The sequence below is a fragment of the Rhinoraja longicauda genome, chromosome 2, assembly GCF_053455715.1.
Source record: "Rhinoraja longicauda isolate Sanriku21f chromosome 2, sRhiLon1.1, whole genome shotgun sequence".
Taxonomy (NCBI): Eukaryota; Metazoa; Chordata; class Chondrichthyes; order Rajiformes; family Arhynchobatidae; genus Rhinoraja; species Rhinoraja longicauda.
In genome coordinates, this window is record NC_135954.1 from 73,005,968 (window position 1) to 73,150,146 (window position 144,179).

General features: G+C 42.6%; 1 protein-coding gene across 4 annotated transcripts; it reads right to left on the minus strand.

Annotated features, from left to right (window-relative positions):
• Nucleotides 1-16,338: 16,338 nt before the first annotated feature.
• Nucleotides 16,339-99,326, minus strand: ube2e1 (ubiquitin-conjugating enzyme E2E 1). 4 transcript variants are annotated; one of them, XM_078421205.1, is made up of 6 exons: nt 99,236-99,326; nt 98,452-98,741; nt 97,869-97,919; nt 26,542-26,674; nt 24,078-24,225; nt 16,339-16,520 (listed from the first exon to the last, which is right to left on the minus strand). In XM_078421205.1, exons 2-6 carry the CDS (start codon nt 98,709-98,711, stop codon nt 16,423-16,425), a joined length of 690 nt encoding a protein of 229 aa, XP_078277331.1. In that variant the 5' UTR covers nt 98,712-98,741; nt 99,236-99,326; the 3' UTR covers nt 16,339-16,422. The 4 variants fall into 4 exon arrangements, with proteins under 4 accessions (XP_078277331.1, XP_078277322.1, XP_078277339.1 ...); XM_078421196.1 differs by having other exon boundaries at nt 98,452-98,803; nt 99,236-99,282; XM_078421213.1 differs by lacking the exons at nt 98,452-98,741; nt 99,236-99,326 and adding an exon at nt 98,060-98,414.
• Nucleotides 99,327-144,179: the final 44,853 nt, after the last annotated feature.

The following is a 144,179-nucleotide window of genomic DNA, read 5'->3' on the forward strand; positions in this document are numbered from 1 at the left end:
TCCCAGCTGGAAGGAATTTGGCTTTTTTGTTTCTAGTCCATTCAAGCTATTGCAGGGATTATTCAAGTGAATCAGTTCTCAGTTTACTGCTGCATTCAAAACAACAATATTTTCCAAACATACACACCCTACAATGGGATATTTGTTATTGAGCTACAGTTTCGGACATTCAGACAATAAGACTTCTTTGCAATGGGCAAGTTCCCAAGATGCAAGCGCCACAGGTTATATCATGTGCCCATTCATATAAACCACAAATATAAAGCAGGGCAAAGGAAAAGAATGTTACTGAGCATGGATGGACATAATGTGTGAAGTCAACTTAACATAATAGGTCTTCTGGCCATTTGAACCTGACCCGTGATTTAATTATGATCTCTCACATAAGCATAATTTTTAAGTATTCAAATATTTCCCCATCCCTTGATTTCCTTTAATATTCAGGTATCAATTAATCTCAGTTTTAAATGAAGATTACAATTGAGACTCCATAGCCCAATGACATACAGAATTTTAAAGTCTGAAGAAGGGTTTTGACCCGTAACATCACCCATTCCTTCTCTCCAGAGATGCTGCCTGTCCCGCTGAGTTACTCCATCTTTTTGTGTCTATCAAAACGTACAGTTTAAGACGTACAGGTATGTAGGTTAATTGGCTGGGTAAATGTAAAAAATTAAAAAAAAATTAATAAAAAAGATTGTCCCTAGTGGGTGTAGGATAGTGTTAATGTACGGGGATTGCTGGGCGGCACGGACTTGGAGGGCCGAAAAGGCCTGTTTCCGGCTGTATATAGATGATATGATATGATAAACCAGCATCTGCAGTTCCTTCCAACAGAATTTTAAAGGTCCAGAACCAAATTGAGTGAAGAAATCTCTTCTCATCTCAGTCTGAAATTGCTGAAACTCGCAGAATGTGCCCACAAGTCTCAGACTCCTCAGTCAGGTGAAAAAACTTTATTTTTATCTCAAGTCCAAAAATCTTTCTTCTAAATTCTAAAGAATACATTTATAGTCCCCATAATCTCTCCCATATTGTAAACCTGCCATCCCCGGAACCAATCAAGTGAATCTTCACGTACTCCCAATATGGCAAGTGCATCCATGGATAAGAGGACTAAAACTGTATGCAGTACTCCAGGTATGGTCTCACTCAGATGCCATACACTAAGCCTTTCTTTCCCAGGATGGAAAACAGGATGATATTGATTGGAGAATCGGTGATAAGGCATGGTTGCCATACATTTGCATGTACTTGAGGTTGTGGACTGGACTCGGGCAAAATTTTTGAACAGCAGTTGATGGTGTATCTGTACTATATCTAAAATTGATTGGACAAGATACAGAAAAACACCTAGAGAGCCAGTTTTTCAAATAATAAAAACATTTGAAGCTTATGTTTATCCAAGAAAATAAATTTAAATCAATATCTTTTTGTGATTTTTAGTTTGTGAAATCTTAGAAATGGAAAGCTTTGATATTATCTATTCAACTGGAGCTGTCAGATAGAACACCTATGCTGGTGGGAATTAGGGGCTTGTGGTGATGGGAGGCATGGATTCCCCTTTGGGCATGGTCCCACTGTGATTCTGGAATGGGACCAATCCTGTAACTGCATGGTTTCTCTGCAGGATTTGTGCTCTACAGAGCGAGTCTGCCTTGGCAATTAAAGGAAATCCCTTTATCTATCTGCTGCACACTCACTGAGGTAAACGAGGAATGATCACTTGAAAGGGACCCCTGAAGATAAATGCCTCTGAACTAATTGCCGGGAGTAGTGCAGACATTAGGAGGATCTAGGAACATGGGGATATGACTTGCGTTTTCAACCCTTCAAGCTTATTCTGTTATTCAATTCTAATAACCTTCCTTTGTTCCAAATTTAAGTATTTAGGAAAAGGAAATGATGAGCATTACCCCTGTGACTATCAAAACGCTTAATGATTTTGACGACTTCTTCACGACCTTGTTTGCTCTTCGTCTTTTCACCCTTTGCCGCATATCTACTATTCTGTTTATAAATCTCCCCTACACTCTTTCTTGTTTCTCCATTTCCTTTATATGAGATAACCAGAACCAGATGCAGTGTTCTGAGTGTGCTCTTAAAAAGGTTTAAGCAAAAACTCGCGTGCTTTTCAATTCATCCCTCCATAAGGAAATCCTGTGGCTCGTTTTTGCTCTTTTTATTATAGCCTTGTGCTGCTCCTTCCCTACATTGTGCCATATTCAGCTATGTTTGTATCTACCACAGTGCTAAGTTTTCTTGCACTTGCAGTAGAGTAGCATTTGATTTAGAAAACCTTGAAAGGAAAAACGACAATTCTGTCTCTCAGAAATAATAATAGTAACTAACTGAGGCAATGGGATGAAAAGGATGGCGGGGAGGGGTTGGAACAAGACAGAATAAACCAGAGATAAAGACTGAAGCATACAGACACAATTCTATTATACTGTTATTACTCTGTTTCCAAGGGACATGTGGATTTTGTAGGGGATGCAGTGTAGATTTACTAAAATATTACTGGGGCTAAAAGGGTTCAATTACAACAGCAGATTGCAGAGTGTAGTTTGCTTTCCCTTGCTTATAGAGGATTAAGGGATGATCTAATTTATTTAAGGTGATTAAGGTAATTGAGAGAGTAAAATATCTGCTCTCCATGGTTGGAAGCCTTGAAGGGAGTAGAAACTTAATCATTTAGGATGTTCAGTAATTTCAGGATGTGTACCTTTCATGTAAAAATGGGTAAATTGAGATCACCTTTTTTTTCAAAAAAGTTGTTGGTTATATTATTGCTCAAAATTGAAAGTGTGAGACTTTGATTCTTGTTAAGTGATTGTGAAACAAGCCAACTAAAAGAATCAAGATTCAGATTAGCAGTGGTCCAGCTGAAAGAAGATACAGGTGCAAGGAGCCTGCATTGCTTTTGTCCCTTTGTTGTTATATGGATTTGGCTGACACAGCTTTCAATCCCCTAACCCAGGAAAGCCTTGTGACTAAGAGAAATGTTCAGTGCGATGTGCTAAAGCACCTATGTCGGGAGGCAATAGACAATAGGTGCAGGAGTAGGCCATTCAGCCCTTCGAGCCAGCACCGCCATTCAATGCGATCATGGCTGATCACTCTCAATCAGTACCCCCTTCCTGCCTTCTCCCCAATACCCCCTCACTCCGCTATCCTTAAGAGCTCTATCCAGCTCTCTCTTGAAAGCATCCAACGAACTGGCCTCCACTGCCTTCTGAGGCAGAGAATTCCACACCTTCACCACTCTCTGACTGAAAACGTTCTTCCTCATCTCCGTTCTAAATGGCCTACCCCTTATTCTTAAACTGTGGCCCCTTGTTCTGGACTCCCCCAACATTGGGAACATGTTTCCTGCCTCTAATGTGTCCAATCCCCTAATTATCTTATATGTTTCAATAAGATCCCCCCTCATCCTTCTAAATTCCAGTGTATACAAGCCCAATCGCTCCAGCCTTTCAACATACGACAGTCCCGCCATTCCGGGAATTAACCTAGTGAACCTACGCTGCACGCCCTCCATAGCAAGAATATCCTTCCTCAAATTTGGAGACCAAAACTGCACACAGTACTCCAGGTGCGGCCTCACCAGGGCCCGGTACAACTGTAGAAGGACCTCTTTGCTCCTATACTCAACTCCTCTTGTTATGAAGGCTAACATTCCATTGGCTTTCTTCACTGCCTGCTGTACCTGCTTGCTTCCTTTCATTGACTGATGCACTAGGACACCCAGATCTCGTTGAACTCCCCCTCCTCCTCCTAACTTGACACCATTCAGATAATAATCTGCCTTTCTATTCTTACTTCCAAAGTGAATAACCTCACACTTATCTACATTAAACTGCATCTGCCATGTATCCGCCCACTCACACAACCTGTCCAAGTCACCCTGCAGCCTTATTGCATCTTCCTCACAATTCACACTACCCCCCAGCTTAGTATCATCTGCAAATTTGCTAATGGTACTTTTAATCCCTTCGTCTAAGTCATTAATGTATATCGTAAATAGTCAGGCAATGTGGGTACAAAATTTTCATTTTGCGAAGTGATTTTTTTGTTGTTGCGGTAACTCCATTCCGCCTCATTTACATATATAATAATAATTCAGCACAACAGGCAGAATTTCAAAACTTAAAGTATTTAAAATATTCCTTGGATTAATGTGCGGTGCAGTTTTACTAATACTCTTGGAAATATGTTTCTCCCCAAAGTTAGTATTTTTAATCAGTAAATACATCTCCAATGACTCCGGTTCACTTCCGACCTTCGTGTGTATGTAGAATTTGCAGATTATCCTTTGGGTACCGCAGCTTCCTCCCACACACCAAAGACATGCTACTTGGAAGAATAATTGGTAGGTTGGTGCTAGGAGAAGTAGTAGAGACTTGATGGAAATGTACTAGAGAATGGGTTACAGGAAACAAATGGAATAGAACTGATAGGTTCCTCCAACATAAGACATACACCCAATGGGCCAAATTACTTCCTTCCATGTCGTAAGGAAATACAAAATTATATTTTACGTAACAGGGCGGCACCGTGGCGCAGTGCTAGAGTTGCTGCCTTTCAGCGCCGGAGACCTGGGTTCGATCCCGACTACTGGCGCTGTCTGTACGGAGTTTATACGTTCTCCCCGTGACCACGTGGGTTTTCTCAGAGATCTTTGATTTCCTCCCACACTCCAAAGACGTACAGGTTTGTAGGTTAATTGGCTTGGTATAAGTGTAAATTGTCCCTAGTGTGTGTAGGATAGTGCTGTGTGGGGTTCGTTGGTCGGTGCGTCGAAAGACCCATTTCCACACTGTATCTCGAAACGAAAAACTGAAAAACACAAAATATTATACAGAACTACTTGTTGATGTTGGTATACAGTGACAGGTTTAAAAAAAATACATGATGGCATTTTCTTTTTTTGCAAAAACTCAATTTTAAGAGCTACTTCCTCATTGAAAGACCTAAATTAGTATGGACTGGCAACACCGCCAATTCCTCGCTAACCATAAACAAAGGGAGCATCTCATGGCTGTGTGCTCATTTCCCTGCTCTGCTCTCTTTATACCCATGACTGTTGTAGCCAGACACAGGTCCATTACCATATTTAAATTCAATGAATAAAATCACTGTCATTGACTCCTGTCACCCATTATTCATCCAAAGTACAGGAAAGATAATCAGGTTGAGTGGTGCCAAAATGACAATTGTGCTCTCAATGTCAGTAAGACCAAGTAGCTAGTTTGTCATGCACCCGTCTTCATTGGTGGACCGGGTCTGGAGTCAACAGCTTCAAGTTCCAAGGCATATACCTCACTGAGGATCTATCATAGGCCCAGCACATTAATGCATGTTGGCATGTCACCAAATACTTTATCTAACCTCTACAGATCGACTGGTTGCATCACAGCCTAGTGACTGGTTGCATCACAGCCTAATTCCGTAATTCGAACATTCAAGTTAGGAGGTGTATAAGAAAATAACTGCAGATGCTGTTACAAATCGAAGGTATTTATTCACAAAATGCTGGAGTAACTCAGCGGGTCAGGCAGCATCTCGGGAGAGAAGGAATGGGCGACGTTTCGGGTCGAGACCCTTCTTCAGACTGATGTCAGAGGGGCGGGACAAAGGAAGGATATAGGTGGAGACAGGAAGATAGAGGGAGATCTGGGAAGGTGGAGGGGAAGAGAGGGACAGAGGAACTATCTAAAGTTGGAGAAGTCGATGTTCATACCACTGGGCTGCAAATTACCCAGGCGAAATATGAGGTGCTGTTCCTCCAATTTCCAGTGGGCCTCACTATGGCACTGGAGGAGGCCCATGACAGAAAGGTCAGACTGGGAATGGGAGGGGGAGTTGAAGTGCTCGGCCACCGGGAGATCAGTTTGGTCAATGCGGACCGAGCGCAGGTGTTCAGCGAAGCGATCGCCGAGCCTGCGCTTAGTTTCGCTGATGTAAATAAGTTGGAATCTAGAGCAGCGGATGCAATAGGATGAGGTTGGAGGAGGTGTAGGTGAACCTTTGTCTCACCTGGAAACTGTTTGGGTCCTTGGATGGAGTTGAGGTAAAGGGACAGGTGTTGCATCTCGTGTAGTCGCAGGGGAAAGTGCCCGGGGTTGGGGTGGTTTGGGTAGGAAGGGACGAGTGGGCCAGGGAGTTACGGAGGGAACAGTCTCTGCGGAACGCAGAGGGGAGGGGATGGGAAGATATGGCCAGTGGTGGGGTCCCGTTGTAGGTGACGGAAATGTTGGCGGATGATCTGTTGGATCTGCTGGCTGGTGGGGTGGAAGATAGGAGGTGGTTCCGCAGAGTCATGCACAGTACCCAGTGTATCATAGTTAGTGACCTTTCTTCCACTCCCCAAATTGAAGGTAGTTCCAGGAAGTACTGCCTCAAGGCAGCTGATTGCTCCAAAGACCCACACCGTCCTGGTCACACTCTCATCTCGCAGCTACCAATGGGATGGTGGTACAGACACACAAGAACAATTAACTCCAACTTCAAGAATAGTTTCTTCCAATTAACTGTGAAGCTCTTGAACTACAATGCACACCTACCATGGACTTTGCACTAAGGCTTTTTGGTACTTTTGTTTCTGGACCATCTTTGTCTGGTTTACCTAGAATTTCTGCATATTTATTTGTTGTGTTGTTAAGTTTAATGTGCTGGTAAAGCTGCAGCAAGTACGGATTTCATTGTTTTGGTCCTTGTGCAATTGACATTTAATCACTCTTGACTCACTTTAAAGCTGCATTTTTAAATGACATTTACACAGGTGATTCATTTGTCCTGGGGCACAAACTGTGTTGTGGGCAGGATCAGTTTTAGCGCACACTTTTAATCAGATATATATATTTTAAATCACATAACCTTGACATGCATTCAATATACATCTAAAATTTCAATCTTTTGCACTGATTTGGATAATTTGCCCTAGGAATCGCACTATGACATTTTGAAGGCTCAGTTTAATCAGTCATCTAATTAACACCTTTCATCTGTTGAGCTGATCCGGCTGCATATAATCATTCATAAATATTGACATCACTGAGTTCTTCACAGCTTGCAAGCAGCCAGGTTTACACAATCATTATGACCAATTAACGCCACTAATTCATGCTGAATCATTGCCCATTTAGTCTCTGCAAATGTTGATTCTAAAGTGGGTTCAGCTCCGTTCTGAGATTTTCCAAGGCAATATTCAGATGTAACCTAAACTATTACTTAATTGATTAGGTAATAATAACCTAAATTATTACTTAATTGATTGTTATTTTTGAATATCAGGGATACCTACATCATCATAGTTGAAAGATAAGCCTTTTGCAAAATGATTTTATTATACGTTAATTAATAAATTAGATGTTTATAGGAAATGTTGACACAAGAAGTGATTTCTCAAGTTTTTCCTTACCAAAGAACAAAACTTAAATTTTTGGAAGCATGTAAAAGTCACACTACATTGTTGTTTCAATACTGTAAGAAACAGTTTGAAAGGAAGTCAGTCCTTTTCAACATATAGGAACAGTTCAATTTAAGACCAAAATGTAGACTGTGGATTACAGAGTAATCCAAAAGGAAGATGGAAGAGGCCAGCATCACATCCAAAACTGGGCCAAGAGGTCCTATTCTATTAATATTTCAGTAATTTCAATGGGGTTCTTTGTCACTAGGCCCTGGGTGATCTTGTTAGTTGTGTTTGCTGCATCTGTTTCTTTCTTTCCATAACACAAAGAGCCAAACCACAAACATATTCCCCGCCACCACCTCCACATGTTTATTGCTTCTGTTTCAGGCCTATTCCTCTTATCTATCTATTAGATTTGCCATTTCCCTCACTTTGATGCCCATCTTTCCTTCCTGATCCCATTGTCCTTCGGATGCGAGATTACCTCTCAAAAAAATCCTTTATTCCTCACGAATGCGGTCTAATTTGTAATCTCCCTTCCCTCTTTGAAGTTGTGAAACCCATTGTAATCCTCCTGAATCCATGCCAGAACTCCTCATCTGAACCTGGGAATATCACTCCAATCGATTATCTGATCGATACCACAGATGATTGCAGCAATTTCTTATATGACAATGAATAACTTTTAGAAAATACTTCATCTGTTCTAAAAAGCTTTACAACATAGAAACTTTTCATTTTATTTTGCCATAGACATAAACCACCCTCAACCAACCCATCTCCTGTCCCAATCTCTCTCTCTCTCTCTCTCTCTCTCTCTCATCAGATACTTTTTATAACCTTATATATTGAACAAGTTTTCAATCATCCACTCCACATATACTGAAGTGGGTTTGTGACAAATTTAATTTAATTAGTCCTATGAATTTTCTTTGAATATTTTGTTAAAGAACAACATAAATACAAGTTCCTACCGCAAAACTATTGCTGTTAAGGAGACAACTACAGTTGTTAAGGCAGAAATGGACTACCTAGTTCTGCTAGAACCACGAAATTTCATTGAACTTAACTGAACTTATCTTCTGTGTTATGGAGAACAGATCGCCAGGCGTTGGTCCTTGTACAGTCACTGTCCTTGCTGTTTTGTCATGGCAGATACTGTTAAAGCACAGGACCTTGTATTTGGCTGAAACAAGTTGTTAGTGGATGCACACTCACATCTTCATTCAAAAATAATGACGTCATGTATGCAGTCCCATAATTTTTAACGTTTAATATCATACGGACCTTGAAACAGTACATTCTGAGGAGTTATTTTTTACAGTTGCAAATATCTGTTGAGATTTCAGGTGCACATCAAACTGAAGATCACACTCAAGTGCTACAACAAGTACTTAAATGTCTGAAGATGGTTCGGACCTGAAATGTCGTCTGTGTAATCCTCAACAGATACTGCCTGACCCGATGAGTTGCACCAGCACTTTGTTTTCTTTGTTAAAACTCAGCTGTGAGAAGGTATGATGTATTCCTGCAGCAAGCCTTTAAAGTCAGACATAATGTGGCACATTTTTTCCCTACAAAAATAATTTAATGTTGCTGCTCCCATTTAAAGATTTTCTCCACCCTATTTTTAGATTTTTGCATTTTCACAGTCCCTTTCCCCAGTGTGCTCCAGCTTGTCTCTTGTCACTTCCTCTTGGCAGGCAAAACCCCATCATTGGTTTCAAGAAAATTCAGTTCATTTCTTGTAACACTTGTTTATTGAGGTGTGATCAAGATTATCACTTTGTTTCTGGAAAGACTTTATTGAAATGTTGTCACCACGTGGAGAAGGTTCTGGAGACAGGCTCAATGTATGCAAGGGAAAAGTTTAGAATGTAACATACAGCTCCCTTATGTTGAGGTTAAAGAATTGCTGCGTGGAGACATAAGACTGCATTGTCTACTCTTCCAGCACTTTGTCCTGTTTTATGTCTTCCTTTTCCCAAGAGGAAACCCGACCACTCTGTCTTAGCTGCATGCAGACATACTTTCACTGGCTTGGGCAAAAAGACTGCAAGAACAACAATTCCAGTCTCTGTTGATTTATTAAACCAACTGCCCTGGAACTTCGCCAAGCATACACCATGACTTGAGCGACAGCCAAAAGTCATAATCAAGCAATTTACATACAACCCTTGCACAAAATCGCAAAATAGCATAACTCACTGACAAAGACGATCAGTTCACGACTTGCAAAAAGTAATAGTGGCCTCAATTCAGCAAAGCACACTGATTAATCTCAAGCCATTATTGTTCTGCATATCAGTGGAGATGTATGCTCACCCTTTTCATAAGATTGCGCTGTATGGCTACAAAGATGGAATTAGGCTGTTAGATGTTTGCCATTTGCTCAAACGTTTCCTTTTATGTCACAGGTTTCCTGTGATTTTCCGATATGGCCAAAAGGGGACGGGGATCATTCCAGTGGAAGGAATAATATCTCACACAAACAATGTTTGTGGTTGTTGGAGGACAATAATGTCAGCCTATGCTTAGTTTTGTAGGAATTCATCTCCAGCTGCTTTGTCAATGATGTGTTATCTCCAGTTGCAGTCATCTGCAATTCATCCAATACAGCAGTTAGGCACTTGGTAGCTTGACACATTACCATTCTGATAAATAGTAACAGTCAAGCCACACAAATCTTCAACAAGAATGTAAACACTTAGCATTACCGTTGCGAGAGGTCCCAAGCTATCCTGTAGAGTTCCTTGAAATGATTTGGTGACCAGAGCAGCTTCCAAGCTGTGCAGTGTGTGATTCATGTTTAATTCTGGAAACTCTTTCCACTGGCCACAAAGGGAAACTAGGTTAATTCTTGCTATCACTATTCAAATGATGTTATGGGGAGTGTTCAACAAGTCTGCTCCTTCAGCAATAAAAGGCACTCAACTCATCTCATTGACACCCTGGCTTGAATTACATGGCCTAATTTGCTACAGCAATTCACAGATGAAATCATACATTTATAAATCAGATATACATGAACCTTCTTTAAGATAATATAGATTAACCTTACCATTCACTTCATTTTCTTCTTGCTCTTTCAACTCCTTAGAACCTCTGGTAAATCCATACTTTCTAAAGTTTTACATCATGCTGAAATCAGAAGATGCAGGTCTTGCCCAATACATCATCCGAGTCGTTTTTATTGTTGAGAATGGAAAACCATAATCACCGAGGTTACCAGGTTTAAAAAAACATCCAATTATTCTCTGAGAGATTGGTCTTTAAATCAATTTATCTGACACAAAATGATCTGATTTGCAGAATATAACTGTTTGGTTCCTGGGCACTTCTAAGCATAACAGTCGGTACATGACAGACAGCTATAGGAATTCCAGCACAATCCCACAAGTTTGCTTTACACCATCAAACAAAATCAAGGAAGGTCTATATCAGCTTTATTTCCACTCCCTTTTTAATTTCAGTTACATTCACAAGTTATAGGAGTAGAATTAGGCCATTTGGCCAAACGAGTCTACTGCGCCATTCAATCATGACTGATCTGTCACCTAATCCTATTTTCCTGCTGTCTCCACATAACCCTTGACACCTGTTCTAATCAAGAACTTGTCTATCTTTGCCTTAAAAATATCCAACCTGGCCTCCACAGCCCTCTGGCAATGAGTTCCACTGATTGACTACCCTCTGACTAAAGACGTTCCTCCTCACATTTTTAAAAGAGCACCCTTTAATTTTGAGGCTATGACCTCTGGCCCTAGACTCTCCCACCAGTGGAAACATCCTTTTCACATCAACTCCATCTATGCCTTTCGTTATTCTGTGTTTCAATGAGATTCCCCCTGAACCTTCTAAACTACAGCGAGTACAGGCCCAGTGCTGTCAAACGCTCATCATATGCCAACCCACTCATTCCTGGATTCATTCTTGTAAACCTCCTCTGGACCCTTTCCAGAGCCAGTACATCCTTCCTCAGATATGGGGCCCGAATTTGCTCACAGTACTCCAAATGCGGCCTGACCAGCGCCTTATAGAGCCTCAGTGCCACAAAATCCATCTTCAGTCCCACACATACACTTTGATTCAGCACTCTTGGCACCCGAGGGTGGAAATTTTACGTCATAATGCTGAGTGAAGAAAGGTCTTATCCTGATGCTAAATGGCTACTCTCTTATTCTGAGATCTCGTTCTCCATTGATATTGCCGAATAGTGTAATGTTTTTATTCTTTTTTTGCTTTTTCCTCTCTTCATCCAACCATATCCCTCATTCCCATAGCTACTCTATTCCTTCCTCCTTTACAATGCTAAATGGCTGCTTTCTTATTCTGACATCTCGTGTCCATATTGTGCCATCTGTATCACTATTATCTCCTGCAGTGATGCACAATGAAGAGTTGTGGTTGTTTACATTAGGTTATATTCTTGGCTGGTTGAATTGTAAAGTGGAAAGGAATAGAGTAGCTGTAGGAATGGGGTATATGGCTGGATACACAGCAGAAAAACAAAAAAAAGCCATGTGATCAGACGAGAAAAAACAAAGCTAATGTTTCCAGTTATTGGTTTTTCATTAGACTTTTCTCTGCAGATGCTAGCTGACCTCCTGAGTATTTCTCTTTTGTAAAATAAAACAATCTTCTAAATTTAACAGGTAGTGAAGTAGAAAACAAGAAAAAAATTTAAATGTTCTATCATAAATGGAAATCAAAAATTCACATAGGGTAAAATCAATCGGTCAGAAAAGCAAAAAAATACAGAAAATGCTCAGCTGGGCAGGTAGAAGCAGACTGAACGTTTCAAGACAAAAACACTTCATCTGATCTTTGACGTGCTGCGTGTTTCCAGCAGATGTTTTTTAAGCTGTTGATGTTCTTTTTAATTAACAAAGAAAATTAATCAGGATGTACTTTATGACTATACAAATTGCAGTAGAAGTACAGAATTCAGAAATGATCTTAATATTAGCTTCAAAACATTAATACTGCTAACAATTTTGAAACCAAGCGCAGTACAAAATCGAGAACTTGAGAAATTCAGCACTTGTTAATTAACACTTTTCAAATCATTACCATCCAGGTCCTCTATTTAAGACTAATTAGATTTAGAACAATGGACCACATCAGGTTGGCTTTAAATGAATTGCCAAATTAAACAAATCCCTTCTGCCTGCACATGAACCATGTCCTTCTATTCCCTGTATATCTATGCGCCTAATCTAAAAGCCTTTTAAATGTCATCATTATACCCGCTTCCAATTCCATCCCTAGCAGCACGTTCAGACACCAAGCACTTACCGTGTAACAAACATGCACATCTCCTTTAAAGGCTCTTTCTACCCCCACTCTTCCCCCTTTCTCCCACCCCTACTTCATTTTAAAGCTATGCCCTCTAGTATTTGATATTTCTAACCTGGGGAAAAAAGATTCAGACTATCTACACCTCTCAGAATTTTATAAAATTCCCTTAGCTCCAACTCTCCAGAGTTGACAATCCAAGTTTGTCCAGTCTCTCCTTATAGCCAATTTCCTCCCATCCTGGCATCTAATCTCCAGAGGCACCACATTCTTCCTGTAACCGGGTGGCCAGAACTGCCGCAAGACCCAAGATGCAACCTAGCTAAAGGTTTATAAAGCTGCAACACAAGTTCCTGACATCCTCGATGCCTCAACCTTTTTTACCACTCGATTTACTTGTGTTGCTACTTTCAAGAGCTATGGATTTGGATCCCAAGGTTCCTCTCTACATCAATGCTGTTATGATCCTTCTATTAACTGCATACTTTCCTTTTACATATGATCTCCCAAAGTGCAACAGCTCACAAAATAAACTCCATCTGCTACTTCACCACCCATATCTGTAGCTGATCTATGTCCTGCTGATGGTCTTCTTCACTGACTGTAACTCCACTAATTTTTGTGTTCCTTAAATTTATTAACCAACCCATCTACATTTTCATCCAAGACATATACATCACAAAATACCGAGGTCCCAGACAACACCACAGGCCTCCATCCAGAATAACACCCTTCCCACCACTACCCTCTGTCTTCTATGGGTAAGCCAGCCAATTCTAAATACAAATGATTGAATCACCATGAATTCCATCTTTATCTCCTGGATAATCCATTCCTTTCCAAATACAAGCAAATCCTATCCCTTAGAGTCCTCCCCTCCCAAAAACGAAATGAAATTCATGACTCAAATGAACAAAACTCTTCAATTACAAAGTGCTTTGAAATTTGTCTTCAAAATCAGAAAAGATACTACAGAAGCAAAAGATGAATCTTCAAGTAAACAGAAAACAGAGTCTGAAGGGAAATATCTGTGAGTGAAAACGTCCACATTTCATTTCACATCTCAAATTACACAAAATAAATAAAATAAATACATGCTCTCTGGGATCTAGCCATATCCACTCCATGCTTGAGGCTGCATTTTTTTTCTCCATTTTTATTTCCTCTGCTTTCTTCTTTGTGCAATTCCAAATGGTTTAAGGCAGACAGCAACTCTCGGAAGCACCCTTAGGATAATTTCAGAACCTGGGTGATTTTCATCAAACAGTGACAATCTTCAAAATGGGATTACAGAAAAGCTCCAATAAGTCTGTAGTTTTGACTTCAGGAGGAACTTGGTATCAGATGTATGCAAAATAAAATATCAGCATGAGTGAAAAAGCTTGGATCGAATCTTAATATGCATGACTTAAACATATGTGCTGAATTTTTTTACCCAATGAAAAAATATATTATGAACACATATTTGTACTCAAGATACCAAGGAATGAGCATAAACCTTCTTGAATCTAAAATTAACCATTTAGGTATCTGCTTTGTGTCTGTAATTTTTGTCTGTAAAAGGCTTGTAAAAAGTTAAACATTACGGTCCCATGGTTTATTTTCAGATTACTTGCATCTCATGGTAACATTTGGATAACAATTTGGGAACAATTACCTATGGAAAGGATAAACAAAAATAATAGTCCTGATCTACTTACGTTCGGGAGATAGATTGTGAAGCAAGTTCTGAAGAATTTAATAAACTTTTCAATATTGCTTGGTGTAGTTTCAAGTGTAGCAGCAGCTTGTGGTACCTCATCTAACCCTTAGAAGTTCGTATATCAAAATAATTGCAAGCAAAGTCTGCAGAAATGCACTTCCCCGCAGGGTTTGCCAAATGGCAAGCAGCTGTAGGACCCTGGAACCTGGTTAATTTTGCTCCTCTTTGTCTAATGAGGCATCTTGTTGATCTTCCACTGAGATTCACCAACTCAGCAACATTTTAAATTGAGTCTGTTACCTTCTGGTTTGCATCATGTGCAGCAGTTGTGTATTTATAATATTAGGACTCTCAGTTACTGGAATAACCATAACAAGAAAACAAAGCTCAAGACTGGCATTGCAACGAGACAACTAATTGTAGTTAGAGTCAGTGAACATATGATAAACAGAGAGCAGGGGTGGGGGAAGCAGTGAAAATGTTGATTCATTGGTCAGTCAGTAACACTTTCAGTTATTTACATACATTAATTGTGTCACCACACATCTTAAAGCTACTTTCTAAAGAATAATAAACTCTTTTAAACAGTTTTGGGATATGCACATTAATACCATGTATGAAAAGTTATTTTGAGCCATCACAGAGCACACACCAATTTTTTCCCTGTAAAACTAAGTTGCAGAAGCCACTTATTGGTTAGTTCTGTGTTAGTGTTAATGTACACAGGATTCACAATTGGGGTTTTTTAAGTGTCCAGCGACAGCAGTACCTCCAAACTGCCTTTTATAAATTCTGAACATTCACAAACAGCAGAACCAACCAAGTCTATGGAACAAATGCAGGGTTTATGTGATTTTCAACGACTGCTCGTTAAATAACATTTCTTGATCAGTGTTTTTAATTACAACATGCGATTTACAACAATCTGGCAATCTAATTTTTCCAAAGAAAATCTCAGCAGTTACAGTGGTTACAGACCAGTGGCTGTACAACTTTGGTAGAGGTCAACATTCTTTAATTTTGTAATGTGAATGGGGCCAATAGAGTTGTAACAATAACTGACAGATTTGAAAGGATTTCAATTACTAACAACTCATTCGCAAGACCTAACATTGCTTAAAGTCTTTAAAAGAAAATTAGAATTAAGATGCAGCTTTTTCTTTTTGCGAACTCTCTGCATCAAATAAGCAGCCATACATATTTTAATACAATACTCTGACTACAGCACGATCATTGACATAACTGTGCTTCGAAACAGATATTTGTAGAATTGGAAACCATTCTGGACTCACAGCCCTTAATCTATTCATTTTAAGATTACATTTTGTAAATTTAAACAATGCCCAAAGCCGTGTAAAATATTGAAACAATCGACCCATTTTATAACTGCCGCAATGCTTAGTTTAAATAAGGCAAAACTGTTACTTGAAAGGATTTTGAATTTACTTATTTCTCCCATGCTTCCTGTAAATTAAAACCAGTTCCCACAAACTGCAAATATTCTGCCAATTCATTTCTTATTCCCTGAATGAAGACAATTCCATATATATCTGGCCATTATTCTATTTGGGTCTTAAAAATGGTTACGTTTCCATTCAGTTTTAATTCCTGCTTTTTGATTGTTAAGTATTTTCAAACTCTGACCAAACACAGTGGACACAAACAAATAAAACTCATACCAGTAAAGAGGTATCACTTAATATTTCAGTAACAAATCTGGGTCTTGCATGACATATCATGTCATAATCTTCAAACTTTTCCATGTGAATTTCCTATCTATTCATATCAATAGTTTATTGTTTAAGCTACAATAACAAAGCTCATCAAGAGTTCTGACTAGACTTATGCAAATAAAAGACAGTTGCATTTAAAACCTGTAATAGGAATGCTTGTCCCATTCCCCTCCCCCACCCCTTCACCCTTAACCCCTTCCCCTTTTCATTCCAATGAGGAGCAGCTCATTTCCATCAGAGACAAATATCGGTAGGACTGATGACCATCCAGTTTATGTGGCATATTTCTTGGTCCACTGTCTTGCTATTCTGTCATGTTCAGCCCTGTTAGTCATATACTGTGTGGCTATGCTCCCAACCAAAGGATCCGCTGCAATGAAACACAAGATGCTGATTAGTTAGTACTTTACTTTGGGATAGACCGTGAATTATAGCACAAATGTCTCATTCCCCGTCTCCCACATTCCATCGATAAAGCAGCAACATAGTCAGATAATCCCGCATAAGTGACTAAGTTACCATAATCAATTTTATTTCAACGGGAATATTTGCCAGTGGACAGTTAACCCGGGACTGAAATCCTGTCTTTTTCTCCTTTTCCAATGGATTGTGAAGCCCACACCAGCTTTCCAAGTGGAAATGATTGATTTACATCATCAGCTAAATATGATATATATGATAATAAGCAGCCACTATTCTCACCATTGCGTCTTCGTAGAATGTAATCAATTCATCAGGCACAACCTTTAGATGAAAGAGATACAGCGCAGAATCAGGCCCTTCAGCCCACCGAGTCTGCATAGACCAGTGATCACCCCACACACTAGTACTATCCCACACTAGGGACCACTTACAATTTTACCGAAGCCAATTAATCTACAATCCTGTACGTCTTTGGAATGTGGGAGGAAATCAGAGTACCCAGAGCAAACCCACATGGCCACAGGGAGAACATACAAACTCCACATAGACAGCACCCATTGTCTGGTTTGAACCCAGGTCTCTGATGCTGCAAGGCTGCAATGCCACTACGCCATTGTGTTGACCTACCGTACTGAAATCCAGGCAGATTTATTCCGATCAATTGAAACTTCTCTGGAGCCAAACACCTTCATCCCAAACAGAAGGGTCTGGTAATTTCCCCTTGGTCATTAAGAGGACCATGTTTTCTACAAACTGGTTGATGCTGTAAAGGCACAATAATCAGATGGCTTGTGACAGGCCACTTAACATTCTGTTCTTGGGCCAACTGCTGGGAAATAAATTAACATTTGTTCCAAGGCATTGTACCTGGCTAAACAAAATTTGTACAAATAATGTATTTAGGTTGCACACTCTTGGGCCAGGGTCTTGCTCGTAAGAGAGAAAAGGGTAGATTGAGAGTTAGAAATCACAATTGTAGGGAGGGTGTGGGCAGGGGTGTGGTGAAGTGGTGATCAAGGCAGGTGGGTAGAAGGATCATCTGTTGGAGTTTGGTTGATGGTGGGAGAGATGGTAATCAATAATTGGAAATTGTGGTGCAAGAGGGGATTGGGTTTAACTTGGGAGTGGAATGAGAAAGGGGTAGAAGAGGAGGCTGTTTTAAAGGGAATCCATGCTACTCTGGTTCACAGCATGGGCCTTCAACCTGATCATGCAGTGGCTAACACAAAAAGAACAGAGGTACTACATAATTTCTAGTCCAATATGGTCCTGTATTGAACTTGTCACTTTCTCACTGTCTTTTGTGGTTTCAGCAGTTTTGCTCAGTTAACCACAGAATGAATGTCTTATATCATTACATAGAAGCCAACATGCCCAATCTTGACTCTGTAAGTGTTCTGTATTTCTCTCTTTTAAGCACAGACTCATTTTTGTGATCACTGGAAAGTGAAGTTCGCACTGTTAAGTTTTAACGGATTCTGGCTCATTACCAAGAACTTAATCTAATGTTACTCGCTTCCCTTTTGGTTCTGGCACATATGTTGCAGAAAGCAGTTCTGTATACATGCCAGAAACTGGGATAACATTCAAAACTACATAAAAGTAAAATAAATCACCCTTCATAACAATGATCCCCTTACTTTACCTTGGACTAATCCCTTCATTTGGTCATACACTTCACAGCTGCTACTTGCTATTCTATGCAAATCTCACTGGTGTATTAAACCCTTCTCCGTTTTTAATTCTACTCTTGAATTAGATGTATTGATGTGATTATAATTATATTTATAACTTATGATCTTGCTCATTAGCCATTTACATCTACCTATTGTGAAACCCTAGTAAAGGTCGGGAGAGCAGCAGTAGCAGCAAGGACGACCGTTGGCTGAAAGTAAGTAAGTGTGAATTGCAGGTAAAAGTCCGTTTAAAAAAGAGCGCCAAAGGGACGCTAGCAGTCATTCAGTGAAGCACATACCTCCCAGCTAGTCAGAGGAAGGCAGGATAGTGTGGTGATTGGCTGATCAATTAAATTAAAAGTCTGGTAAATTGGTCAATTTAGTGACTGATATAAACAAGGCTTGCACAAGGGGTGTGGCCCTGTCGAAGGAAGTGCCCTGTGAGAAAAGTGTGGGTCTTTGGCGAGGAGGAAACACTTGTTTTTGAGCCTGATTTGTTTTTTGACACTAAAGTAATGGCAGACAAGCTGGTACAATGTGTTTCCTGCAGGATGTGGGAAGGTAGGGAACCGCTGGAGCTTCTGGGAGCCACACCGGCAAGAACTGTGTCCAGGTGCAGCTCATGAATGGACATGTGGTGGAGTTGGAGAAGCAGCTGGATGACCTCAGGGCCATCTGGGAATGTGAGAGTTTCCTGGATAGGACCTACTTTGAGGCTGTCACGCCAAGGGTCCAGGTGAGCGAAGGTGGGAGACCGTTTCAAAGGGGAGTGAACGTGGACTACAGGAGACCCCGGTGGCTGTGCCTATTGCAAACATGTACACCCTCTTGGGAGCTGTCGGGGCAGAAGACGCTTCCAGTCCGAGCGGCGGACAGGTTGGTGGCTCTAATCCAGGCAAGGAAACTCGACCGGAGTGACCGAAGTCAGGAAGAGGCATAGTAGTGGGTGACTCCATTGTCCGAGGTACGGACAGTAGATTCTGTGGCGGCAGGCAGGACTTGAGGATGGTCTGTTGCCTCCCTGGTGCCAGGGTTCAAGACATCACGGACCGGCTTCAGAACATCCTAGCGAGGGAAGGCGATTAACCAGAAGTAGTTGTGCATGTGGGCACGATCGAAGTCAGGAAGAAGAGGAAGGAGGTACTGCAACGTGAGTTTACAGAGTTAGGAAGAAGACTGAGAAGTAGGACATTGAGGGTGGTTATCTCTGGACTATTACCTGTACCTCTGCTGGTGAGGGCAGGAACAGAGAGATCGGGAATATGAATGTATGGCTGAGGGGCTGGTGCAGGGAGCAGGGATTTAGATTTCTAGACCACTGTGATCTTTTCTGGGGGTAGGGGTGACCTGTACAAAAGGGACGGGTTACACCTTAACAGCAAGGGGACCAAACATTCTGGCAGGCAGGTTTGCTAGTGTTACACGTGTGGGTTTAAACTAAGTAGTGGGGGGGGAGGGGTTGACAAATTGGGAATATGAAGATGAGTTAAAGGGGAAGCGAATACAGGAGAAATTGCAAAGGACTCTCGAATAAATGGGAAGGAAAGTTCTAGATGGGATAAGAGAGTACGGTCAGGGAGAGGGGAGGTGAATATCAAAGTTAAAGTGTTGTATTTAAATGCGCGAAGTATAAAAAATAAAGTCGATGAGCTTGAAGCTCAGTTAGACATTGGCAAGTATGATGTTGTGGGAATTACAGAGACATGGCTACAAGAGGATCAGGGCTGGGAACTGAATATTCAGGGGTACACAACGTATGGAAAAGACAGACAGGTGGGCAGAGGGGGTGGGGTCGCTCTGTTGGTAAGGAATGATATTCACTCCCTTGCAGGGGGTGACATAGAATCAGGAGATGTAGAATCAGTATGGATAGAAATGAGGAATTGTAAGGGTAAAAAGACCCTAATGGGAGTTATCTACAGGCCCCAAAACAGTAGCCTCGACATAGGGTGCAAGTTGAATCAAGAGCTAAAATTGGCATGTCGCAAATGTAATGCTACGGTGGTTATGGGAGATTTCAAAATGCAGGTAGACTGGGAAAATCAGGTTGGTACTGGACCCCAGGAAAGAGAGTTTGTGGAATGCCTCCGAGATGGATTCTTAGAACACCTTGTACTGGAGCCTACAGGGAGAAGGCAATTCTGGATTTAGTGTTGTGTAATGAACCTGATCTGATAAGGGAACTCGAGGTAAAAGAGCCATTAGGAGGCAGTGATCATAACATGATACATTTTACTCTCCAAATTGAGAGGGAGAAGGGAAAATCAGAAGTGTCAGTATTACAGTATAGCAAAGGGGATTACAGAGGCATGAGGCAGGAGCTGGCCAGATTTGACTGGAAGGAGGCCCTAGCAGGGAAGATGGTGGAACAGCAATGGCAGGTATTCCTGGGAATAAGCAGAAGTTGCAGGATCAATTTATCCCAAAGAGGAGGAAAGATTCTAAGGGGAGTAAGAGGCACCCGTGGCTGACAAGGGCAGTCAAGGACGGCATATAAATAAAAGAGAAGTATAACATAGCAAAGAAGAGTGGGAAGCCAGAGGATTGGGACTCTTTTAAAGAGCAACAGAAGATAACTAAGAAGGCAATACGGGGAGAAAAGATGAGGTATGAGGGTAAACTAGCCAATAACATAAAGGAGGGTAGTAAAAGCTTTTTTAGGTATGTGAAGAGGAAAAAAATAGTCAAGGCAAATGTGGGTCCCTTGAAGGCAGAAGCAGGGGAATTAATTATGGGGAACAAGGAAATGGCAGACGAGTTGAACCGGTACTTTGGATCTGTTTTCACTAAGGAAGATACAATCTCCCAGATGTTCTAGTGGCCAGAGATCCTAGGGTGACGGAGGAACTGAAGGAAATTCACATTAGGCAGGAAGTGGTATTGGGTAGACTGATGGGACTGAAGGCTGATAAATCCCCAGGGCCTGATGGTCTGCATCCCAGGGTACTTAAGGAGGTGGCTCTAGAAATCGTGGACACATTGATGATCATTTTCCAATGTTCTATAGATTCAGGATCAGTTCCTGTGGATTGGAAGGCAGCTAATGTTATCCCACTTTTTTAAGAAAGGAGGGAGAGAGAAAATGGGAAATTATAGACCAGTTAGTCTGACATCAGTGGTGGGGAAGATGCTGGAGTCAATTATAAAAGACGAAATTGTGGAGCATTTGGAAAGCAGTAACAGGATCGTTCCGAGTCAGCATGGATTTACGAAGGGGAAATCATGCTTGACTAATCTTCTGGTATTTTTTGAGGATGTAACTAGGTAGATTGACAGGGGAGAGCCGGTGGATGTGGCCTTCAGAAAGCCTTCAACAAGGCTTTCTGGTCTCCAAATTTGAGGAAGGATATTCTTGCTATTGAGGGCGTGCAGCGTAGGTTTACCAGGTTAATTCCCGGAATGGCGGGACTATCATATGTTGAAAGACTGGAGCGACTAGGCTTGTATACATTGGAATTTAGAAGGATGAGAGGAGATCTTATCAAAACGTATAAGATTATTAAGGGGTTGGACACGTTAGAGGCGGGAAACATGTTCCCAATGTTGGGGGAGTCTAGAACAAGGGGCCACAGTTTAAGAATAAGGGGTAGGCCATTTAGAAATGAGATGAGGAAAAACTTTTTCAGTCAGAGAGTTGTGAATCTGTGGAATTCTCTGCCTCAGAAGGCAGTGGAGGCCAATTCTCTGAATGCATTCGAGAGCTGGATAGAGCTCTTAAGGATAGCGGAGTCAGGGGGTTATGGGGAAAAGGCAGGAACGGGGTACTGATTGAGAATGATCAGCCATGATCACATTGACTGGCGGTGCTGGCTCGAAGGGCCGAATAGCCTCCTCCTGCACCTATTGTCTATTGTCTAAAAGGCAAACACTCATGGTGCATGAGAGTAGTTATGAACTTGTAGCCCTGACCTTCTGGAATACTCTGGCCCTGCCCGTTGTTCTCTGGTACTTTGTTATTCAGTATTCACTAAAGCCTGTAACTTGATAGGCTTTGAAGATCAAGACCAAATTAAGAACTGTCCCCTTCAAAAGATTATATAGATGTGGCACAGACCGGTCGAATTGACTGTGTTTATTATGTAGAAGAAGTGGGTTTGTAGTTACCTAAAATTGCAGAATTCAATATTCATACCATTGGGTTTTAAGCCACCCATGAGGTGCTGTTCGTCCAATTTGTGTGTGGCCTCACTCTGGTAATTGAGGAAGTCCAGGAGAGAAGGGTCAGTAAGGGAACAGAAAGTGGAGTTAACATGGTTAGCAAATGGGAGATGCAGCAGGCCTTGGCAGACTGAATGTAAGTATTCAGCAAAACAGTCGCCAAGTCGAAGCTAGGTCTCGCCCAAGAACAGGAGGCCACATTGGAAACACCGGATGCAGTGGACAGGGTTGGAGGATGTGCACGTGAACCTCTGTCTCACCCATTGTCTCTTTGTCGGGCACGTCAAACAATCCCTGATCCGGGCGTACTCTGGCCCCATCCCCGAACTCTACCTCTGCTACATTGACGACTGCATTGGTGCTACCTCTTGTGCCCATGCAGAACTGACTGACTTCATACATTTCACCATTAATTTCCATCCTGCTCTTAAATATACTTGGACCATCTCTGACATCTCCCTCCCGTTTCTGGACCTCACCATCTCCATCACAGGAGACAGACTAGTGACTGACATCTACTACAAATCCACTGACTCCCACAGCTATCTGGACTACACTTCTTCCTACCCTGTCTCCTGCAAAAAGTCTATCCCCTACTCCCAATTCCGCCGTCTACGCCGCATCTGCGCCCAGGATGAGGTGTTTCACACTAGGGCATCAGGGATGTCCTCATTCTTTAGGAAACGGGGCTTCCCCTCTTCCATTTTTGATGAGGCTCTCACTAGGGTCTCTTCTATATCCCGCAGCTCCGCTCTTGCTCCCCCTCCCCCCATTCGTAACAAGGACAGAATCCCCCTTGTCCTCACCTTCGACCCCATCAGCCAGCGTATCCAACAAATTATCCTCCAACATTTCCAACACCTCCAACGGGATCCCACTATTGGCCACATCTTCCCATCTCCTCCCCATTTCTGCGTTCCGCAGAGACCGTTCCCTCCGTAACTCCCTGGTCCACTCGTCCTTTCCTACTCAAACCACCCCCTCCCCAGGCACTTTCCCCTGCAACCGCAGGAGATGCAACACCTGTCCCTTTACCTCCCCCCTCGACTCCATCCAAGGATCCAAACAGTCTTTCCAGGTGAGACAGAGGTTCACCTGCACCTCCTCCAACCTCATCTATTGTATCCGCTGTTCCAGATGTCAACTTCTCTACATCGGTGAGACCAAACGCAGGCTCGGCGATCATTTCGCTCAACACCTTCGCTCAGTCTGCCTTAACCAACCTGATCTCCCGGTGGCTGAGCACCTCATCTCCCCCTCCCACTCCCAGTCTGACCTTTCTGTCATGGGCCTCCTCCAGTGTCATAGTGAGGCCCACCGCAAATTGGAGGAACAGCACTTCATATTTTGCTTGGGCAGCTTACAGCCCAGCGGTATGAACATTGACTTCTCCAACTTTAGATAGTTCCTCTGTCCCTCTCTTCCCCTCCCCCTTCCCAGTTCTCCCACTGTCTTCCTGTCTCCACCTATATCCTTTCTTTGTCCCGCCCCCCCACTGACATCAGGCCGAAGAAGGGTCTCGACCCGAAAAGTCACCCATTCCTTCTCTCCAGAGATGCTGCCTGACCTGCTGAGTTACTCCAGCATTTTGTGATACCTTCGATTTGTACCAGCATCTGCAGTTATTTTCCTGCAAATCAAATTAGACGATAGAGTATAAATCCTCTTACCAGGGTTGCAGTCTGTTAGAAGTGAACAAATTGACAGAAGAACCTTAGAGATCGTCAATGCTGGGCTCCAGTTATCCTTCAGGATATCCAGACAGATCACTCCTTGGCTGTTGATGTTGCAATGGTAAATTCTCGTCCGGAAAGTGACCTGTCAATTTTGTTAAAAATTAGCACGTGTTTTGAAAAGTAAGAAAGCAAGCTCTAATGAACATGTGCCCAATAACATATGCCAGAAACATGCTCCAGCAGAGGACAATAAGACAATGTGTATGAGCCTTTGATTATAAATTACAGAGTTGACAGTGCTTAAATAATGAACAGGAATTCACATGGATTTGCATGAATTTTCATACATGATTTGACTGTTTACAGTACTACTCGCACAGACTGTGAATGCATACAAAATCATAACATATACAGGTTGAACACCGATTTTCTGGCGAATGATGGTCCGCACAAAGTGCTGGAGTAACTCAAAGTCTGAGGAAGGGTCCCAATGTCACCTATCCATGTTCTGCAGAGATCCTGACTCATTGAATTACTCCAGCACTGTGTCCTTTTATCTATTAACCAACATCTGCAGACAATAACGGACACCACTCCCTGAGCTATGGTCCATTATAACGAGCATTTACTGTAAACGGACCATAGAGTGCTGTCTGTAGACGACTGCAGAGACGGGAGTGGGGTTGGAAACCGGGGCTCTAAATGGCTGAGGAGACGGTGCGAGCTGGGGATGGATCAGCTGGTCATTCCATTCACATACAGATTACATTTTATATTTGTTTCAAAGTTTCTAGCATTCCATGGTGCTTTACGGACGCAGGAGGGGTTGTCATTACTGTTTCAAAATCACTGTTTTTGATAAGAATTCAAAGTAAACTAAACTAAAAAGAAAATAAATTCACAGAAAATAAGTTTAATTGATTAAAATGGCACAACACTGTTCTCTACATATCAAGAATGGTGGTATGTATAGAACAGTGCTGTGATCTGATCATCTCTATCTCAGGATGAATTGTGACACAAATATCAAAATCTTGTGCTATTAATGGGATATGTGGTTAGGGTGGGAGTATATGGGGGAAGAATGAAAGAGAGAAATCATTTCCATTTCGGATTAAGATTCAGTCACACGAGCTGACGAGCAATTATGCAAAAGGTAGGTGTGAAAAGCGGGACCAGCTTACTCATGCAAACAGCCTGCAAGCAGTTGTTGTTTAGGCCCATAAATCAGAAATAGGGTTTGGCTGCAGTACTGCAAGCCGAGCGTCCATTGTTTACTGCATTGTACACAAGTTTACACGATACGATACGATAAAACTTTATTCATCCCCGAAGGAAATTGGTCTGCCAACAGTCACAACACACAAGGTATACAAAAACTTGAAATTAAAAGTGCGAAACAAACGAAAACAACAAGCGACTGTTGGCTGGCTGCCTTGTGCACAACACCTAAACTGGCACGAACAACAAACAAACAAACACAGACTTATCCCCTGGGCAGAGGATTCTTAAACTAAAGTGCCCCCTCCCCCACACCGGGTCCCCCTTTGTTCTCCCACCATCCCTCACGGTGGTCCCCCCCACGCCGGGTCCTTGATTGTTCTTCAAGGCAGTCCCCCCACGCTGGGTCCTCTGACTCCCCCCCCCCACCACACAGTACCTCTGTGCCAAGAAACTACAAAAAAAAGAAAAAAATGTTCTCTGACAATTCCTTTTGCAGGCGGTTGTTATTATAGCTTAGTCACAGGATTAATATATGACTCGCACAAATCCAAAATGAAGCTGGACAAACATGAAGTGGGCAAGTCTTTAAAAAAAGTAAATTATTTTCCCCAAATTAATGGTACTTGAGTGATTATTATTATTATTCCTTATAATTCTGATCAAAGCTATTTTTATTCTTCCTATAAGAATGACTAATTCTTTGTGTGATCGAGGGCTGTTAAAAGAACATACAATGTGACATGTGGGATGGCTGTGGGGATAAAGGGAGGGAAATCTAAAGGAGATGTGCAGTTTCAAACACAGTTTTCAAATGATAAATGTGAATACTACATCAATTTCTGATATCATGAAATACTCTGAAGAAAAGCAGTGCGAAACCCAGGAACGCCACTTGCACATTTCATTATCTCGGTATGCAGCTCCTTAGAGGGAACTGGAATCCTTGACAAGGGAATTGATATAGACAGCAACATTGCAAGAATCCTTACATTGTTCTAAAGCTCAAATGTATCAATCATTCTCAGCATGAACAACACTGTGCCATATTGGCAATAGTAATATCACACCACTTACGAATCACAACTCATGCATCCTTCAATGAAAAGGGACTCAATATAACTTTCAGCTTTCAGTAACAAAGTTTGATCAATTTAAACCATTATGGCAACCAACAATACTACCAAATTATAGACAGAAGACATCAATATGAAGTACTGTTATAAAGTCTTCTTACCTTGGGTGGTTTAAAAGGATATTCTGCTGAGAACACGATGTCAAGGAAGAAGACGCCACCTTCGTATACTGATCCAGGGGGGCCCAGGATTGTTGATCTCCATTCATAGACATTATCACCTTTGGGTCCAGCACTGAAAAAAATGTTTTCAAAAAGGCAGTGTAATAAATTTCACAACACTGGGCATTCGAAATATTTCAGCACAAGAATAGGTTATAAATTGTTGGCATGAACTAATGAAAATTAGCATTAAACATAAACATATTTTTCATAGTTGCCAAAGAAACAATAGTAGGCAAACTGAGACTGGAAAAGGTAAATCACGATTGGGAGCATGCTGAGGAGTGAAGAAAAGAGTGGGGTGGTGTGACGGGGTATATGTCGTTAGGATGAAGGTTTTTGGTCAAAGGCAAACAAAGAAGAACATGTGACTGCTACTGAATTGGAGGGGGGGGGGGGGGGGGGAGGGAGAGGAAAGGGCAAACAAAAGGCTGATAAGCTGTCAACTGGTAGGCCAAAATTGGAATTACAGATGGGGTGGGCAGGGGACCATATTTAACCTTAGTGGAGAGGATGTCTCGAAGTCTCTGCATTTTCATTGGCCTTCAGCCCTTTGCTCAGGAAGAGTTATGGCTAAAATCTTCATCAGATGATGACAAGCAATTGGGAGATAGGGAGAAAGAAATACATTCTTGGACAATTCCTGATCTTTTCCTGTTATTTTTGCCAAAACTGTTAAGGAGTGAGATTACTGTGTGTTCAGTTGTGAACTGTCATGTCACTGTAGATTCAAGGCTGTTATAATTAATTAGTTAAGTTTTCACGGTCACTTACTGTTGCAACACCTTTAGGCATTCAAGACCACTAATTACTTTTAATATTTTACAGATTTAACAATGTGTGGTCAGAGTTCATTCCATGGCAACTCGATATACTATTCAGGCATCAGATTTATAAAGTAGATGGTGTATTACAACCACTTAATGGACACACAAATGTCATTCACCCATAAACCCGCCTGTGAACTTGTCACTGATCCATTATACATTACTATATTTTCTTTTACAAAGCCAGTTATTGGAATCAATTATGAACAAGGAAATCAAATGTTACAGTTGCAGAACACAAATGATTCCAGGAAGCAAATTAAAATACAAATATAATTGCACTTGCTCAAGAACATGTAAGATGCATGTTCAATTGAGAAATCACTCAAAAATTAAAATGTTTCTTCTTTCTGTTCCACATTCTTCCTCTCACATTACATTACACATCCAACAATCCTAATTTAATTTAGCTAGCCCTCAAAAAGTGCTCAACCAAGACCCTGCTTCTCAATAAAGCATTTAAGCAAATGATTCTCAGTTTGATCACTGCAGATCGTACCATTAGAAAATGACTGGTTAATTCCACACCTGCACTTCCCGATGTCTTAGGGTGAAAAAATCTGCATTGCAGAAGAGATCATTGGCACAAAACCATAATCTACCACCTTCCAGAAACTATTCCTGGTGATTCACCTTTCTGCTATTGCACTAAAATACACTTGCTTGTAAAAATGGACACATTTATCAGATTGTAGCGCGTCGATAAAGGCAAGGAGCCAGGTATTTCGGGAAGGTATATTTTATTGTATCGTGGGTATCAGATGGGTCTAGTCTGCCGGAATGGCTTGGCGCCCAAACCTTGTCCTTATATACCCGAGTCCAGGACCGCCTCCCGGGACTGGTCCATTCCCGTGCCGAGGGGTCGGTAGTAGTATGGCCCGACCCTTGGGAGCCGCCACAGTACCCTCCCCCCCCAGAACCGGAGGCACGAAACGCACTGGTGGTCGCACAACCCGACCGGACCGCGTACGGTAATCGGTCGACAGAGGGGCCGGTGGAGGCACAGTTGGAGGGACAGGCGGTGGGACCCGCAAAGGTGGGCGACCTCGTGGCCGAGGCTGGGCCACCCGCACCGGTTGGTCGATGTCTAAGTGGGCCGGCTTCAGGCGGTCAATTGACACGGCCTCCGGCCGGCCCCCCATGTCCAAAACAAAGGTTGTCTGTCCGTGCTCCAGCACCCGGTATGGGCCTTCATACGGCCTCTGGAGTGGCGCCTGGTGGGCGTCACGGCGCAGGAACACAAAGGCGCAGTCCCGGAGGGCCGATGGCACGTAAGGGCGGAATGTCCCATGGCGGGACGTCGGCACGGGTGCGAGCTTGCCAACTCGCTCTCGGAGGCGCTGTAGGGTGGATGAGGACGGTTCCTCTCACCCCGGCAACGAGGGCACGAACTCCCCGGGCACCGTGAGCGGGGACCCGTAGACGAGCTCCGCTGAGGATGAAGCCAGGTCTTCCTTGGGGGCGGTCCGGATGCCCAGCAAAACCCATGGTAGCTCGTCCATCCAGTCGGGGCCAGCGAGTCGCGCCTTCAGCGCTGCCTTCAGCTGCCGGTGGAACCTCTCCACCAGGCCGTTTGCCTGCGGGTGATAGGCCGTGGTGTGGTGCAGCCGCACGCCCAACAGGTGGGCCATGGCCGACCACAGCTCGGAGGTGAACTGTGGCCCCCGGTCCGATGAGATGACCACCGGCACCCCAAAGCGAGCAATCCAGTGCGCGGCCAACGCACGAGCGCATGTGGCTGTAGACGTATCAGCCAGTGGTATGGCCTCCGGCCACCGCGTGAAGCGGTCCACCACCGTGAAGAGGTGGGTGATGCCCCGGGACGGCGGGAGCGGGCCCACAATGTCCACGTGCAGGTGGTCGAAACGGCGGCAGGGTAGACCGATCCCTTGGAGTGGCGCCCGGACGTGACGTTGAATTTTTGACGTCTGGCACGGAATGCAGGTGCGGGCCCAGTGGCCAACCTGCTTGCGCAGACCATGCCACATGAACCGCGCAGCTACCAATGAGATCGTTGCCCGGATGGATGGGTGAGCCAGCCCGTGGACCACGTCGAACACCCTCCTGCGCCACGCGGCCGGGACGATGGGGCGCGGCTGACCTGCCGACACATCGCAAAGTATCGTCGTCGCTCCGGGGCCGAGGGGAACATCCTCAAGGCGGAGGCCAGAGATGGCAGTCCGGTAGGCGGGCATCTCTCCGTCCGTTAGTTGGGCCTCCGCCAGGGCAGAATAATCAATGCCGGGTGCCACTTCTAACACGGCATTGATGGCGGGGCGAGACAATGCGTCGGCCACCCGGTTTTCCTTCCCCTCGATAAAGCGGATGGAGGTGGTGAATTCTGATATGTAGGCCAACTGGCGCTGCTGTCGGGCGGACCATGGGTCGGAGACCTTTGCCAGGGCGAAAGTGAGCGGCTTGTGGTCCGTGTAAGCGGTGAACGGGCGGCCCTCCAGAAAATAGCGGAAGTGACGAACGGCCAGGTACAGGGCGAGGAGCTCGCGGTCGAAAGCGCTGTACTTCCTCTGGGCGTTGTTGAGGTGCCGGCTGAAGAAGGCCAGGGGGCGCCAACCCCCGTCCGTCAGTTGCTCCAGTACGGCACCAACCGCCAACTCTGAGGCGTCCACCGTAAGGGCTGTCGGGGCATCCTCCCGTGGGTGAACCAGCAGCACAGCCCGAGCCAGGGCCTCCTTCGCGCCGTCAAAGGCTGTTACGGCCTCGTCGGACCACACGACGGTCTTACGCTTGCCCGCCAGCAGCTCGTATAGCAGCCGCATGATGTGGGCCGTGGATGGCAGGAACCGGTGATAAAAGGCCACCATGCCGACGAACTCCTGCAGGCCACGCACCGAGGACGGACGGGGAAACCGGCGGATGGCGTCTACTTTGTCCGGCAGGGGAACTGCTCCTTGCGAGGACACACGGTGGCCAAGAAAGTCGATTGTGGCCACGCCAAAGCGGCACTTGGCGAGGTTTATGGCCAACCCGTGTTCGCTGAGCCGCTGGAAAAGCTGCCGGAGGTGGGCACAGTGCTCCTGCCGCGAGCGGCTGGCTACCAACATGTCGTCAAGGTAGACAAATAGGAAATCCAGCCCGCGACACACGCCGTTCATTAACCGCTGAAATGACTGCGCGGCGTTCTTGAGGCCGAACGGCATCCGTACGAACTCGTAGAGTCCGAACGGCATGATGATTGCCGTCTTGGGTACATCCTCCGGGTGGACCGGGATCTGGTTGTAACCTCGCACCAGATCCACCTTTGAAAATATCGTGGCCCCAGCCAAATGGGCGTTGAAGTCCTGGATGTGGGGCACGGGGTATCGGTCCTCGGCGGTAACGACGTTCAGCCGCCGATAATCCCCGCAAGGCCTCCAGCCCCCGTTTGCCTTGGGGACCATGTGGAGTGGAGATGCCCATGGGCTGTTGGAAGGGCGGACGATCCCCAAGGACTCCATCGTGCGGAACTCCTGTCGTGCCAGGCGTAGTTTCTCAGGCGGGAGTCGGCGTGCTCGTGCGTGGAGGGGTGGGCCGGTAGTTGTGATATAATGGTACACCCCATGCTTGGGGGTCGACGACCGGAATTGCGGGGCCATAATATCAGGAAAGTCCGCCAGCACCCGAGCAAAATGGGAGTCCACGGACGACAGCGGGCGTATAATGGGGTCATTCAGCCGCAACGCGATGGGCTCCATCGTGGCGGAGTGGACCAAGCGCTGCTGCCTGACGTCCACGAGGAGAGAATGAGCCCGCAGAAAGTCGGCCCCGAGCAACGGCTGGGAGACGTCGGCGATCGTAAACAACCACGTAAAATGACTGGCGCCGAAAACGATGTGGACCGTGCGGACGCCATATGTCTGAATAATGCTCCCATTTGCCGCGGTGAGGATGGACCCCCGCTTCCCAGAACGAATGTCCAACGGCGAAGGGGGCAGGACGCTCAGCTCCGCCCCGGTATCCACGAGGAAGCGGCTCCCGGACCGCCGATCCCAGGCGAAGAGGCGGTGAATCTGGCCGGCCACCGCAGGGACTATTGGCAGCCGGCCCCGGCGTTTCCCGGAAACGTGCACGGCTGGCGGCATTGTCGGGCTGCCGCACCCCAGCGCTGGTGGTAATAACACCAGTACCTCTTGCTGGTGCTGGCTGGAGCCTGCTGGTGTGGGACTGCAGGTGCATGACCCGCAATGGCCACCGGGGGCGATCTCGCAGGCCTCCGGGACGTAGCTGTCACTCCTTCCACAGCTCCCCCGCCCGACCGGAGAAAATCGGGCGCTTGTCGAGTGACGTTTAGCGCACTGACGTCATCACGGCGCGCCGCCCACAGCGCGTCCGCGCGCCTGCCGAGGGCCCGGGTGTTTGCAAAGGAGGCGTCGGTGAGCTGCAGGCGAATGTCGGCCGGCAGCAGGTGCAGGTACGTGTACTCGAACATTAGGCACGGTCTGTGCCCGTCGAGTAACGCGACCATCTCCTTCAGGAGGCTAGATGGGCGCCGGTCACCGAGGCCCGGCATGTGGAGGAGCCTTTCGGCCCGCTCCATTCGGGTTAGCCCGTAGGTTTGGAGCAGCAGCTCCTTAAGGGCTTCGTATTTACCGTTGGCCGGGGGGTCCTGGAGGAACTCCGTTACCTCTTCGGCCGTGTCCTGGTCAAGGGCTCCCACCAGGTGGAAAAACCGGGTGTTATCCACTGTGATGCCCTGCAGCTGGAACTGGGCCTCCGCTTGGTAAAACCAAACGCGAGCCCGGGTGGTCCAGAAGGTCGGGAGCTTGATGGCTACCGCGTCGACAGCTGGGGCCTGGTCGGCCTGCGAGCCGGACGGGCGGTCGGATTCTGCTTTTCTGTCCATCCTAATGAATGGACCGTCGAGGTCACCAATGTAGCGCGTCGATAAAGGCAAGGAGCCAGGTATTTCGGGAAGGTATATTTTATTGTATCGTGGGTATCAGACGGGTCTAGTCTGCCGGAATGGCTTGGCGCCCAAACCTTGTCCTAATATACCTGAGTCCAGGACCGCCTCCCGGGACTGGTCCATTCCCGTGCCGAGGGGTCGGTAGTAGTATGGCCCGACCCTTGGGAGCCGCCACAAGATGTGCATTAACTTGAAATGTTGATCATGATAATTGCATTTTCAGATAACGGTGATCTTGTCTAAAAGAACATTTAAATCACCAAATCAATAGTAATCCAATGACTAAGATTACATTAATTAGATAAATACAATCATGGTAGAAGACTTCAACAATTTACTGCTAAAAGAAAACAGGGAACTATTTGTTCAAATATTAAAAAGCAGACATGATTTCAGTTTTTTAAATTGTAGTATGTTATGATGCTTTTAATGAATGGGAGATCGTTTATATTTCTGCTTGTATCCATATGTTGGGTATTCATAACCCAGGGACGACCTGTACCACAAACACCAAAACCACTGACTGTTACAAAACTCCACCTCTTAATTCCAGTTCTATTTATTTCCCAAATTATTCTTTCAATTTGAGTCAGATGGTTTGTAGCCTCGATGTTTGTTGTGATTAGATTTTTGGAATGAACATCTGACTACAAGTGCGCAGCATCGCCAGGACAGACCATTATATCTTCACTGCCAAACACTGGCTGCCTCAGCTCACCCATGCCTTCATTCCCCTGTTACTTGACCACTCCAATGTTCTCTGAGGTAGCCTCCCATCGTCCTTCCCGATAAAAAGTACTCACTCGAAACTTGACTGCCTCGAACTTTGCTCAAAACAAGTCTCATTCATCAGTGATGCTGGACTATAACAGCTCCTGTGAACGCTGATGAAGAAGCAGGACAACAGTATGTGGTCACTCTCAGTAGTTAAAAAAAATATTTGAGCTGCTCTTTTTGCGGCAAAATTACCACATCCCACAAGAATGCCTGTGGTTATCTAATAATGTTCAAATAACGAATTGGCTGGGACCACAAATTCATGATAAGGCCGGATATTTTGCAGCACTCGTCTCTGCTTCTGTCCTTCTTGGATTTTGTTTTGTTACCAACAAGAGCTGGGGTTTACAGAAGTAAATAATACAGGTCAACCCAAGTTACAGAAAGATTGCGCTCCTAGAAAATGGATCATATTGCAAATTTCCGAATCACAATGTCACGTCATCTGCACCTGCTTCAAGAACCACGAGTGGGAAAAAAAGTTAATTTTGTATTTATTTACTTTTTGTGAGAGCGAATTTAATTCAGTATCACATATTTTTGTGTGGTGATTTATGAATTCTACATGGATGAATTTCCGTAACCTCCACAGATGTCAACAAAAAGTATGTTCTCTCATGCATCAATTTCCTTGTGCACTATCATCAAATAATAAGTTTCTGTTGATCAGTTGGAAGAGAAACAATTCCAGCTGATCAATAGAAACTTATTATTTGATGATCTTGTACAAGGAGATTGATGCATTAGATTTATTTGTTGTGTTACTGTGCTTGTAAAGATGCAGCAAGGATATTATTCTGTTCCCGGTGCATGTGACAATTAAATAACCTTGACTCCCTTGAATATGTGTGAGAGTACTGGGAAAAGAGCAGGAGAATGGGATTTCTCCGAGAAACAGCAAACATTTAATAGGCTCAATATTGGTCTTCAAGGTTGCATGAAAATAGAATACGAAAATAATTGTACTTATTTTTTTGTTGCTCTTGTAAACTGATCTCAAACATTCATGCCCTGTTGCCATCTTACACTGGTCCTACACCATACACACACATTAATCCCCTAATTCTCCCAACTGCCACCTATACTAGGGGTAATTTGCAACAGCCAAATAATGTAACAGCCCACACATCTCTGGGTTGTTGAAGGAAACCAGAACCCCAAGGGAAATTCACATGGAGAACATTCAACTTCCACCTAGACAAGAGCTGTGCGGCAGCTGCACTAACTGCAGAGCCAATGTAACATGTATTTTGATTACACTAGGACTCTGCTGCAGTCCTCTTAAAAAAGTCTGAATTACATTAAAACTTCAATGACAAGAGGATTGACACCACATTTACCAACTGTAAATCTATGCTCAAACACTTCAAAGGCTGGCAAACACTCTGTAATAGATTTTCTATGTGGCAAGCTCCTTTTGGTTAGAATTGTGAATAGAAAAATTCTACTGGAATAGTTAAATGCTACAGAAAAAAAACCATGTGGCAACGAAAAAGAAAAAAAAGTTATGCTCTCCGCTCTATTTTTGCTTTCCAATAAAACTTAGACCCAAGTGATTCTCCCCAATTATTTTATGGGAATAAATTTGGCTAGAATATACCTAAGTAAACGAGGCGAAAATAAAAAATGGTCAGTGATTTAACTGTTCAGTGTCCAGTGACCCCTGCTGGATGTGTGGGTGTTAGATATACATCAGACTACCGTCCAGCTACAGGGTGAACATTCCACTGATATTCAGTGGCAAGGCCAGAGAAAACTTGTGCTTACACAATATTTTTACAGCCTCAGGATCTCTATAAAGTGATTGACAACAGAACTGCACACAGCAACTATTCCACAAATCCTGCAGAAATAAATTGTTGCAGAAAACCCTTTTGCTTCACTAACAACCTTATGAAGGAAATCTGCCATCTTAAGCGGTCTCTTCTACACAGGACTCCATATGCTTTACTGTCCTCTGAAGTGATCCCGTTCGTTCAGTTCAAGACCAATTAAGGAGGGGCAATAAAGGCTGGTTCTGCTATTGCCATTCTCCTCCCATGAAGGCACAAATCAAAGACAACATTTGGGGAAAGGGAAATACACACAATCCATGACAAATTGTGCCCAGATTAAAATATTTAACACCAATTTATATCTGTTCTAAGACTTTAAAGCAAGCAAGTTCACACAGGAATAAGAAGACAAACCCAAGTAATAATAATACAAACAGGTGAACATCCGAATAAGCAGATATCTGAAAAGCAGAGATTGCAGAATAATGGTGAAATGAGTCAGGATGCAGATTCAGAAGACCTGGTCTCAACAAGTTATCTCAATACCCCAGAAGAACAAACACAAAGACAGCTGTGTTACAAATAGATGACACTTGCAAAAATGCAAATATATCATTGCAATGCAAAACAAATAATAATTTTACATGATTTTGAATTTTAAATATAATTTTACAATTCAAAATAAAGACACAAAATATCACAAAGCACTTTGTGATAAGTATTTCAATAGCCCACTTAAAGTATTTAAAAGTACCTGGAAATTTGTTTGCCAGTTACCCCAGAGAAGTACATGAGAAACAGTACTAAAGAGTAATATTTCCCAACAAGCCGTCACTGCGTAATGCACCAGAGATGCGGCGTTATGAATCAACGATTATCAATTATTCTACAGGGTTAAAAACTACTCTAAAAGTCAAAAGATATAATATTATGCCAATAGAACTAATTAATTTCTCCTACTGTTCCACTTCCAATTACAAGTTGCCAGCAGTATTTAATACCATACAGTTAAAAGTGTTCTTGGGATGCAAGGGTTTAGAGGACTGGAAAACAAAATTGTAGCATTTGCATTTGATTCTGGTTTAAATTCCACACACCCACTAACAAGCTTTAGTGAATTTCAAAGGGGTTGGAAGAGGATTCGACAGAACATACCTGCAAATATTCTTATGACCATTTTTTCCCAACTGTTATCAGGCAACTGAACTGTCCTCCCAGCAGTCCTGACCTCCCATCTACTTCTTGAATCGAACTTTACCCCTGCAATAAATGATATACCCTTTATCCTGTATCTGTATCCTGTATCTGTACACTGTGGCCTTGATTGTAACCAGTATAGTCTTTTCACAGACTGGGTAGCACACAATAAAAAAAAGCTCTTCACTGTACCTCGGTCGGTACACGTGACTATAATAAATTAAACTTATTGCAAATTCATATCATCCACACGCATCACATCTGCGCGCGACTCTGTCACACACTTGCGATTACACCGTCACAAATGCAAATTAAAACAATTAATTGACCTGGTGTTTGAAATTAACAAGCACCTTCCCATATTCCATCTGTGGATTTAAAGAGCAAAACTTCAATGTATTTATTTGGACGGATATGTGCTACTTCATGTGGACAGGGCATAGAAACATAGAAAAGTAGATGCAGGAGTAGGTCATTCGGCCCTTTGAGCCAGCACCGCCATTCAATATGATCATGGCTGATCATCTAAAATCAGTACCCCGTTCCTGCTTTTTCCCGATATCCCTTGATTCCTTTAGCCCCAAGAGCCAAATCTAATTCTTTGAAAACGTCTTTATTTTTATTTATTTTCGCCATTACATCTCCGCCTTCAACCATTTTTGTATAATTTGCCAGTCTATCCTAGCAAATTCCCGTCACATACCTTCAAAGTCTCTGTAGGAGCCATTTGTGTTTGGACTAGTTGCTGTTAGCATATTATATTATTTTGTCTAGATATATCTTGTTGTATTATTTTGGACACTTGGGGGCTATCGTTAGATTAATACATATAGGCATAACAGACTGGGAGGAGCCAGAATAAGGTGGTATATCTGGAGACACAGGAACTGGGAGGAGACACAGGGAGCTAGGAGAGGATACAATCCTTACCAGACCTGCAATGAGAGTGGAGGGCAGACGGGGAGAACAGAGCAGCCAGCTGTGACTTGAATGCGAAATAAGTACAGCCTGGTATATTCATCTTCTTGTTTGTACAACTACTTCAATAAACAACTAATTAAACTGAAAATACGCCTGGAAAATTTCTCTGTTGGGTTTGCGTCGAGATCAGTCCGGCTCCCTGTGGAGTAATGGCAATTAGAAGAGTTTACTGGAAAAGTCTGAAGTTGCCATTACACTTAAAGTAAGAATTGCCTCTGAAGAGCCATTATAAGTAAGAATTGGCTCTATGAGTGAGACTGGAGCTTGTGAATCAATTTGACGGAACAAGAATTGTTTTGTTTCACAAGCCTGACGCCGAATCCCACAGACTGGACAGGGTCACCACCTGCGCTAATCTGACTAACGGAGATTGGAAACTTCGAAATCCAACGTGCAGGAAAAGTGAGTACTGCATTAAGCTTTATTGGAAAAGCTATGTATCAGAACCTATATTGAAAGACGGCTGCTGCAATGGAATGCTGAGAACAAAGAAGTGACCTTGAGCATCACATGATATCAGTTATTTTGAATACTTGTGCAAGATACGTCGATACGTCTTAAAGGGACAGTGTACAAGTATGTCTGTGGTTAGATCTGATGTTCAGCTACAAGGTGGAGATATCAGAAAAGATTCTGACAAGGAAAAGAGGATTATCAAACCCACTGCCAAGGGCTTGGAATCGCTCATTGGGAAGTACCAGAACAGGAAAAACAAAAGATATAAACAAGCTAACAAGTTAATGGAAATGATGAAAGAGCTCATGAAATCAAATGAAAATGTAAATGAAGTACAATCCAACTTGGTTCAATTAAGCCAGCTCTGTGATGAAATCAAAGAAGATCACGAGGCATTGGCAAAGTTATCACTGCCTGTAGATGAACTTGAAAAACAAGATCAGTGGATTCACTAAACAGTGGACACTTTCATTGAGAGTGGTTACTAAGGCATGGTTATCTAAGGTTGGTCAGCAAACTACACACTCCATTGGTGGGAGTGCCATACAACATTGTGTTGTAAACTCAGATGACAATGGACCTGATGACAGTGTTTCAAATGTCTTAAAACCTAAATTGAGCCACAAATCTCGTTCGTCATCATGTGCATCTTTAACGCTCTCTGCTCACATGAAAGCTCAGGCAGATATGGTTGTTCTCGTAGAACGGGTAGCCTACCTGAAAGGCAAGCATGGGATTGAAGCACAACAAGAACAATTGAAAATAAAAGAAGAACAACTGAGAAGAAAGAAAGAACAACTGGGATTTGATGCTGAACTGTCAGCAGCCAATGTAAGAAACAATGTACTTCAGGCAATGAGGTCAAGAAGCAGCTCTAGAATATCTGATCCGATGAACTCTTATTTGAAAAGAGAAACTGCTCAAAGGGAAACATCGGCTAAATTAGAGCCACATGCAGCTGATTACTTGCCTGATCAAGTGCAACAGGTTGTTAGACCAAAACAAACAACTCGGGGACCATCTGCTGGAGCTCATGATAGGACCCATCTAACAACACTCTCTTCAAAGGCAAAAGGCAAAGACTCATGAGCAAAAGGGTGTGCAGGGGCATGTTCGCACTACACCCTCCTGGACCGTATCATGGAAACCAAGGTGATAAACATAACCTAATCCAGAAGCAAAATGATATCACTGTTCTTCTGGCTCAACAAAATCTTTCTACTCTAATACCAAGAGACATTCCTGTTTATGATGGTGATCCTTTGCAGTATGAAATTTTCATCATGGCATTTTAGAGAGAAGTGCAAATAAAGACTAATGATAACAGTGACCGCTTACATTTTCTAGAGCAATATACAAGAGGTCAAGGAAAAGACTTAGTCCGCAGCTGTCAACACTTACCTCCAGCCCAGGGCTATCCTAAGGCAAAGAAGCTACTTAAAGAACACTTCGGTAATGAACATAAGATTGCCACTGCATATATGGTCAAGCCATTGGCCTGGTCAGTGATCAGATCAGAAGATGTGAAAGCATTACAAGCGTTCTCACTGTTCATCGGAGGTTGTTGCAATGCAATACCTCACCAATATGGAGGAAATGAATGTTGCTTCCAATATGAAGACTATCCTTCTAAAACTGCCTTACAAGCTCAGAGACAAGTCGAAGGAGAAGGCGTGTAAGCTATAGGAAAAGCTTGGGTATTGAGCAAGATTTTCTGACCTGGTAGACTTCATAAACAAGTGAAGATACTATCAGATCCACATTTTGGAAACATCCAGGATGCTAAGCCAGTTGCAACTGTCAAAAGCTCTACTTTTGCTAAGGCAAGAGAAAAGCCACAACTAAGAGGAAGCAATTTTGAAACAACTGCAAAAGTTGTAAAAGCACAGGTGCAAGAGAATCGGACAACAAAGGGATTGAAAAGAGACATACCTACCGCCAAGCCACAAGGTTCTTGTTTGTTCTGTAACAAAAGTGGTCACACATTATGGCGGTGTCCACAGATCAAGAAGAAATAGCACAAAGAAAGGAGAGACTTCTTAAAGGAGAAGGGAATCTGTTTTGGATGTTTGAAAATAGGTCACATGAGCAAAGATTGCAAGAGTCGTTTGGCTTGTGATGTGTGCAACCCAAATCATCCTGAATTACTTCACATTGAACAAAAGGACAAAGAAAAGAAACCAGAACATACAGAACAGAATAAAAACCCAATTGCGAGTGATACTGTTCTCTCATCTTCTGTGTGGGCATATTGGGGCCTGTGATGAAACCTGCATCTTCTCCATTGTACCAGTAAAAGTAAATCTGGGACCATCTGCTGGAGCTCAGCAGGCAGTTCCTCAGAAGGCAGTGGAGGCCAATTCTCTGGATGCTTTCAAGAGAGAGCTAGATAGAGCACTTAAAGATAGTGGAGTCAGGGGGTATGGGGAGAAGGCAGGAACAGGGTACTGATTGAGGATGATCAGCCATGATCACATTGAATGGTGGTGCTGGCTCAAAGGGCCGAATGGCCTATTCCTGCACCTATTGTCTATTGTAAAGAGCCACAAGGGGAGGACAGTGTTGCAAACATACGCGTTTTTTGGATCATGGAAGTCCATCTACCTTTTGCACAGAAAGCTTGATAAGAAGGCTGGACATTACAGGACCAAAGACCAAAATTCTCTTGCGTACCATGAAACAAGTGAAGACTGTGATCAATCGTCGTATCTCAGGTTTGGAAATATCTAGTCTGGACAAAGACGATTTTATTCAACTATCGGATGTATTCACACAAAAGACCATGCCTGTTTCTCAGCTAAATATTCCCAGACAAGAAGATCTGACACAATGGCCTTACTTGAAGGATATCAAGATTCCTGAAATAGACTCTGGCATTGACCTACTCATCGGGGCAAATGCTTCAAAGGTATTGGAACCTTGGGAGCTGGTCAATAGCCAAGGGGATGGACCATACTCTGTGAAAACCCTATTAGGATGGGTCGTTTATGGTCCCATGAGAAGAGACAATGACAGCAGGGATGTAAATGGCTGCCCTGCTGCTGCTGTGAATCGAATATCCATTGCAAACCTAGAGGAGCTACTGGTCAAACAATACAATCACGTCTTCAGTGAAAGAACCAGCAAGGAGACAGAAGAAATGTACAGAGAAGAAGTAAAGTTCTTGGACATTATGAATCGCTCAGCAAGGATGACAGATGGACACTATTATCTAGACTTATCTTTCAAGTAAGAAAACACCAACATGCCAAATAACCGTTGCATTGCAGAGCAGCGCATCCAGAGCCTGAAACCCAAGTCTGGCCAGAAGTTGTACGAAGAATATACATCTTTCCTCACAGAAATGATTGACAATGGTTATGCTGAAAGTGATGGAGAACTCTGGTACATCCCTCACCACGGCCTGTATCATTCAAAGAAAGGAACTTTAAGGGTGGTCTTTGACTGTGGTGCAGTCTTCAAAGGAACATCACTTAACTGCCAACTGCTGCAGGGTCCAGACCTAACCAACTCACTCATTGGAGTTCTCATCAGATTCAGACAAGATGGCTGACATCAAAGCAATGTTTCATCGTGTCAAGGTACCAGAAAAGCATGTTCACTATCTGCGATTTCTGTGGTGGCCCGATGGTAATGTGCAGCAAGATCTTGTTAAATACTGGATGAAGGTACATCTTTTTGGAGCCGTGTCATCACCAAGTTGTGCAAAATTTGCATTAAGGAAAACTGCTGAAGACAACAAAGCTCACTTTCCAGCAGAGGTGACAAACACAGTAAAGAACAATTTCTATGTAGACGATTGTTTAAAATCCATGCCTTCGGAACAAGAAGCAGTTCGGATGGTAAAAGACCTGACTGCCATCTGCCAAATGGGAGGATTCATGCTGTCAAAATGGATCAGCACAGCCATGCTGTATTGGCATCCATTCCACAAGAAAACAGAATCAAAGAGATGAAGGAGTTGGACTTGGACAAAGACAATCTGCCAATGGAAAGAGCATTGGGATTGCGCTGGTGCATTGAAACAGATGTGTTCAAGTTCAGAATTGCTGCACAGGAATGACCATACACGAGACGTGGCATCTTATCAATGGTGGGCTCTATATACGACAATTTAGGATTTCTAGCACCATTTATTTACTCTGCCAGCAAAGCTGATTATGCAGGAGCTCTGCAAGGAAAAGCTTGGATGAGATGAAAACATACCCCAAACCTTTTTATCAGCGATGGACAGGATGGCTAGCAGATCGCAACAAGATTGCAGAGTTTAAAGTGGCATGAAGCCCACAAGCTTTGGTCAAATCAGATATGCACAGCTGCCACACTTTTCAGACGCCAGTGTAAGTGGCTACGGTACTCTTTCATATCTACGACTAGAAAACGATAGCAAAGAAGTGCATGTTGCATTCATAATGGGAAAATCCAGAGTGGTACGATTAAAACAAATGACGATTCCCAGAATGGAGCTTTCAGCTGCAGTCCTAGCTGTCAGAGTTGACACAATGCTGCGAAAAGAATTACAGCTTCAACTGGACAAATCCATCTTCTGGACTGATAGCACAACAGTGCTTCAGTACATCAACAAAACCAAATGCTTTCAAACATTTGTAGCAAACAGGATCTCTTTTGTAAGGGATGCTACTGATGTATCACAATGGAGATATGTTAGCACAAAGGAAAATCCTGCAGATGGAACCTCTGGAGGACTAACAGCAGACCGCTTAAGCTGTAAAAAATGGATCAAAGGACCAGAGTTTCTCTGTAAGCCAGACAGAGAATGACCAAAACCTCACTTGGATTCTGCAATCTCTTGCAATGATCAAAATGAACATCAATGTCAAAAATCCATTGAACCCCACAAACTCTCTGATCACCTATTTCTCATCATGGAGGAACCTGAAGTCTGCCGTAGCATGGCTTCTTAAAGTAAAGACAACACTCTTGCAGTTGACTCGAAGGAGAAAGGAGATTCAGACTGCGACGAGTATCTTTGAAAAGGATCTTGACAAAATAAAGGAAAAGGTTGAAAAGGAGATGCAAGTCTTTAAAGCAACACTCCGCGGACAATGTTTATGAGCTGAAGATCTTTCCCAAGCAGATCTTTCAGTCAAAGACTCGAAGAAGAATATCAGGACTAGAAGCTGGTAGTAATGGTGTCAAAAGAAGCAGTCATTTGCACAAATGAGATCTGGTGTTGAATGATGGACTTCTGAGAGTAGGTGATCACCTGAATAGACTAGCGATGCCTGAAGAGCTAAACATCCTATTATTCTCTCGAAGGACCTTCACATATCAACACTATTTGGACATATCCACGAATAGCTCAGACATGGAGGAAGAAATCATATGATGTCTCGTCTCTGTAAAAGATACTGGATTATCAAAGCTAACTCCACTGCAAGAAAAATCATAACGGACTCTGTTGTGTGTAAACGACAGTGGGGAAGAGTTGGGGAACAAAAGATGGCAGATATACCCCTGGTGAGGATTCTACCAGACAAGCCTCCATTTACAGATGTAGTAGACTACTTCGGTCCTATAGAGGTCAAAAGATTAAAAGGTATGGTGTAATCTTCACCTGCCTCGCAAGCAGGGCAGTACATCTTGAAGTTGCATATACACTTGACACACTCCTGCATCAATGCATTACGAAGATTCATCTGTCGACGAGGTCAAGTTTCATCTTTAATATCAGACAATGGCACAAATTTTATCGCAGCGGAAAGAGAATTGAGAAAAGCAATCAGGACAAGATTCAGGATGCTATGCTTCAGCAAGAGATAAGCGTTACTTTAACCCTCCAGCAGGATCCCATCACGGCGGTGTTTGGGAACGATTGATCTGCATGGTTCAAAATGTGCTGCGCTCTGTTCTTAGCCAACAAGTTCTGGACCATGAAGGATTGCAAACTTTCATTTGTGAAGTTGAAGCAATTTTAAATGATCGACCCATTACCAAGAGTTCCGCTGATCCAATGGACCTGGAAGCACTCACACCAAACTATCTTCTGTTGAAAGCCAAGCCAATACTACCACCTGGATTCTTTGATAAGGAAGACTTATACATTAGATGCAGATGGAGACAGGTACAATATATGGCAGATCTCTTTTGGAAATGGTGGATACAAGAATACTTGCCTCTAATCCAAGAACGACAACCGTGGTCAAAGGTAAAAAGAAGCTTTGCTCCAGGTGACATTGTCGTGGTGGCAAATTCCATTGCACCACGAGGCTCCTGGTTAATGGGCAGAATATTGTAGACCAGACCAGATGCACAAGGTTTTGTGTGCACGGTTCGACTTCCGACTAAGAGCAACATCTTGGAAAGACCGATAACACATATATGTCTGTTCTTAGAAGCTGATACCCGAGTACAGCTAAGACTGGTAGCCTTAAAGATTAAAGAATCACTAAAGTAGATTAGATGCCAACACATAGTGCATACCTCTTTTTTTGATTATGTGTAAAGTTTTTATAGCTCCTTTTAATGTTTATTGGTAATTGTTTTGGTATATACGTAGAATAATTAGGGGCCGGTGTGTAGGAGCCATTTGTGTTTGGACTAGTTGCTGTTAGCATATTATATTATTTTGTCTAGATATATCTTGCCGTATTATTTTGGACATTTGGGGGTTATCGTTAGATGAATACATATATGGGCATAATAGACGGGGAGGGGCCAGAATAAGGTGGTATATCTGGAGACACAGGGACTGGGAGGAGTCAGACATGGGGAGCTAGGAGAGGATACAATTCTTACCAGACCTGCGACGAGAGCGGAGGGCAGACGGGGAGAACAGAGCAGCCAGCTATGACTTGAATGCGAAATAAGTACAGCCTGGTATGTTCATCTTCTTGTTTGTACAACTACTTCAATAAACAACCAATTAAACTGAAAATACGTCTGGAAAATCTCTGATGGGTTTGGGTCAAGATCAGTGTGGCTCCCTGTGGAGTAATAACAATTAGAAGAGAGTTTACTGGAAAAGACTGAAGTTGCCATTACTGTCTCCTTTCTTTAAGTTCAGGACCCCAGTCTCTGAATTAACCATGCCACTTTCCATTCTAATGCAGAATTCAACCTTATTATGGTTACTGTTGCCCAAGGGACTTTGCACAACAAGAACGCTAACTAATCCTCCCTCATTACACAATAACCAGTCTCGGATGGCCTGTCCTCTAGTCGGTTCTTCTACATATTGGTTTAAAAAACTATCCCTTACACATTACCAGAAATCCTCCTCCTCAGCGTTGCTACCAATTTGCTTGGCCCAATCTATATGTAGATTAAGGTCACCCACGATAACGGCTGTACCTTTGCGACAACCATCCCCAATTTTCTGCTAGATGCTATCGCCAACCTCCCTACTGCTGCACATCAGCATCTTCAAGTAATCAGACCAGACAACTCGTTCACAGCATATTTAATGCTCTGATATTAAAGCACATACAGTGTCCTCCATAATGTTTGGGACAAAGACCCATCATTTATTTATTTGCCTCTGTAATCCACAATTTGAGATTTGTAATAGAAAACAATCACACGTGGTTAAAGTGCACAGTCAGATTTTATTAAAGGGTATTTTAATTCATTTTGGTTACACCATGTAGAAATTACAGCTGTGTTTATACAAAGTCCCCCCATTTCAGGGCACCATAATGTTTGGAACACATGGCTTCACAGGTGTTTGTAATTGCTCAGGTGTGTTTAAATGCCTCCTTAAGGCAGGTATAAGAGAGCTCTCAGCACCTCGTCTTTCCTCCAGTCTTTCCATCACCTTTGGAAACTTGTATTGCTGTTTATCAACATGAGGACCAAAGTTGTGCCAATGAACGTCAAATAAGCCATTATGAGACTGAGAAACATGAATAAAACTGTTAGAGACATCAGGCAAACCTTAGGCTTACCAAAATCAACTGTTTGGAACATCATTAAGAAGAAAGAGAGCACTGGTAAGCTTACTAATCGCAAAGGAACTGGCAGGCCAAAGACCTCCACAGCTGATGACAGAAGAATGTTCTCTATTATAATGAAAAATCTCCAAACACCTGTCCGACAGATCAGAAACACTTTTCAGGAGTGGATTGTCAATGGCCACTATCCGCAGAAGACTTCATGAACAGAAATACAGAGGCTACACTGCAAGATGCAAACCACTGGTTAGCTGCAAAAATAGGATGGCCAGGTTACAGTTTGCCAATAAGTACTTAAAAGAGCAACCACAGTTCTCGAAAAAGGTCTTGTGGACAGATGAGACAAAGATTAACTTATATCAGAGTGATGGCAAGAGCAAAGAATGAAGGAGAGAAGGAACTGCCCAAGATCCAAAGCATACCACTTCATCTGTGAAACACGGTGGTGGGGGTGTTATGGCCTGGGCATGTATGGCTGCTGAAGATACTGGCTCACTTATGTTCATTGATGATACAACTGCTGATGGTAGTAGCATAATGAATTCTGAAGTGTATGGACACATCCTAGCTGCTCAAGTTCAAACAAATGCCTCAAAACTCAATGGCCTGCAGTTCATTCTACAGCAAGACAATGATCCCAAATATACTGCTAAAGCAACAAAGGAGTTTTTCAAAGCTAAAAAATGGTAATTTCTTGAAAGGCCAAGTCAATCACCCAGAATTTATATGCTGGAGAAAACTGAAGGGGACCAGTCCCCAAAACAAGCATAAGCTAAAGATGGCTGCAATATAGGCCTGGCAGAGCATCACCAGAGAAGACACCCAGCAACTGGTGATGTCCATGAATCGCAGACTTCAAGCAGTCATCGCATGCAAAGGATATGCAACAAAATACTAAACATGACTACTTTCATTTACATGACATTGCTATGTCCCAAACATTATGCAAACACTGCTGTAATTTCTACATGGTGAACCCAAAATGTATAAAAATGGCCTATACTAAAATCTGACAATATGCACTTTAACCACATGTGATTTTTTCTATTACAAATCTCAAATTGTGGAGTACAGAGGCAAATAAATAAATTATGGGTCTTTGTCCCAAACATTATGGAGGGCACTGTATAATGTAGCAAATCACTGACCCCCTTGGAGAACTGCAAAGTCCTCTAATTCTTTTCTTAACAGAGTTACCCCAGCTTTTTGTGTCTATCTCCGATTTAAACTAGCATCTGCAGTTCCTTCGTACACATTTGTAAGGTTACCTTAAAGAATTTGTTTTATTCAGAAAGAACCCTAAAATGGTATCTTAACTGTTTAAGATCTTTCTTATTAAAGAAAAATGTAGTTGAGAATTTTGCTTCAGGAGCATACTTTAAATTTCCACATGGTACAAGGTTTCAAGTTGCAGCTTTCTCTGTCCTAAAGCCAACCAGCTTCCTTTGCAATAAAGCAACATTCAATTTTCCATTTTCTTCAACGAAGCCTTATAAGTAGATATGGATTAATATTCACATGTCCTTCAACGGGCAGAAGTGAATTCTCAAATAAAAGCTACATACTTTATCATTGTTGTGGTGCTAAGCTAACTTGTTTCCCCATGCAGACCTCCCAAGATTTGATTTTACAAATTCAGAATATGGCGCGTAATGCAGCTTTTCAGCAAAAAAAAGTGTGCACGCCAAATGCGCGTACGCGTTGCGCTACATTTATGTGTGAAAAACGACTATTATTTCCAACAGTCTGTAGTTCTTGGATTACATGTACAATGTCATGCATATCATGATTATATTCTGCTATTTATAGAAAGGTTATTGAACAGAAATACTTTTTACAACACAAAGAAAAAACTGTGTTTTGTTTTCTCTATTTTGCTTCTTCCTTACACAAAATGCATGACTAAGTTATGAAGAGTTTCATTTAAAACTGCACATACCTAATTTCATTGAAGACATACTTGCTCGAGTGGTCTTTAACAGCACATCACAACAGTCCATGTGCACCCCCACCCCTCACTCCCACCACCCCACTCCCACTCTACTCCCCCCTTCCCGACTCCCGCTTTCCCCCCGACTCCTGCCCTCCCCCCGACTCCCCCTTTCCCCTCCCGCCCCACCTTTTCCCCCACCTCCACTCCCCCTCCCCCACCCACTCCCTTCCTCCACCCCCCGACCCCCACACCCCATCCCCTCTCAACATCAATGAGCCTCGCACTACCCAGCGAGGCCAGGTCAGTGGCGAGGCGAGCCCAGCAGCAAGGCGAGCGGCAAGGCGAGTCGGGGCCAGCGGCGAGGCCAGCGACGTGAGGCGAGTACAGCGGCGGGGCGGGGCAAGAGGCAGGGCGATCGGTGAGGCGTGTGTTTTGCGGAAAAATGTGAGGCGAAATCAGAATGGCGGAAATGAAATAAGAAAGCGGAAACTTTCCGCCAAATTCGGAACGGAAGGTTTGGGAGGTCTGCCCATGTCAATTTCAAGATTTTCTATCCTTGACCCTTCAGTCAGATCTATAATTGTATGAGGTTCAAAGTCCACTTCGTGTTATACAATTCCCAGTTTTTAAGGTAACCCACATCTGTTACAAATATGGATTACATTACAGGTCACCCACATATCTGCTCCCATGTTCCCACCAGGCCACCCAGGGTCTCTCTCTCAATTTTTCCATCCTTATTTCCCACCACAATACTCAGTCTTGTTATCTTTCCCCATCTGGATCCATCTGCCCATCACCCACACTGATTCAGTTGCGTTTCTTCTGCAATGGTTGACCATTTCCTATACCATCATCAATTTGCCCCATCATTCGCCTTCATCCACCTCTAACCTACCAGCCTGTCACACACCATCTTCCCTTTCTACTGGATACTCTCTCCACCCTCTCGGCCCTTATGCAAGATCTTGATGGGTGTTTAACCGATACATTTGCCTCCATCCTTACAAACTCTGTATTGTTCCTCTCCGATTCTGGTTTATTGTTAACTACTCAGTGCTTAATCCCCCAAATCTGAAATTCCTATCACCTCATTTCTTTTCGGACTTTACTCAAAATTTAGAGATATTGTTAATTTTTGTATGTAAATAATCCAGGACGAAAGGCTTGGCTCTTTGCTTAACAAATCTTCAGACAACTAATTGGTCAAATTGTGTCTCTAATCATAATCCATTGTTGCCAGATCAGATTATGAGAACTCATTTCCAATGCCACAGGAAAGGATTGCTTTTACTTTGATTAAGTGCTAACTCCTTTATACGACTCTAATTCTGGCATCCTCTGGCCTGGGCTAGCATTGATACCACAAGCTCTGTAGCCCTCATCAGTTCAGGTCAGCAATGCATGTGATACAGAAATGTTTCCAACAACATATATATATAAAACCAGTGTTTTATGCTGAACTAATCATCTGGGAGCGACAACAAATTTGAATACAAATAGAATATAGTTTGATGCAGGGAGAATATAAAATATCTGAGCGATATCAATGTACATATCATAAAATGTTTTGTGCAAATAAATTGCACTGACTACATACATGCATGCAAGATTACACAAAGCAGATTGATATTACCACTGAACAGATCACTTTATAAATAGTAATTACTGAAACTAAATTAATCTAAATATTCTGTATGTAATCATGCATAATATTGATGCAGGAAATGTATTAGCTCTGATAGTTGCAAGTGAAATATGTCTAACATTGTTTATGTGACAACTGGCAAGATAACTACTGCATTAAACCAATTGACTAGTAGTCTGTGAGGTCACAGTACAGTTTAATTTGTTTTGAATACAATTAATCTAAATACTTTGTACCTGTATCACCACCTAATATTCCTGTCGCCACACTTTGCAATCATGAATATGGAAAGTTCTTTCACCTGTTTTGACCTGCCTTCTGCTTTACCTTTGATGTCATATGTACCAACTTCATGTGAACGACAGTCACTCTCATCCTATCTCTGGAATTTGGCTCTTTTATTCACACTTGACTAAATATTACAATGCAGCAGCTGAAAGCTGATGTGTGATCATGGAGGGGTGTGTAAAATCATGGGTAGGGGAATTAAGAACTGTAGGCATAGGTTTAAGGTGAGAGGGGAAAGGAACCAGAAGGGCAACTACTTCCACATAAAGGGGTAATGGGTATATGAAACAAGCTGCTAGAGGAAGCAGTTGAGACAGGTACAACAACAACATTGAAAAGACATTTGGACATGTACATGGATAGGAGAGATTGAAAGGGATTCTGGCCAAATGCAGGTAATTAGATGGGACATCTTGGTCACTAAGGACAAGTTGGACTGAAGAGCCTTTCTGCCCTGCACTACTCTATGACTCTATTGGAACATTTTTCATTTCTGAAGGGAGGCAGTAGAAGCAGGATGCAAAATATTCTCTTATGAGACCAGGTAAGCAAAATAAAATGGTCAGTGTGCTATCCTTATTGATTATTGTAAGCCGCCAAACGGTTGCAAGCTCTGGGTTACCGCCATTCAATCACAGGAATAGCATTAATGAATAAATGCTTTTTAGGACTTTCACTTTTGTATCATCTTATTGACATTCAATGTCCTATTGAGGAAACAATGCATTGCTGGGGCTCTTTGATTGTGACATTCGGCCAAGTTCAGTCCATTGATTATGGTGCAAGGTAAAGCCATCAACTTAAGAACCCAAGTACCACTCCTATCTCCAGATTGTTATTTCAATGCTCCATCACGTAATTCATTCAGATCCATCAACATCACCACCCTGGAATAATATATTGTACTATTGGCCAGTGGATTCTCAAAATGAGTGGTAATTTAAAGCAATTCTCTGTGCGTGGAGTGCTTAGTCACACGGTAGAAAAAAGCAATACAATGCAAAAAAATACAGTACAGTGCATTTCCCAGACGCAATAATATTTTTGGAGCTCATGACAGGACTCTAAGAACGAACGTTGTGCTATATTTATGTCAATCTGTACCGAGGAAGTAACCACAACACAGGATATGAACAACTTGTGCAAAATTTTGTGATGCAGTGGTTTGAATTAGCAATACCTACTGTGAAACAAAGCCTTCACATTCAGTTAGATTTAGCTCTCAGGGCTAAGGGAATTAAAGGATTTGGGGAAAAAGCCAGAACGGTGTACTGATTTTGGATGATCAGCCATGATCACATTGACTGGCGGTGATGGCTCGAAGAGCTGAATGGCACCTATTTTCTATGTTTCTATATTCACATCTTTTATTTTTCTGTATCACAATTTCAATTACTGCAATCATATTTCCGAGTATAAAAAATCCCATAATATATCCAAAAATATCATAAAGGAAATCCTAGCCTGTTCTCTCATCCAAAGATAATGGAATGGAAGTGTAGGTAACCTTACAGATTTTGAACTGGAGAACACATCTTCAACAGTTACCAATAGCTAATGTCACTGTGGTTGCTATTGAGTTTCTTTCATTTCGAGAAACAAAACAAAAACAATTCCAGAAATGCATAATTTTGAAAATCTTAATACAGGTAGTTTTGCTATGATGCTTGTTTCCACAAGACAATGTGGATGCAACATGATTGATGTATTTATAAACATTAAAATGGGTTTCCCGAGCTATAATCAGGCTGAAGTAGAATCCTGACCCAAAATTCCACCTATCCATGTACTCCGGCTGCGTGACCTGCTGAGTTACTCCAGGTCTTTGTGCTCTACTCGGCTTATGTGAGGTCTGTTCAAGAGTCTGATAGCAGTGAGGAAGATGCTGTTATGTGGACATGTTGGCCAGTGTGGGTAAGTTGGGCTGAAGGTGTTGTTTCCACACTGTATGACTCTATGATTCAAGGCTCCAATACATTTTAGCATGAATTATTGAAGAGTGACAGAAATTGGAACCCTGCCAGTTTTTTTCCTCTGTGCCAACCTATTTATGATTTATTCACAGCAAAGACTGAAACGAAATTTGGGACATTATAACCTAATCATTTTAATGCATCAATGATTTTGAAAAATTCTAATCCTAGCTGGAAAACATTTCTGTTCTGTCTCTGTTTTATGTCTTCCATCAAAACTTCAAAATTCCCATTTGTAGAAGTTCAGATAACATTGCATGTGATTACATGCAAAATGAGCAATTTGTAATGTAAACTTCAACCAGTTTTCTGTTCGCTGTTTATACTGATGGCCCATGGTCAGTTTTACCACACCAATTTGTGCAACAGTTGCTTTAGAACATGGAACATAGAACAGTACAGCCCAGGAACAGGCCTTTCAGTCCAATATGCTGGCGCCACACATGATGTCAACCTAAACTAATCCCTAGATAGACACTAAAAGCAGGAGTAACTCAGCGGGACAGGCAGCATCGCAGCATCTCTGGGGAGAAGGAATGGGTGACGTTCAGGTCGAGACCCTTCTTCAGACTGGTTAGTGATAAGGTAAACGAGAGATATAGATGGTGATGAGGAGAGATAAACTGAATGAAAGATATGCGAAAAAGTAACGATAATAAAGGAAACGGGCAATTGTAAGCCGTTTGTTGGGTGAAAATGAAAAGCTTGTGCAACTTGAGTGGGGGAGGGATAGAGAGAGAGGGAATGCCAGGGCTACCTGAAGTGAGAGGAATCAATATTTATACCACTGGGCTGCAAGCTGCCCAAGCGAAATATGGGATGCTGTTCCTCCAATTTGCGTTTGGCCTCACTTTGACAATGGAGGAGACCGAGGACAGAAAGGTCTGTGTAGGAATGGGAAGGAGAATTAAAGTGCCCAGCAACTGGGAGATCAGGTTGGTTCAGGCGGGCTGAGTGAAGGTGTTCCACAAAACGATCGCCCAGTCTGCATTTGCTCGCCGATGTATATCATCATATCATATCATATATCTACAGCCGGAAACAGGCCTTGTCGGCCCTCCAAGTCCGTGCCGCCCAGTGATCCCCGTACATTAACACTATCCTACACCCACTAGGGACAATTTTTACATTTACCCAGCCAATTAACCTACATACCTGTACATCTTTGGAGTGTGGGAGGAAACCGAAGATCTCGGAGAAAACCCACGCAGGTCACGGGGAGAACGTACAAACTCCTTACAGTGCAGCACCCGTAGTCAGGATCGAACCTGAGTCTCCGGCGCTGCATTCGCTGTAAAGCAGCAACTCTACCGCTGCGCTACCGTGCCGCCCTTGAGTCCACATCTTGAACAACGGATACAGTAGATGAGGTTGGAGGAGGTGCAAGTGAACCTCTGCCTAACCTGAAAGGACTGGACCGAGTCGTGGGAGGAGGTATAGTGACAGGTGTTACATCTTCTGCGGTTGCAGGGGAAGATGGTGGTTTGGGTGGGAAGGGATGAGTTAACCAGGGAGTTGCAGAGGGAACGGTCTCTGCAGAAGGCGGAAAGGGGTGGAGATGGGAAAATGTGGCTAGTGGTTGGATCCCATTGGAGGTGGTGGAGATTTCAGAGTATTATTTGTCGTATGCGACGGCTGATGGGGTGGAAGGTAAGGACTAGGGGGACTCTGTCTCAGTTGCGACTAGGGGGAGGGGGAGCAAGGGTAGAGCTGCGGGGTAGCGAAGAGACATGAGCGAGGGCCTCATCTGTGATGGGAGAGGGGAACCCCCGTTCCCTAAAGAATGAGGACATCTCGGATGTTCTAGTATGGAACACCTCATCTTTGGCGCAGATGCGGCATAGACAGAGGAATTGCGAGTCTTTGCAGGAAACAAGGTGGGAAGTGTTGTCAAGATAGTTGTGGGAGTCCGTGGGTTTGTAATAGACGTAAGCAAGAAGTAACTAATCCCTTCCGTCTGCCCATGCTTCTTGTTCTCCATTTTCTGCATATTCATGCGTCCATCTTAAAGTCTCTTAAATGCCACCAGGAAAAAGTTTCAGACCACCCTATCTATTTAATATAATTTAATTTAAAAAGTCCAAGTATTTCCAACCTCTCCTTATAGTTAAAACCTCAGAAAAGGCACCAGCATCCACAAAGACTCTTCACACCCCTGCAACAGTCTGTTCGAACTCCTTCCATCGGGCAGACGATACAAGGCCTTCTACGCCCGCACCTCCAGACTCAGGAACAGCTTCATCCCCAGGGCCATAGCTGATATGAACCGGTCCTGCTGAGCCGGATGGTCACATCGCACAGTGATCCGGCACAGATCCACTTGCACTTTATTCTGTCTTGAAACTGTTACAATTTGTTTCGTTGGGTTGCTGTTGTTTAAACTAACTAAATTATTGCATGGGAGGCGCATTCCCAATCTCGTTGTACCCCTGTACAATGACAATAAAGATATATTGTATTGTATTGTATTGTATTGTATTGTATTGTAATCCAGGCAGCATCCTGGCAAACTTCTCCTGCACCCTCTCCCAAGCCTCCACATCCTTTCTCTAATGGGATGACCAGAACTGCACATGATTCTAACTTTCTCGTTAATATTTAGGTCAGCCGGTTATATTTACCTTGCAGAGTAATATAGAAAGAACCAGTAACTCCAAGCACGTCGCAATGAAATAGCCACATCCCCTTTCAAGGTTTGCTCGCAACAAATTTCCAATGTTGTTCCTCCTTTGACAAAGATCTGCCAATGTCAGCTTTTATCAGTTTTGCTCTCGCATGCGAAGGCATTGTACTAAAAAGCCATTGTCTTTACTAATAAGTTATGTTGAATGGAAACTGTCAAGAACCATATGCCCAAATCAATCTGTACAAAATCTAATTACCAATGGCATTTACATGAACCTCTAGCTTGAGTACCCGATAAGCATAAAATGTAACATTTTGAGAAATACATTAATGTCAATCTGGTCTCTGTATAGATTTGTGGAAAAGCATTTGTTTTTACAAGTTTGAGTGTGATTAGATTACCATTTTCACCTGTATTAGCTTGTTTGATTAACTTCAGTTATTCTGAAACTTAAAGTAATCATTTTAATTCAAATGTTATTCATAATTCGTGGTTATCAAGATCAAGATGGACTGTAGACTTCGGAATGAATTTTGAAGCAAAAATTACATTTTTTGAAAAGATGAAATATTTTTAAAAGGAGATATTCAAAATTTATTGAAAAAATATTACTGTAATGTTGCCTGCAGGATTCAATTTATTAGAGTACCAGGAAATAAATCATTTTTTTCTCTCTGCAGTCTAAGTTCAAGGTCTGATCCTTTGAGCAAACCAAAACAATAGTAAAATACTTTCATATGTCTTGGCTCTCTAGAACAGATACTCAAAGGAAGAAAGATTTATATCAGTTATGTAAGTTATAGCTATGGTGACATTTAAACACATGACAGATTAATAAAACCTTAATGCAATTGTAATTTTTATCAAATCACAAAAGTAAAAATTGGAAATTAAAGTTTACATGCCATCTTAGCCATGTAAGCTTACTTTAATCACAGTACAAATAAACAATAAATTTGAACCTCTTGCAGGTGAAATATTATTATAGGTAAAACACTGTTTTTCTAGCAGTCGGTTCCAGAACCTTTCTGGATTATCTGTTTTTCTGGACCAACAGAAGTCATGTGATAATGAAACGACATTACTCCCCTGGCCCACTTATGACCCTCTTCCCGTGTCTGTAAAGCACCATGGAGTGCCAGAAACGTAAATAAAACAGATATAAAATGTAAACTGAATGTGAATGGAATGATCTGCTGAACCATTCCCAGCTCCCCGGCTATTGAGAGTCCTGGCTTCCGACCCCACTGACTCTCATGGTGCACCAGCGAGCCCTTCAGTCCAGTGACACAGCTATGATTGTGGCTCATATTGTAGCCCCTGGGGACAGTGGTTTCTTCGGGCCACCACCACCGTCAGAACGCCCTTGGTCACCATGCGGCACCCTCCCCTCTCACCTGCTGCTATTCCTTGCTATTGACGGTGGCTTTATCCGCTCCCCGCTCGACCACTGCTGCCTGCTTTTCCTGTAGGTCTCGACCCGAAACATCACCCATTTCCTTCGCTCCAGAGATGCTGCCGGTCCCACTGAGTTACTCCAGCATTTTGTGTCTACCTTCAATTTAATCCAGCATCTGCAGTTCTTTCCAACACATTTCCTGTCACTCTGTCCAGTTGGCCTCTTTCCCTCCCCCACCCACCATCCTCCTCTCCCACTGCCTCTTCCTTCTCCCCAGAGTCAACGACATACTCCACCTTAGAAATAGCATCCAAGTTCAAAAACAGCTTCTCTCATACAACTATCAGTCTGTTAAACACTACAACCTCCAAATAAGCTCAGAACAACATAGATTTGAGGGCATAGCTTTTGCCTTTGCACTATTATTGTTTGTTTGTTTTATTGTTTATTATGGTCTTTACAGCGCACTATGTTTAAAAAAGTTTATATTGCAGTTGTGCTCCTGCAAGTAAGAATTTCATTGTTCTGTTTGGGACATGTGACAATAAAACACTCCTGAGGCTATTTCCTTGAGGGGGGGGGGGGGGGGGGGAGGGAGGAGCGGTGGCACAACGGTAGAGTTACTACCAGAGACCTGGGTTTGAACCTGACTATGGGTGCTTACTGTTTGGAGTTTGTATGTTCTACCTGTGACCGCGTGGGTTTTCCCCAGGTGCTTCGGTTTCCTCCAACACTCCAAAGACTTACAGGTTTGTAGGTCAATTGGCTTCTGTACATAGTAAATTATTCCACATGTGTCGGATAGTGCTTGTGTACGGGGTGAGCGCTGGTTGCACGGACTCGTTGGGCCGAAGCGCCTATTTCCACGCTGTATCTCTAAAATCTAAAGTAAAGTCTAAAGTTGAAGAGAAGTACGAGTGATCCGAGGTAAAACAGTTAACTGAAATCATGCAGCATAGTTTGAATCCGGAATGCAATGCCTACATACATGGGAGAGGGAAGTTCCATTTGAGGCCTTCAAGAAAGAAATTGGTAAATATATGATGGGAGAAAAATTTGCACTGCAATTGAGAAAAGGGCAAGGAGGAATAAGGTAATAGCTCTGGTAGAGCACAGATGTGGACAAGGACTACACAGCTCCCTTCTGTGTATAACCATTGTGAGATAACATATTGCAATGAAGATTTTAAATATATCATTGCTTAAAGAAAAACTGAGATGGACCAAAATTATATTTGCATGTGTGCAACAGAAGAATCATTTCAATGAGGTCTACAAAGCTAACAGCACTATTTGAAGTCTTTATTTAATGATCTGCATGGTAAATGAAATTTACAGAATGCCAATGTGGGACATTTGAAATAAAACAAAAAATGCTAGAAACACTAGGCAAGTCAGTCAGCATCTATGCAAACGTAAATAGTTAATACTTCAGGCCTGATACTTCAGGGGGGATCTTATAGAGGTGTACGAAATCATGAGAGGAATAGATCGGGTAGATGCACAGAGTCTCTTACCCAGAGTAGGGGAATCGAGGACCAGAGGACATAGGTTCAAGGTGAAGGGGAAAGGATTTAATAGGAATCTAAAGAGTAACCTTTTCACACAAAGGGTGGTGGGAGTGTGGAACAAGCTTCCAGAGGAGGTGGTTGAGGCTGGGACTATCCCATCATTTAAGAAACAGTTAGACAGGTACATGGATAGGACAAGTTTGGAGGGATATTAACCAAGCACAGGCAAGTGGGACTAATGTAGCTGGGACATTGTTGGCCGGTGTGGGCAAGTTGGGCCGAAGGGCCTGTTTCTACACTGTATCACTCTACGACTATGACCCTATGAAGGATCCCAGATCTGAGACATTAACTGTTCGTCTTTCGACAGATGTTGCCTGACCTGCTGAATATTTTCAGCATTTTCGTTTTTATTCCCCGTTCACTGTCAGATTGATCACATTAAGATTCATGCTATTAAGAACAAGCACTATTTCCAAATTTGGGCAAATTCACAGGCACTGCTTTTCACATACTTAAACATAATGCAACAGTTTTTTTCTTCCTCTTCCCTCCTTCTCTAACTAATTTAATATGTGAAACATTAAATTAACACTTCTTACATCCTATTTCATTGACCTTGATCTTATCCAACAAAATCCAGTTATTTGAAAACATTCTCTATAAAACAAAGTTGCCACTTGATACAATCTCTCTGGGGTGCAGTACTGCATGAATGTTATTTTTTAGAAAATCAAAATCCTGGTTCAAGCATCTTGTTCGAAAGCCAACTCCTGTTAAAAATGGAGTTGCCAGGTGACTGGCCAGCACCAGTTGCGGGTAACATTCGAACCATGATGTTTATTGACATTGTTTTCGGAAGTTACATTCGTGCATCTTGCCAATGCTAAAAATGTTTAATATTTAAACACAGAAAGAAGCATTATTTTGGAAAGGAAGGGTAATTCCGCCTTTTAAATGTGACTCCAAACAGAAGACCTGTTTATAACATGTCATAAACGCCTTGCTTAGTCATGAATCATCTCTGTTGCCATTGACAGAATTTTCCTTGTTCTAATAAACTGAGTTTTGACACATTATTTCAATATGTCCATATTGAGACCAAGACTATCCGAGTTAAATTATAGGAATATTTTACAAACCAGGGATTTATTTCCTGTAACCTTCTAAATTAAAGGGCTATTTTATGAGAATTTGCAATTTACAATGGGAAATTGGCAGGACCACCTGTGGCTCAAATACCAAAGGGTGTTCCTTGCTACGAGTCATGAATGAAACAGTAATAGTCGAGAACAACACAGTCACGGCCTATTAGAAGGAGCACTTTGAAGATCTCCTCAACTGAGACTATTCCTGATGCAAGCATTCCTGACGTACTATCTGGTCCAGTCTTGCCACCACTCCAGACTGACATGAGATTGTAAAAGGTCACATACCAACTGAAAATGATGCTTCTGAACCAGATGACATCCCTAAATATACCTATAAGAAAATAACTGCAGATGCTGGTACAAATCGAAGGTATTTATTCACAAAATGCTGGAGTGACACAGCACGTCAGGCAGCATCTCAGGAGAGAAGGAATGGGTGACGTTTCGGGTCGAGACCCTTCTTCAGACTAATGTCAGGGGGGTGGGACAAAGGAAGGATATAGGTGGAGACAGGAAGATAGAGGGAGATCTGGGAAGGGGGAGGGGAAGAGAGGGACAGAGGAACTATCTAAAGTTGGAAAAGTCGATTTTCATACCACTGGGCTGCAAGCTGCCCAGGCGAAATATGAGGTGCTGTTCCTCCAATTTCCGGTGGGCCTCACTATGGCACTGGAGGAGGCCCATGACAGAAAGGTCAGACTGGAAATGGGAGGGGGAGTTGAAGTGCTGGGCCACTGGCAGATCAGTTTGGCCAACGCGGACCGAGCGCAGGTGTTCAGCGAAGCGATCGCCGAGCCTGCGTTTAGTTTCACCGATGTAAATAAGTTGACATCTGGAGCAGCGGATGCAATAGATGAGGTTGGAGGAGGTGCAGGTGAACCTCTGTCTCACCTGGGAAGACTGTTTGGGTCCTTGGATGGTGTTGAGGGGGGAGGTAAAGGGACAGGTGTTGCATCTCGTGCGGTTGCAGGGGAAAGTGCCCGGGGATGGGGAGGTTTGGGTAGGAAGGGACGAGTGGACCGGAGAGTTACAGAGGGAACGGTCTCTGCGGAACGCAGAAATGGGAGGGGATGGGAAGCGGCCGCAGGACACCATTCTGCTTTAGTTAAACATTTTGTTCAAGATGGCCGCGCCGTTGTGTTTGGCTGCCTGCCACTGTATGTTTCTTTTTTTTCCTAATCAGATGTGCAGCACTTTGGTCAACGTGGGTTGTTTTTAAATGTGCTATACAAATAAAATTGACTTGACTTGACTTGACATGGCCAGTGGTGGGGTCCTGTTGTAGGTGACGGAAATGTACCAAGTGAATAAGAACTTCCCTAAATATACCTGGTGAATAAGAACTTTTGACATGAATCTTCCTTTTCTTGGAAGAGAAGGCCATGCCAGAGTACGATAAAAAATACCATCATCGTCACAATCTCCCGAAAAGAGACAAATGTACCTTCAGAGTGAAATGTAACGACAGAGTCAGGGCCGTCTTTACAGCATTATGGGCCCCGGGCAAAGCAGTGTACTGGGGCCCCTACGACAACTACTCACAGGAATAAAAATGTAAATGGTCGATAAAATGGGGCCCCTATGCTCGTGGGGCCCCGGGCAAGTGCCCATCAGGCCCATGCGTTAAGACGGCCCTGGACAGAGTTACAACTGCTGATCGCTGCAGGGAGTGTCATTACAAGGATTCTCCTCATCTGCCTCTTTTGAGTGCCTCAAAATCTATTCGTCAAAATCTGGATTCCGTACCTCGGAACCTACAATGGACTTCATCGTCACCATGCAAGATCCAAGAAAACTGCAACATGACGCAACAATAGCAATGCATGGGTTTCTTAAGTTCATAAGTCATAGGAGCAGAATTAGATCATTTAGCCCACTGAGTCTACTCCGCCATTCATTCATGGCTGATCTATCTTGCCCTCTCAACCCCATTCTTCTGCCTTCGCCCTGTAACCATTTACCCCCTTACTAAACAAGTAACTGTCAATCTCTGCTTTAAAAATACCCAAAGTCTTGGTCTCCACAGCTGTCTGTGGCAATGAACTCCACAGATTCACCACCCTCTGGCTAAAGAAATTCGTCCTCATCTCCATTCTAAAGGTATGTCCTTTTATTCTGAGCCTGTGCCCTCGAGTCCTAGACTCTCCCACTAGTGGAAACATCATCTCCACATGCACTCATTGCAGGCCTTTCATTATCCGGTAAGTTTCTATGACACCCCCCTTCATCCTTCTAAACTCCAATGAATGCAGGCCCAGAGCTATCAAATGCTCATCATATGTTCACCCAATCATCCCTGGGATTATTCTCATAATCTCCTCTGGACCCTCTCAACGCCAGCACATCCCTCCTCAAATATGGGGTCCAAAACTGTTCACAAGCATTCCAAATGTGGTCCAACCAGTGCCTTATAAAGCCTCAGCATTACATCCCTACTTGATATTCTAATCCTCTCAAAATGAATGCTGACAATGCAATTGCCTTCCTTATTACCCATTCAACCTGCAAAATAACCCTTAAGGAATCCTGCACCAGCACTTCCAAGTCTCTTTGCACCTCTGATTTCTCACCGTTTATAAAACAATTTTCTGCTTCCCATATTCTACAGTGAATTATCTATTTTTCAGTATTACATTCCATCTACCACATCCTTACCCAATTACTTAGCAGTTTGCATGTGCCCAAATCCTCTCTGTAATGCTTTTACAGTCCACAGTGCCAGCCATCTTTGTAAATGAGCAAACTTGATTTATTACAATTGATCCACTCATTTAAACCACAACATAAATTACAAGCAGCTGAGGTACTATCAATACGGTCGGTCTCCACAAAATCTTCCAAAACCATTAGTAAGAAAAGTGAAATAATTGCAGCATTTGTATCCCAAACCAACATCCCTGGTATTAAACCTCTATTTACACAGTTAGCTCGAATGGAAATACTCCTTTTTTCACAAGCCCAACGCCAGAGAGGCAATGAAACCTCCCAAAAATGTGTCGATGGTCAAAATCTGGAATAGAAACAGGAATTGCTCCAAATATGCAGCGTCAGTTAACATCTGTGGAGAGAGAAGTCGGGTTAGTGCACGAAGCTGATAACTCAAAGATATTCGTGATCATGGGGAATAGAAAGGAAGACAAACAATTTCTACTGATTGGGGAGATTAAGACATGGGGCAGTATACAAGAAAGTATTCTACAATGGAGCTAGGTATTACTTGTGGAGACTTGAGGGCATGTGGATAAATATGGAGAAAACAGGATATCATGAAATCTTTTCGCAAATAACAGTTGATTCAAACATTATTTGCCAAATTTAAATCTGCGATTGACAGATTGTTGCAATATGGAGAAAAGGCAGATGTGGTTTAATAAGACATATCAACTATGATGGCATTGAATATAAAAAAAGATCAAGGGGGTAAATGCTCCTGTGCTTCCAGCAGTTGGTAAGAAAAGTACTGATAATAGAAACTAAGGAAACACATTGGTTCTTGGTTCTTGGTCCTCCAAAATATTCCAAATGGAATTTAAACATTGGTGCCAATTAATTAAATGCTAATTGAAGGTCACATATTTAAGCAGCTTGTTACTGACCAAGAAGCAATAAACCCAACACAAATCCTACCTTCATCTGACATTAGGACATGGATTTGACAGGAGGTTTTTTTACATCACAGATCTGATGAGAAAGAGCTCCCCTATCTAATCTCACTTTCCAGCACTAGATCCAGGGCCTTGCAGACTAGCACTCTTCAATTGCAGGAAAGAACTGCAGACGCTGGTTTAAATTGAAGGTAGACACAAAATGCTGGAGTCCGAAGAAGGGTCTTGACCCGAAACGTCACCCATTCCTTCTCTCCAGAGATACTCCCTGTCCCGCTGAGTTACCCTTCAAATGCACATCCGGGCTTGCTCATAAAAAGTGTTGAAGGGTTTTGCCTCTGCAATCTTTTCAAGCAATCAGTTCCAGTTCTTTATCACCGTCTGAATCAAAATATTTCCCTTCATTTCCCATCTAATCCTTCTCTCTACTATTAGGTTAAATGCACAACCTCAGAGTCCATCGCAATTTATGACACCTAAGCAAAAGGAAATAGATTCCCATCTATTTCGATACCGTGCAATTTCATATTCCTTAAATTGGTTTCCCGTCAACCTACACTGCTCTAAAGCAAACAACACGTCTATCCCAACTTTCCCCACAGCAAAACCTTTCCCCACAGCAAAAATTAGCTCTGCATCCTTTCATGGATGAAAGAGGAACAGGTGTTCTATAAACATTTTAAGGTACCTGTTAAGTTGTAGCTTGACCAAGGCCCAAAACATCATTAAAGACCCCACCCATCTCCATCATGGACTGTTCCCTGCTGCCCTCTGGTCAAAGGTACTGCAGCATACGAAGCAGAACAGCCAGGTTCTGCAATAGCTTCTTCCCCGAGCCATCAGACTTGAATTCCCAATAATCCGCTGCCATTATTTTATGTGCGAGCTATTTATTTATATTAATCAATTTTTATTATTTGGTGTTACATTGTGAGCCAGATGCAACAGAATTCCGTTCAATATGCACTCGTCTGGTGTATAGTTTTGAATGACAATAAAGTTATATTCATTCATTATTCATTCACTTGGGTAAAAATAAACAACAGAAAATTTAGAAAATGGTTTTTGTTCTGAATTATGGAAAAACTAAAATTGTGGAAAATGATTACGGTGTCAGGGTTTATGGGGAGAAGACAGGAGAATGGGGTTAGGGGGAGAGATGGATCATCAGCCATGATTGAATGGTGGAGTAGACTTGATGGGCCTAGTGGCCTAATTCTGCTCCTATCACTTAAGATCTTTTGACCAGGCGAGCCATGTGCCAGGGGTATCCTCAGCAGGACCAGACCTGGGCCTCACTCACCAAGGTCGAAGGACCCACCCAGTAGGCCCACCGCGCCCACTGTGGACTCCAAACCCGGCCCCGAGCCACCTGTGTCGATGGGACTCACGCCGCTGCGCGAGGAGGGATCCCTGAGCAACCACCATGAGCGAGGGGACCGCTGAGCATGAGGAGGGCCGTCAACAACTATCCGCGGGGGCCGCCAAGAACGAAGGGGAACCCAGTGGTGGGCGGGGGCCTGTTGCCACGTGTGGCAGCAGGCAAAAAATAGGGAGGGATGATAGGACTGTTCGGTGAACTTTTGTGACTTTGTCAGTGCTAGAAACTTGATGACACTTGTGTACTGCCTCGGTGAGGTCTGTTATATGATTTTATCCAGTTGTATGCAAAACAAACCATTTCACTGTATCTAGGTACATGTGACAATAAAATATTATTGAATATATACACACACATAACAGCATCTCATATTTCACTTGGGCAGTTTACACCCCAGTGGTATGAACATTGACTTATCATATCATATCATATCATATCATATATACAGCCGGAAACAGGCCCTTTCGGCCCACCAAGTCCGTGCCGCCCAGCGATCCCCGTACATTAACACTATCCTACACCCACTAGGGACAATTTTTTACATTTACCCAGCCAATTAACCTACATTCTCTAACTTCAGATAGTTCCTCTGTTCCTCTCTTTCCCCTCCCCTTCCCAGTTTTCCCACTAGTCTTCCTGTCTTCTACCACATCCTATCTTTGTCCCGCCCCCTCCCCGACATCAGTCTGAATAAGGGCCTCAACCCGAAACCTCACCCATTCCTTTGCTCCAGAGATGCTGCCTGACCCGTTGAGTTACTCCAGCATTTTGTGTCTACCACACATATATAAATATATCTATATACACACACACATATACATATATGTGTATATGACACCTGATTGCTTTCATGGCCTACTGGGATCCCAACTGTTTTGCAACCAGTGACTAATTCTGAAATAACTGTTGCAATGTTGGAAAGTTGGCAGCCAACTAGCACACAATCAGCCACAAACAGCAATATATTAATAAATAGATTTGATGTTATTTGAGGAACAAATATTGATAATGGCTACATCAATATTCCAAGCATTGCCTTGGAATGGTTTGTTTCAATCAAAGTCGAGGTGGCAAATGAGGTCACCTGAAAAGCTCCATAGTGAATCCAGATTTGAGGATCTCGTGATTTATGGTTCTGACCAAAAACTCCACCCAGCCAAAAAAAAACACAAATGAATCTACCGTCTTATTTCAGCAGGGGATAAAAGGGTCACCCATTTACTTATCTAAGGCAATACAGCAAATTCATATATAAACTGAATGCCCTTATTTTTGCTTGCTCTTCCATCGTTTTTCACTGTCTTTCTATTTTAATCTATCTATCTATATATATATATAAATTTTATATGACTAAAACTCTCATCTTGTTTGTGGGTTTGTGGATATATTTGTTTTTGAAATACAGCCAAAATGGTGCACGATAGCGCAACAATTTTTGGCCCACCCTACTCACCATTCCCCCGTGGTCTCACTAAATCAAGTTTTGTTACTTTTTAAAAACAATTAACTTCATAAACTTTAATAAATGCTCCCCCCCCCCCCGTCGGGAAGACCGGCGCCCGTCCCGACATGTCCTGCGCCTGACCTTCCTCCCGTGGTGCAATGCGGCGGCAGAGGGTCAAACAAGATGGCCGTCGCCAACTTTCACTGCCGAGCTGCAGGAGAGGTTTTGGGTCCACGGCTCACACTGGCTGCAGCGCTGGCCGCACGGGGGCGAGGTGAGTGGCTCCCTCTCCCTTTCCCTGTCCCCCTTGCCCGCCCACGGCCCCGCGGGTCACTCCCCGGCCGGCAACCATTCCCCGGATCGTCAGTTGGGGAGGGTTGCTAGGCCGCATCCAACAGGGGCTGTCACACCCGCAGGAGAGATTTGCACGGAGGGTTGCCGGGTCCGCAGGAGATTTAAAAATCACCTTTTCAACTTTAATAGTTACGTAAGATGGCTGCCGCATCCACGCATGCGCAGTTAGGGAAGGGTTGCCACTTGGAGGGGGATGGGACCCACACGAGTGACGGGAGTAGTGGCCGGCAGGGGGGAAGGTGAGGAGAGCTCTCCGGCTGTTGGAGAGCTTTGGATAAGTTGGGGTAGGGTTGCCAGACGCGCAGGAGAGGTTTGCACCCAACGGGATTCGCTGTGCCCGCAGGAGTGCCCGCAGAAGAGATTTGGACCCAACGGGTCCTCGCCCGTCTATTCTTTCTTAAACTGTTCGTGTTTTTCCCCAATAACTCTATATTTCACTTAACTCCATTTAAGCCTCTTGCTTTCTATTTCTTCTCAAATACCCTAGTAATCTGCAGGGTATTAATTTGTTGGAATTTTTTGGGCTTATGAGAAACATATTATAAAAATAATGATATTAGTATACGCATTAAAATTTACCAATTGCCAAATGCATTTAGGCAGCTGGGTGCAAATCATTTGGCCATACCAAGCATCTGGGCAGAGAAATGGCAGATGGAGTTTCATGTGGCAAAGACAAAGTCAAATGTGAGAGAAAATCATACAGTGAATAACAGGACCCTGAGGAGCATTGAAGTACAGAGGGATCTTGGGATGCTATTCCATAACTCCCTGAAAGTTATGGAATAGGGCATGCTTACTCCCAGGAGGCCGCGGGTGGCAGACGCTTCCAGGAGGCCGCAGCCCTTGAGAAGCCGGGCGGCGGGTCCCCATGGCCAGACATAGGGTAGGCACTGCGGAGCCGGCACGAGAGGACACTACGGTGGTCGAGGACAGGCTGGAGGTCGAGGATGAGAACAGGCCGGTGATCGAGGAAGGGGCCGGAGGTTGAGGGAGGACACTGGCAGTCGAGGTCGAGGGAGGACGCCGACAGTCAAGGTCACAGGTGCCAGCGGTTGAGGAAGGAGCCGGTGGTGAAGGACAAACTGGCGGACGGTAACAGTGGGCGGACGGCCATGAGTGGATGCCGGAGGTCAAACGTGGCCACAGTGGTTACTGGGGATCTGACAGGGCCACAGTGTTTACTAGACGCACTGCCAAGAACAAAGAGGGGGGCCGCCGAGAATAGAGGGACCTGGTGTGGTGAACAAAGAGGGACGTGGCTTGAGGAGGGGGCGAGAACAAAGGGGGACAATAGGGGACTAAATGGAATGCTTTGTAATTTTATCAGCACTAAATATGTGGCAACTATTTGCGTACTTGTGAGAGCAAAACAACTAATCTCCCCGTCACATGTGATAATAAAGTATCATTCCATCATTGTCTTCATCGGTCGAGGAATTGAGTATAAAAGTTGGAAAGTTACGATACACTTGCATAAAACTATAGTTACGTCAGATTTGGATTTTTCTGCACCACATTACAGGAAGGATATGGAGGGTTTGGAAAGGGTGCAAAAGTGGTTCCTTGCTTCGATTGGAAAATATTAGTATTAAGGAGAGGTTGATTTTTTTTCCCCCACTGGTGGCTGATGGAACGACCTGATAAATGTAGAGGCACAGACAGGGTGGATAGGTCAAGTACTCCAAGGCGTAGGTTCCAGAACAAGGGGCCACAGTTTAAGAATAAGGGGTAGGCCATTTAGAACAGAGATGAGGAAAAACTTTTTCAGTCAGAGAGTTGTGAATCTGTGGAATTCTCTGCCTCATTAGGCAGTGGAGGCCAATTCTCTGAATGCATTCAAGAGAGAGCTGGATAGAGCTCTTAAGGATAGCGGAGTCAGGGGGTATGGGGAGAAGGCAGGAACGGGGTACTGATTGAGAATGATCAGCCATGATCACATTGAATTGCTGGCTCGAAGGGCCGAATGGCCTCCTCCTGCACCTATTGTCTATTGTTTAAGGGGGAAAGTTAAAAGGAGATTGGCAAAGCAAGTTTTAAAAAAAACAGTGAATGGACACAGTTACATGCTTGCAGGGGTTATGTTAGAAACAGATACGATGAGGCATTTAGGCAGATACATGAACAGGCAGGAAATGGAGGGATACGGCCCGTGCCAACAGATGGGTTTAGCTAGATTGCACAGACGTTGTGGGCCTAGGTACTTGTTCCTATGCTGTACTGTCCTTTGTTCTACATTATGTTCTAATCTACACATGGCACATTGTTCACATTCGCTAGGCCACTGAGTGCACACAACGTCAATGGTGCTCAGCTAAAGAGTGCAATACGATCCCTTTTTGAGTTGATTCAATGATCACATTCCCAGGAGCACATCCCAAGTGCAGTTACAGAACAGTGAACATAATAGTCAAAATAACATTGTTCCACTCATGAGTCTGTGAGTGAACAACTTCTGATCCAATGTATAGAGCCAATAAGTCCAAATAAGGTCCAAAGTTGATAAACAGCACATATCAAGTCAATTGCATCTGTCCTTTTTAAACTGTTTAACACAAGTATTTGATGATTTATTTAGTACAAAAACAACTTTTTCCAGATGTTTCAAAAAGAATTGCTATGTGCAGTGATACTTCCAGTAATGCAACTGGATATTTGGAATACAGATCAGCTTTAATCACTACTAGACCAAGTGGACCCATTGGGCCCAAACCTCTCCTGCATTGGTGCAGCACCCTCTCCTCCTCCCTCCCCCCTCCCCCCTCCTCCTCCCTCCCCCTCACTCCATCCCCCTTATCCCCCCTCCCTCTTCCCTCCACCCCGCTCCCTCCCCCCGGAGATAGATTTAAACTTTAAAATGTGAATAACTTTTAAAATATAACACAAATTTCAATGAAACTTCTTCCATTAGCACCAAAGTGAGTAAGGTGGGCCTAAAATTGTCGCGCTATCGTTTTGGCTGTAGTTCAGGAACAAACAAACAAGAGTTTTAGTATATAGATTATTTGTTAATCTTGGGGGTTCTAAGATTAGAGAGGATAACCAGTTTAACCTCCCAAACAACTAATTCTTATTTTTATGATATTCATGCAAAATTTGACAATATCATTAAAACACTTTGTAAACAAAATAGTTTCAGAACACGTTTTTTAAAAAACTTGAGGCATAAACCTGATATTAGTTATTAGTCAGCACATGAGTGTTTAAAAATCTTGCAATAGGTTTCTCCTCCCTAGCCTTGGGGTATGAAGATAATTGTGGCAATTCTTGAAACATCATAGACTGCTCAACACACACCAAAATGTATTCTCACGTGTTGGCTGTATAATTATGCAGTTCCACACTGTGAAGTGAATACAATGCCCACCTTTTTGGAAGCGACACGTTCAACTTTCCTGACAGCTCTTCGAACTGCTTACAATGGATGACTCAACTTATTAATGCAATTCACATCACATATATCCAGACAGGGCCATAAAAAAAGTTGCATTAAGAATTTATTTGTATTACAAACAATATGTTTTCAGGTAATTGATTTTAGTCAATTAGCAGAAACATAATTTAAATGACTCATTTTTAGCCCCATGTTGTGCATCGAAGTCTCATCATTACAAATCCTGAGAATGTAAAATGAAACCTAATTGTTTTTAAATATTGTGGAATAAAATTCTCAATTATTCTGAAAAGCAGAATTATTGAATATTTTTCAAGGCAGGGATACTTGGACAAGGGAGGGGATGAAGGAGGATAACTGTAGTAGATGGGAATGTGGAGTTGAGGTTGGGATCAGATCAACCTTAATCTTATTAAATGCTGCAGGAAGCTTGAGTGCAGGACTCCAGATCCTATACATGTAACAAACCCAGCAAGGATTTACAGCAGATTACTCCACAGCTGCAATAATTTAAATGCTGGTCTTGGTCAGGATCATGTCTGACTGATTGCAAAGAGACCAGGATTCACAATATGGAACCAAAAGCATATTCAAGTTATTTCTAAGCTGAAAAGATTTCACACTTGCTCACATAATACTCCATTTACTTACTTATTGTTCTCCTTTGGACCCCACACATCAATCACTGGAAGCACTGCCCCTATTCTTTCAGGCCTCTAGCGACAACCAATCACCCGTCTCACAACCATTCATCCCATTGTCACGCTGCACCCCATCAACCTACCAACTCACCAGCCCTGATCAAAGACTCCACCACCACCAGTTGACCTTTGCATCAAGGCCTTAGCTTCTCATCTCTCGTCCCCCCCAGCTTTACCAATTTTCTTTGCACAGTCTACGCCCATTAAGAAAAAGCTTTTCCTACTGCAAAGCTACCCAGGTGTCAGGCCATTGAAGTTCACAGCAGCAAGCTCGTGACCAAAACTGTCATTAGCCCATCAAAAAATAGCTGTTTAACATAGGTCTTCAGGGGTCAAAACAATTCAAGGCATCTATCTTAAATTCATTGTAAATTCTACCAATGCACAGCATATTTAAAAGGTATCGTGATATAAATCAGCAAAATACAGAAGGCTGCAGCAGATTGCATCCTTACGACCATTTACTTGAATAGTGATAAAAAAGTGAAAGTGCCAAAATCTGACAATTATCTTAATAGCTATTAACAATCAAGCACCAATCCTACATTAACTAATTCCATTGACCCAATATTGCTCTATTCTTCCCACATTCCCCTCTTCTTTCCCGCAGATACCTACACACTGGAGTTTACTGACAGTGGACAATAAACAAACATATCCCCAGGTAGGTTGGAGGAAACAAGAGCACAAAAGGAAAACCCACATGTCCCATGAAGAATGTGCAGATAGATATTAATATCATGGTACATTAAAGTGCAGCGCATTTAACATAATCTACACAAGAGTCAGGAATAAATAATGCAGAAAATGTACTCTTGATTGTAAAGTAATCCAGGAGCGAATTACACAGCAAATGGGAGGGATTCGGCATGCTTTCCTTCATCGGTAAGGATACCTCGATTACATGTTGTGATATAATGCTGCAGGTGTACTAGGTGTTGGTGAGACAACATTTGGGGGAAGTATTGTTTGTAGTTCTGGTTGCCCTGCTCTGGGAAGGATGTCATCAAAGTGGAAAGGGTGCAGAAAAGACCCTCCATGATGTTACCAGGACTCATGGGCGTGAGCTATTAGGTTGGGACTTTTTTCTCTTGAGCATGAGGAGGTTACAAAAAATCATAGATAGAGCCGTAGATAAAGCAAATGGTCACAGTCCTTTTCCCTTGGGTAGAGGAGTCCAGAATTAGAGAACATAGGCTTATGGTGAGGGGGAAGATTTAGAAGAGACCCGATGGGATTTTTTTTTCATTCAGAGGATGGAATAAGCTGCCAGTCGAAACTCGATGGGAGTGCAATGGCAATGTTGAAAATACATTTGAACAGATACATAGATAGGAGAGGCTAAGAGGTAAATGGGCTATATGAAGGAAAATGTGTTGTTCAGTTAAAAAAACAAGTCAGCTTAGAAGAGTTGGTCCAAAGAGGTGATACCATGCTGCATGATTCTATGACTAATTTTTAACACTACGAAAAATGTAACATGTTGACATCAGCTGCTATTTGCTTCAACTATATCTCCCTTTTCAGAGGCTTTGATATCATCCCCATAGTTTTGAACTGCACATAGTTAATTATCCTACTCAATAAAAAATTCCCATGTGCAACAAACACAACTTTTCTTTAAAACTATGGCACAGATATTCAATCTGAAAAACAAATTAATCCAGATTTGGTTATCAATGGTGAAGGGGTTGTAATCAGTTCTGACTTTTGAATGCAGTAAGATTGTCCCCCCAATCTGTTAAGATTGAGTATATCACTTGTAGGGAACAGCGAAGGTGAAGTTCTGTTCCCTACATGATATACTCAATCTTATTGGGTGACATCCCAATTTGCATTGGGATATCACCATTGGAACAATGTGAAAGGCCAAAGACGACAAGTGGGAATGGGATGGAGAATCAAAGTAACATGCAACTGGATGTTTGGGGTTGTGCTTGTGGACTGAACAAACTGGTCACTCAGTTACTTTATCCATGTAAAGGAGACAGCACTGTCAGCATATGATGCAGTACAGGAGTGTAAAATACATGATTGTACTTAACATTTTAGTTGTTTCATAAAAAATGAAATAAAGGCCCAAAATAGAAACTGAAAATTCAAATGATTAAAATTTTTTAAATACCTATGAAATTATAATTGAACAATTCACAATTCTCATATTTGTTTTCTCGAGACTAACATTGTTGTTCAGCAGTATGTATGACACTTGTATGCCATCAGAAATTAAAGTGTAGCCTCATTTGACAGGACTTATTTGTCTGTTGATTACATCTGTGAAGAATGCAACAATGCACACAGCGCTAGAGCAAGGTGTCGCTCACAGTGAATTCTGTATTTTCAGATTAAGCTTCACCTGCGTAAACATCAAAATTGCTGTCAGTTTTTCAAAGCAATATTAGCAAATGTTGCCGCCAGTTTCATTATTGGTACAAGTAGAAAATGTAATCTATTAAACCTCCGTAGAAAGCAACGTCTCAACAAGAGGGTGAAAAGAAAGACTGCAAATAATAAGACATCAGTTCAAAAGACAACTAATTAGATTGTGAGATTGTGCTGATCAGTTCAAGAACCTAATGGTTGTTGCAAAATAGCTGTTCCTGAAGCTGGTGGGGTGGGAATTTAGGCTTAGACATCCCCTTAGATTCCTACGCTCCAAGGAAGGAATTGTTTACCCGACCACTCCCTCTCGAATCCTGGCAACAGCAAGCAAATCGTTTCTGGTCTCTTTCTAGCTTAATGGCAACTTTTCTTTAGCTGGGTGACTAACAAAGAACACAATTCTCCAAGTGCGGCTTTCTCAATGTCTCACACAACTGCAACATAACTTCCCAACTTATGTACTCGATGCCCCATTGAAGGCCAGCCTGCCAAAGGTTTTCTTCACCACCCTGTCTACCTATGATACCACATTCAAGAGTCCTTGTTGATAGATGGCACCTTTTTGAGCAGCGCCTCATGAAGACGTGTTTGATGATGGAGATGGCTGTGCCTGTGATGGATGGGGATGAGTCCCACCATTCTCTGCAGTCTCTCGCGTTCCTGTGCTTTGTAAGTATCAAACCAGGCACTTATGCAACCTGCCAGGATACTTTCTACAGTGCATCCGTAGAAGTATTCATTGACGTGCAAAATCTCTTTAAACCTCCGAGAAAGTAGAGGCCCTGGCACACTTTCTTCATAAGTATATCTATGTAGACAGGCCCCCGAGAAGTAAACACCCAGTAATTTGATGCTACCACCCACCACAGACCCACCAATCTAGAAAATTGGAACGCATATGAAAAGACACAAGTATATGTAGATGGTGTTTATTCATGACTAATATTGCAATAGTGTTGAGGCCTCAGGAGATGAGGTGATGCAAATATGGCGATTAGGAGAAGGCAGGAGAATGGATTTAGGAGAGATAGATTACCCATGATTGAAAGGTGGAGTAGACTTGATGGGCCAAAGGCCTAATTCTGCTCCTCTCACTTACAATCTTATGATCTTAAATGTTTATATGAAGGGAGAGGTTTGAGGAGTACTGGAAGGTGATGCAGAAGATGGAGAATAGCTCAGTAAATATGAAATAGAAGCTGAAGGTAGAAACAAAATGCTGGAGTAACTCAGCGGGTCAGGCAGCACCTCAGGAGAGAAGGAATGGGTGACGTTTCGGGTCAAGACCCATCTTCAGACTGATGTCAGGGGAGGGGGCGGGACAAAGATAGAATGTAGTAGGAGACAGGAAAACAGCAGGAGAGCTGGGAAGGGGGAGGGGAAAGAGAGGGACAGAGGAACTATCTGAAGTTAGAGAAGTCAATGTTCATACTGCTCGGGTATAAACTGCCCAAGCAAAATATGAGATGCTGTTCCTCCAATTTGCGCTGGGCCTCGCTATGACAATGGAGGAGGCCCATGACTGAAAGGTCAGACTGGGAGTTGAAGTACTGAGCCACCGGGAGATCAGGTTGGTTAAGGCAGACTGAGCGGAAGTATTGAGTGAAACGATCGCCGTGCCTGCATTTGGTCTCACCGATGTAGAGAAGTTGACATCTGCAACACCTGAAATAACTACGGATGGGGAGTTTCTCAATTCACTGTCAGAGCTTAGAAAGGAAGGGAGCTATTCAGCAAGAATGACAAAACAAATTGAAGTATTTGAAGGAATAAAGGCCAAGCTAAATTCACAGCACCATCATTAAATAATTGACAGGCTCTATTATCAGCATGGACAATAGGAAATAGTTGTGATAATGCAACTGTGCGCACTTAATGAATATCGTAAAATCACCTATGACATATCGTGCACTGTTATAAAAACTGCTTCCTGGTGTATTTTTTTGTGATGGATCTGAGCACAATAAAAAATGTACATTTGGCCAAACCTTATCTGGTAGTCTTTGAAATTTGAATAGGACATGTGTATTATAAATAGATTGGATTGTGAAGAATGCATATGGCATGGATCGGGTAAAATAATTAAATAATTTTATTTAGTGTAGAGATATTGCATAAAAACAGGCCTTTTGACCCATTGAGTCTATGCTTACCATCGATCATCCATTCACACTAATTCTGTTATCCAACTTTCTCATCCATTCCAACATACTGGGGCAATTTTCAGCGACAATTAACCAACAAACCTGTATGTCTTTGCGATGTAGGAAGAAACCAGAGTACCTGGAGGAAATCCACATGGTCACAGAACGTGTGAACTCCTCAGACAGCACCCGAGGTAAGGATCAAACCCAGGTCACCGGCGCTGCAAGGCAGCAGCTTTATCACCAGTGCCACCCTTCAAGTTGACGGTGGATAGGCCACACGTGGAGCATCGTGTATACCTTTAGTTACCACACTGTACAAAGGATGTGTTTGTGCTCGACAGAGCGCAGAGGATATTCACAATGACGTTGCCTAATTTGGAGGACTTGAGTTATAAGAGATTGGATTAAAACAGATTCTGTTTTAAATCAACAAGAAATGATTACCTTACTAGGTGGCCGTGTTAGCAATTCAATAACTACATCATTAACGATGCAATTTCTTTGAAGAAAAGCTGAAGCTAATTAATCTCACAGAGCATATTAAGAATTAACAAAAATCTTATGTAACAACAAAAAAAGCTTTTACTGGCATTGAGATTTGTACTTAAGCATTTTCATGACTAATAAAAATGTAGTTCTTTTAATAACAATTAAAAGAAAATGTAGCATGTCCAAAGTTATAAAAAGCACGAATAAGCTTTTAATCACTTTGTTCAGGAGCCTGCGTTTACCATATTTTGGCAATTTTCATAATGAGACGGCATCATTTGTTAACATACTGCTTGAATGATGAAACTGCTGACTGCACATTTTAATATTTGTATTCAATATCTGTCAACCTGCATGTTTACTTTTTTGAGAGTTCTAGTACATTAATGACATGTCATTTTTTCACACAGAAATCTGTATATTTTTTGCTAGCTAGGTAATTGTTTCTAGAATCACAGAAGCCATTGAATTACAAACTACAAATCACTTATTCATTTTAAACTAGATCAGAAGAAAAGAATGTATTTTCCTCAACAATTACAAGTCAATGACATTTGCATCTGCTTTTCATGTCCATTTTGCACATTCTTTTCTCAATAAACAAGAAATGTCATTGAGCAGTAATCTGGAGAACAATGCCCTCCATAATGTTTGGGACAAAGGCTCATCATTTATTTATTTGCCTCTGAACACCACAATTTGAGATTTGTAATAGAAAAAAATCACATGTGATTAAAATGCACATTGTCAGATTTTAATAAAGGACATTTTTATACATTTTGGTTTCACCATGTAGAAATTACAGCAGTGTTTATACATAGTCCCTCCATTTCAGGGCACCATAATATTTGGGACACAGCAATGTCATGTAAATAAAAGTAGTCATGTTTAGTATTTTGTGCATATCCTTTGTATGCAATGACTGCTTGAAGTCTGTGATTCATGGACATCACCAGTTGCTGGGTGTCTTCTCCGGTGATACTCTGCCAGGCCTGTATTGTAGCCATCTTTAGCTTATGCTTGTTTTGGGGGCTAGTCCCCTGCAGTTTTCTCCAGCATATAAAAGGCATGCTCAATTGGGTTCAGATCAAGTGATTGACTTGGGTACTCAAGAATTGCCCATTTTTTAGCTTTGAAAAACTCCTTTGTTGCTTTAGCAGTATGTTTGGGATCATTGTCTTGCTGTAGAAGAACCCGCCAGCCAATGAGTTTTGAGGCATTTGTTTGAACTATACACTTCAGATTTCATTATGCTACTACCATCATTGTATCATCAATGTAGATAAGTGAGCCAGTACCTTCAGCAGCCATACTTGCCCAGGCCATAATACCCCCACCACCATGTTTTACAGATGAAGTGGTATGCCTTCGATCTTGGGCAGTTCCTGCCCTTGCCATCGCTCTGATATAGGTTAATCTTCATCTCATCTGTCCACAAGCCTTTTTCCAGAACTGTAGTTGCTCTTTTAAGTACTTCTTGGCAAACTGTAACCTGGCCATCCTATTTTTGCAGCGAACCAGTGGTTTGAATCTTGCAGTGTAGCCTCTGTATTTCTGATCATGAAGCCTTCTGCGGACAGTGGTCATTGACAAATCCACATCTGACTCCCGAAGAGTGTTTCTGATCTGTCGGACAGGTGTTTGGGGATTTTTCTTTATTATAGAGAGAATTCTTCCATCATCAGCTGTGGAGGTCTTCTTTGGCCTGCCAGCCCCTTTGCGATTAGTAAGCTCACCAGTGCTCTCTTTCTTCTTAATGATGTTCCAAACAGTTGATTTTGGTAAGCTTAGGGTTTGGCTAATGTCTCTAAGTTTTATTCTTGTTTCTCAGTCTCATAATGGCTTCTTTGACTTTCATTGGCACAACCTTGGTCCTCATGTTGATAAACAGCAATAAAAGTTTCCAAAGGTGAAACTTTGGGACACAGCAATGTCATGTAAATGAAAGTAGTTATGTTTAGTATTTTGTTGCATATCTTTTGTATGCAATGACAAAGGATATTTTGTCATCTTTTGGGAGCTGAGAGCTCTCTTGTACTTGCATGAAGGAGACATTTAAACACTGCTGAGCAATTACAAACACCTGTGAAGCCATGTGTCCCAAGCATTATGGTGCCCTGAAATGTGGGGTTTATGTATAAACACAGCTGTAATTTCTACATGGTGAAACCAAAATGTTTAAAAATACTCTTTAATAAAATCTGACAATGTGCACTTTAACCACATGTGATTTTTTTCTATTACAAATCTCAAATTGTGGACTAGAGGTAAATGAATAAATGATGGGTCTTTGTCACCAAACATTATGGAGGGCACTGTATCTCCCTCCAAACCAAGGGTCTACAGAGACTGCTGTGGCTCACTGCAACTTCAACCTACAGAAGTGAACTCACCAGTTCTCAGGGATTAAACGTCAAACTTTCCCATGGCTTAACTAACTATAGACCAACACATTTTTTTTAACATAAGTAGCAATCCAGTAATGCAGGATTATACATTTATTTTTAACTTCAGTGATGGCATTGGAAATCTAACCCTTTCCACTTGTTTAACAACATACACAAATTCCCCTGAAGTTGGCTGAACCTAGGCTTTGGATGCTAATGCTAGCTGTCTCAGGCATGGGCTACGAAGGAAGTCAATAGTATTTGCTCAGTCTGGGTTTCTATCCTATCATTCTGTCTTTAAATACACAAATGGGTTCGAGCAAAGAATGGACTGGTGCTAGCAGGAAGATTGTCTGGCTTACCCATGGTCAGAACAGCTAACAAGCTAGAGAAGAAGCATCTCAAAATCTGCAGTCAGAGGATGTTGAAGAGGTACCAAATAAATACTTTGTATTGGTATTCACCAAGGAGAAAGACATAGAAGGAAAGTGAGATGAGTGTGGGGTATTCTAATTTATCAGGGCAGTTTGAGATTAGGAAGGGAATGGTGCAGGGTCCCTTGAAGAGCAATAAGATGGATAAACCCCCAGGGCCTGATGGGACCTATCCTAGGTTATTGAAAGAGGCAGGAAAGGAGATTGCAGGGGATGGGATGAAGATCTTTGAATTCTCTCCAGCCGCAGGCGAGTCCCGCAGGACTGGAGAATAGCCAATGTTGTTCCTTTGTTTTCGAAGGGAAATAGGTTTGATCCAGGAAATTAGAGGCCAGTGAACAAATCAAGGAAGTGATTGGAGAGGATTCTTACGGGATGGTATTTACCCACATTTGGCAGAGAATAGGCTAATTAAGGACAGTCAGCATAGCTTTGCCTGCGGCATATCATATCTTACAAATTTGACTCAAATTTATGATGAGGGGACGAAGATGATAAATGAGGATAGGGCAGTCGATATTATTCACATAGATTTTCGGAATTTGAGATCCAACACAGTAGACTGTTCCAAAAGATTAAGATACATTGGATCCTTGCCAACTTGGTAGTTTGGAGGGGGGGGGGGGGGGGGGGGAGAGAGGGTGTGAGTAGCAGGGAAGAGGAGGAGCATGAAGGCCCAGATGAGGGTACAGGGTGGGGGGGGGGGGGGGGGAATAGAGAGAGTGGACCCGTGTTACTTCCCCAAAGTTAACAAACCTTTGTACGGTCATATGAAGGTTCAGTATAGCCAATTATAACAAATGACACATAACTTTATCTCCTTTTAAAAAACAATCAAATGTTCAACATACCGAGAGTGAACAAAAAATTGAATCCATCTTTACCTTGAAGGGCAAAGAGTGGGAATAAAGGGAGCCTTTTCTGGTTGGCTGACAGTGACTAGTAGTGCTCCACAGGGGTCGGAGTTGGGTCCACTACTTTTCAGGTTAAATGTTAATGATCTAGATGATGGAATTGATGGCTTTGTGGATGATATGATGATAGGTGGAGGAGGGACAGATGCTGAGGAAGCAGGGAGTCAGCAGAAGGACTTGGACAGGTTGGAAGAGTGGGCAAAGAAGTGGCAAATGGAAGTACAGCCGTGCACTTTGGTTGAAGGAATAAAGGAGTGGACTATTTTCTAAACGGGAAGAGGATTCAGAATTCAAAGATGCAAAAAGGTTTGGGAGTACTTGTCCAGGATTCCCAAAAGGTTAATTTGCAGGTTGAGTTGGTAGAAAAGGAAGACAAATGCAATTTTAGAATTCATTTCAAGAGGACTGGAAAATAAAAGCAAGTATTTCATGCGGAGGCTTTATAGGCATTGGCCAGACCACATTTGGAATATTGTGAACAGTTTTGGGTCCCAGATCTGAGGAAGGATGTGCTGGTATTGGAGAGGGTCCCGAGGATGATTGGGATAACGTATGAGCAGCGCTTGATGACTGACTATGAGCCTGTATTTGCTGCGGTTTAAGGATGATGGGGGACCTCATTGAAACCAAAGAATAATGAAAGGCCTAGATAGAGTGAACGTGGAATGGATGTTTCCAGAGTCTAAGAGCAGCCTCAGAATAAATGATGTACCTTTACAATGGAGATGAGGAGGAATTTTGTTAGCCAAGAGGGTGGTGAATCTGTGGTATTAATTGCCACAGATGGCTGTGGAGGCCGTCATTGGGTATTTTTAAAGCAGAGATTTATAGGTGCTTTATTAATACGGGTGTCAAAGGTTACAGGTGGAAGGCAAGAGAATAGGGTTAAAATAGATAAGCCATGATCTAAAGGCAGAGCAGACTCAATGGGCTGAATGGCCTAATCCTGCTCTTATGTCTCATGGCACACTAATTTTACCACACAGACATCACTGCATTATTCGTAGCTGCAGACCAAACTGTCCCAAATACAAAGAAAAATAAACAAAAATACAAAAGATGCATCTCGGTATTTTACAAATGCTCCAAAGCATTACTCTACATTCCAATGGTCGCAATCAGTAAAACCTGTGTACCAATTTGTTGAAAACCCCAAATTCCACTTCCCCATTTACTAGATACAAAAACCTACAGCTAGAGTTGAGAACAAACATAATTTCCTCATTTCTGCCAGATTTTAGCTCTAATGAAAATACAAACATTGTACCAACTGGTAAATGTACTAGATAAGATCAACCTTTGTAGATTACTTCTCAACCACTCAAAAAATCATTACTTATGAAAAGTTTGTTCTTATCATATGCAAACAACGTGTACGATAAAAGGAGTCAACTAAAAAAAATGTCTTTGTTCTGCATTAGCATTAGCAAAAAATAGTAATGATCCATGAACTACAAGCTTGACAACTAGTGGTGCACTAGTCTTTTCATGAGGTTTCATGTACAAAATGAGAAATAGTGCACTCTCCTTTAGGAACTACATTCTAACATTTATGTCTGATTTTCTTTATTTGTTTAATGGCCAATTGGTTGGGGAGAAAGACAGGACAAATCTACTTCAAATGCGCAGTGTATAATTTACAAATTCCCACACCTCTAGTTCCTTCTTTGATCAACCACAATAGATTATTGCTACTCAAGAGAATGCAGCATATTCCAGGCCCACAAAACAGTCCCAGATTGCCAAGAATTATCTATTGCAACCAAGTGCACATCATTGAAATGCCATGAAATACATCATAAAACAGAGGTCCACAGGTTTGTCGATCTGCAGTAGTATTAAAAGAACTATTTCCACGTGTGGCACAATGCACAGATGGCAGGGCAGCTTTCTCACAGCACCAAAGACAGGTTTGGTCCTGACCTCGGATGCTGTCTGTGTGGTTTATATGTTTTCTCTGATCATGTGGATTTCCTCTGGGTGCTCTGGTTTCCTCCTACATTCCAATAATGCGTGGGTTTGTAGATTAATTGGCCTCAGTAAATTGCCCAGAATGTGCAGGCAGTAGATGTGAAAGTGGGATAACATAGAACTAATGAGAACAGGTGATCAATGCTCGGCATGCATCCAAAAAGCATGGGCCAAAAAGTCTGCTTCTGTGTTGTAACTTTCAATGAAAAAAAGACAAAATGAAAAATGTTGGACATACTCAGCTGGTCCGACAGCATTCATCAAGAGAAAAAAACACCGATGCCACATCCAGCATTACAACCAATTTCACTTAGAATGCCAACTGCACTCAAAGCTCAAAACAAGATTGCTGCCTAAATATTTATAATGTGGGCTGCATGGAGAATTCTTGCACCTTATCCCATAAGCTTTTAAAAATCGCTCAAAGGAATATGGATTTTTTTTGTCAAAGGGCTACTTGTTTAAGTCATTGAAAAGCATTTTGAAGAGTTAATTTATAACCAGCTGAAAATGTTCATCCTTGTGTTGTTTTTTTTTCGTAATGTTTTTATCATTTATCAGAATTTATTTTAAATCGTACTTGATTATTGATAATCTGCCAATGAAAAATGTTTCAGAAGACAGGATTGGTCATATGGCATTGATTATTCTACTTTTTTCGATTCATGTAAGTCTTATTCATGCAAGTCTTATTGAAGAACTATGCAATAAAATTAATTTAACTAATTAGCATTTCAATTACACCCATAAGGTGGGTGTAGGGAAGGAGGTAAATCAAGTCATTGTTTATAAATAAAACCATGATGTTAACAAAGCCCATCGGACTCTGCTTTTGTTGACATTCCAAGTTTATATTAGGTTTATCATTTTCATTTCAGAATACAGAACAAAGCTTCAGATGACAAAAACATTTCAGTGGATGAGCTGAAACAAACACCCCATAAATACATCATGAAACATTAATGGTAGAACAGGCCCAAACAGCTTATCTGATTATTATTTTGATGCTTCCTGTCACTATTCTACCTCTGGGAATTATGAGCAACCATGCTAATAATAGGGTTTGGCAGAAGATTTCAAGACCTGACAACCAAAGCAGCAGCATAGAGCATTAACAGTACATGATATTCCAGAATCCTAATGGAATAATTTTTTTAAATATGCAGAAAAACACGAAGTGCTGGAGGAACTCAGCAGGTCAGGCAGCATCTGTGGAGAAAATAGGCAGATGACATTTTGGGCCTAGACCCTTCTTCAATAATACAATAACTAACCAGACTATTAATTCAGATTTTCCATTTGCTGTTATAGACAAACTAGAAATAGACAGATTAAGAACAGATCATTTAAACTCTGAGTGGAGGATGAGCTCAACATTTATCAGTGGCGTTCTCAGGGAGTTCTCTCTCTGGATCCCTGATAGCCGGGTGTTGTTATTGTATCTTGATCCGACACACACACTCTATAATTTGCAAACACAATAAACGTCCATCACCTCCTCAGTATGATTTGACTTAAACATAAATTCTGCAATTTAAAACTGAGTTTAGTTATCACATTTGCCGGTTAATACAAAGTGATAGTCACAAAGTGCTGGAATAACTCAGTGGGTGAGGCAGCATCTCCGGGAGAAAAAGGATATGTGATGTTGGGTCGGTACTCTCCTTCCCGATGAAAGTAGGGGGTGAAGAGCTGGAAGCGAGCAAAGTCAGGGCCAACCACAAATGACCTCAGGCACAGTGGTGTCTGGTAATTTCAATGTGTATGAAGGAACAGCAGATGCTGATTTAAAACAAAAATAGACACAAAAAGCTGAAGTAACTCGTCGGGACAGGCAGCATCTCTGGAGAGAAGGAATGGATAACGTTTTGGGTCGAGACCCTTCCTCAGACTGACACCAGGGGGAGGGAGATAAATCAAATGTTGGCTAGGGAAGGCCAAGAGTAAAACAATGTGGTGAAATGTGGTACTAGTAAAATGACTAGACTGGAGGAAGGGGACAAAAGGGAGGGGAGCAAGTAGGAGTTACTTTAAATTAGAGAATCCAATATTCATACTGCTGGACTGTAAGCTACCCAAATGAAATATGAGGTACTGTTCCTCCAATTTGTGTGTGGCCTCATGCTGGCAATGGAGGTAGCCCAGGGCAGAAAGGTCAGTATGGGACTGGGCAAGCGAGTTGAAATTGTTTGGCAACTGGGAGATCCCGTAGGCCTAGGCAGACTCGCCGAGTCTACGATTGGTGCCGTTGATATACAGAAGCCCACATCAGGAATACTGGATGCAGTAGATGACATTAGACGAGGTACATGTGAACCTCTGTCTAACCTGAAAGGACTGTGTGGGTCCCTGGATGGAGTCGAAGGAGCAGGTACTAGGATAGGTTCTCCTGCGGTTGCAGGGGAAAGTACCTGGGGAGACGGTGGTTTAGATGGAAAGGATGAATGAACCAAGGAGTTGTGAAGGGAGCGCTCCCTGTTGAAGATGGAAAGGGGTGGAGATAGGAAAATGCAATTAATGGTGGGATTAAAGGTGATGAAAATGTCAGAGGATAACGTGTTGGATGCAGAGTCTGGAGGGGTGAAAAGAGAGAACTAGGGAACTCTGTCCGTGTTTTGTCTGGGGGGGGGTGGGGGGGAGAACGAGAGCAGAACTATGGGACACAGAGGAGACATGTGTTAGGGACTCATCTATGGCAGAAGGGGGGAACCCATGTCACCTGAAGATGTCCCCATTCTTCAGTGAACGTGGGTTCCCCCTTTTTGTAATAAATGTCCTTCATACGTGACTCATACGGGACATAGCTTTACGGTGAGAGGGGAATCGGTTATGTGTAAGGAGATAAGTGATGGTCTTGGCGTCATGTTTGGCACAGACATCGAAGGGCCTGTTCTTGTGTTGTACTATACTATGTTCTAATATTACTTGCCCTTCATTCAACTCCCTGCTTCACTTTAATCACAATGTTGTTCAGGGACAACACCAAATGCTGAATGGCGATATTGAACAGCAAACTACAAACACCTCAAATTCTGTACATGTAAACAAATTAATTGTTTTGAATATAGACATAAATTGCTGGAGTAACTCAGCGGGTCAGGCAGCATCTCGGAAGAGAAGGAATGGGTGACGTTTCGGGCCGAGACCCTTCTTCAGACCCGAAAGGTCACCCATTCCTTCTCTCCCGAGATGCTGCCTGACCCACTGAGTTACTCCAGCATTTTATGTCTACCTTCGATTTAAACCAGCATCTGCATTTTTCCCCCTATTAATTGTTTTGAACTCTACTTTCCAATTGCAGCACAATTTTTGGCCTCTTATAAACACAATGCCATTTCTCTTATCATTAATAACATTATTAAGCCACACAATTATAAATTGCTGCCTTTCAATCGCTCTTGATCATCTGTTATTCTTTGCACATGATAGTTTCCTCATTTTGCAGTAATTACAGACACCTGTTTTGGATTTAGCATGTCGGTCTTCTTTATACAAGATAAATAACTTGACATTGGCAAAGGATAGACACAAAATGCTGGAGTAGCTCAACGGGTTCTCTCTCTGGAGAAAAGGAATGTGACATTTCGGGTCGAAACCCTTTTTCAGACTGAGAACCAGGGCAAAGGAAAACGAGAGATAGGAAGAGGTACAAAGAACAAATGAATCAAAGATATGGAAAAGGACAAATAAATCAAAGCCAGCAATGATGATCAGGGTAAGGTGGAGCCCACGATGGTCCATTATTGAAGGACATTGTTGACATGGATAAAGCCAGTTAAATGCAAATAATTGCTCAGCAGGTCAGGCAGCAATAATGGAATGAGAAAAAGTGAGCATTTTAGGCCCTGGGCCCTTTATCACATTACATTTTGTCCCGAAGGGGAATATTGGGTCGGGAGGTGTGGAGGAAGTAAAGGGCATCTTTGGTCGCAAAGGTATATACACTTTATTGTGGCAATTATATTGTTTCAATTAGCATCGTCTAACACCACTCCTCTATCCGGTTATTCATTAAAGTCTACTTTAATTACAAATGGTATGCATGCCAGCAACATTTGAAGTATGTTCACATCAATCCTAAAGCAAACAATGCAACTTTTGTACACCAGCCAGCCAAGTTAATCAACACATCAGAACTAGGCAGTGCCAGAGAGCATGTTAAAAAAATCAACTTTTAATAAAAAGCAGCTTTAAGATATTGTATTGCAGCTATAGTTTTTGAGAACTGAATTAATAAACTTTATGTTGTAACTAGCAATATGGAAACTATGATGTTGTAGAACGGGTAAGAATTTAAAAATTATTGTAATAGCACTATTAAAAAATACCTGGCCAATGTGTCAAAAAGTAACACAGATTTATAAAGCAAGCAATAAAACACCAGTCCTCGAATAACATTGCTAGAGCCGACTATCCACTGATATTTAGTATTAATTTTAAAAATCGGTGTGGTTCATAAAGATTTTCAGAGGCATATTTCTGAATCATCTTTCTTTTTAAAATAAGTAGACATAACAATTTCCATTAATATTTCGAACATATTTTACAGTATTCTTAAGTCACGGTAAAAGCACCATTGAACAAGTTATTCCCACTATAAAGATCTTGGATATAGTCTTTAATGAATTTGTGTCTTTAAAGCAAAGTGCAGCTATATTCAATACTAGTGACTCAGAGGGAGGAGGGTTCAAAGAGTCAGATGCACCTGCTGAAAAACCAGTGCTTCAGATGTGGACATGATCAATGATCTGATGGTTTCCACGGAATAGGACCAACTATCATCACAATATAAAATGCAAAAAATGTCCTTTCAAGTGAGAGACTATTATCCTAAAGAGAAAATAAACATTTAAAAATGTATCTACTTTTACCACAAGACAGGAACTGGAAAACACCATTCCAGTTCTAAAAATGGTAACTGGGAGAGAAAATATGAATGATGATCTCTGAAATGGCAATTAAGCAACACTGGATGCACAGAACTGTAGAAAGTAGTAAATGTGTAAAGTTATCTTGGTCTGGGAACAAAATCCAAGTTAGCAACTACAGGTTGAACATCAATTTTTTCGGCAACTGATGGTTCGCCTGCCAGCCAGCCGCTATTATCCGGACAAAATCACGAGAGTTCAGATAAAATTCCGAGTGGCCACAGATGGCATTTCGAGTGGCGAGTGCTCTTTCCAGTCATGTCCCTCCACTGTAAAAGTATCAACGATATTCTCAATCTCCTTTCCTAACTGTTTCACAAAGACAATACGGTACCCCCTCATTTTAACGACCCCCTTATTACAGATGTGTAGAAAACAACTGCAGATGCTGGTTTAAATCGAAGGTAGACAAAAAATGTTGGAGTAACTCAGCGGGACAGGCAGCATCTTTGGAGAGAAGGAATGGGTGACGTTTCGGGTCGAGACCCTTCTTCAGACTGATGTCAGGGGAGTGGGCAATATCAAGATAAAATTCGGAGACAGTAAGACTGGTGCGAGAACTGGGAAGGGGGAGGGGATGGAGAGAGAGGGAAAGCAAGGGCTAATTGAAGTTAGAGAAGTTAATCTCTAACTTCAAATAACCCTTGCTTTCCCTCTCTCTCTCCAATCCCTCCCCCTTCCCAGTTCTTCCACCAGTCTTACTGTCTCACACCACATTCTATCCCTGTCCTGTCCACTCTCCTGACATCAGTCACGACCCGTAATGTCACCCATTCCTTCTCTCCAGAGATGCTGGAGTTCCTCCAGCATTTTGTGTCTACCCTTATAACAGGTCGGATATAGCAGATGGACCTGCCGACCCATCCCCAGCTCGTCTAGGGCCAGGATCTCTGGAGAACACAGGTCGGGATCACGGGAAACATGGATAAGTGACGTTGGGACCCTTCCTCAGACTGATTCCGTCGGCTGGGTCACTCCAGCACTGTGTCGTTTCACTTTAAAACTAGGCGCCTTTGCCGCTCGTCTGCACCAGCAAGCCCTTCTTCACCGGTTCACACAGCTGTTGTTGAAGTTCACGTTGTAGCCCCTGGGGACAGCGTTTTCTTCAGTGTTCCCCCATCGACAGAACACACTCGGACAGCATGGGGCTCCCTCCCCTCTCACCTGCCGTCGCTTCCAAGGTGGAGTATGCTGGGGACTCCAGGGGAGAAGGAGGAGGCGGCGGCGGTGGGTGGGGGAAGAGAAGGAAGGGGCGGTGACCCGAAGAAGGTCACGAGCCTAGAATTGCCACAGACAACTACCCCCCCTCCCAACACACAGACCATTATTAAAGGCATGCAATGTTCTGGCACTGAAGGCACTCAAAAGTGATGAGAAGAAAAAAAAAAATCACTGCCTGCTAACGACAGATTCACTTTCATCACTTATTCTCACTATTTACCCATATATTACAACAATACAGAATTGTCTATATAAAACTAAAAGATAATTCAGGGGTCCAATTGAAATACCTTTCCTCTGAACCTCTTCAAAATCCATTAACCACAATGCAACCAGGAAAGCCAGACAATAAAGGGATCTTCAGGCAATGCACGTCCACTTTCAAAAAGAATAAAATTAGACATCTGGGAGTAATTTTACAAGCCTGCAATCTATAAGGAGAACAGATTACAAACATAGGAATTATATTTGAATGATAGCCAACTGTTTGAACCGTGACATTCAATTTTATGCATAAATGCATGTCCATGTCTATGATGCCCTCTATTCTTTTTTCTACTTGAGCTTACCCAAGCTTAGGCACAATTCCACAGGCGTTTTCTGCTATGTTATCTAACAACCGACATATCATATATCAACCTACACAGTGAATGTCAGCAGACTATTTAACTACTTAGGACACAAAGAGTTGCACCTGATCCAGCCCTAGTCAGCTGTGGGCTCATCTGCACTCTGTATCCTCTTTACTCTACATATTGTACTTGTATTCATGTATTGTATTATCCTATGTGATTGGATCGTATGCAAAAAGCAGCAAAGCTTTTCTCCGTATCTCAGTACACATGAGAATAATAAAGCTAAAATGTGTTCACATTTTTCAGATGGAGGACCATACAATAATGTGAGGGGGAAAAATGCCTTTCAGCCTAATCAACAGTCAACTTAGTCCCATCTAAGATTAGATAATTTGTCTAATCCAAGGTTTGGTTCTGACACATTGTTCTTTCTCACCGTGCCAGTTAGTGTACATATTTATTGAGTCATCAGTACTGAACCAACATGAAGGTTTTAATATGCTTCTGGAGACAGCAGATTTTAAATAAAATATATATGTCTTATTCTTGGGAAGCTGTGGACATGCTCCCCGAGCTTGCTAATCAGCAGAGCAAGTTTTCCATATCCATCCCACCCCCACTCCCTGCCCTCCCACTCTTTCCTCAACCTAATGTTTGTGACTCCCATCATTATTATACTTCTTTTTACTTCTACAGACAGATGAATCTCAATTACCAATTTATTTACATTTATACACAATGCTGATCTGTTTGCAGTTGATAGGCTGGGATAACATAATGATTAGGTCACTAGATCGATCCATCAAAAACAAGACAGAATCTGACTGGCAACAAATTAAATTCACTTTATAGAAATACTGGTATAATTGATAACGCCTATTACACAAATAGATTATTGTAAAATCTCTGCATAAAAATTTGCCTTCCCATGTCCTCCAGAGATGTTAACTGACCTGCTGAGTTACTCCGCCACTTTGTGCTTTTTCAAAAAATTGTAAAAACCTATCTGATATATATTAATGTCCTTTTGGAGAGGAAATCTGTTTTAATTCACCAGTCTGGGCTAGATTCAAACCCTTGAAAATGGTAAGGCACTGCAGTCAGGAATCAGGAGAAACCTTGCTCAAACAGCATTGGGGATATGGAACTCATGGTCACAAGAGACTGAAGCTAATAGTGTAGAAACATTTAACAAACAGATGGGGGAGAACGGAACAGAGGGTTATACTGATTGACAAATGAAACAAAAAGAGAGGAGGCTCAGGTGGAGCAGTGTATGTTGATGTGGACTGGTTGGGCCAAATAGGCTGATCCTATGCTGTCTGTTAATATTATCCCACGCATTCAAGTAAGACAACTCCAGCTGATTTAATCCAATGGATGAAATGAATTCATTTACTGGAGTCCTCCTCAAAGTCATAACATGTGAAAAGGCAGCCAATTTTAATAACCGTCTTTCCAAATAGTGGTTCATTGCTCATCTATAAAACCAGCATTTAAAACCGGTTTAAATCTTGTTACTTCAGAAAATCTAATCATGAGAAGTGATGAAACAGAAGGTCAAAGTGACCATTGCCTGGAAAATTCAAATAAAACCTCTCAATTGAAAGATAGGCGCAGCTTGGTTTGGAATATTTAGCTTAGAATATAAATGCAACAGGTAACAAGCAAATACTCTTTGTCTCCTTATAAATATTCAGCAGAATATTCCAACTTAAAATTCCAACAGAAGCAACAGAAAATAAAAAAATCCCCAGATGCACCTACATTTAAAAACAAAATCCCGTGATAAAAATGTAGATCAGATTTAATTTGTCTACCAAAACCAAAAAGAATTTTATAAGTCGGAAAATATACACAACAGATAGAAGTTGCAGCTCATCAGTATTGTCCTTCAGTATTCAAACAATATTTGACAAATGACAAATTAAATATTTACAATAACAAGTCTTAGTTTTTACAATTAATCAGTGTTGCCAAAGTAATTGCTTGAAAGGCTTAACATCGGCCTGATATTTAAACTAAACATTTTGTCCAAAATACCTTATGTCAGAAGCTGATTAGATGACAATATTTCCTTTCACAAGGCACTTTCTTGACCATTAAATATCCCAGCTCCAGAAAACCAAAGCACAGCAAAGATTACTTTAACAGCATTTATAGCTTCAACTGTTCCACAACTTAAATTTCAACAAGCTAAAACAACAACAAAAAATCAATTTTTCAAGATTCCATTTCACATTTCAATACTTGCCAGCATTTCAGCAAATTCTCTAAACTGCTTTTTAGCCTGCTTTAAACACACACAAGTGTCCACATTGTTAACAGTGCAACAGTTTATCAAAATTAAATGTAAACAAGTCCTTTCATTGAAAGTAATTAGTGCACAGTTATGCTTTCCAACTTACAGAAAGAGTATGTTCACTCATTCAGTACCCCACCTTCTTATATTCTTCTTATGTAACCCAAAACACTGTCCAGACTATTCAAGCTTGGAAGGCATTACTGGTAATCCTATGCCCCAGTTAATTTATCTTTCAAAATAACTTAAGGCTGAAGCTGTGGCTATTTTCTTTACCTATTTTGCTAGAGGGCCACGGGTCAATTTTCCAGTTATGACTATTAATAATGCAAATGGACCAATTTAGTACCAGTTTTGAATTTACGTCTCAACTGATTAAGTACACCTGTTATTTTATCATTGAATATCCAGTGGAACACCAAACATTTTTAATCAGAGGGTGGTGAATCTGTGGAATATTTTTAAGAAGGAGATTGATAGGTTCTTGATTAGTAAGGCTGTCAGGGGTTATGGGACGAAGGCAGGAGAATGGGGTTTAGAGGGAAAGATGGATCAGCCATGATAGAATGGCGGAGTATTTGATGGGCCGAATGGCCTAATTCTGCTCCTATAACTTACGAACTTATGAGACAGGCAGTGAAGAAAGCCAATGGAATGTTGGCCTTCGTAACAAGAGGAGTTGCGTATAGGAGCAAAGAGGTCCTTCTACAGTTGTTCCGGGCCCTGGTGAGACCGCACCTGGAGTACTGTGTGCAGTTTTGGTCTCCAAATTTGAGGAAGGATATTCTTGCTATGGAGGGCGTGCAGCGTAGGTTCACTAGGTTAATTCCCGGAATGGCGGGACTGTCGTATGTTGAAAGGCTGGAGCGATTGGGCTTGTATACACTGGAATTTAGAAGGATGAGGGGGGATCTTATTGAAACATATAAGATAATTAGGGGATTGGACACATTAGAGGCAGATAACATGTTCCCAATGTTGGGGGAGTCCAGAACAAGGGGCCACAGTTTAAGAATAAGGGGTAGGCCATTTAGAACGGAGATGAGGAAGAACTTTTTCAGTCAGAGGGTGGTGAAGGTGTGGAATTCTCTGCCTCAGAAGGCAGTGGAGGCCAGTTCGTTGGATGCTTTCAAGAGAGAGCTGGATAGAGCTCTTAAGGATAGCGGAGTGAGGGGGTATGGGGAGAAGGCAGGAACGGGGTACTGATTGAGAGTGATCAGCCATGATCGCATTGAATGGCGGTGCTGGCTCGAAGGGCTGAATGGCCTACTCCTGCACCTATTGTCTATTGTCTATTAAAAAGAACTACAGATGCTGGAATTTTGAGCAGAAAACAAACTGCTGGAAGAATTCAGTGGATCAAGGAACATCTGTGGAGGGAGATGAACAGATGATGTTTCGGGTCGGGACAATTCTTCAGACAGTGTGAAGGAGGGTCTCGAATCAAATCATCATCTTCCATTTAGTTTTGTAGATGCTGCCTGACCCGCTGAGTTCCTGCAGCAGTGTTTGTTCTGTTATGATGTTTTAGCTGTTATAATGTTTTCAGTATCTATCCGCTGTTAATGTTATTGATTCGGTTTTGTCATGCGTTTTGAGATACAGTCAAATCGTACTGTACACAAGTACAATCAAGCCGTGCACAAGTACAAGTTAGTGCAAGGAGAAAGATACCAACATGCATTACAGCATCACAGTTACAGAAAAAAAATTCTAAAGTCTGCAATGAGATAGGTTGGAGCATGGGACTTCATGGGGTTTATAGGAGGATCATTTAGAAGACCAATAATGGCAGGGAAGAAGCTATTCTTGAATCTGTTTGTATGTGTTTCAAGCTTTTGTATCCTCTGTAGGATTGGAGAGGAGAGAAGAGGGGATGACCGGTGGCTGAACATGGTCCTTATATCAGCTACTTTCCTACGGTGGCATGGTGTAATTGGAGTCAATGGTGGGTGGAGGTGGGGGTGGGCATCTGGTCTGTGTGTTGGACTAGACTATCTCCACTACTGGTTGCCATTTATTGTGGACTTGGGCAGAGCTGTAGCCAAACTAAGCTATGATGCATCCCAATAGAATGCTTTTTATTGTGCACCTTTAGGAAATTACAAGAGATTCTGAATTTCCTTAGACTTAAGAGAAATAGCCATAAGGAAACAGGTCATTTGGCCCAACATACCCATGCCAACCAAGATTCCCCATCTACACTAGTCCCACTTGGCCATGTTTGGCTCATATCCTATTTTCCTATCCATGTACCTGCCCAAATGCTATTTAAATACCTCCTCTGGCAGCTCATTCCATACACCTAACAACCACTGCGTGGAAAAAGTTGCCTCTCACATTATACCTATGTCCTCTGTTTCTCGATTCCCCTTGAGGGTGGCACAGAGGTAAAGCTGCTACCTCACAACGTCAGAGACCTGGGTTGGATCCTAGTCACGGGTGCTATCCGTGCAGGCTTTGTACGTTCTCCCTGCGATAATGTAAGTTTTCTCTGGGTGCTCCAATTCTTCCCACATTACAAAGGCGTGCAGGTTTGTAGGTTACTTGGCCTCTGTAAATTGCCCCTAGTGCATTGGATGCAAAACTGGAAAACATGGAATTAGTGTGCAGGTGATCAATGGTCAGCATGGACGATGGGCTGAAGGGTCTGTTTCAATGCTATGTCTCTAAATTAAAGTACTCTGGGTAAAATACTATGTATGGTCATCCTATCTATTCCCCTCATGGTCGTTTAGACCTCAAGATCACCTCTCAACCTCCTGCGCTCCAGGAATAGAGTCCCAGCCAGCCCAACCCATTGGCTCAGGCCCTCAAGTTCAGAAGTCAAATGAGCAGAATTAGGCCATTCTGTCATTCAATCATGGCTGTTCTATCTTTCCCTGTCAACCCCATTTGCCTGGCTTCTCCCTGTAATATTTGACACCCTTACTAATCAAGAAGCTGTCAATCTCTGCTTTAAAAATACCCAAATGACTTGGCCACCACAGCTGTCTGTGACAATAAATCTGCTGTAATTTTGATAACCACCTTTGCTATCTGTGATACCACTCACTTTATTGTCACCTGCAAACTTAATCATGCCTTCTACATTTTCATCTTAATCATTGATATAAACCATAAACAGCAATAGGTCCGGTACCTATCTCTGAGGCATACCAATAGCCACAGGACTCAAATCCAAATAAAAGCAAACGTCTACCATCACCCTCTGCTTCCTTCCAAGAAGCCAATTCTTTACCCAGTCAGCTAGCTCTCCCTACATCCCAAGCAATCTAACCTTCTAGAGCAGCCTGTCATGCAGAATCTTATCAATTGCCTTGCTGAAGTCAATATAGACAACATCTACAGCTTTACTCTCATCAAGTAGTTGAAACAAACAAGTGCAGATGCTGGTTAATACACAAAAGGACACAAAGTACTGGAATGGCTCAGCAGGTCAAGCAGCATCCATGGACATCGTTGTTCTCCAGAGATGTTGCTTGATCTGCTGAGTTACTCCAGCACTTTGTGTCCTTTCACCCTCATCAACATTTTTGGTTACTACTTTTCTAGACACTATCAAATTCATAAGACATGATCTCCCACGTTCAAAACTGTGCTGACCAGCCCCAATCAGCCTCTGCCTCTTCAAATGCATAAATATCTTATCTCTCAGAATACACTTGGGTAACATGCCTACCACAAATGTTAAATTTACTGGTCAATAGCTCCCAGGTTCCTCCTTGCATTCCTTCTTAAATAATAGCCACCCTCCAGTCAACATTAGCCACCCTCGTGCCTTACAGCACCTTACCCATGTGTAATGATGATTCATATATTTCAACCAAAACGGCTTCAATTTCTTCACTAGCTTCCAACAGAGACATTGGATACATCTGACCAGGCAAGATTTATGTACCTTCATACGTCTTAGTACATTCAGTATTCCCTCGACTGTAATGTGAACTATCCTCAAGACATTTCCTTTAACTGTCCCAAGTTCCTTAGTCTTCACGTCTTTCCCCACAGTAACAATAGAGAAGAAATACTCATTGAGGACCTTGCCCATCTCCTGTGGCTCCACACAGAGATGACAACTTTGGTTTCTTGAGGGGTCCTATTCTCCAGTTACCCTCTTTGCCTTAATGTACATGAAATCTCTGGGGTTTCTTTAATATTATCTGCCAGAACCATCTGTAATTTTGATAACCATCTTCGCGATCTGTGATACCATTCACTTTAGTGTCATCTGCAAACTTACTAATCATGCCTTCCTGACTTCCTTCTTAAGTATGCTCCTCAGTTCCAAACACAAAAACTCCTACAGGGATACACTTGATCCTAGCTGCCTATACCTGTCCCATGCCTCTTTCTTTTTCCCCGACTGGAACTTCAATTTCTCTTGTCATCCAAACTTCCAAACATCCCACTTTCCTTACGTTCCATTGCCACAAACAACCTAATAAAATCACCTTTAGTAAAATCTTCTCTAATACCATCAAAGTCGGCCATGTCCCAATTCAGAAATGTAACTTGTTGGCCCACCGTCATTATCCGCAACTATTTTAAAGCTAATAGAACAGTAGTTGCTGATGCCGAAAGGCTCACCCACTGACACTTCAGTCACTTGCCCATCCCAATTTCCAAAGCTTTGTCCTCTCCACTATTGGCTGAGGAGACTTTCCTGAACACATTTGACAAAATCCACCCCATCTAAGCTCTTTCACTGTGATAGTGCCAATCTAAATCTAAATCTAAAAAAATCTAAATCTATATTGGGAAAGTTAAAATCCCCTACTATAACATTATTATTAGTCTTGCAGCTGCCTGCAATCTCCTGGCATATTTGCTCTTCTAATTCCCATCGACTATTCGGGGGACTGTAGTACACTCCCATATGGTACATGGTGATCATCACCTTTTTATTTCTCAGCTTCACGCATACAGCCTCAGTAGATGAGCCATCAGTAATGTCATCTTACTGCCATGATATTCTAATTAATCAATAATGCAACACCCACTTCTCTGCCCCCACCTCTATCTGTCCAGTAGCACCTGCACCTGGAACAGTAAGCTGCCAGTCTTGTCCCTCACAGCCAGGTTTCTGTAACTGCTACAACGTTCCAGTTGCACATACCTATCCATGCCCCGAGTTCATCTGCCTTACCGCTCAGGTCTCTCGTATTAAATAAATGTGATGCCATCCAACAGTGTTTTCCCGTTCCCTGCCAGGCTCCTGCCTATTCTGTGCACTGAACTTTCTTTCATCATCATCTATATGGACTTCCAGCCTCGTGCCTGCCTCATTCCTACATTGGACCCTCACCCCCCCAAATTATTGTTGATACCTATGCTTGGGAACTTGAAGCTCTCAACCATCTCCACATCAGCACCACAACATGCTGGAGTAACTCAGCGGGCCATGCAGCATCTCTGGAGAGAAGGAATGGGTGATGTTTCGGGTCGCGACCCCTCTTCAAACATTGATGCCAATATGGGCACAAACATCACCTCATATCCTGAAGTCAATAACCAGCTCCTTCATCTTGCTGACATTGAAGGAGAGGTTGTCATCTTGAAACCAAGTTATTATTATTAAGCTTTCTATCTCTTTACTGTACTCTATCTCATCATTGTTGAGATCTGGCCCACTATGGCGGTGTCATCTGCAAATCCGTAAATGACCTTTGAGTAGAATTTGTCTGAATTCCACAAGAGCTGTGAGAGTATAGTACAGGGCAGAGAATACATCCTTGCAAGACACTGGTTTTAAACATTATTGTGGAGGATATTTTGATTGGTTATGTCTTTATTTATGTACAATGTGGCTAGACAAGTGCACATAAAGAGCAATTACTGTTCTAGCATTTTGCTGAAAAGCATTTAGAAGTTGGTCGACTGCAGCTCATACTTGGCTGTGTGGAAAGTGGAGCGAATCCAAGAACAAGAGTAGATCATTTGGCCCCCAACCCAGTTCTATCATTCAATTACATCATAATGTGTCCGTTCCTGTCATCAAACTCCTATGTTTTCATAATTATTTTGTCGTAAAACAAAAAAGAAAATTGATGCAGATTCAATAGCTGATTGTGCAGTGAAAATCACTGCAATAAATGTTTTACAAAAGAAAAATCAGTTTTTGATCTGAAAAAACACCCCCTTCTACTCGGTGATCTGGACTCCCGCAAAGTAATTGGTTATTCTCTATCTGCCCTATGAAATGCAATAACCATTTTAGATTCTCCAGAATATTATTTCAGTGAAATACAAGTACAGTCTGTTCAACTTGTACTCGTAATTTAACCCTAGCACATGGAGGTGACTGTGCAAGGCCATCCTTCCTAAAGAAATTGTCACGCTTTTCTTTTTGTGATCTAATAATATGTCATTGTACAGCAATAATATCCATCAGACTTACTCAATTCCCATTTACCATTCAACTAACAAATGTCATGATTTACATTAAATGACCATACATTCAATTTCTAAAGGTTTTAGAATTCTATCAGATTAGATGAACAAAGAGAAAGACTTTCCCACGATATTTAAATAATTGCAATTTTTCTAATAGAAGATTTTCAAGGCTTCATTTGACAGCGAAAGGCACAAGAAATGGAAAAGTGAAAGTCCAGATCAGAAAGAAATTAGTTTCTTTAGTTCTTGCAAGCCTAGACTGAATTTTCAGCCAGCAAGTCAGAAAGCACATACATGTAGGAGGCATTGGAAAAGTGTATGTTGAAGTTGTTTCATTTTATTTTAAAAAATCACTACGATAACTTAAAATTACACTGAGCAGTTATCGGAATTAAACTGCCTTTAATTATTCTGGACAGAATATAGAACCAACGCAATATAATATTTGAAATCTAAATACAGATTCCCAAGACAGAAAAGATGAATCCAATGAAGTTATGCATGTGTAAGTTCCACTTATTTCAAAACCAAATGAACCTCATAACTATGGTTTAATTTTTTTCTCGTACTTTATTGGTGCCCATTAAGATCAAGTGACAATCAGAGAAGCCAAACAAAGCAATCACTTCAGTATAGACCCGAGTCTCTAAAGTACCCAGAAATGTATGTATGTTAGGCATCTGTAAATCCTACATCCTGCAGGCCAAGTTTCGCTTTAGCACTCTTACCGAAACAGTTCCATTCACAAGACAACAGCTATTGTCACTACTATCAATGTGTAAAACAAACTTCAAGAATCCAAGGGTGGCACAGTGGTGCAAAGGTAGAGTTGCTGCCTTACAGTGCTTACAGAGACCCGGGTTCGATCCCAACTATGGGTGATGTCCCCCGTTCTTCCCTTGACCGCGTGGGTTTTCTCCAAGATCTTCAGTTTCCTCCCACATTCCCAAGACGTACATATGTGTAGGTAAATTGGCTTGAAATAAGTGTAAATTGTCCCCAGTGTGTAGGATAGTGTTAATGCGTGGGGATCGCTGGTCGGTGCAGACTCGGTGGGCCGAAAGGCCTGTTTCCGCGCTGTATCTCTAATCTAAACTAAAATAAGTGTTTCAGTATATTAGATGTCATGCCCTCACAAGATCCTGTGTTAAATTAAAGACACTCAAAATCCTTCTCAATGTATAATCTCCTCAACCCTGATTTGACCTTGTTACACTAAATTTCTGCTCAGTGCCACTTGTTGACCTGACTAACTGAGATACAGTAATAACATTGCACATTTTACAGTTGCCCCCAAGGAAGATTCCTTGAATGATACACCAATCATGTGCAACTATATCCAGATTTTCACAATGAGGTAAAGCACTACTGCAGCAAAATTCTGCCATGTATTGTGGACCACTTTCCCTCTATCTGGTAAAAAAAATGCAGTTCACCTCACCACAAAATACTTAATCACAACATCCAATTTGAGTCATGGTACACTTTTTCTAGCAAAACTATCCATCCATCAATGTTGAGTACAAAGCAGATCCACAGAAAAGAAAACCCAATTCTCAAGGTGTCTTTAATCTTACAAGTGTGAATCTGGTCAGGACATTTGCCTTTCTTGCCTGCAAGCTTGGTTGGTGTGATGCCTTTCACTCATGCTGCCTTATGCAAATTCTATTAAAAATTAGTTACAGTGAACTAAGTGCAGCAATTCAGTTTCAAGATGCCACTGCCAACCATTAATCTCAGTTTATAGTTTCTGAAGTGCCTGTATAAATTACTAGTCTGAACTCACTGACATTCATTTATTGTCCCATAACTCAAAGAAGAACACATATCTGCAATACAATAGAATTACACAAATTAAACTATGTGCCAGATTTTCTGAAACTTGATCAGATCCAAAACAAATATTACACTCTAAAAATAAAAATATGAATAACCCAAAAAGAGCAGTCACCATGCAAAATGTAATATGATTTCTACCCTACATAAAAATAAGACAAAAGGATTAATGACCAATTTCTGCAAAAGCCTGGTCTGCTTTTGGTAAGTGGCCAGAAATAATTGACCAAACTCAAGTCAAAACTGGCTTTCGAAAAATATTTCTTCACTGTAATGCTCCAAGTTTAAAAAACAATCACAACAGAATAACAATTATGAATCATCCTGTTTTCCTAGAATTTGACAATATATCAGCATCATAAAGGCATAATTATATTTTAATTCCATAATATGTATTCTATGTATTATGTAATATCTGTATTCTGTATTCTAAATTAAATACAGCCAAACTGTCTAAAATATGTAACTACTTTTTTTTAGGAGCTGCTTGGGTACTTTTTTGAAAAAAATGAGAAATGACTCCCAAGTTATTTTGAAAGTTTTAAAATAATCCATAAAATAGACAGACAGCATGATAACAGTATTAATAAAACTCTTTTCAGTACAAAACAACTTTTTTCACACCTTCAGCATCTGTAACACTTTCAGACCAAAAAGCTTCGGAATATCTTGAAAAACACCGGTGCACACAAAACACACTCAACAGATAACTGTGGACCACCCCCATCCGAAACATTCGTCTCCAAAAGGTCACCAAATCCCATCCTGAAGAGTACGGTTTTGACAGTAACCCCCCTGAGCAGCGAGGTAAGTTTTAAGCTGCCAAAACAAAACTTACTAAAACGTTTCAGTTAAAAGTACTGGCATCTAAAGCATGTTTGGGTCTAAAATGTAAAATTGGGCCTCAATCCCAATTCCTGTTACAATACAACAATAGAGATGAATGATTAACCCGGTTTTCGTGGGCAAAAACAGTACCAGTTACTCCTGATCGGCGCATTGAACATCTTTTAAACCCGATCAATGTATTTTTGTTAAACCTACCAACCTGCAGTTCGGCGGTGGATCCAACGTGATATCGGCCAGCTCCTTCTGGATCCTGTGGATCATAAAACATTGATCTTCTTAAAAACATACTGCACCACTCGGGATCAGCACACTGCATTCTTGCCGTATTCTACAGAGATTTCACTACTAAAGTTAACAAAATTAAGTAAAAAATAAAGCAAAGACCCTGACCTTTGCTTACGAGAAAACGAGAAAAAAACATGGCCGCTTCTCGTAGCTCCAAGAAGCCAATACAGTAAAATTTCAGAACTCATTTGTCTCGTTCCAAAGCCAATTCAGTCCGCAAAAGCCAAAGGGATCGGAAATAGTCGACGTTAGTTACCCAGAGACGGGGAAACGGGGTCAAACCGTGATGCAGCCCTTCTACACAAAGCGATTTTAGCTAATATGCAAATGAACCTTTGGTATTATAGAAGTCTGGCGTGTCGCGAGTGAGGGGAGGAAATAAAAAGGGAGAGAAAGCAAGAGGCGTGCGGTGCAGTGCAAGGCTGGTGTCCGAGTCCCAGGCTCGGAACCCGGAGCCCGGAGCCCGTGCTCAGACGGTGCCCGGAGCTCGTGCTCACCTCTTGGCGCTGGTGGTGAGCAGCTTGGGGTTCTTGCTCATGGTGCTGTTCTTCGCTTCTCTTTTCCTCTTGTTGCCGCCTCCTCCTCCGCCGCCGCCGCCGCTGTTGTTGTGGTTGCTGCTACCGGTGATAGTGGTGTTGCCGCTGCTGCTACTGCTGTTGTTGTTGCTGTTGCTGTCCGTCCCTTTCTCGCCTGGTTGCGAAGAACTGGAAGAAGACGAGGAGGAGCTGGTGCTGGCCCTCGAGTCGTCATCCGACATCTCCGCCGCTGGCTCGCTGGCACACGCTGACTGTACTGAAACACGACAGCACGACTGTACTGAAAGCACTCACACACAAACACACAGACCAACTACACACCGACAACAGCAAAACACAGAGAAACAAGGAGTTACCACAAAGGACTTGCGAGAAAGAGGATTAAAGTAAATTAAATGAAATACCCAGGCACCAGATTTGTACCCGAACGGAAAACTGCATGAAGAGAGCGAAGATACAATGTCAGTAAGAGTGAGTCACAGTGTATCTGATGTAGTGTAACACTCACAGAGGCAACGCATTGACTGACACTCACTCACGGAGCAATATCCCGTCACCGGCTGCTGTTGCACCGCGCCGTCAACCGGAGTTGCCTCCCTTCCCCGAGGCTGACTATGGGGAGCAATTCCAATAATAGGAAGCGGGCGATACTTTGTTTTTAGCTGGAGGGGGAGGGGGAGGGGGTTAAAGACAGAGAGAGAGAAAGAAAGTGGTGGCAAATTCGGGCATGGGGTCAAGAACCCACCTGGCAGATGTTGTTGGATCGGCTTCAGCTTCGTGTTTCTCTTCTTTCTGTACTTCCTCCTTTGGATTATTCTATCCCTTTCTTTGTCTGATGATTGTCGCCTGCGATGGTACAGGGCAGACTCGTGTCTCACACGGTCACCGAGAATGGAACGGAAGTACAGATACAGGGAGGAGACAGGACTAGGACTTTCACGAGGTACAGTAACTTTACAGAAAATTGCTGCTTCGGACTTAATGCAAACACCTTTTTAAGGTCTCAATGTTAAATGATACATTTCAGAGTATGTTGCAACCTTTCAGTTCAATTTTCACAAGGGAAGTTTTTCGCTTGCTTCACCCATGGGCATTTTATTTTTGATATGGATCTGTGAGATGACAGACTTATGTATTGAATTAACCAGGCACGTATGTTTTTTTTCAGAAATGTTCTAATGTTGTAAGAAGGCCTTGAATTTATTGCATCGTCAACACGAAAATAACCTACATTTATGTCACCCCGGTGCCCCAAAGCGCTTGAGAAGTGATGAAGTATTTTTGAAACATAGTCACTGTTGTAATGTAGAAAGGGCGACAGCTAATCTGCTCGCACCAAATTACCACAAGTAGTAAGGTGATTATAGTCTCATAACTTTTTTTATTGCTGGTAGTGGAGGCATAAATATTAGCCAGGTCATTGAGATTTCCCTTCTTTTTCCTGAAAGCAGCAGACAAGGTAACAGTATTGAACGACATAGGAGAATCTGTGGGTTTCAAAGCCAAGTCTGAGTCATTGATGATATAAATTATGTAAATAATGCTACCAAAAGATGACAACTCCCCACATCACCTGATGGTTTCATTCCAGTATTCTCTTCTGAACATTGCAGACTTCTTAACTGTGATTTTTGTTTCCCCAAAGCTTTACCAATTCAGAAAGCTCCTCAGACCACTCTGTCACCAGGCAAGGTGATGGAGGGAAACAGTTGTTTAATGTCTGTCACAAGGAACTTGCTGATATAAGTCCTCCCCTTATTCTCCCTTGCTCGCCTTGGGGGCCCTCGAGGTATCCCGCCCTCTAAACTATCTCCGCTTCACTCACACCATTGCCACTCCTCTCTCTGACCTAAGTGGTTGGCCTCCAATGTTGATTCTGTGATCATTATTTCTGGACACTACAGCTGTGTATGATACCTACTCAAAAGTGAGCACGGAGAGTTTCTTATGGCAAATATCTGACACCTTTTTGTACTTCTTAATGACAAAGAAGGCTATTCAGCCCATCAAGCCTATGACAACACTGAAAATAATCCAACAATCCCCCTCAGAGACCGGGATATGGAGAGAAGCAGCGGTCCATCTTTTACATAACCACTCATTAAGCAACACACCTTCCATCCCAGGAATCAATCACTTTTCACCAGTGCTTCGAACACAACTGTAGCCTTCCTATTGTCAGGACATCATACCTCCCTCCATACAATATTCCAGACTGGGTCTTGCCATTTTATATAAATGCAGCAAGTCTGCACTACTTAAATCCTCTTGCAATAAAGCCCAACATATTGTCCACCTTTTAGTTGCTTGCAGGAGCTACACACTAACTTTCAGCAGTTCATGCACAAGATCACCCAGCTCCCTTTGAAACCCAACAATTTTTGATCTTTCAACATTTCTTTTCCATCTAAGTTCCCACATTTTTGGGAGGTGAAATGTAATTGGAAATATACACAATTACCAGCATGACCCTTAACAGCATTTATGTACAGAGGGATCTTGGGAGTCCAAGTCTATAACTACCTGAAAGTGGCGACATGAATAGATAGAGTTGTAAAGAAGACATATGGTATGCTTGCTTTCATAGGTGCAGGCCTTGAGTATAAGAGTCAGGAAGTCATGATGCAGGTTTATAGGAGTTTGATTTGGCCGTATTTGGAGTATGGCATGCAGTTCTAGCTGCTGCATTACAGGAAGTATGTAGTGGCATTGGAAAGAGTGCCTAGGAAGTTTGCTAGAATGATGCCTTGATTAGGGGCTATTAGCTACAGGGAGAGTTTGGACAGACATGGATTATTTCAGGACAAGCTTCATGTTTTCTAGGTTTGACTAATTTATCGAGTATTATCTCCCTTATTGAACGGATATATTTTTGGATTTCTTTTTTTGTTATTGACCCTTGTAATGGGTCATCTCATGTCATGAGTGTTTTATTGTCAAATGTCCCAAAAACAGAACAATAAAATTCTTATTTGCTGCTGCACAATAGGTGTGTAAACATAGTGCTCAGAGGATACATTATAAACAACAAAGTAAGTTAAATAAAGTATTAAAAAACAATATAGTACAATAACAAAGTCCCTAATGCACGTAAGACAGTTCGTAGTTTAGAGTTTAGTTGGAGTTCTTGGTGATCAGCAGCATGATGATTTTTGGGAAGAAGCTGTTTCTGAACCCAGATGTACTGTATTCAGTAGATACCTTCTTCACAATAGCAGGAGTGAAATGAGATCATAGCCAGGGTGATGTGCATCCTTGATGCTGATTCATAGGTACTCACCTTCCCACCATCGAAGGGCTCTACAGGATCTATACAAGCAGTCTGATTCTTAATCAAAATGTTTTTGAAAATCCATGTATACGATATCTACTGTACAACATTACTCTTTCTTAATATTTTAGACAATAGGTGCAGGAGGAGGCCATTCAGCCCTTTGAGCCAGCACCACAATTCAATGTGATCATGGCTGATCATTCTCAATCAGTACCCCGTTCCTGCCTTCTCCCCATACCCCCTGACTCCGCTATCCTTAAGAGCTCTATCTAGCTCTCTCTTGAATGCATTCAGAGAATTGGTCTCCACTGCCTTCTGAGGCAGAGAATTCCATAGATTCACAACTCTGACTGAAAAAGTTTTTCCTCATCTCAGTTCTAAATGGCCTACTCTTATTCTTAAACTGTGGCCCCTTGTTCTGGACTCCCCCAACATTGGGAACCTGTTTCCTGCCTCTAACGTGTCCAACCCCTTAATAATCTTATACGTTTCGATAAGATTCCCTCTCATCCTTCTAAATTCCAGTGTATACAAGCCTAGTCGCTCCAGTCTTTCAACATACAACAGTCCCGCCATTCTGGGAATTAACATAGTAAACCTACGCTGCACGCCCTCAATAGCAAGAATATCCTTCCTCAAATTTGGAGACCAAAACTGCACACAGTACTCCAGGTGCGGTCTCACTAGGGCCCTGTACAACTGCAGAAGGACCTCTTTGCTCCTATACTCAACTCCTCTTGTTATGAAGGCCAACATTCCATTGGCTTTCTTCACTGCCTGCTGTACCTGCATGCTTCCTTTCAGTGAAATTTTAATTATTTCTTTAAAGGACTCGGTAAGATTGGTTAAACTTTTCCATCCCTTTGAAAATCCGTCCTGACAATTGTACTTTCAACTGGCTTCCTATAGATCCTCTCGATGGTGGGGAGTCAGTATCCATGATGGACTGGGCAGTGTTCACCACTTTTTGCAATCTTCTTTATTCCTGGGCATTCGATTTGCTTAACCAGGCCATGATACAGTTAAAATACTCTCAGCCGTACACCTGTAGTTCAAGAGCATATTTGTCGACATACCTAATCTTCTAAGGTACTACAGGCATTGATGGGCTTCCTTTATGATTGCACCAATTTGCTGGGTCCAGGACAGATCTACATAAACATGTCAGCTCAAGAACATGAAGTTGTTGACTTTCTCCATTGTCGATAAAGCCAGATCTATGGATTCTTGGCCTTTCTGTTCTAAAGTCAGCAATGAGTTCCTTGATTTTACAGATGTTGAGTGCAAGGTTGTTGTCCTGGCACCATTCAGTCAGACAATTGATCTCCCTCCTATACTCTGACTCATCATTATCCGTAATTCGTGGTGTCGTTGGCGTATTTAAAGATGGAGTTGGAACTGTGTCCGGCCACACCGTCATGGGTGTGAGGAGTAGATCAGGGGGCTGAGCACACATCCTTGTGGTGCCCCTGTGCTGATGGTTATCGGGGAAGAAATGTTCTTGCCAATTCATACCTACTGATTGTGTTCTGTGGATGAGGTAGTTGAAAACCCAGTTGTAAAAGGATGCACAGAGACCCAGTTCCCTGAGTTTGATGGGGATATTGGTGTTGAATGCCAAGCTGTAGTCTATAAACAAGGTTATGGGGAGAAGGCAGGGGAATGGGGTTAAGAAAGAAATATAGATCAGCCATGATTGAATGATGAAGTCAACTGGAGATGGGCCGAAGGCCCTAATACTGCTCCAATTAATTATGTGAATCATGGACTAACAACAGGCTGACATATGTGTTTTTATTGATCTAGTGGAGACCCTGGGAGATCGCATCCTCTGTGGATCTATTGTGGTAGTAGGAAACTTATGGTGGATCAGGGTTCTTGCTGAGGTAGGAGTTCATATGTGCCATAACCAATTTCTCAAAGCACTTTATTGCCAGTGATGTTAGTGTCACTGCTCAGTTGTCATTGAGATATGCCACCTTATTCTTATTATTGATGCCCTTTTTAAGCAGGTAAGAACTTCACAAATAATTTTTCACACAAAAGGCAACGAAAATAAGAAACTCGGGGAAGGAGGTACGTTTTAGAGCATAAACAGACTAGGTAGGATAAATGGCCAACTCCCATGCTGTAACTTGTATGTTTGTACTTTTATGTTCAACATCAAGAGATATGGTATAAAGGGTTGAGTGTTGTGTAATTTAATGTCAAAACAGGCCTGGGGAATTGGAAGGACTGGTACTTTCGGGTCTCGACCCGAAACGTCACCCATTCCTTCTCTCCTGAGATGCTGCCTGACCCGATGAGTTACTCCAGCATTTTGTGAAATAAATACCTTCGATTCGATCTGCAGTTATTTTCTTATAAACATCAAAATAATTTAGCTGGGCTATCTTATGATCTACTTCTAGGTGCTGAAATATTTATATAGGAAACATTCAACTTTCTTTTCTAGATATGCATGCATGAGTTTTGGTAAAGTTATATTTTGTTATGGGAAAAAAAGTGAGATCGTTTCTCCGTGTTAAATTTTTGTTATTTCTGTAATTGTAGCTTGTGTGACCTTGCTATGCAGAAAACTTAATCAATATTATCACCATTGTGATATTTAGGAAGTGCTTCTTGGATATTGTACACTTTGAGTCATCCCATGCTTGTGAAAGCCTTTGCTTGTTGGCACTTGGTACATTGTCTCAGCCTGTTAATTAAGGAAGTGGTCAGAATTGTGGCAGAAGGAGTAAAACCTACATGTATGTAAAGTAACAAGTTTTAACAAGTATTTACTGGAATTGCTTTTAAATGGCAAACCCAAAGAGACTTGAGTATCCATGTACATGGGTCACTAAAATGTAGCAGTCAGATAGTTTCAAAAAAGTGCATTTAATGTTTGCCTTTCTATCTAGAAACCTAATATTTCAAAGGAGTTACTGCTTCAGCTATGTAATACTTTGAGTCAGACTATATCCAGGGGATAGAGAACAGTCTGGATATGAAACAATATTAAGGGAAAAGCCTTCAAATGCGTGAATTCACTAAAATATTATCAGAATACTTAGGATCAACTTAGACAAGATTCGAGGCTTCATTTTCCTGAAATGTAGAAGCTGAATGTGTTGTGACTGAGATTTTTAAGATTTTGAAATAAGTTATTGGATGGTTTAAAAAAAACTTTATCTAGAACAAGGAGGATAACCAGAAAATTAGAGCCAACCTTTTTAGAGAAATGTTTTTAAACATTTCTTCACAAAGGGTGATAGAGTGCGGAATTATGCCCCAATAAAACGGTATATGCTGGTTCAATTAATAATATTAAATGCCACATCGTTGTTAGCCGAGGCAATAAAAGATCATCGAGCCAGGATGGAGTTGGAATACAAATTATGCATAATATCATTAATGTGGAAGTGGCTTGAAAGGTTATGCAGCTACTCCTGTTTTCATGTTCCTAGTCAGGGGCATTGACAGATCGATTATATGCATGGTAATTTGGCCATTTTATACTTCGTAAACATAGTTAAATAAACAATCATTTTTACATTGCATCTAGTGAGGCAAAAATGACAAAAGTACTTGAGAGAAATATTATTAAATTAATGCCAAACCAGGGAGGAGACACTAAATCAGATGACCTAATGCTTGGTCAGAGAAGTTTTGAGAAGGGGGGGATGTCTTACAGAATCAAAGCTTCCATACATAGAGAGGGAGAAGGTAATGGAGGGGTTGAGAGCAAGGCCACAAATGTTAAAATGAAGACAATTTAACTGGAAGGCAATTTGGTGAAAGCGAGGTTTCAAAGTACTTTATTCAAGTTAAAACCCAAGATTTCAAAGGACCTCAAGTTTAGGAAAATTAGAAGATCAGTGAAGAATGCATTAAAATAGTCAAGCTTCACGGTAACAACGCATAAACTGGATTGACTTCCAGTTTACTAATAGCAGTATTAAGAAATTTAATTTTAAACATGGTTAAATGGATTTGTGTGTGAATGTGGGCATTCTATGAAAATGTACGGGAGATGCATTTCTGGGTTGGGAGCCTACTTTAAAAGTAATCTCTGATGGCCATAAACATCGCAAAATTCCCACGCTTACCTGACCGTCAAACTGTCGCCTCCAATCTACCTGTCAATTGTCCTGACGGTAAATAAATTGGTTAAACACAAGTATTTTATGGTCTCTTCAAATGACTTTACTTAATTTAATATTACGTGCTTCTAAATGTATGCGACAACCTAGCAAACCTGGGGACAGCATGCGACAGCGCCCGCAATAAGCAGCGATACCTGGCGACAAGCCAGCTGTCGCCGAGAAATTTCAATCCAGTTAATTTCTCAGCGACACGCCGAGATCCACTACGATTCTTTGAAGACTCCTCACGATCATGCCCGCGACATCCCGGCGAACTGTCGGCGACAGCCTAGTCGCTGGCAGTCGCCTTAAAATCGCCTAAGTGGGACAGGCCCTTAAGTTACAGCTTAATCTAATCTGCTTAATAAAGGGGAATCTGGAATTTAGCTGTGGCAACGTTCTCTGGTTCTTGTATTGTACAAGAGGCTTTTCTTAGCTTTGTGTTAGAGCTTTACAGTTACAATACACATGAAGATATTATTCAGCACTGAAATGGTAACATGGTTGACCTAGATTATTCAGGGCAATCTCCAGGCAAAAGCAGACACAAATTTGCCAGAGAATATTCGTTAATTTAAAAGGACTAAAATTTAAATCAATTAAATTTTGGCAAATAGTCAAAACACATGTTTTGGCATGCATGTTTGGCATTTCTTTCAAGGCTATATACCAAAAATACTGCTTAATCCTGAATTTAATGTAATTAAGCTGGTAAGAATGCAGAGAAGATTTAGGAATGTTCCCAGGACTAGAGGTTGGGCAGGTAAGGACTTTATTTCTTGGAGCACATGGGCTGAGGATGATCTCAGAGGTGTACACAATCATGAGGAGGAATAGACAAAGTGAATACACAGACACTCTTACCCAGAGTAGGGGAATCAAGAAGCAGAAGACATGGATTTAAGGTGAAGGGCAATATTTAATAGGAATTGGAGGGGAGACCTTGTCACTCGTAGGGTGGTGGATATATGGACCAAGATGCCTGAAGAGGTAGTTAAAACAGGTACAATAACAACATTTAAAAGACACGTGGACAGGTACATGTCACTAGATCAGTAATGACCACACCAGCACTCATAGTAGGATGACCTTGCACAATAGGCTTTATTTCCCATGTCAAACAATAAGTTCTAAACTATAAGTTTCAGATTCACTCAAGGGCACAGTACCTCATCATCAGTGAGGAGGCACAGGCAATTTGGATTCATCCCAGCCGCTTCCCTGGTCTCAAGAGGAAGTGCTGATGGCCTCCGGTTTGTCCAGGTTGTTCAGTCTTCTTCCGAGCCTGGAAAAGCAGTATCACAGTTATCAGAGGCTTTTCCACACACAATCCCTCTCTCCCATGTGGAGGGAGCTCCTGGGTTAATAAGGAGTAGAGGTGCAGGTGAATTGACCCAATAACCACTAATTGGACCCAGCTGTGGCCCATTTGGCTGTGGCCTCGGCTCAGTCCAGAGTGCTGGTGTTTTCCTGCAGCCAAGCGATGTTTGTGGTGCTGTTCATAGGCTTTCGCTGGCCTGTCTGCCGGTGATGGGGATTGGAGCAGTTCTAAGGAGAATGTGTCGTCACAATGGATAGGAAAGGTTTAGAGGACTATGGGCCAAACACGGACAGATGGGACTAGTTTAGATGGGGCATCTTGCTCAGCATGGACGAGTTAGGCCGAAGAGCCTGTTCCATGCTCTGTCACTCTATGGATTCCTCCATTTTCCAGGCAGTCGTGAAACTTAAACAATATTGGCCAGTCTTCATTATTTTCCAAGAACGTGACCATTCATATTTGACCTCTTACCCGAAACAAACATTGTCAGCATATCATATAAAAATTTCACTTGATATACTTTGACATATATGTCATATATACAGTACAAAACAACATTCCTGTAATGCTTTCAGAATTAGAAGAGATGTATTCCACAATTTTTCACATTTTTGGTCACACATGTGAGAATTTCAAAGTGGAATGCAAAATTATCCACATTTACCACCCAGTGAGGGGGGAAACCCATAGTTGCTTTCACCAATTATTCCCATAGTCTTTCAACCAACCTAATGAACAATTTCTTTAACAAAAATAGCGTTTAAAACATCTGTCCATAGGGCAACACAGTGGCACAGCGGTAGAGTTACGGCCTAACAGCACCAAATACCCTGACCCTACAGTGTTCAATCCTGACCTGGGGAGCTGTCGATATGGAGCTTGTACATTCTCCCTGTGACCCCATTAGTGTTCTTTGGGTGCTCTGGTTTCCTCCCACATTTGAAAGACGGCAGGTTTGTTGATTATCTGGCTTCTGTAAATTGTTCTTAGTATGTGGTGGTATGAGTGTACAGGTGATTGCTAGTCGGTGTGGACTCAGTGGGCTGAAAGGCCTGTTTGCCTGTTTCCACTATGTATCTCCAAAAGAGTAAGGCCACATGCAAATTGGAGGACCAGCACCTGATATTTTGTTTGGGTAGCAAACAACCCAATGGTATGAACGTTGAATTCTCTAATTTTAACTTCTACCTACATGCCCCCCCTCCCCTTGGCCCCCTAGTCGTTTAACCAGTTCCGCAGTTTTCCACATGGTACCCCTCTTGAGATCACACTTTCCCAGGCAAAAATGGGCCTACGAGGGCACTACACTGCCTGGGGTCATTTGCCGCTGGCCCTGATTGGTCCTGGCCTTTTCTCGCCCCTAGCTCTTCACTCCTCCCCGTGTCTGAAGAAGGGTCGCCAACCCAAAACGTCACCTTTTTTTCCAGAGATGCTGCCTGACCCGCTGAGTTACTCCAGTACTACGTGTCTATCTTCATTAGTGTCATACTCCATTCTCTTTGCAATATGGACCAATATTCTATTTACGTTCAAAATGTTCAATTATAGAGAAGGAATTACAAATTGATGACTAAGACAAGATAAGATTTGCCTGTTTTCAATGAAGCACTGTTTTCAATGAAGCAGCAGTGGTCTGGAGGCCTCAGTATTTTAAGTACAATAGTGATATTTGTCATTGCTTAGAAGCCATGTGGAGCATAGTACTGCAACACCCAATGACCCACAGAGCATATACTACCACAGTTTTACATGATCTGGTTACATTGTAGCAGAGTGTTCCCAAGGGTTTCTGTATTGCAGGAATCACATTCAAAAACAAGATGCCATATGGGTTGAGTAGTGCACCATGAAACCATTACAGGAAGACTTGCACACTTGTAATAGAATCATCATGTTTCTTGCTAAATGTATTTATTTTATTGGAAGCACCCAGCATTCCAATATAAAGTTGAAACACCTTTACTTCATTGGGTAATTACATGGGGAGTTTTTCGATATAGTGAATTAATTGAGAATGCAGAAAATGCAAAAACTCAGAAGAAAGGCAATTCAAGAAAAGAAAGTGTTCTTCTGAACTGAAATTGAAACAATATCAAAGTACAACAACCTGACCAATTTACTGCATGTTAAAAAGTATTGTATCTTGCTTTTGCGAAGTGATTTTTAAAAAAAAGAGCAGTTCACCTCCGTACCTTGTGAGATACTTGAAAGGTACAAGTTTGGACTCTGAAATCAAATGTCAGGTGGGTCCATTAGCAGTTACATTGTGGCAATAAACAAACTTTCATTGCATTGCAACTTTGTGATTTTTTTTCGTAAAACTAAACAATAAACTTGTTTGTAGATTGACTAATGAAAGATTCCAGTCAGAGTGCCTTAGCATGCCTGTCAGATAGCAACTTCACTGGAGATGGCAAAATTAAAAGCAAAGGAGCATCATTCATCACATGATTTACTAGAGCAGACTATGGTACCTAACAAAAGCCAGAGAAAGAAGTATATCCCAGTCAGCAATCTACTGTAATTGTGGGAGGTCCAACAGCAGTCACCTGGAACAGTGATGGAAATTCAAAACAGCCATCCATTACATATGCCAAGATTAGGATTATATTACACAAACTAGCAGGTCACAGTCTAAATTGAAGGCTAGGTCAAATGATAATGTTCAACTTCATTGTGTAGAAGTTGCTGAGAATGATAATGAAAGTAGCTTGTATACTGTGCATGCGCTAGGTGGGCAAAGTCAATAACAAGTGCATCAGCATTAACTGAGCTCTGTCATGAACCAGGACACTTGCTTTAATAATTTCCACATGTAAACCTCCAAGTAAAATGAGACTTCAATTGAAGATCGTTCAGAAGGAATTCTCTAAACATTAGGAGAAATGGGATACGTGGTGTGATACAGCAGCCTATGTATGATGCTACACTGTTGCAGTCAAGAATATTATAATAATCTAACTTGACGTGGAAGTATTAACACCAGCAACCAAAGTTGACTCGCCAAACATTACATTTGAAGGTTGAAAAGATGTCTCTAGATCCCTTACTGAATCAGAATGGAGACTTGTTTAAAGATTCCTTTGATGGTATTAAAGATTATAAACAGGTCTCACAGGTTTGTAGTTTATTAAAAATCTATTCTGGTTGTGTTTGATTACCCAGGTTGAACAAGAATTAGCAAAGATGGAGAAACATAGAATTTTGGTAAAGATGGAACACAATGATTAGTTTACATGACTTTGGTGCCTCTAAAAGCAGATAAAACAGTTTGGCTCTGTAATAACTACCATCAACAGTCGGATGGTGGATAATGAATAATATCCACCAGACTCTGGACTTAGACTCCGGACTGTCAAAGCAGCCACAGCCAGACATAAAAACAGCTTTTTTTTCCCACAAGTGATAGTTCTACTCAACAACCAAAGTCTGTAGTCTCTTTTTTGCTCTGGTTTATTTTCACCCACATGTTTAGACCGTAATGTTGTATCCTTATTGTTTTGGTGTGGTTATGCTTTATTCTTAATTGTTAACTGTATGTTTGTGTTGTCATTTTTGAGCGGAGCACCAAGGCACATTCCTTGTATATGCATACTTGGCCAATAAACATGAATTAATTAATTCATTCATTCATTCAACATGGCAATTCCTTTATGTTGAGTTTGGCGGGGTGGAAATATTTACAGAATTGGATTTTTTTCATGCTGATCTACAATTCAATTTTGATTTCGGCTAGCCAACAATATTTCACCATTAATACCTAATAGAGGCTCCATTCTTATACCCATGTTTTATTAAATCATCTACTAATCTCTTTCAAGATTTTGGAAACAAAATTTTACAAGTTGCTTAAACAGGATGATGTTCATTGCTGCCTGCAATAAAGAAGATTTTCATATTTTATCAGAGGTAATGAAACGATTACACGGGCATACTGCAAAATTAAAAAGAAGCAAATATGTTTTTGTGCAATGTGAAATAATTTATCTTTGCATACGTGAATATCTGTGGTTTGTAGCCTGTACAAGAAAATCTAATGCTACAAATCTGAGTGCACCTGAATTAAGGTAATTCTGTGGATTTTTCTGCCAGGTAAGGCAACTGTCCTCTTATCCCTTAAACATTTGTTGAATAAAAATATGTTCCCTGCATCCAGAACAAAGAGGAACAGCATGCTCTTGATCTGTGTAAGGTGTTGTAAAATAGTAATGCTCTTCTTATCCATTATGCCACTCACCATGAATTAAGGATACAGCCTTTGGGGCAGTTAATGGATGACAGCCAGGAAATGAGGGTAATGGCCTCATGTTCTTGTTGGCTGTGTGTGTGTGTGTGTGTGCTAAAAGGTTGTGGAAAACGATACAGTGGTCTTTGTTGATGTTTGTCTTGAGCAGCTGTGCTGCCTGGGCTATTTTCAGTGACTCACTCGAAGATTGGTGTCATTTGCTGCTGGTATATCATCTTGAAAGACCTACGTTGCTCTGTCTGAAACTTGTTGGTCTTTGAGTGCAAGGACACGTTTTTCTAGTAATTCATGCTGCCTGACACTTTCCAAGGGACAGGCGTATGCGCTGAGAGACACTCAGCTGTTTGCAGCCATTACTAAGACTGTAGGCTAAGATCACAGATTAAGGCCTTCCCACCACTGGACACTAACGCCTGAAGGGGCTGGGCCTTGTATAACAACTGTTCAATCATTTCACTGTAATGTTTAAGAATGTAACATTAGTGATGTTGGTAATACTGCAGGGGAATGTATTAAATTATTTGGTACAATGAATGAAGGTAATGACATGTTCTGATTGCAAACTTCCTCCACCAGGCACAACTTGTTCTCATCCTTAACAATTTCTCTTTGGATTCTTCCCACTTCCTACAAATGAAAGGGGTGTAGTCAAGGGCCTTAACTATGCCTAGCTCCTTGGCCACATGGAGCAGTCTTTTTGTCTTATACTGGCACCATTCCCTAACTCTTTCAGCACTAAACTGATGAATGCTCCCTCTCCTCCTCCCTCTCCTCAAATTCACTTGGGCCATTTCTGACATTTCTCTCTCTTTGATCTCTGTATCTTTATCTCTGGAGCCAAACTATCCACTGATGACTACTGTCTCCCACAGCTACCTAAGCCACAACTCCTCCCAACCTGTCTGATGTAAGGATACCATCTGACTGTTGTCTGGCAATTATCCCCTTCTCACCTGTATTTACTTATCCCTCGTGAGCTTTTGCTACACCCGTCGTTCTTTATACTAGCTGCTACCTCTCTACCTCTCTACTCTTACAGGCCAGATACTCTTACAGGCAACATCTGTCCATTCCCTTTACAGATGTTGCCTGACCTGATGAGTCCTTCAATCTGGTCTTTTTTTTGCTACAGATTCCAGAATCAGTTGTCTCTTGTGCCTCTATTCATGAAAATACCATTGCATGCAAGAATATGCTCCAAGAAGATCTTCCAATGTGTGCGTACAGATTTTTGTGAACATGGACATGATCTTTCCTACATCTGACTGATATTCATTTGCCCTTTTTCACAGGAAAATTCCATAGAGCTCCTCTCACCACGGTAGACACAAAATGCTGGAGTAACTCAGCGGGACAGGCAGCATCTCTGGAGAGAAGGAATGGGTGACGTTTTGGGTCGAGACCCTTCTTGTGTCTACCTTTGATTTAAACCAGCATCTGCAGTTCATTCCTACACATTTTCTCCCACCATGGGATGTGTTGTGTTTTGTGAACTAAACCATTCAGAGGTTGATATAAAAGGTTTTATTCACCAGGAGCAACCGACATTCTCTTGGTGACCTCTGCTATAAAGTTTTAAATGCTTAAGAATAAAGATCTTGGATTGAAGAACAGCAGATGATTTATTATAATTTCAATAGCTGCAATGATATAGATTATTTTGAGTCTGACAAATGACACATTTACAATGTGAGTATACTAACTGACAAGATACCTCAGAGTGGGATGTGTTCCCCTTATTTCACGTTTCTATGACTCGCTTCACCCTGCCTTCACTGTTTCCTCCCCCCCTCTGCACTGGTAATATAAATGCCTTCTCTAGTTGTACGCAAGAGTAGGTCAGTTATTAACCCTGATTTCCCTGTGTCTATTAACATATTGCCCCACTGGCCCCTGACGAAAGCTCTTCTGTCCATCTGTGGGTGACCAGTCCTGGCATTGGGGGCTGCCGCCAACTGTTTATCTGACCTGGACCTGTATGCTGTCCTCACTAGTTCTATTTGTTGATCTAGTCGTCGGGCAGAGTGCGCTTGGCTGAGGTTTCTGCCTGTTCCGGTGGGTGATCTTCTCATCTTCCTCTGTTATTAGGGCACCACTTCCAACAGTGGTGGGGGGGCCACAACTGTAACACATCACGTCTTTTGACCTACATTTAGTGTGGCAGTCCCTTGATAAGTGTCCCAGTCGCTGACACACAAAGCATGTCTTCTGTGTTCTTGCAACAGCTCCATTCACTTCAGCAAACTTGCACCCTCTTCTCTAGTCTATCTCCCCAGCCATGATGCTATTGCAGGGTAGGTGGATCCCACAGCTAAAAGTCTAAAACCTCCATGTCGGTGGAGCTCAGCCCTTCAGCATTTGCAGGAGGACTGGATGATACCGACCACTATTGTTTGCACCCAAATATTCTTCATCTGCCTGATATTTACACTGCTTAATGCATGGTGTGCTCAATCAACTTTAAGAAGCACTGACATTATTCTTCCCCAATTATTCTCACCACCCCCAGTTTTTGTTTCACTTCCTCTGTGAAAGTTGCCTCCCCGCCACTGTTACTGGCACTCCCATTTATTGCTCATGTACCATCCTGTTCCCCCTGTGCCATACAGTCCTGCATATTCATTTGGGGTTAGCCTCAATGAAAAGTAATGTCATTTAATTATGTTGGAATGCATCTGTTGAATTTCAATGATTTATTTTAACTTGAGCCAAAATCCTGCTTTATCACAGGCAACTCTGAGGATAGCTCAGACAAAATGTTCTGCTTCTCCCCTGGGTGTAGGGTTCATGGATGGTAGTAATCTGTGCTTTCAGGGCTGGCTGGTGTCGTCAAGATTCTGGGCCTGCCATTGACTGGCCTCGATAGATGCTATTTCAAGAGACATGGATGGGTATAAGAAGATACAAGAAACTGCAGATGCTGGTTTATACCAAAAAAGTGCTGGAGTAATTTAGTAGATCAGTCAGCATCTCTAGAGAACATGGATAGGTGACGTTTTGGTTTGGGTCCCTTCTTCAGACTGATTGTAGTGGGGAGGGGGGGGAGAGGAAGCTGAAAGAGGTGGGGGCAGGACTGAGCATGGCATGGCTACTTCTCCTTGTATATGTTCCCCTTGTACATAACTCTCTACATCCAAACATGCTATATGTTTTTAAAGAATAAGGGGTAGGCCATTTAGAACGGAGATGAGGAAAAACATTTTCACTCAGAGTTGTAAATCTGTGGAATTGTCTGCCTCAGAAGGCAGTGGAGGCCAATTCTCTGGATGCTTTCAAGAGAGAGTTCGATAGAGCTCTTAAGGATAGCGGCGTCAGGGGGTATGGGGAGAGGGCAGGAATGGGGTACTGACTGTGAATGATCAGCCATGATCACATTGAATGGCGGTGCTGGCTCGAAGGGCCGAATGGCCTCTTCCTGCACCTATTGTCTATTTGCACATTCCCACCACCCACAGTCACATAACTATGGCAGACATTTCTCCAGATGACCATTACACACTCACTGTCTCAACTATTCTCAATGATTTTCACAGATGGCATGAATTTTAGGGTAATGTGTACAAATCAGGAAGGTTTACCTTTATTATTTTAGTCTTATTGTACCTGTTAGAGAAAACAAACTGCAGGGACTTGCCATGGATCTAAACAGTTTGTGCAGTTTTCCTGTGAAATCAAATACACACATCAATAAGATGAAGTTCAAGAAATGAAATGACTGAGTGCTTAGTGATCAGTCATAACTGTTATAGTGAGCTGAAGCAATTGAGATGGGGATTATTTTACACGCACATCTTTGGACCACCATTGCAATTAAGTTGTCTCTTCAATTTTACTAATGAAATCAGTATAAGTGACTACTCAACTGAGAGTTGAAAAGTTTTAATGAATAGCCAGTTGTGACTATGATTTGTGTTTGACTTTTAACATGCATTACAGGCAATTTCTCGAGGGCAGTACGGAATAAGCCCTGACCTTGCCTGCACTGCTTGCATTTCCAGGAAATAAATAAATGGTAGAGAATGTCCAATGGCAAAGTTTTTATGATCTCCTTTTCTGACACTGACTTTCACTCTTATGCACTTGTACCTCTTTGCATTCCTTGCAATCTGCATATTCAGTATTCAATATGGCAATGTTGATTTACCACATAATCACATAACTCATAGGTCTCCCTGTTAAGATATACCTCTGGACTTAATTCTGCATCTCTCTAACTGAGTTACTAGTGCAATACAATAGCTGCTATATATACTATGATCTTGAGGGAGCCATGACTTAAAACCTCTTGGGCTTTAGCAGTAGATACGTGCGTTGATGGTATCAGAATAGCAGATGTTGAGTCTTTAATCAGAGGATTTCATGTAGGGATCCCAAACGAATAAGCTAATTGGTTTGAATGATTTATCTGAGTGTGCTGAAAATTACTCATGAGCTGATCACTGCTGATAAAACAATCTCTGTGGCACATTTGCATAAAGACAGAAACATTAACTTTATGTTTTGGGTTCTTAAGACAATCTTTTTCAAGTTAGGCAGGTTATGTTTTCAGAATTTTCTGTCCTTTTTAGAAATTGCTCACCTGATGTGGTTAGTTATCTTTCAGTGTGTGGCAACTGATTGTAAACAGTGGTCATTGTGTGCAGGAGCATTGCTCACTGACGATTACTGGACTTAAAATTTATTGTCCAAGGCACCAAGTAACCTCTTGTCATGGAACTTCAGTCATTGAATAGTAAAGCCAGGTGTTATGAAGACAGCCTGCTATTTCCTCTGTAACCTTCCTGCCTGGGTACATAGTCCGTGTCCTTTTGAGAATCTCTGGGCTTTTAGATTGGGTCTGATGTCTAGTCAGCCTGCTGACCACCTGCTCCTCTGCCTCTCCAAGCACTGTCTCTTCCACTCATAACACCATTATCCACTGAACATCCAAACTTGCCTACTAGTAAGTTGATGAGGGGAAAGAGTTTCTCTGAATAGTACAAGTTGACTTGAGACTGTATAGTGAACCAAATCCTATCTTGAGGATCTACGTTTACATGGTAGTCACAAGGGTGCTCAGTGGCAACAACTGGAGCATGGACAACAATACAAAGCTAATGAAATAAAAGGTTCACCTATCCCTGAAGTGGGAAAGGTGGCTGAAATATGACAGGCAACCTCAAGAATATGGGAAAATCACAAACTTCCTAGATTCATGACACAAGAGAGAGCGAGAAAGCGAGAGAGAGAGCCATTTTCTTGAGAAGATGGTATTAGTGACCCCCCCCCCCCCCCAAGGCTGCAGTGCACAGAAAAACTCTGCTATTTGGCAGTGATCAGTTGCAGTCCGAAATATCCAGAGGCAAGGAAATTAAAGGTGATAAAGATTTTGATATGACTTGAACAAAATTCATTAGTCCTTTGAGGCCAGAGAACTGGGGGTGGGGGTGCCACCGACACCAAAGTAAATCTTATCTGGAGGGTTCAGGCACCTTTAGCATGAGCTGGAATGGGCATGTTCCCTACCAGTGACCTCAAGGCATCAGGCAAAGTCAATAAACATGTTGCTTGCTATTCACTTTGAACCCCCTGTCCCCACCACACACCCCCTCCCCACCCTCAAACAACTGCTAATGCGGTTGGTGCCTGTGATCATATGTCTGTCTCCTTATGTCCCTCAACCCAACTTCATGGCTGATCCCTAATGAACCCTCTCCCTCCTCATGCTACCCAATTTGTCTCTCTACCAACTCCACTCCTTGTACTCCTCGCCCTCACAGCGTGTGTGGTTTCCTCTGTTGCTCAGCTAGCTGATTAGAGGCCTTTGTGGTTTTATTATGTGTGTAATTCTGTTCAACTTCCTATACCTCAAGCCTAGTGTTTATTAAAATAATGCTGCTTTGCACAAAAGTGGTGCAGGGTTTTTGCACAGCAATGACTTTGGCAGCTTTTTATGTTGTACCAGGCCGACGCCAATATTTGTTTTTATTGTTTCCAGTTAATTTTACAGCTGAAACAGTCATCCTGATATTTGAGTGACTTTTTAACTGTGGCAACAATTTTGTTGCAACTGCTGTTTGCTCAAAATGCAAATATTGCCTGGTCTAATGAGAATCCAACTTTCCAGAATAAGTGCGATGAATATAACAGAAGCCTCTAACACAGTAAAACATCCCCTTGTTACCTCAATGGAGGAAATGAAAGCAAATGTTCACAGGAGTACATTCCAAAGTAGTTTCGAGTGATTGAGTTTTTATTCAAAGTAAATTATTCCTCTTCCTATTCACTAGTACAGAAGAGTTTAAAAATTCAAGGCCAGTACTTGTGGTCCATCGCTGATTGCCCTTGAACGACCAGGCAAGTCTGGCCCATTCCCAAGAGTTGACCATATTGGTGAGTCTGAAGTCACACATGGGTAAGGATGGCAGATTACTTCCTGAGTGATAACCATGAATCATTTTTTACTGGTGTGTAAATTTGTAGGGTGTTTTATGAATAATGTTTTCCAAAAATTCCATCTAATTAGCTTAATTTATATTCCACAGCAAGACTTGATTTTATACAAGTTCAGATTCAATTTTAAATTAGTTTCTCATATACACCCAGAATGCAATGAAATTCCTTCTTCATTTGAAGCTCACAGAAAACAGTAAAAATACAGTCATTATAATACTATATTAGTGTTAAACAGCAGAGCAGTGCAAAATTGCAGTGCAAAATCTGATGTAATGCAAAAATATTAAAGTACATCAATGGAAAAATCAAATGAGGTAGTGTTAGAAGTAAGAGCATCTGTGCGGTGGATGTGAAAGAGTAGATTGGTGCAGGAGTCCAAAGAAGGGTCTCGACCCGAGACGTCACCCATTCCTTCTCTCCTGAGATGCTGCCTGTCTGCTGAGTTACTCCAGCTTTTTGTGTCTACCTTCGATTTAAACCAGCATCTGCAGTTCTTTTCTACACATACCATGAAGATGGACTGGATGGAAAGAGGTGACAAGCTTCCGATGGACTGGATTTGTGTTCACCACTCCCTGCAGGCTCAGGTGGTGCAGAGCAGAGCACACTGAAATACATCTTGTTGGAATACCTTCTATAGTCTTTGAGAACATGGTAAATCTTTCCAGATGCATAAGAAAATAAATATACCAATGTGCTTTCTTTCGTCAATGTGAAGGAACCAGCTTGGGTTGTTGGTGATTTTAATGCCTAGGAATTTGAAGCTATTGATCATCCCTATCGAAGCTCCAACAATGAGGACAGGACTGAGTTCATCCCTCTTACAGGGAATAGAGCAAAGGATTGAGCACACAACCCTGAGGGACACCAGTGTTGAGGATCGGAGCAGAGGAAATGTTATATCAAATCTAAGTGACTGAAGTCTTTTGGTAAGGAAATCCAGAAACCAGTTACAGACAGAAGTGCCAAGACCAAAAGTCCAGAATTAGTTTTGGGATGATCTTATCAAATGGTTGTTAGTCTAAGTTTCTGGTTTAATGGTTAAGTAATTGTAACATCATCAAAGTCTAACAACATTGACAATACAACCAAGAATAAACACATTCAGACCACTAAGGAAATTTAGCATGTGTCTCATTACTTACCAATTTCTATAGATGCACTGTAGAAAACAGCATATCGGTATGCATCATAGAAACTTAGAAAATAGGTGCAGGAGTAGGCCATTCGGCCCTTTGAGCCAGCACCGCCATTCAATATGATCTTGGCTGATCATCCAAAATCTACGCCGTTCCTGCTTTTTCCTCATATCCCTTGATTCCGTTAGCCCTAAGAGCTAAATCTAATCCTTGAAAACATCCAGTGAAGGCCTTCACAGATTCACAACTCTCTGGGTGAAAAAGTTTTTCCTCATTTCAGTCCTAAATGGCCTACCCCTTATTCTTAAACTGTGAACCCTGGTTCTGGACTCCCCCAACATGGGGAACATTTTTCCCGCATCCAGCCTGTCCAATTCCTTAAGAATGTTCTATATTTTTATAAGATCCTCTCTCATCCTTCTAAATTCCAGTGAATACAAGCCCAGTCGACCCATTCTTTCATCATATGTCAGTCCCGCCATCCCGGGAACTAACCTGGTGAACCTACGCTGCACTTCCTCAATAGCAAGAATGTCCTTCCTCAAATTAGGAGACCAAAACTGCACATGTCATTGCTTGATATGAAAACTACTCCACCCAAGATTGCAAGAAATCACAGAGATGTGTATGCAGCCCCTGTCTATCATACAAACCACCTCTTCCCCATCAACTCCATCTGCACTCCAAAAGCAGCCAAAATAATCAAGGGCAACTCACACCCCAGTCATTCTCTCTTCTCCCTCGACCTGTTGGGCAGAAGATGCGAAAGCTTGAAAGAATGTACCACCAGATTCATGAACAGTGTCTTCCTTATTGTTATCAAACTCTTGAATGTACCTCGTGTAAGATAAGCATGCATTCCCAATCTTCTAAGCCAGCTCATTGCAGCACTTCCTTGTTTTTTAACTACACTTTCTCTTTAGCAATAACACTATATCCTGCACGTTGTTTCTTTTTCATTTTGTACTACCTGTTAGGTTTATGTATGACATGTGTGCATTCATATATGGTATTGCACGCAAAACACAATTTCTCACTGTACGCCTGACAAACCAGTACCAAGAGCTTTCACAGAATATTTATCAGATCAAAGTATACCATACCTTACTGGTGGGCAATTAACGCATAATTTCTCTTCCAAGCATAACCAGTGTCTGTTAATCAGATAGCTATAATCTATCAACTTGTCTGCATTATGTCCTCTGTATCGCAGTAGATTTATACTAACAGGTATGCTTCATTTATGTTTCATATGCATTCAGGTACATATTGCATTTGATGAATATTGACAGCATTCAACACAATAGTCCCCAGCAGACTGGTTGAGAAGCTGCTGGAACTGGGGCTTAGCACCCCTCTGTGTGCCTGGGTCCTGGACTTTCTCACTGCCAGGCCCCAAGTGGTCAGGATGGGGGAACACACATCTAGCTCCCTCACCCTGAACATAGGATCCCCCCAGGGCTGCGTCCTTAGCCCCCTACTGTACTCCCTGTACACACATGACTGTAGGGCCAGGTTCAGCTCAAACTCCATCATCATGTTTGCTGATGACACTGTGGTGGTGGGCCGGATCTCCAACAACGATGAGAAGGCCTACCGGGAGGAGGTGGCTGATCTGGCACTCTGGTGTCAGGACAATAGCCTCCTCTTGAATGTCACTAAAACAAAGGAGCTGATTGTGGACTTCAGAAGGGCTAAACATCCAAGGACGTACACGCCACTGGAGATAAATGGGTCTATTGTGGATAGGGTGAGCAGTTTCAAATACTTGGGAGTCCGCATCGCAGAGGATCTGACGTGGGCAACGCACATTGCCGCACTGGTGGGTAAGGCTAAGCAGCGCCTTTACCACCTTAGACAACTGAGGAAATTCAGAGTGTCGCTGAGGATCCTTCATTGCTTCTACTCTGGGGCTGTAGAGAGCATCCTGTCCGGCAACATTACAGTCTGGTTTGGGAACAGCTCTGCCCAGGACAGGATGGCCCTGCAGAGAGTAGTGCGTTCGGCAGAACGCACCATGGGAACTACACTCGTCCCCCTGCAGGACCTATACATCAGGAGGTGCAGATCCAGAGCAAGCAAGATCATGAGGGACCCCTGCGACCCCAGTAACGGACTGTTCCAGATGCTACGGTCAGGCAAACGCCTCCGCTGTCACGCTGTGAAAACGGAGAGGATGAGACGGAGCTTCTTCCCACAGGCCATCAGGACTGTCAACTTTGATAACCCCAGAGACTAAATTTTTGTCGACACTTTTTGTGCTATGTTTAGTAACTTATTAACTTTATTTATATGCTGTAACTGTAATTATTTTTGTGCACAACCCGCAGGCATTGCCACTTTCATTTCACTGCACATCGAGTATGTGTATGTGACAAATAAATTTGACTTGACTTGACTTGACCACAACAGGTTGCTATGCATATTAGTAGTTGTTTAATGACATTGTTTGTGGCCATTCTGAAATTGTCCGTGTGCTGTTCTCTAACTACTACCCTGTCCTGTCCTTTTAAAATCATCACAATAGCATTGTTGCTTGTGCTACTGGGTTAATCATTCCAGAGGCCTGGACATTTAAACTGGAGTTCAAAGGGAACAAAGGGATCGACAATAAACACTAAACATTGATAATCTGACATCTGATTGTTCGAAAATCCTGATGTTTAGTCATAGCGAGCACACAAAAGACCCACAGAGTATGAGCTGGGTACTTAGATTGTGCGTGAGGTTTGCAAGCAATACTAATGTCTGTGAATTAACGCATTTTGAAAAATAGTTGGATAATTCTTGTTGAAAGTTGAATAATTAGAGCTACTCACTATTGAATTAGGTAATTGAGCGCAGGAATGTGCAAAGCTTAATGCATCAGGATTCTTGCCTCCTGAGTTACAAGGTTGTGATTTAATAATCATGAGATTGCACATGAGTCTGACATAGCTCTGAGGAAGTGCGACATTGTTGAAGCTATACTCTTTCAAACAAGATGATAATTTGAGATACACGTGCCATCATCTTGGATCTAACTATTGAAGGAGAGGAGGGCAATTCTCTGACTGTTCTGGCGTGCCACTGCTTTTAGTTTTTAAGAAAGACTCATTCAAAAAGGTCTAAGGAGTCATGCATTGCACTAACATTGTACTGTTTTGCTCAATGCTGCTACACAAGTCTACCAGAAAAGAATACACTTAAGAGACCACCTCTTTCTTGAGTACTTCTCCATTAGTATTAAAAGCTCTCTGGCCAGTCTTAATGCACACACTCTAAGTTTGAGTGAAGGACCAGTCATCTACCACAATAATGTACTCTGCAGCTGAGGACAGAGGATGTATTATTTTCTTTCATTCTCTAAAGTACTGTGGCCCATGGGCTAATTTCCTCTTTGGCTATGACCAATATACCTTTTTGAAGCATTGCAGGGAAAATGTGAATGTTGTCCAAGATATGACCATCATTAGAATTTTCCCGTGGAAACTCTGAAAAAACTGTGTTACTATTGTGAAGCTGGATTGTAAACCCTTGAAGACTGCTACTTGCCTTTGATACCCCTGACCTCGGCACTGAGCAACTGATTTCTCTGACTGCCACTGTTATATTTGTGATCCTCAAATTCTCAAGATTCGTCCAGTGCCCTTAAAAGTCTAAGCCTTGATCCTGACCTTCACACATTATGAAATGCCTGGAGTGGCTGATGCTCACTCACCTGCGAACCCTGGTTAAATCCTACCTGGATCCCCTGCAGTTCGCTTATCAAACAAAGATGGGCGATGAGGACACCATCATCCACCTGCTCCGTCGTTCCTATCCTCACCTAGATAAGCTGGGAAGCATTGTGAGAGTCATGTTTTTGGACTTCTCCAGTGCATTTAGCACCATTCGGCCTGCACTGCTATAGGGAGCAAACTGGCAAAGATGCGGGTGGATGCTCCATTGGTGTCCTGGATCACTAATTACCTGACTGGACGACCACAATATGTCAGGCTACAGAACTGTGTCTCGGACATGATGGTGAGCAACACAGGAGCCCCACAGGGGCTGGTCCTCTCTCCCTTCCTGTTCACCAACTACACCTCGGACTTCAGATATAACTCCGTCTCCTGCCACCTGCAGAAGTTTTCAGATGACTCTGCAATTGTGGGCTGCATCAGTGAGGGGAGGGAAGCTGAATACATAGGTGTAGTCATTGACTTTTTTGAGTGGTGTGGGCTGAATCACCTGCAGCTCAACACTGACAAGACTAAGGAGTTGGTGGTGGACTTTAGGAGGAGAATAACACCCTTGTCCCCTTTCTCTAGCAGTCTGTTCATCTTTTTTCCTTTTTTTTTTGTTGTGTGTCAGTGTTGGGATGTTTTTTTGTTTTTTTTTGGTTGTGTATGTGTGGGGGGTGGGTGGGGTGGGTGGGGGGTGGTGGTGATGTGGGTGGGGGAAACCTTTCTCTTTTAGGTCTCTTCCTCACCGCGCGGGGTGCGGCTTGGCCGCGGGGCCTAACATCGCCCGGCACGGCTCGGCCGCTGGACTTAACATCGCCCGGCGCGGCTCGGCCGCTGGACTTAACAGTGCCCGGTGCGGCTTGGCCGCGGGGCCTTCCATCGCCCGGTGCGGCTCGGCCGCATGGCCTAACATCGCTGGTGCGGCTCAGCCGCTGGACTTAACAGTGCCCGGTGCGGCTCGGCCGCGGGGCCTAACATCGCTGGTGCGGCTCGGCCGCTGGACTTAACAGTGCCCGGGCCGCGGGGCCTAACATCGCGCGGCTCGGCCGCGGGACCTTTCATCGCTGGTGCGGCTCGGCAGCTGGACTTAACATCGCCCGGTGCGGCTTGGCCGCGGGGCCTTCCATCGCCCGGTGCAGCTCGGCCGCGGGGCCTAACATCGCCCGGTGCGGCTCGGCCGCGGGGCCTTCCATCGCCCGGTGCGGCTCGGCCGCGGGGCCTAACATCGCCCGGTGCGGCTCGGCCGCGGGGCCTTCCATCGCCCGGTGTGGCTCGGCCGCGGGACTTTTCATCGCTGGTGCGGCTCGGCCGCGGGGCCTAACATCGCCCGGTGCGGCTCGGCCGCGGGACTTGGCTGCGCACGGCTCGGTCGCGGGGCCTTCAATCGCACGGCTCGGCCGCGAGACGTCTCAGCGCCCGGTGCGACTCGGCCACGGGGACTTCCATCCCCTTGCGGGGACTGTGCGGGTCGGTCGGGGACGAGCTGTCTGTCCGTGGGCGTGGGGAAGAGAGTGGAAGTTTTGTTGCCTCCATCACAGTGAGGGGGTGTTTGGAGTCACTTTGATGGATGTTTGTGTTGGGGTTATGTGTCTTGTGTTCTTTTTTGTGTGTGACTGCTATGTAGTTTCGTTCGGTACCTTGGTACCAAATGACAAATAAAGCTCTGTTGAACTGTTGAACTGTATGGATGTGCAATTTACCAGGGAGTACAAATACCTTGGAGTGCACCTCGACAGTTAACTGGACTGGTCCAGGATGCTGAGGCCCTGTACAAGAAGGGACAGAGCCGGCTGTACATTTTGAGAAGGCTCCACTCCTTCAACTTCTGCAGTAAGATGCTGCAGATGTTCTATCAATCGGTGGTAGCCAGTGCCATCTTCTTCACTGTCGTGTTCTGGGGCAGCAGGGCGAAGGCCGTGGACACCAATAGGATCAACAAACACATCAAGAAGGCTGGCTCTGTCCTGGGGGCGGAATTGGATTCATGGGAGATGGTCTTGGAGGGGAGGATGCTCCTCAAACCGCAATGCTTCCTGAACAATACAACTCACCCCCTCCATGATACACTGGTCAACCTGAGGAGTACCTTCAGCAACAGACTGGTTCCACAGAATGCCACAGGAGATCCTTCTTCCCTGTGGCTATCAAAGTTTACATCTCCTCCCCCTTCTGTCATGGGGTAGACTGAGGCTGACTCCCCTCCCCCCCAATCTTTGCACATCCCCCAAACCTTTCCACTCGTCACTTTAATTTCATATTTCATTTATTTTGTGTTTTTATGACTGTTGGCAGATCAATTTCCCTCCTGGGATAAATAAAGATCTGGTGTATCGTAAATCCCCTGAGGTCACAACCTCTCTCCGAGATCTGTTCATTTCCCCTGACACATTGATTGTACAAGGCACTACTGCAGGCTTGGCCGGCTATACCCTTGCCCCAGTGGATCGAGCCTCAGCCCCAGGCACAGAGCTTTTGCCAATGTGTATGGCCTCAAGCATGATTGCAATATGCAGTGGGGTCCACAACCAAAATGGTCATTTGTGCTCTTTTGCAGCATTGCAAGGGATGATGTCATCCCATTTGATTGCACCAACACAGGCTTATATATTTTGTATACCTGGAAAAGTGCTGAGTGATGCAGATATGGGCTGAGCTCTCTTCCACCATATTATTTTACAGTTCTGGATGGATTTATAAAACGTTTTCTGCAATTGATTACTGGATAGGTTTTTAAGTCTTTATTCACTGTTCAGTGTAAACAATAGACAATAGACAATAGGTGCAGGAGTAGGCCATTCAGCCCTTCGAGCCAGCACCGCCATTCAATGCGATCATGGCTGATCACTCGCAATCAGTACCCCGTTCCTGCCTTCTCCCCATACCCCCTCACTCCGCTATCCTTAAGAGCTCTATCCAGCTCTCTCTTGAAAGCATCCAACGAACTGGCTTCCACTGCCTTCTGAGGCAGAGAATTCCACACCTTCACCACTCTCTGACTGAAAAAGTTCTTCCTCATCTCTGTTCTAAATGGCCTACCCCTTATTCTTAAACTGTGGCCCCTTGTTCTGGACTCCCCCAACATTGGGAACATGTTTCCTGCCTCTACTGTGTCCAATCCCCTAATTATCTTATATGTCTCAATAAGATCCCCCCTCATCCTTCTAAATTCCAGTGTATACAAGCCTAATTGCTCCAGCCTTTCAACATACGACAGTCCCGCCATTCCGGGAATTAACCTAGTGAACCTACGCTGCACGCCCTCAATAGCAAGAATATCCTTCCTCAAATTTGGAGACCAAAACTGCACACAGTACTCCAGGTGCGGTCTCACCAGGGCCCGGTACAACTGTAGAAGGACCTCTTTGCTCCTATACTCAACTCCTCTTGTTACGAAGGCCAACATTCCATTGGCTTTCTTCACTGCCTGCTGTACCTGCATGCTTTCTTTCAGTGACTGATGCACTAGGACACCCAGATCTCGTTGAACATCCCCTCTTCCTAACGACACCATTCAGATAATAATCTGCCTTTCTATTCTTACTTCCAAAGTGAAGTAGATACAGCTCTCAGTAACATAGCATAGATATAAAGGTTAATTAATTGGCCAACACCCAAAGTGGGGAATGTATTAGACTATAAGCTACAATACATGCCTTTTAAGTGTGCCCTTCCCCTGCACCCAATCACTGAGTATGTGAACAATGAATGTGGAATTTATCTCACAAATAAAAGGGTGGACCCGTTGGGCCCAAACCTCTCCGAATTGGTCTAGCACCCACCCCTCCCCCACTCCCCCCTTTCCCTCCCCCCCACTCACCCACTCCACCCTCCCCTTAACCCCCCTTCCCCATCCCTCCCCCCCACTACCCCACTCACCCACTCCATCCACCCTCAACCCCCCCCTCCTCCCCCATTTGCACCACCGCAACGTCGAAGCATTGTAAGTCGGGGATCAACGGACCCCAACTGTGCAGGCGAGGAAATGTTGGGTTCCCATTGTGACGTCAAACACGGAGGTATTACTGAGCAGGCGCGGCTGACAGGCAGTGGAAAATGGATTTATTTAAGTTTAAAAAGTGATTTTTAAAGTTTAAAAAGTGAATAACTTTTAAAATATAACAACCATTTGAACCGCAGGCCAATGGTGAGTAAGGGGGGCCTAAAATTGTTGTGCTATCGTGTACCGTTTTGGCTGTATTTCGGGTATGTACAAACAAACAAACCAACAAACTGACAAACAAACAGACAAGATGAGAGTTTTAGTAATATGTATATATATATATATATATATACTAGCCCGAGTGGACCCGTTGGGCCCAAATCTCTCCTGCGTTAGTCTAGCACCCTCTCCTCCCCACTCCCCCCTCCCTCCCCACTCACCCCCCTTATCCCCACCCTTACCCATTGTATCCCCCCTCAACCCTCCTCCTTCCACCCCCTCCCCCATTCCCCCCTTCCCCTCCACTCACCCACTATCCCCCCTCAACCCCCCTTATCATCCCTCCTCCCCTCACCCACTCTATCCCCCCTCAACCCCCCTTATCATCCCTACTCCCCTCCTCCACTCCATCCCCTCTCAACTTCTCTTGAGGCGGCGGCGGCTCGACTGCCCCCTAATTCAGCAGCAGCAGCAGCGGCGGCTCGACGGCGATGGCCATTGCTTTGAGCGGGAACAAGCCCCGGCGGACAACCAGTGCGCTTTGAGCGGGAAGAGCTGCTGACCAATCAGAGTGGCGGCGGCGCTTCCCCCACATGGGGCCCGGAAAAGGGACCAATTGGGCGTTGAGCGGGAGGTCGGAGCCAATCAGGAGCCAATCAGGACACGCCAGACCCCACGTGGGGGGGAGAGGTGGTAGAGCCAATCAAATGGCGATTTTAAAATGGCGATCTCAAAATGGCAACCCTCCCCCAACTGTGCACGCGCGGATCCGGCGGCCATTGGGGGTGGGTTGCCATTTTGAGTTAGCCATTTTGAGATAACGTTGTGACGCAAGATGAACACGTTAGTATTAGATCAACAGGCCCCTAATGCGCAGGCGCGGACCTGTTGGGTTCCCATTGTGACGTCGAACACAGCTGACGGGCAGGGAAAGTGGAGAGGGGATTTATTAAAGTTTCAAAAGTGATTTATTAAAGTTTAAAAAGTGAATAACTTTTAAAATATAACAACCAATTGATCCGCAGGCCAATGATGAGTAAGGTGGGTCTAAAATTGTTGCACTTTCGTGTACCGTTTTGGCTATATTTTGGGAACAGACAAATATGCATTCAAATATATATATATGTACAAACGAACAAATATACAAGATGAGAGTTTTAGTAATATAATAATATATATAGATAGATGGCAAAGTTCTTCCTTATTTAATATCCAGCTCTGGCTGTTACAATTCATAAGATCATAAGTAATAGGCCAAATGGCCTAATTCTACTCCTATCAAGTCTGCTCCGCCATTCAATCATGGCTGATCTATCTCTCCCTCCTAACCCCATTCTCCTGCCTTCTCCCCATAACCTCTGACACCCGTAATAATCAAGAATCTATCTTTCTCTGCCTTAAATATATCCACTTATTTCCTTGGCAAAGAATTCTGGCAAATAATTCCACAGATTCACTACCCTCTGTTTAAAGAAATTCCTCATCTCCTTCCTAAAAAAAAGTCCTTTAATTCTGACCTGTTGTCCTAGACTCTCCCACTAGTGGAAACATTCTCTCCACATCCACTCTATCCAAGCCCTATTGGCTCTTTACAGGAAATAAAGTTTGTACCCCAGAAAACGTGTTTTTCATACCCTTGATAGTCACCTCAAAAACAAAACTGGAATGGTCCTTGTTCCTGAGGGACTGCTGAAGAAGAATAAGTGAGCCCATGTTTTCATTTCAATCCACTTTGAGGGTCTATCAGTTATTCAGGAAAGTCTACATAAACTCCCTTGAAATATCTAGTTGCCCATCACCATGGCCACAAAGAAGCTTTATGTTTCAAGTGGCTACAACTTTGGAAAATACTGGTTTTGATTATCAATGGTTCAAGATCACTGTCCAAATGGTAACAGTAAACAAAGCTTCCAACTGGGTAATCAGCAAAGATTAGTGGGAAGCCACAGAATTGGGCTGCTTTTAAAGAACGACAGAAGGTAACAAAAAAGGCAACACGGGGAGAAAAGAAGAAATACGAAGGTAAGCTAGCCAATAATATAAAAGAGGATAACAAGAGTTTCTTCAAATATATAAAGAGTAGGAAAGAGACGAGTGGGTGTGGACCAGTAGAAAATTATGCCGGAGAAGTAATAATGGTGAATCAAAGAAATGACAGGGGAATTGAATACGTTCTTTGCATCAGTCTTCACAGTGAAAGACACCGGCAATGTGCCTGAAATTCGAGAGTCAGGGGGTGGATGTTATTGGAGTGGAGAAACAAAGCAGAAAGTGCTTGGGAAACTGAAAGGTCTGAAGGTGGATAAGTAACCTTGGCCGGATGGACTGCATGCCAGGGTTCTGAAAGAGGTGGGAGGTGAGCAGCATGAAGGTGGCGTGGGTACCGGGCCTGTCCCTGGTGCACCGCATACGGTGTCTCTGACTCCCCGGCCTGTCAATTTCTACTTGTTTAACCCCCTCCATTGCCACGTTTCTTCCCTCCTGGCCTTCGGTTAAACTACCCACCCCCACCCCACTCGGTTATAGTGGACAATTGGCAATAACTGACATTAGCACCTCCCCCCCTTCCGTTGTCCGTTATAATGGGAGTTTACTGTAGCTTTGTGTGCCATAACACAATCACTATTGGTGTGACCTGCTCATTCTGTTAAATTTTCACCAGTCCTATCCAACTCCTTCTCAGCTTGACTCTTCAGAGGACATGAGATTGATTTAGACTTTTAATACACCAGCTCTATACTGAATGTGTGATTGGACCCTGTGATGACAGTGTGTCAATTTTTAAGCATATGCTCATTCCTTTCAAGCAAAGAGGTCCCATGAGTTTGAAACGTTGGTGCCGAAAAACATTGTTCCAATCCAACCCAAGTAATCTCAACTAGCATCTCTTAAATTGACCCGTTTCATTGTTGGACTTGATGTCTGCCATGCTACATTGATCACTTGTTTACAATCATGTCTGTAAAACCTTGCTGAGTTCCTTTACAATTTGGCAGGTCCCTGACGTAACTTTATACAGAAATAATCTGTGCATAGGGATGAAGTCTTGAAGGGATGAAGTCTTGAATTTTATGATTCTAAGATAACTAAGTTGCTAGGTAAATATATTTTTGATTGTGGATTTAAGATTTGAATACCAGTCCTACTCAAGAAGAGCACTGGGGAATTGTTTCTCTGATTTAGAAGCTTATCTGCACCAAAAGTAATCAATTAATTTTGGGATGTCTTGTGGGCATGTGAGTGCATGTCTTTTCTCTTTATAAATAAATATTTCTAAAAAAAGGAGACATTAAAGAATTGAAATCTGGATGAATATAGATCAAAACAAAATTGTCTTAAATACCAGGCATATCCTATTATTACAGCTAGCAATATTAAAATTAGAAATATATACGTGGTTAAGTAATCAGAACTAATTAGTAAGGGCAAAAGAATAATGAATTGGTGTTTCACTCAGGACTGAAAGAAAAGGTCTACTCAAAGATAATATTGAAATATTACATAACTATTTTGAATCTGTTTTTTAAAGTGATGGTAAATATGACCAACCAGAGGAAAACAGAATAATTAAATGTAGTCATGTATGAAAATACAGTAAACCCTTGTTGGTGCCTGTTATTGCCAATTGTCTGCTATAACCGAGTAAGTGTTGGATAGAGTGGATGTGGAGAGGATATTTATACTAGTGGAATTTTTTACCACAGAAGGCTGTGGAGGCCGTCAATGGATATTTTTAAGGCAGAAGTAGATAGAGTTTTGATTACTATGTGTGTCAAAGGTTATGGGGAGGAGAATGGGGTGAGGCGGGAAAAATAGATCAGCTATGATTGAATGGCAGAGTTGACGATGGGCCGAATGGCCTAATTCTGCTCCTATCACTTATGACCTTGAGTGTTTCCCCCATTGACACCACTGTCCGGGTACCAGAGAGGAATCCTGGAGCCCCGACACAGAGCCCAGTGACGGGCTGTGGAAACCCCATCCTGCTCTTAAGTGAAATTCTCATGACTAACTGCCTACCCAGAATTCGGGGTGAAAGGACATTGATCTTGAACAAAGACCATAACCTGCTGAGTGTACAAAGTTATTTTTTTAAGAGCTAAAAATGTATTTTTATTCTAGCAAGCTAAAAATATCAAAGACTGTTATATTGTTTAATTGGGCATTTTTAAAGCAGAGTATGATAGATTCTTGATTAGTAAGGCTGTCGATCGAGTCAATTGCTTGTCAATGTCAATTGCCTCTGCAGTTTAACTAACAGCCTGTGTTCTTAAAGAGACAGTCCACTATAATCAAAATCCACCATAAAGAGGTCCGTAATACTGAGGATTTATTGCAGTTTCAAAAACACTGGCAACATTTAAGCAAGGTACGTAATTAGATGTGATTGCCATGTAGCTTTGACTAAAACAAACTGGATAAAAGAGACGCGGGTACAAAGAACAGCTTTTAAATTTCATTGCTACAATCAGAAATGCAGATTGATCTGTAATTATATCTTTGCTAAAGAAAGGCGACATTAAATTTGGGAAAATTTAGGCGAATGCTCAATTTCTATAAATTAAAGTTAAATTGAGGAATACTTCAAAGTACAGTTAACAGATCTTTCAGAAAATAATCATGTATATTGATTTAGGAATTAAGATTAAGGAAGTAGAAAGGATGTTACCAGTAATGGGAAAGTCTAGAATCAGAGGGCACAGCCTAAGAATAAAGTGACTTACCTTTTCAGAATGGAGATGAGGAGGGATTTCTTTAGCTAGAGAGTGGTGAATCTGTGGAATTCATTGCCACAGATGGCAGATGAGGCCAAGTCATTGGGCATTTTTAAAGCAGAGAATGATAGATTCTTGATTAGTAAGGGTGTTAAAGGTTACAGAAAGAAGGCAGGAAAAAGGGGTTGGGAGGAAAAATAGATCAGCCATGATTGAAGGGCGGAGTAAACTTGATGGGCTGAATGGTATAATTCTGGTCCTATGTCTTATGGAAATGGAGTCAATTTGTGAATATGGATTTCAAAAAATGTACATGTTTTGGCAATATCTTTAAAACATTAGTGCACATTGGATTAAAAACAGAATGTGAATTAAAGTTTCACGATTGTAATTTGAGAAAATCAGTTCAGCTTGTATATTTTAAAAAAACAAAACCTAGTACTCATTTTGTGATAGGAATGACAATAAAATTATCAGTCAATTAAAATAAAAATATGCAGCTGCTGGTACTCTGAAATTTAAAAACATTGGAAATACCTATTAGGTCAGGCAGCATCTGTGGAAAGACAAGTCAAGTCAAGTCAAGTCAAATTTATTTGTCACATACACATACTCGATGTGCAGTGAAATGAAAGTGGCAATGCCTGCGGGTTGTGCACAAAAATAATTACAGTTACAGCATATAAATAAAGTTAATAAGTTACTAAACATAGCACAAAAAGTGTCGACAAAAATTTAGTCTCTGGGGTTATCAAAGTTGACAGTCCTGATGGCCTGTGGGAAGAAGCTCCGTCTCATCCTCTCCGTTTTCACAGCGTGACAGCGGAGGCGTTTGCCTGACCGTAGCATCTGGAACAGTCCGTTACTGGGGTGGCAGGGGTCCCTCATGATCTTGCTTGCTCTGGATCTGCACCTCCTGATGTATAGGTCCTGCAGGGGGACGAGTGTAGTTCCCATGGTGCGTTCTGCCGAACGCACTATTCTCTGCAGGGCCATCCTGTCCTGGGCAGAGCTGTTCCCAAACCAGACTGTAATGTTGCCGGACAGGATGCTCTCTACAGCCCCAGAGTAGAAGCAATGGAGGATCCTCAGCGACACTCTGAATTTCCTCAGTTGTCTAAGGTGGTAAAGGCGCTGCTTAGCCTTACCCACCAGTGCGGCAATGTGCGTTGCCCACGTCAGATCCTCTGAGATGCGGACTCCCAAGTATTTGAAATTGCTCACCCTATCCACAATAGACCCATTTATCTCCAGTGGCGTGTACGTCCTTGGATGTTTAGCCCTTCTGAAGTCCACAATCAGCTCCTTTGTTTTAGTGACATTCAAGAGGAGGCTATTGTCCTGACACCAGAGTGCCAGATCAGACACCTCCTCCCGGTAGGCCTTCTCATCGTTGTTGGAGATCCGGCCCACCACCACAGTGTCATCAGCAAACTTGATGATGGAGTTTGAGCTGAACCTGGCCCTACAGTCATGTGTGTACAGGGAGTACAGTAGGGGGCTAAGGACGCAGCCCTGGGGGGATCCTATGTTCAGGGTGAGGGAGCTAGATGTGTGTTCCCCCATCCTGACCACTTGGGGCCTGGCAGTGAGAAAGTCCAGGACCCAGGCACACAGAGGGGTGCTAAGCCCCAGTTCCAGCAGCTTCTCAACCAGTCTGCTGGGGACTATTGTGTTGAATGCTGAACTAAAGTCAATGAACAGCATCCTCACATAGCCCCCCTGGCTGTCCAGATGAGAGAGAGCGGTGTGTAGAACCTGGGAGACCGCATCATCCGTGGACCTGTTCGGACGGTATGCGAACTGTAGTGGGTCCATGTTGCGAGGAAGGAGGGCGCAGATGTGCTTCTTGACTAGCCTCTCCAAGCATTTCATGACAACCGAGGTGAGGGCCACCGGTTGGTAGTCATTTAAACACGCTGGAGAGGCATTCTTTGGCACCGGTACAATGATGGATCTTTTGAAGCATGCAGGGACCACGGACTTTGCCAAGGAGAGGTTGAATATTGTGGTGAGCACTGGAGCAAGCTGAGTAGCACAAGACTTTAGTACTCGCCCAGATATACCATCTGGGCCTCCAGCTTTCCTCGTGTTCACACGCGTCAGAGCCCACCTCACCTCATGCTCGGACACCGAGAATGTGTGCACATCCCCGGCGGTGGATCCCCCTCCAGCCTCGCTAGCCAGCGCCCCTTCGGTGCTGTTTTTAGACGGCGAGCTGGTGGTGTTACCCGTCTCAAACCGTGCGTAAAAAGAGTTCAGGTCATCAGCTAAGGAGGAGCCGGCACTTCCGGTTGAGGGGGTGCTGGACCTGTAGCTAGTTATAGTCCGTAGCCCCTGCCAAAGGCGCCTGGTGTCCTGCTGCTCCATCTGTGACTCCATCTTGTCCCGGTACCTCTTTTTTGCATCCTTCACTGCCCTTCGCAGTCGGTAGGACTCTCCCTTGTAGTCGTCCATGTTGCCGGATGCCAGGCCGGAGTTGTAAGCAGCGGTGCGAGCATTCAAGGCCACGCGAATAGACCTGTCCACCCAGGGTTTTTGGTTAGGGAAGATACTGACCCTTACCGTGGGGATGATGGTATCGGCTATTGTGGCAATGAAGTCCGTAACCGCTTCCGCAAACTCATTTACGTCTCTGGAACTTGCTTGGAACATGTTCCAGTCGACTTCGCTCAGTGCATCTTGCAGCATGGCCTCTGAATGGTCAGCCCACCGCTTTACGTCCCTCGTCACTGTCGCTTCCCGTACTATCCGTTGTTTGTACTCCGGCAGCAGGAAAATGGCAGCGTGGTCAGATTTCCCAAAAGGAGGGAGAGAAACGGCCTTGTAGCCTTTCCTGAACGGCGTGTAGCAGTGGTCCAAAGTTCTTTCCCCCCTGGTGACACACGTGATGTGTTGGTAGAAGTTGGGCATGACCTTTTTGAGATTTCCCCTATTGAAGTCTCCAGCCACCAGCACAGCCGCATCAGGGTTCTTGTTTTGGTGTTGACACAACACATCGTGTAGGGTGGACAGTGCCACGTCGGTGTCCGCATGCGGTGGGATATAGACGGCTGTGATGATCACCGAGCTGAACTCCCGGGGTAGGTAGAATGGTCGGCATAGGATAGTTAAATGTTCCAGGTCCAGGTCCGGCGAGCAGTTAATATTTCAGGTTGAAGACATTTTTGAAATGTTAACTCTGTTTGCTATTCCACAGAAGTTCCCTGATCTGCTGAGTGTGTCCAGCATTTTGCCTAAATATCAAAATGTACTAGGATTACACAATGAAACTGAGAGCAGCTTTGGGACTTTTGCGTTGAGCTACACTTAAACTTTTGCATTGCTGATGGAGATTTACTGCAGGACAAGCCTCTTCTATCACTACCAAGGGATGTCTGCTGTGGAACAACATGAAAATTGTTCTTTGTTGCACACAACAAAAGTACATTTTCAGTGTTGAAGTTATAATTTCTGACCCAAAACATCACCTATTCATTCTTTCCACATATGCTGCTTGACCTGCTGAGTTACTCCAACACTTTGTTTTACTCACGATTCCATCATCTGCATTCCTTGTCTGTCTCTCTTTCTCATCTGTCTTCTTGCAATAAATCATGTTTGATTGTGATTTTCTTGGTCAAAATTTTCAATTATAACTTGATTGGAAAGTGAGAAGCGCACTGTCATGTCTTGGTCAGAACACTGATCTGCTTTCAGATCAGACTTGCTTCTGTTTTGCTGGTAAAATGGACAATTTGTCTGGAAAATCTTGGCCAACATTTTAGGCAATCCACTATGCTGCAAATCCAGTTACAGTATCTCTGGTCCGAAACATGGAATTAACCACTCCAATGTCTATCATCTCAACTGGAGTTTAAGTGGAGGGGTCAGGATTTTCTGCTTCATTTCACACAACAGGACATTCTGCAATGCCAGCCTGTGATTTTCTGACCATTAAAATTTGAAATAGGACATCACAGGCAGAGGGTGCAGAAATATCTCTTCAATGCTCCGAGTAGCTGCCAGGACCACTAAGCTATAAATTCTTGGCCAGGATTCCTGGACATTGTCACATAAATTAGTACATTACATTTTGTATCCACCACAATATCCTTGAATTGCAGCATGTGAGTGACTATTCACTGAGCTAACCTGGTCTCCTTTATATATTCTGCCAAGGAAATTCCTTGCAGCATCTCCAAGTTTTCCAACATTGCTTCAAAGCTCACATAAAGCCCAGCATCAGATTGGAGAATGATTTCTCAACATTTGGTGCAGTCTTCCTACCAACTGAGGATTTAGTGCTGTAAACTTGTCTTCTATAACCTGTTTGGCTTCGTTAATATCTGACTCCATGAAGGGTGCAACCACACCCTCTGAGCATTCATCTCTGAATCCTTCTCTTCTGCCCTAGCCACTGGGCATTTGTCCCAGATGTCTCATCACATGCACAGCACTCATCAGAAGCACTTGCAGTAATAATCTTTGAGCGCATGGTTGCAAGCATCATCTTCAGTGACAATGTCTCTTGATTGTGTCTTCTTCCTCCATTTTTGAGAAGATAATATCTATTTAGTATCTGAAATTAAAAACAGTGAAGATTTGAATTGAGGCAAGGGGATAGCGAAGAATTAGAAATGCACAATTATACCATCTTCAGCTTGTGAGTGAAAAATTATGTGACCTAAAAGAAAAGTAGGAAGTGAGCAGAGTGGGGGCATCCCCAGTATCAACTTTACATATCCCCACATGTATGTGAAAATGTGCAGAAGCTCTTTCATTCCAGGTGGTTGATCTTTACTTAGGTGGTAGATCACACGATGGGTTTCAACAAACCTACTGCTATATGTTTGAATGATAAGGTGGTCACAATAAAGCTGCTACTAATCTGGGGTACATGGGAATGCAGAGTCAAGATTAATGATTAGCTATGACCTTATAAACTGGTAGAGCAAGCTTGAGGGGCCAAGCTATGAAGCCCACACCTCCCAATCCATGTGTTTCTATGGAAGCAGTGTAGTTGTTAAGGTATGTCATAAGATGATTGATTTTCTCACAGAGTGAATCTTAGCCCCAGATGGTTAAGGAGAACAGAAATTGTGCATGAAGATACGAGATCTGGAGTAGATCAACTTTGATCACATTAAATAGCAGGGCAGGCTTGATGGAGCTTTTCCTTTACGTTATGAAAACTCTTTGAACTCATGAAATTACTTTCTCCTCAGCTCTCATGATTGTGTAGCTGAAGTCTTGCCATTGACCAACCACTGCCCCTTTTGTTCGAGAATCTTCTGTATCCGCTCCATTTCCGCCCTCTAGTACAACATGAGCAAAGATACTAGAGGAGCAAGATGGACCACTCTGTCGAAATCGAGAATACTGAAGTGTAGTATGCAAAGGAGCGGAACGTTCGTCATTTTAGTAAGCAAAGCCCGCCATTCATTATGCCTCTTGCAGTGTAATCAGTGTTGTGAGGGAACAGTATGTGTGAAAATATCTCATCTATCACATTTTTTTTGTTATTTTTATTTATAAATGTTTTCCTCCTGCTTAATTTCTGCCCATTTCCCTCTCATCCTTCCTCCCCACCCCCTCTTTTCTGCAGTATCCCTTGTATTGCTCAAACACACACTCTACACAAATGTAACTATATATATATATATATAAAATCAGTCATGCACACACTTCACAGCACATGGTTCTCCCTATCATGATCACTGTTCTCTCGCACACATTTCATTAAGGCTTACCCATACACATTCGCAATCAGTGACAAATTTATTTCCAGAAATCCTAATATTGTGAATAAAATAACTATGAACACGTCAAGATATTTTTTCATTCTTTTCATTCTATATTAGTGTAATAAAATGTAATGCATACATACCTACACTGATACAGAAGTGCTAGCTTTAGACATGAATAATATACATTGCTACCATAGTTTAGTATCATATTTAACATATAATTGAGTGAGTCGGTGCAATATAGTGCTAACTCTCACTTTTGTGAAAAATGAGTTACATGCATTAACATGATCCTTACCCACTACCTTACAACCTGTAATAATTTCATATTTAAATTCAACCGATATGTTGGTCAAATAACATCGGCACCTTCTTGTTTTGTTTTGTGATTTATGGATTTTTCAAATGTGAATATCTTATAACGACAAATTTGTGGGTTAGCAGTATACTGCACCAACCCTCTTCAATTTTAAATCATTCAAAAATGAACTTCATCAACAAGGATACCACTTTTTATTTCTGTCATTCATGGTAAGATTTACATCATTTTGTGGGTGAGATATACAGAGTTGCACTGTTTCGCATATCAGCTAACCAATGAAAAGATCAGGTCCTGATTTATACCAGCTCTTCACCTTCCCCCCTTGTCTGAAGAAGGGTCCCAATCTGAAACATCACCCATCCTTTTTCTCCAGAGATGCTGCCTGACTCGGTGATTTACTCCACCCGTGTCTATTTGAATTAGATTCATGCTTCTGTAGCATGTCAGGCAGCATTGGTCATTTTAGTGGCTGTCAAGGATTTTTAACTAATCAATTCACCAATTCAAATTTTCTTGGCTCTAAGTATTAAGTTAAATGTCTTTTCAATTATATTGTGGATACAGTAGGGTTCTATTGTTTGCAAATGCCTAATCTGCTTCCATGACTTTTAAAAATAAAATTAAAAAAATACAGCTCGTGGAGGTGAAATTAAAATTAACAGAGAAAGCAAAGAACAGTTCATTGATCAATTGGCCTGATACAGAGTGGATCTCTAATGCAAATATTTAATCAGTAACATCCAAAGTTTAAAGATCACGAAGCAGACTCATCCAGAAATAGTTATAAATGTCAACTTATCCAAGAAAATGAAGAAAAATAATTGTTTGCAAGCATTTTATACACGAAGAAATCGCAGAGTTGTGAATACTGCCCAGTCTAGCACACAGAATCTGCTTACTAAAATGGCGCTGAAGTTTGCCCATGACCTACTACGGCTTTTAGGGTCGAGTGGTCTATCTTGCTCCTCTATTATCTTTGCCATTGACCCATTTTGTTCGAGAAACTTCTGTTCCCTCTCCATTTCCGCCCTCTACTACAACTATGGAATTGCCAGCGATACCGAAAGATCTGGACCAGTTTAGGGAGTTCAACCCCACCTCGCAGCTCTCCTCCGTGCACACGGTGCAGGTTGCTCTGAAAGCACTTCTGTCTCCTCCTTTCCAGGCAAGGAAGTGCACACTTCGCACTCATTCAACATAACTGTCAATTAGCCGCCCACGCAAATGCACTGAAGCTGACGGCGCCAACAATGCAAGCGTGTTAATTGTGAGCAGGTATTCCCACACCGATTCAGAGAGTTTGACCCAACGCAATGCACGTCAGTTTGTAACGCAGATAATATGCTGCAGAGAGGATGAAAAGCTGCAAAACTCGTGGGATCGAGTATCTGCCATTTGTACGAGACGAACGATTATCACAGTATTGGTCTCCTACTGACTATCCGCACACTGAAGCGCTGGAGCCGCTCTTATAACATTTCTTTCAATTACTACTCAGTTGAAAGAGTAATGAGAAAGTTAGCATGTGTCGCGAATTGCATTTCGTGCGAATGAAGACATTAAACGTGTTAATGAACGAAACTCCAGTTGCTGGAAATCTTAAAACAAAACACGCAAAGACATTGATATACAAACGCAGTTAACGTTTGTGCGAGGGTTAAATGAACAAATACTTGGAAGCGCCCAGCATCTGCTCGGTGCCATCAGACGATTTTGCACAGTAGTAAACTGCAGCATACAATGCAAGTAAGATGTTTTTTTATAACTGCGATTAGACTGTTCACTTCTGGTGCAGATTACATTTTTGCTGACGTAAGTTCTCTCAAAAGGCAAACGACTTGGCATAAAGTCGCTCTTTTGGGAAATCCCTTGGAGAGGGAGAGGTAATCGAGTCAAGGAGTTGCCAGAAAAAGAAAATAAGATTACTTAATTATGTCTTAATAACTGAACTCTCCAAATCATCGGCGTGTTGAAACACAGTCAGTGCGTGACGGACTAATGTCGCTCGGGACCCCAGTTACCTGTTGGACCGTCATTTTGGCGTGAAGTGAGGGGTGGGAGAAACATTGAAGAGTGTGGCAGGTCTGGGCAGACACATGTGAAGAGGGTTTTATGATAGGCTGGGCAAAGACCACCGATGAAAAAGCAGAAAGTGTGAGACAAAGATTTAAAAGTGGAGAATTATGAAACCAGAGGGCCATCCTAGGCTCGCAACTATTTCTCTCCAACTTCTACATTCCTTCCTCTAGCTTCTCAATTTGCAACTCTTCAATCATTTTGTCTCACATCTTCTGTCTTTCTATCTCTGGTGTTTGTCCAACAATCTGCCTATCAAAGCTCTCCTTGCCTATGTCAGCCTACCTGCCAGGCTTTGTCCTGCCCTTCTTCTAGCTTTATTTCCCCCCTCCCCTGATGTTGATGGAATGAGTAGCGGATCGACATTACACTACTCACCATCTCACTGATACCATTCCTAATAAACAATGGGATCAATTTGGATGGGAATAAGGAACAATAGGGGAAAGAGATACAGTGCCCTCCATAATGTTTGTGACAAATACCCATCATTTATTTATTTGCCTCTGTACTCCACAATGTGAGATTTGTAATAGAAAAAAATCACGTGTGGTTAAAGTGCACATTGTCAGATTTTATTAAAGGGTATTTTTTATACATTTTGGTTTCACCATGTAGAAATTACAGCAGTGTTTATACATAGTCCCCCATTTCAGGGCACCATAATGTTTGGGACACAGCAATGCCATATAAATGAACGTAGTCATGTTTAGTATTTGTTGCAGATCCTTTGCATGCAATGACTGCTTGAAGTCTGCGATTTATGGACATCACCAGTTGCTGGGTGTCTTCTCTGGTGATACTCTGCCAGGCCTATATTGCAGTCATTTTTAGCTTATGCATGTTTTGGGTGCTAGTCCCCTTCAGTTTTCTCTTTAGCATATAAAAGGCATGCTCAATTGGGTTCAGATCAGGTGATTGACTTGGCCACTCAAGAATTTACCATTTTGAAAAACTCCTTTGTTGCTTTAGGAGTATGTTTGGGATCATTGTCTTGCTGTAGAATAAACCGCCTGCCAATGAGTTTTGAGGCATTTGTTTGAACTTGAGCAGATAGGATGTGTCTTACTACTTCAGAATTCATTATGCTACTACCATCTACTACCAACAGTTGTATCATCAATGAAGATAAGTGAGCCAGTACCTTCAGCAGCCATACATGCCCAGGCCATAACACCCCAACCACCGTGTTTCACAGATGTGGTGGTATGCTTTGGATCTTGGGCAGTTCCTTCTCTCCTCCATACTTTGATCTTGCCATCATAAGTTAATCTTTGTCTCATCTGTCCACAAGACCTTTTTCCAGAAATGTGGTCTTTTAAGTACTTATTGGCAAACTGTAACCTGGCCATCCTATTTTTGCGGCTAACCAGTGGTTTGCATCTTGCAGTGTAGTCTCTGTATTTCTGTTCATAAAGTCTTCTGCGGACAGTGGTCATTAACAAATCCACACCTGAAGAGTGTTTCTGATCTGTCGGACAGGTGTTTGGGGATTTTTCTTTATTATAGAGAGAATTCTTCTGTCATCAGCTGTGGAGGTCTTCCTTGGCCTGCCAGTCCCTTTGCGACTAGTAATCTCACCAGTGCTCTTTTTCTTCTTAATGATGTTCCAAACAGTTGATTTTGGTAAGCCTAAAGTTTGCCTGATGTCTTTAAAAGTTTTATTCTTGTTTCTCAGTCTCATAATGGCTTCTTTGACTTTCATTGGCACAACTTTGGTCCTCGTGTTGATAAACAGCAATAAAAGTTTCCAAAGGTGATGGAAAGACTGGAGGAAAGATTTGGTGCTGAGAGCTCTCTTATACCTGCATTAAGGAGGCATTTAAAGACACCTGAGCAATTACAGACACCTATGAAACCATGTGTCCCAGAAAACAGACCTCCCAACCCTTCCGAATTTGGCGGAAAGTTTCCGCTTATTTCATTTCCGCCATTCTGATTTTGCCTCACATTTTTCCGCAAAACACTTGCCTCGCCGCTGTACACGCCTCGCCTCACCGCTGGCCCGGCCTCGCCGCAAGCCTTGCCTCACCTCGACGCTCGCCCGGCCTCGCCTTGTCCCTGGCCCGGTCTCGCCTTGCGTCGACTCGCCGCTAGCCCGGCCTCACCTCGCCACTCGCTGCTGGCCTGGCCTCTCGCCGCTCACCGCTGGAGTAGTGGGAGGGGTGGGGGGAGTAGAGGGGTGGGGGGGAGTAGGGGGTGTGGGCGGGAGTAGGGGTGGGGGGAATAGGGGGGAGGGATGGGGGGGGGGGTGGGGGGAGTAGGGGGGAGGGGTGGGAGGAGCATGTCTTCAATTAAATTAGGTATGTGCAGTTTTTTAAATGAAACACTTTCTTCATAACTTAGTCATACATTTTATGACCATTAATCTTTTATTCAATACCAATAGAATTGGGATGTGTAAGGAAAAAGCAAAATAGAAAAAACAAAACAAAACAATTTTTTCTTTGTTGTAAAAAGTATTTCTGTTCAATAACCTTTCTATAATAGTAGAATATACTCATGATAGGCCTGACATTGTACATGTAGTCCAAGAACTACAGACTGTTGGAAATAATAGTCGTTTTTCACACGCGAATGTAGCGCAACGCATACGCGCATATGGCGTGCATACCTTTTTTTGCTGAAAAGTTGCATTACATGCCATATTATGAAATTTTGATGTAAAATTCTGAATTTTGGACATCAAATTCTGAATTTGTCAAATCAAATGTTGCGAGGTCTGCAAACATTCTGGTGCTCTGAAATGGGGGTACTATGTATAAACACAGCTGTAATTTCTACATGGTGAAACCAAAATGTATAGAAATACCCTTTAATAAAATCTGAAAATGTGCACTTCAACTACATGTGATTTTTTTTCTATTACAAATCTCAAATTGTGGAGTAACAGAGGCAAATAAATCAACGATGGGTCTTTGTCCCAAACGTTATGGAGGGCACTGTATGAGTGGCCCCTCCCCTCAAATTGTTGCTTCACAATAGGGCAGCACATGACTGGGGAAATATTGAAGATGTGTAAGAAGGGAACTGCAATTATTGTGGGTGATTTTAATCTGCTTATTCATTGCATCAGTTGAACTGGCAAGGCTATCAGGGATGAGGAATTTGTGATGTGTAGTTAAGGTTGTTTTTTGGAACTAATTAAACGCAAGAGGCCAAATAATCTACTGCATGTATCAACATATGTTCTCATTATTTCAGTTTGTATGTGCAGGCGTAACAAATCATCAATATTAAAATGCAAAAATATCATGCATTATTCAATTACATTATCTTCTAAAATGAAGGACATTCTTGCTGTTGAGGGAGTGCAGCGTAGGTTCACGGGGTTAATTCCTGGGATGGCGGGACTGGTATATGGTGAAAGAATGGAGCTACTGGGCTTGTATTCACTGGAATTTAGAAGGATGAGAGGGGATCTTATAGAAACATATAAAATTATTAAGGGATTGGACACACTAGATGCAGGAAACATGTTCCCGATGTTGGGGGAGTCGAGTACCAGGGGCCACAGTTTTAGAATAAGGGGTCGGCCATTTAGAACTGAGGTGAGGAAAAACTTTTTCACACAGAGTTGTGAATTTGTGGAATTCTTTGCCTCAGAAAGCAGTGGAGGCCGATTCACTGGATGCATTCAAAAGAGAGTTAGAGTTCTTGTGGCTAGCCGAATCAAGGGGTATGAGGAGAAGGCAGGAACAGGGTACTGATTGTGGATGATCAGCCATGATCACATTGAATGGCGGTGCTGGCTCAAAGGGCTGAATGGCCTACTCCTGCATCTATTGCCTGTGTATCTATGTATCTATGAAATGGGAACATTTGTCCTGAGTTGTTGTGTTAGTCATTGTGTTAATCATTAGAGACCCCCCTTATAAAATCTCTTTGGATTATTTTTAATATTATCTACCAGAGCTATCCCCTGTCCCCTTTTCCCCATCCTGATTTCCTTTTTTAACTTGATCCTCAGTTCCTAAAACCCTTCCAAGGATACACGATCCCAGCTGCCGAGCCCTGTCCCATACCTCCTTACTCTTGACCAGAGCCTCAATTACCCTTGTCAGCACACTTTAAAACACAATTCACTTTCCTGATATTCTGTTTCCTTAAAAAAAAAAACCCTGCTCCAATCAACTTGAGCAAGTTCCTGTCCAATACATTCAAAGCTGGCCTTGTCCCAGTTTAGAATTTTAACTCATGGGCCATCCCCGTCTCTATCTATAACTATCTTAATAGAACCCGTGTCACTGGTCCCAAAACACTTCATCCACTTACCCCTCCCAATTTCCCAGGACTAGATCATGTGTTGCCCTCTCCCATTTAGAGCCCTCTACATATTGCCTGAGGAAATTTTTCTGAAAAAAAATTAACAAATTATGCCCCGTCTAAACCTTTCGTACTATGACATTCCTAGTCAATATTGGGAAACTTAAAATCCC

What these genes read in the sequence shown, in the direction of transcription:
- ube2e1 (XM_078421205.1), bottom strand. Translation starts at nt 98,711, where the DNA reads ATGTCGGATGACGACTCGAGGGCCAGCACCAGCTCCTCCTCGTCTTCT. An exon ending in GATCCACCGCCGAACTGCAG is followed by an intron (nt 26,675 to 97,868) that starts GTTGGTAGGTTT and finishes CATTTTTTTCAG; the next exon opens with TGCTGGACCCAAAGGTGATA. An exon ending in TCTAACAGACTGCAACCCTG is followed by an intron (nt 16,521 to 24,077) that starts GTAAGAGGATTT and finishes GTTTCATTGCAG; the next exon opens with CGGATCCTTTGGTTGGGAGC.